The sequence below is a fragment of the Tachypleus tridentatus genome, chromosome 7 (assembly GCF_004210375.1).
Source record: "Tachypleus tridentatus isolate NWPU-2018 chromosome 7, ASM421037v1, whole genome shotgun sequence".
Classification (NCBI taxonomy): domain Eukaryota; kingdom Metazoa; phylum Arthropoda; class Merostomata; order Xiphosura; family Limulidae; genus Tachypleus; species Tachypleus tridentatus.
Window position 1 is genome coordinate 91,407,755 of NC_134831.1, and position 111,866 is coordinate 91,519,620.

The following is a 111,866-nucleotide window of genomic DNA, read 5'->3' on the forward strand; positions in this document are numbered from 1 at the left end:
GTTTCATGCAAACCAACTTACCTTGTGAAGACAGTTAGAGAAAAACATCGATTAATATTGTGCACGTAGTTAACACATTCTTAAATAAATCTTCTGTTTTTACTTCTTATGGTATACAGGCTATATAAAGTTAACGTGCTAAAAATTAACAGTTTTTATACACGCAGAAAATGTAGTGCCTGTAATTATTGCTACTTGTTTTTCATTAGAATGGAAGTCCGATTCGACTCTGACGATTTTTAATCACGACAGTAGCGCCAAGTTGTGTCAACTTTTAAAACCAAAGTTTTTTTTTAATTTTTTAATTTGTTTAATATGAAGAATAGATTTCTTTCGATATCATTACCTACAGAACCAAGTAACTTCTCCGTGCCGAATTCGTTGTACATCTAACCGTTCTTTTAAATCACGTTTATTGTAAACTTACACAATGGGCCACCTGCGCTCTGTTCACCGCGGGTATTCCAATACAGATTTTAAAATCGTAATTCCATAAACTATCCGCTTACTCACCTGTGAACATAGTCATTCTTACTTGATTTCTACTTCTTTTGATAACCAATTCTAACGTAACTGTTGACTAGTTTACATAGCTTTACACTTAGGCCTACATATTGTTAAGTAGGCTAACATTACAAAGCGATAACAGAGACGACACGCCTTAAAGTGTTGAAGTAAATTTAAATACATAATAACCGATGATATATCGTTATGGTTATTCACAAATTATAAACAACTATTTTACTAAAAAAAATGCAGTAAATACTGAACCCAATCAATGCCAAAAAGTATTGACCTCAGTGTTTTAAGACTGCTATCAATTTTATTTTCTTATAATTCCACTAGAAACGTGTATAAATTGTTCAGTTTTGTCCACTTTCTGAGTATATAGTTGTTTTTCATTTTTATTACATACTTACAAAAAATAGAAAAGGCACAAACATGTTTTTTCAAGACTGAATAAAGTAAAAATTCTTTATGAACTATATGTTTTAAAAATACATAAAGTCTTTAGTTATTACTAATCAAACAATTCCCCTCTGGTACATCGGTAAGTTTCAATATTTGCAACGCTAAAATCAGGGGTTCGATTCTCCTTGGTGGACTCAGCAGATAGCCTGATAGGGCTTTACTATAAAAAATATAAAGAAACAAACACAGTACTTTTCTCTATTGCAAACATTTCTCAAAGTATTTAACGGCGACATCTAGATGTTAGCGTGAAAATAACTTGTACGCCGCAAATATTATGTAGAATGGCGAACATAATAAAAATCTAGAATTTATTCTTACGTTCTTATATAAATTTCAATATGCGTATAACTTATTTGCTCACAAAAGGCAGACATTAGAGAAAAAAAATCATAGGACTGTTGTTGTTTTAAGTTTCAATATTTCTTTATTTATAATATTATATGAGATCAAGAAACTTGTTCATCTTGGAAGTTAGAACGTCACAAACGATGTATGAAAAAGAGGTTGATTTAAACGGTAAAAATTAACAATAAGGATTTCTTTAAGTACATGTTAGAATGAGGGATAAAGGCAGGCCAGCACTTAGTGACACGAAATAGTTCGGTTATTAAATTCTGCTTTTCTTTATTCTTTAATGATGAAGATTTAAAAGATATTATTCATTTTCAACAATTCATAGAAGAAAACAAAATTAAACAAGAGGATTACGCAAACTCTCAGCTGGTTAATAATAATTGGGAGGTTTAAAAAAGATAAGGTTCCTGGGTCTGAAAATATTTTCCCAAGAGTTTGGAAGGAGGCTAAAGATGGGTTTGAATTTCGCGCAAAGCTACACCAGGGTTATCTGTGCTAGCCGTCCTTAATGTATCAGTGCAATACACGAGGGAAGGCAACAAGACATCATCACACCGCCAACTCTAGGGCTACTCTTTTACCAACGAATAGTAGGATTGACCGTCACATTATATAATGGCCTCACGGCTGAAAGAGCAAGCGTGTTTGGTTTGACGGGGATTCGAACCCGAGACCCTCAGATTACGAGTCGAGTTTTTTATTCTCTATATTCGTCCCACCTCAAAGAGGGGGTATAAACAAAAATACATGAAATAAAACACTAGTTAAATAATTAGCACATGGAGAGAAAACATTGCAAGATACCACCTTGTTAAAAAATTACAACAAAAAGTATAAAATGAAATAAAAAATATAAAAGAAGTAATGGTTAGCGGTAAGTATCTAAATCAAATTACACGAAAAACATTAATAAAACAAAGAAAACTTGTGATAAAAAAGAAAACTTGTAGAAAAGAATACACTTCATGTTAACAAAGCACATAACAGTTATCTTTGTTACCAACCTACCATTATAGTGATACAGTAAATGAAACACTAGTTAAATAATTAGCATATGGAAAAAAAACAAAAAAAACGAAAAAACATTGCAAGATATCTTGCTAAAAAATTACAACAGGTGTAAAATGTGTTAAAAATATAAAAGAAGTGATAATTAGCTGTAATTTTTAAATCAAAATACACCAAAAACCTTAATAGAACAATGAAAAGAATGGAACACTGTGATAAAAAAAGAAAACTCAATTGTAGAAAAGAACACATTTTATCTTAACAAAGCACATAACAGGTGTCCGTGTACTCCCTTTGTAACCAACCTGCCGTTATAGTGATACAAAGAATAAAAGACACTTAATGAGTCATGTAACACACATCTATGATAATGTAAGTGTATATGTTTGCGTAAACGCACTTTATAGAACGAAATTAAATGAAGCTTGCGATTGCGTGCTAACTGAACAGACCTCGCAGACTGGATAACAAGCCGTGCAAAACTAGTTAATAAGAGAAAAATATTTAAACACCGACCAGCTAAGAGAGGATGAGATCCCACTAACTGGCATCTCCTCCAGAACCAGTTGGAGATAGGGCATCCATAATAAAATTCCAGTAAAGCATACACATAAGACCACAAGGACTGGACAGAAGGACACATGAAAATCAGATGGTAAATGGTTTCCCGCGTTAGTGAACAAAAAGTGCACAACCCCGTGGGATGCCTATCCATATGAACCAACTTAACATTAGTAGTCATCGCTCGCAACCATAACAAATAATCCACGGTACAGACATCAAAAACCCACAAATGATGAAAAGGTAGATTTGCGAATGAGTGTCCAATCGTCTGGAGGAACAATATTCCCCCAAAAGAATGGAGCAGAGCCGTGTCAGACCGTTAAAGATTGGACATGTCAACTACGTACTACTATTTTCTGTCATTCCTGAATGCTGGTCAGATAGCAGAAGATTGGAAGTTAGCTAACGTAACGCCTCTTTTCAAGGGAGGTGATACAATTTTTTCCAATAAATATGGATCCATTAGTCTCGCATTTGTTGTAGGAGACGTTTTAGACCATCTGATAAAAGATACTTGGTAAAGTTATTTAAAGTTTAGACTTTTATTGGATAGTCAACATGGTTTCAGTCACGTTTGGAATATTATGTTCAGTTTTGGGCTTCTTATATTAGAAAGAACATTGAAATGCTGGAAAGAGTTCGGCTGAGGACTACTAGTATCGAGCCTGGAATTGAGAGGTCATCACGTAAGGAGATATTAAGATCTTTGAAATTGTGTTCTCTTGAAAATAAAAGAAGAGTTGGGGGGATGTGATTGAAGTGTTGAAGGTCATCAAGAGAACTGATGTGTTGATGCATCGTCTTAATGATGAGCATAATAAAACTAGAAGACTCAAACATAAATATAATGGTATATGTTAAATTAACTCCGACTTTAATAACTAGAAGACTCAAACATAAATATAATGGTATATGTTAAATTAACTCCGACTTTAATAACTAGAAGACTCAAACATAAATATAATGGTATATGTTAAATTAACTCCGACTTTAATAACTAGAAGACTCAAACATAAATATAATGGTATATGTTAAATTAACTCCGACTTTAATAACTAGAAGACTCAAACATAAATATAATGGTATATGTTAAATTAACTCCGACTTTAATAACTAGAAGACTCAAACATAAATATAATGGTATATGTTAAATTAACTCCGACTTTAATAACTAGAAGACTCAAACATAAATATAATGGTATATGTTAAATTAACTCCGACTTTAATAACTAGAAGACTCAAACATAAATATAATGGTATATGTTAAATTAACTCCGACTTTAATAACTAGAAGACTCAAACATAAATATAATGGTATACGTTAAATTAACTCCGACTTTAATAACTAGAAGACTCAAACATAAATATAATGGTATATGTTAAATTAACTCCGACTTTAATAACTAGAAGACTCAAACATAAATATAATGGTATATGTTAAATTAACTCCGACTTTAATAACTAGAAGACTCAAACATAAATATAATGGTATATGTTAAATTAACTCCGACTTTAATAACTAGAAGACTCAAACATAAATATAATGGTATATGTTAAATTAACTCCGACTTTAATAACTAGAAGACTCAAACATAAATATAATGGTATATGTTAAATTAACTCCGACTTTAATAACTAGAAGACTCAAACATAAATATAATGGTATATGTTAAATTAACTCCGACTTTAATAACTAGAAGACTCAAACATAAATATAATGGTATATGTTAAATTAACTCCGACTTTAATAACTAGAAGACTCAAACATAAATATAATGGTATATGTTAAATTAACTCCGACTTTAATAACTAGAAGACTCAAACATAAATATAATGGTATACGTTAAATTAACTCCGACTTTAATAACTAGAAGACTCAAACATAAATATAATGGTATATGTTAAATTAACTCCGACTTTAATAACTAGAAGACTCAAACATAAATATAATGGTATATGTTAAATTAACTCCGACTTTAATAACTAGAAGACTCAAACATAAATATAATGGTATATGTTAAATTAACTCCGACTTTAATAACTAGAAGACTCAAACATAAATATAATGGTATATGTTAAATTAACTCCGACTTTAATAACTAGAAGACTCAAACATAAATATAATGGTATATGTTAAATTAACTCCGACTTTAATAACTAGAAGACTCAAACATAAATATAATGGTATATGTTAAATTAACTCCGACTTTAATAACTAGAAGACTCAAACATAAATATAATGGTATATGTTAAATTAACTCCGACTTTAATAACTAGAAGACTCAAACATAAATATAATGGTATATGTTAAATTAACTCCGACTTTAATAACTAGAAGACTCAAACATAAATATAATGGTATATGTTAAATTAACTCCGACTTTAATAACTAGAAGACTCAAACATAAATATAATGGTATATGTTAAATTAACTCCGACTTTAATAACTAGAAGACTCAAACATAAATATAATGGTATATGTTAAATTAACTCCGACTTTAATAACTAGAAGACTCAAACATAAATATAATGGTATATGTTAAATTAACTCCGACTTTAATAACTAGAAGACTCAAACATAAATATAATGGTATATGTTAAATTAACTCCGACTTTAATAACTAGAAGACTCAAACATAAATATAATGGTATATGTTAAATTAACTCCGACTTTAATAACTAGAAGACTCAAACATAAATATAATGGTATATGTTAAATTAACTCCGACTTTAATAACTAGAAGACTCAAACATAAATATAATGGTATATGTTAAATTAACTCCGACTTTAATAACTAGAAGACTCAAACATAAATATAATGGTATATGTTAAATTAACTCCGACTTTAATAACTAGAAGACTCAAACATAAATATAATGGTATATGTTAAATTAACTCCGACTTTAATAACTAGAAGACTCAAACATAAATATAATGGTATATGTTAAATTAACTCCGACTTTAATAACTAGAAGACTCAAACATAAATATAATGGTATATGTTAAATTAACTCCGACTTTAATAACTAGAAGACTCAAACATAAATATAATGGTATATGTTAAATTAACTCCGACTTTAATAACTAGAAGACTCAAACATAAATATAATGGTATATGTTAAATTAACTCCGACTTTAATAACTAGAAGACTCAAACATAAATATAATGGTATATGTTAAATTAACTCCGACTTTAATAACTAGAAGACTCAAACATAAATATAATGGTATATGTTAAATTAACTCCGACTTTAATAACTAGAAGACTCAAACATAAATATAATGGTATATGTTAAATTAACTCCGACTTTAATAACTAGAAGACTCAAACATAAATATAATGGTATACGTTAAATTAACTCCGACTTTAATAACTAGAAGACTCAAACATAAATATAATGGTATACGTTAAATTAACTCCGACTTTAATAACTAGAAGACTCAAACATAAATATAATGGTATATGTTAAATTAACTCCGACTTTAATAACTAGAAGACTCAAACATAAATATAATGGTATATGTTAAATTAACTCCGACTTTAATAACTAGAAGACTCAAACATAAATATAATGGTATATGTTAAATTAACTCCGACTTTAATAACTAGAAGACTCAAACATAAATATAATGGTATATGTTAAATTAACTCCGACTTTAATAACTAGAAGACTCAAACATAAATATAATGGTATATGTTAAATTAACTCCGACTTTAATAACTAGAAGACTCAAACATAAATATAATGGTATATGTTAAATTAAACCGACTTTAATAACTAGAAGACTCAAACATAAATATAATGGTATATGTTAAATTAACTCCGACTTTAATAACTAGAAGACTCAAACATAAATATAATGGTATATGTTAAATTAACTCCGACTTTAATAACTAGAAGACTCAAACATAAATATGATGGTATATGTTAAATTAAATCCGACTTTAATAACTAGAAGACTCAAACATAAATATAATGGTATATGTTAAATTAACTCCGACTTTAATAACTAGAAGACTCAAACATAAATATAATGGTATATGTTAAATTAACTCCGACTTTAATAACTAGAAGACTCAAACATAAATATAATGGTATATGTTAAATTAACTCCGACTTTAATAACTAGAAGACTCAAACATAAATATAATGGTATATGTTAAATTAAATCCGACTTTAATAACTAGAAGACTCAAACATAAATATAATGGTATATGTTAAATTAAATCCGACTTTAATAACTAGAAGACTCAAACATAAATATAATGGTATATGTTAAATTAAATCCGACTTTAATAACTAGAAGACTCAAACATAAATATAATGGTATATGTTAAATTAAATCCGACTTTAATAACTAGAAGACTCAAACATAAATATAATGGTATATGTTAAATTAACTCCGACTTTAATAACTAGAAGACTCAAACGTAAATATAATGGTATATGTTAAATTAACTCCGACTTTAATAACATCACTTTGATCTTTGTTTTAGTGGCTGGGCTTAACTACAAATATATACATTACACATACGTTTAATATTTTGTTTTCTGCGAAATTCTGTTTGCAGAGTTGATAAACAAAATGTTTACCTTTAGAATACCAGGTGATATTGTAGCGTCATCTGTGGGAAGAAACGCTTGGTTAAAATTATAATAACGTCAAAGAAAATATTAAACATTTTGAAAGAAAATTTTTCATCGTATTCTCTATCTCTGCAGTAATTTTATTTACAAACCAATAATAAACAAAATACATATGAACATCCTAGATGAAATGATCAGTTTATATCAGAAGGTCTGGTATCGTCAGATGGTTAAGGCATTCGACTTGTAATCTGAAGTTTGCGGGTTCATATCCCCATCACACCAAACTTGCGCGTCCTTTCAGCCGTGAAATCGTTATAACGTTACTACTAAGCTCACTATTTGTTGGTAATAGAGTGAATCACGAGTTGGCGGTGAGTGGTGATCACTAGTTCCTTTTTCTCTTGTCTTGCCTTGAAAACATATGGACGGCTACCGCAAATACCCCTCATGTAGCTTTACGCGAAATATAAAACAAACCAAATAGCATAAGAAAACATGCTAGAAGCTGACTGCTTTCAGTTTACTGCTAATACGTTACTTAGTTACATGGTTTCGCATTTTTTATATATTGTAACAAATTTGTCTAATTTATTCTTTAATAATGGTTTGGTTTTTGGAATTTCGCACAAAGCTACTCGAGGGCTATCTGTGCTAGCCGTCCCTAATTTAGCAGTGTAAGACTAGAAGGAAGGCAGCTAGTCATCACCACTCACCGCCAACTCTTGGGCTACTCTTGTACCAACGAATAGTGGGATTAAACGTCACATTATAACGCCCCCACGGCTGGGAGGGCGAGCATGTTTTGGCACGACGCGGGCGCGAACCCGCTACCCTCGGATTACGAGTCGCACGCCTTAACACGCTAGGCCATGCCAGGCCTTCTTTAATAATAGGCAAAAGAAAAAAAAATGAGATAGGTTAATTCAAATAATGTAAACAATGGTTTAATTGAGATAAGTTATTTCAAATAATGTGGACAATGGTTTAATTGAGATAAGTTATTTCAAATAATGTGAACAATGGTTTAATTGAGATAAGTTATTTCAAATAATGTGAACAATGGTTTAATTGATATCATTTAATTCAAATAATGTAAACAATGATTTAATTGAGTTAAGTTAATCCAATTAAAGTAAACAATGATTTAATTGAGATAAGTTAATTCAAATAATGTAAACAATGATTTAATTGAGATAAGTTAATTCAAATAATGTAAACAATGATTTAATTGAGATAAGATAATTCAAATAATGTAAACAATGGTTTAATTGAGATAATTTAATTCAAATAATGTAAACAATGATTTAATTGAGATAATTTTATTCAAATAATGTAAACAATGATTTCATTGAAATAAGTTAATTCAAATAAGGTAAACAACGATTTAACTGAGATAAGTTAACTCAAATAATGTAAACAATGATTTAATTGAGATAATTTAATTCAAATAATGTAAACAACGATTTAATTGAATTAATTTAATTTGAATAATGAAACAATGATTTAATTGAGATAATTTAATTCAAATAATGTAAACAATGATTTAATTGAGATAAGTTAATTCAAATAATGTAAATAATGGTTTAATTGAGATAAGTTAATTCAAATAATGTAAACAATGATTTAATTGAAATAATTTAATTCAAATAATGTAAACAATGGTTTAATTGAAATAAGTTAATTCAGATAATGTAAACAATGATTTAATTGAGATAAGTTAATTCAAATAATGTAAACAATGATTTACTTGAGATAAGATAATTCAAATAATGTAAACAATGGTTTAATTGAGATAATTTAATTCAAATAATGTAAACAATGATTTAATTGAGATAATTTTATTCAAATAATGTAAACAATGATTTAATTGAGTTACGTTAATCCGATTAATGTCAACAATGATTTAATTAAGATAAGTTAATTCAAATAATGTAAACAATGGTTTAATTGAGATAAGTTAATTCAAATAATGTAAACAATGGTTTAATTGAGATAAGTTATTTCAAATAATGTGAACAATGGTTTAATTGATATCATTTAATTCAAATAATGTAAACAACGATTTAATTGAAATAATTTAATTCGAATAATGAAACAATGATTTAATTGAGATAAGTTAATTCAAATAATGTAAATAATGGTTTAATTGAGATAAGTTAATTCAAATAATGTAAACAATGATTTAATTGAGATAAGTTAATTCAATTAGTGTAAACAATGATTTAATTGAGATAATTTAATTAAAATAATGTAAACAATGGTTTAATTGAGATAAGTTAATTCAGATAATGTAAACAATGATTTAATTGAGATAAGTTAATTCAATTAATAAAACAATGATTTAATTGAGATGATTTAATTCAAATAATGTAAACAATGGTTTAATTAAGATAATTTAATTCAAATAATGTAAACAAGGATTTAATTGAGATAATTTAATTCAAATAATGTAAACAATGGTTTAATTGAGATAAGTTAATTCAAATAATGTAAACAATGATTTAATTGAGATAATTTAATTCAAATAATGTAAAGAACGATTTAATTGAGACAATTTAATTGAAATAATGTAAACAATGGTTTAATTGAGATAAGTTATTTCAAATAATGTGAACAATGGTTTAATTGAGATAAGTTAATTCAAATAATGTAAACAATGGTTTAATTGAGATAAGTTATTTCAAATAATGTGAACAATGGTTTAATTGATATCATTTAATTCAAATAATGTAAACAATGATTTAATTGAGTTAAGTTAATCCGATTAATGTAAACAATGATTTAATTGAGATAAGTTAATTCAAATAATGTAAACAATGGTTTAATTGAGATAATGTAATTCAAATAATGTAAACAATGATTTAATTGAGATAAGCTAATTCAAGTATTGTAAATAATGGTTTAATTGAGATAATTTTATTCAAATAATGTAAACAATGATTTAATTGAGTTACGTTAATCCGATTAATGTAAACAATGATTTAATTAAGATAAGTTAATTCAAATAATGTAAACAATGGTTTAATTGAGATAAGTTAATTCAAATAATGTAAACAATGGTTTAATTGAGATAAGTTATTTCAAATAATGTGAACAATGGTTTAATTGATATCATTTAATTCAAATAATGTAAACAACGATTTAATTGAAATAATTTAATTCGAATAATGAAACAATGAGTTAATTGAGATAAGTTAATTCAAATAATGTAAATAATGGTTTAATTGAGATAAGTTAATTCAAATAATGTAAACAATGATTTAATTGAGATAAGTTAATTCAATTAGTGTAAACAATGATTTAATTGAGATAATTTAATTAAAATAATGTAAACAATGGTTTAATTGAGATAAGTTAATTCAGATAATGTAAACAATGATTTAATTGAGATAAGTTAATTCAATTAATAAAACAATGATTTAATTGAGATGATTTAATTCAAATAATGTAAACAATGGTTTAATTAAGATAATTTAATTCAAATAATGTAAACAAGGATTTAATTGAGATAATTTAATTCAAATAATGTAAACAATGGTTATTTGAGATAAGTTAATTCAAATAATGTAAACAATGATTTAATTGAGATAATTTAATTCAAATAATGTAAAGAACGATTTAATTGAGACAATTTAATTGAAATAATGTAAACAATGGTTTAATTGAGATAAGTTATTTCAAATAATGTGAACAATGGTTTAATTGAGATAAGTTAATTCAAATAATGTAAACAATGGTTTAATTGAGATAAGTTATTTCAAATAATGTGAACAATGGTTTAATTGATATCATTTAATTCAAATAATGTAAACAATGATTTAATTGAGTTAAGTTAATCCGATTAATGTAAACAATGATTTAATTGAGATAAGTTAATTCAAATAATGTAAACAATGGTTTAATTGAGATAATGTAATTCAAATAATGTAAACAATGATTTAATTGAGATAAGCTAATTCAAGTATTGTAAACAATTGTTTAATTGAGATAAGTTAATTCAAATAATGTAAACAATGGTTTAATTGAGATAATTTAATTCAAATAATGTAAAGAATGGTTTAATTGAGATAATGTAATTCAAATAATGTAAACAATGATTTAATTGAGATAATTTAATTCAAATAATGTAAACAATGATTTAATTGAGATAATTTAATTCAATTTATGTAAACAATGATTAAATTGAGATAATTTAATTCAAATAGTGTAAACAATGGTTTAATTGAGATACGTTAATTCAAATAATGTAAACAACGATTTAATTGAGATAATTTAATTCAAATAATGTAAACAATCATTTAATTGAGATAATTTAATTCAAATAATGTAAACAATGGTTTAATTGAGGTAAGTTAATTGAGATAATCTAAACAATGGTTTGAGAAGTCTTCTCAATGTTACATTTTTTCTAAAACGATTTAGGAAGGAAACCAAGTTGAAACCCATTTAGAGTTAGTTGTGACATAAGCCAGTGATATTTTTGGCTTACTAGCTATTTTAAAGTTTGAAATGCTTCCTCTGGAAGCGAAAGGGACTACAAAAGAACTTTTAGTTAGCGTCTTTGTTGATCAAATATTTCAGTACCGTTAACTTCTACCTTTTACAAAACTATAATTTTAAACTAATAGGACACCTCAAAATAAAAACATATTTGTATTTCACATGGGCATTTATAGTCTTAAAAACTTAAAACTTAGAATTATGAAAGGGCATAATTAACTTATTGTTGAGTCAGTTGATATTTCAATATAAGTAAATTCGTTAGAACGTATGTTGACGTTTGTTAAATATAACTTTTACACCAGTTTTCTCTTTTACGCGGTAGTCTTCAAAGTTTCTATCTTGAATTGTTTTTCTAAATGCCTCCAAATTTTTGCGTAGCATCTCTTTCATGTCTTCAAATTTTTATATAGGTGGTCTTTTTCATCTGATCTCCAAACACTTGTACTAGTGCTGTTTTATTTTATGTCTTCAAATTCTAGCACAAATGTCCTCTTCCATTTTGTCTCCATACTTTAGCCATTGACACATAGTTTACGGTAGTAAGCTTGGCCATTGGCAGATAACTTACGGTAATTTTGGCCATTGGCAGATAGCTTATGGTAAACTTGGCCATTGACAGATAACCTATGGTAAACTTGGCCTTTGACAGATAGCTTATGGTAAACGTGACCATTGACAGATTGCTTATTGTAAATATGTCCTTTGGCAGATATTTTATGGTAAGCTCAGTCATAACAAGTAGCTTATGATAAACTTTATTATTAATATATAGCTTATGGTAAGCTTAGGAAATAACAAGTAGCTTATGGTAAATTTGGACATTACCATATTACATTTTTTAATGAGAAGATGAATGTTGATGGATATTGTTCTAGCCTTTAGAGGACAGGGTAATAACACGTGATGACGAGAGACCTGCTTGAAGTAATAATGTATTCTCAAGCTGACTGGTATAGATATTAAAACTTTAATTAATATAAAGTTTGGTAACCTGAAGATGACTTAAGAAGATCTAAACGTTGTTCTGTATTTTAATTAGAGTTTCAATACACATACCAACTGTCTTTAGGATACAGAACAGAATAGAAATTACTTTTTATTAACTAATTAAGTTTACTGATAAGTTACTGAATATGTTTAATGTTGTTTCTAATATAGGGCGAAGTGGATTCATTAGAACATAACAAACTTGACTACTTTATGGAGTGGATTCAGTAGAAAGTCACTACCTTGACATCTCTTAAGGAGTGGATTTGATGAAAAGTCACAAACTTGACTACTTTATGGAGTGGATTTGTAGAAAGTCACGACCTTGACATCTCTTAAGGAGTGGATTTGATGAAAAGTCACAAACTTGACAACTTTTATGGAGTGGATTCAGTAGAAAGTCACTACCTTGACATCTCTTAAGGAGTGGATGTGATGAAAAGTCACAAACTTGACAACTTTTATGGAGTGGATTCAGTAGAAAGTCACTACCTTGACATCTCTTAAGGAGTGGATGTGATGAAAAGTCACAAACTTGACAACTTTTATGGAGTGGATTCAGTAGAAAGTCACTACCTTGACATCTTTCAAGGAGTGGATTCAGTAAAGTTAACACCTGAACGTGTATTTGAACATGTCATGACATTTATTTTAGTTTTACTAACTTTAAGATACATTTAGTTGTGGTACTAATGGTATTGTGAAACAAACTTTTGAAAGAAATAAGAGGTACCTGTCTTGATCTAACTCCAGGCCCTCTGTCGACACTTCACAATTAACCCACAATTTTCACTGCCACATACTTCTGCTAAGAATAACAAACTTAGTCTTTGTGTATTATATTATTCATGGTTTCAGGAAATACGACCAGCTTCCTTGCTGTTGGTTTGTTTTTTTCTCGCAGGGGGCGCAGCTTCTTTTCATAACCACTGAGATTTAGTTTCGTATATTACTTTCTGTTAATTAAATATTGTAATGTAAACCCTTAAATAGGTGAACACTGACATCTATCGTGTATATATAATACCAATAAATTACAAATACTAAACTAACTAAAAGAACTGGCTGTTTTCTACTAACAATAGAAGGTAAAGCCGGAAGTTCATGTCTTAACACAAAAGTAAAGCGAGTGATTTCGATATATGTTAAAACAGGTTGTAAGGTTTGACACCTAAGCCTGAAAAGTCTACATTTATATTACGTAGTAATGTGTTTAATGATCCGTATGGCTTCAGTTCTTAGAAACGTAATTTATATATCAGTGTAAAGTGTAAAATTTTAACTGTTTACATGTGTTAGTGCTTCTTGTTGGTACAGCTATCTAATCTCAAGTGCTTTTGTCTTTATCAGGGTAATGAAAGATAGAGATCCTGTCCAGAGTTGAAAGGTTCTGTCCAAGGATGGCAGATCCCGACAAAAACATAAAGAAAAGGCAGGAAGACGAGAGATATAATTATTTTCTAAGGTTTATTGTTTGTATTTGTATTTCTACTGAAACAATGGAGCACCTTTGTAGTGGGGACTGCCAGTTAAAACTGTTAAACAAATCGAACTGAAACTACTGTAAATGTTAAATGTAAACCAAACGAAATGTTTGGAGTGGAATATTTTACTGTTTATTTTGTCCAAGAGAGGAAGCCAGGGTCTGGCATATCTTTCCTCCTCTCGAACCGAAATACTGCATACGGCTATTATTACATTATTATCATAACGAGATAAACTGACACTGGGTGGTGCTGAAGTCGTTGTCACGTAACCATGGTCGTATATAAGCAATCTGGTTTGGTGCTTTGCCTATATACGAACAATAATCATTACCTGACAGCAATTGAAGGTTCACACACTAGGTTTTCGATCTAACAATGGTTAAAATTAATACAATATTATTATATACATTCTGTTATTTACAAAGTCACCTGACAGCAATTGAAGGTTCACACACTAGGTTTTCGATCTAACAATGGTTAAAATTAATACAATATTATTATATACATTCTGTTATTTACAAAGTCACCTTTTGCTTTTTAATTCTTTGTACTAAGTTCTGTCTCGGGCCTGACATGGCCAGTTGGATTAAGGCGTTCGACTCGTAATCCAAAGAATCCTGGTCGCACAACACATGCTTGCCCTTTCAGCCGTGGGGGCGTTATTATGCGACGGTCAATCCCACTATTCGTTGGTAAAAGAATAACCCATCTATATGATATGATATCAAAGAGAAATATACGTTCCTAAGGTAGTGTATAAACAACACACGAGCGTATTGTGTAAGAGTTTGGTTAAAAGGCTTCGTAAATTCAAACCAACCACCAGTATCTAATGTTTTTTTAAATTGTCAATAATATTACATAATTTTGTCTGATTAATAGTAAAATTATTAGTTTTAAACGAATGCTATCTATTTGTAGAAAATGCTAACTTTACAACTTCTCAATTGTTATACAAACTGTCATTCACGTATCTTATTCTGAAATATTTTAAAATTTCAAAGAGGAGATATAAATTAATTCAAAACTAACTGTTAAACTTTGTTCAATATTTGATTAGTGAGAAGGTAATAAACAGCATATTAAAGCAGTTTTAATAATAATTCTAAACTAACCGTTAAACTTTGTTCAATATTTGATTAGTGAGAAATTAATTAACAGCACATTAAAGCGGTTTTAATAATAATTCAAAACTAACTGTTAAACTTTGTTCAATATTTGATTAGTGAGAAGTTAATTATACCATATTAAAGCGGTTTTAATAATAATTCTAAACTAACTGTTAACCTTTGTTCAATATTTGATTAGCGAGAAGTTAATTAACAGCATATTAAAGCGGTTTTAATAATAATTCTAAACTAACTGTTAACCTTTGTTCAATATTTGATTAGCGAGAAGTTAATTAACAGCATATTAAAGCGGTTTTAATAATAATTCTAAACTAACTGTTAAACTTTGTTCAATATTTGATTAGCGAGAAGTTAATTAACAGCATATTAAAGCGGTTTTAATAATAATTCTAAACTAACCGTTAAACTTTGTTCAATATTTGATTAGTGAGAAATTAATTAACAGCACATTAAAGCGGTTTTAATAATAATTCAAAACTAACTGTTAAACTTTGTTCAATATTTGATTAGTGAGAAGTTAATTATACCATATTAAAGCGGTTTTAATAATAATTCTAAACTAACTGTTAACCTTTGTTCAATATTTGATTAGCGAGAAGTTAATTAACAGCATATTAAAGCGGTTTTAATAATAATTCTAAACTAACTGTTAACCTTTGTTCAATATTTGATTAGCGAGAAGTTAATTAACAGCATATTAAAGCGGTTTTAATAATAATTCTAAACTAACTGTTAAACTTTGTTCAATATTTGATTAGCGAGAAGTTAATTAACAGCATATTAAAGCGGTTTTAATAATAATTCTAAACTAACCGTTAAACTTTGTTCAATATTTGATTAGTGAGAAATTAATTAACAGCACATTAAAGCGGTTTTAATAATAATTCAAAACTAACTGTTAAACTTTGTTCAATATTTGATTAGTGAGAAGTTAATTATACCATATTAAAGCGGTTTTAATAATAATTCTAAACTAACTGTTAACCTTTGTTCAATATTTGATTAGCGAGAAGTTAATTAACAGCATATTAAAGCGGTTTTAATAATAATTCTAAACTAACTGTTAAACTTTGTTCAATATTTGATTAGCGAGAAGTTAATTAACAGCACATTAAAGCGGTTTTAATAATAATTCAAAACTAACTGTTAAACTTTGTTGAATATTTGATTAGTGAGAAGTTAATTAACAGCATATTAAAGCGGTTTTAATAATAATTCAAAACTAACTGTTAAACTTTGTTCAGTATTTGATTAGCGAGAAGTTAATTAACAGCATATTAAAGCGGTTTTAATAATAATTCTAAACTAACTGTTAAACTTTGTTCAATATTTGATTAGTGAGATGGTAATTAACAGCATATTAAAGCGGTTTTAATAATAATTCTAAACTAACCGTTAAAGTTTGTTCAATATTTGATTAGTGAGAAGTTAATTAACAGCATATTAAAGCGGTTTTAATAATAATTAATTATATTATTAAGAAATATATTAAATATTGTTTTCCAAGTGAAAAGTGTATACGGCACAAATGTTTCACTTTTTTATTATTGGCTTCGCTAGATTTGTTGGTATATCTTAAAGAAATGTTGTTTTTTTTTCAATCCAAAACAGAATTTTCTCGCTTCAATGTAATGTCTTTATTTTGCTTAACTGGTTCGTTGTCTGTGTATCAAATCGTGTTTTGTTGTCTGTATAACTTTACGTTGAATGTTATTCCTGATAACCACTGTTACGATAGACGAATCTGCCCTGATGTTATAATTGTTTTTTGTTACTTAACGTGTTAAAATAATATAATTATCATTCTACTGAAACCTGAGTTTGTTGTTATTTTATCAATTTATTCCAAAGGCTTAAATAAGGTGTTAAAATGATTTATCAATCTTTTAATGAAAACCTGGTTTGACCAATCACATGTTAGCTAAGGAGCAGAACATCAGCGTATACGTAGTGACGTTTAATTTAACGTAGAACTTTTTTTTTAACTTGTTAAATGTGTCTTACCAAGCAAACAGTTGAAAATTAATAACTGTTTAAATGTGCTTTTACATTGACGTAACAAATAATCACGACAGCTGTAACCAAATTATGTTTATTCAACTCTGCTGGTAATGGCAGGAAATGAACAATGTAAAAACACAACTAGTATACCACAATACCACGCGTGTGAAAACACAACTAGTATACCACAATACCACGTGTGTGAAAACACAACTGGTATATCACAATACCACGTGTGTGAAAACACAACTAGTATACCACAACACCACGTGTGTGAAAATTAATGTAGGTTTACTTTTTGTCTTTGTATTCTTCATACCACGCTTTTATTCGGTTAATATTCAAACAATTTATCTTGACTGTCTCTTTTTAAACAAGTATCAGTCATTTTCTTATAAATTTTCAGAAAACAAATATACATTTAGAATGAAAAAACATTACACAAGCGTATGCACGCTCGGGTAAGCTCCGACACTTTTCATTGATGTCACTCTATAGTGAAGTGGAGACGTGTCTGAGTCGCCATTGAAGGTCGCTGTTTGCCCACTCCTCGCGCTAGATTAGGGCAACATGTTAACACCTCTCGGAATTATTAATACTCAATCGATATTCGCCATGCTATCGGTATTGGAATTTAATTATCGCAGAATTAGGGCTAAGGTAAATAGTATACTAAACAATTGACAAATGTCACTCATGTCGCGAGGGACCAAACTTCGAATGTACTTTAACCAATTCACCAAATATCTTGTCGACCAACGTCTTCTTTCCCTTTTCAAAGTCAGCCATCTTTTTGTAGTGTTAAGAAAGGATTATTTAGTGGCGAGATTAGCACACCTACACACACAACAGGAAGGGAAGAGGAACCAGTCCATGAAGATACCTTTACAGTCGTCTTCCGGATCGTAAGCCAGCAGGCGGTGCCACTTGTACTTCTGTTCACACGAACACTCGTCCGTACACCTCCTTGTCTGCCCCGATCTGGACCTAACATTAAAACATGCTTTTTGTAAAATATGAGCTTCTATAGAACGTTTGTTTGTAACTAAGCAGAAAGCTATGTGCCCACTGTGGCTATGGAAACCCTGATTCCAGGTTTGTAAGCCCTCAGACATATCACTATGCCACCATGGGGCATAAAACGTATAACGTATACTATAAAACGTATAACGAGTACAGAATTCGAATTTGTTTATGCCACCGTGGGGCGACATTCTATAAAACTTATAACGAGAACAGAATTCGAAATTGTTTATGCCACCGTGGGGCGACATTCTATAAAACTTATAACGAAAACAGAATTCGAAATTGTTTATGCCACCTTGGGGCGACATTCTATAAAACTTATAACGAGAACAGAATTCGAATTTGTTTATGCCACCGTGGGGCGACATTCTATAAAACTTATAACGAGAACAGAATTCGAATTTGTTTATGCCACCGTGGGGCGACATTCTATAAAACTTATAACGAGAACAGAATTCGAAATTGTTTATGTCACTGTGGGGCGACATTCTATAAAACTTATAACGAGAACATAATTCGAATTTATTTAATATTGTATCCTATCTGTTAGATAATACAAACATGACACATATATAAGTATTGACCTTTACATAAACTTACACCTTTATATAAACTATGATCTTTACATACAGTCGTTACTTCAGTGTTTCACTGAAAGGTATCGAATTACTTCTGTGTTCATTACGTTGTGATTAGATTATTTACTGTGACAAGTTCTCAAAGTTTATAAGACACTCTACAGGCGAAAGTAACAACTTCAAATATCATTTTACTTCAACAGAAACAAACGTACATCAAGACAGTATTAGAACATATGAACAACAGTTGCTATCGGTCAACAGTTCGGTTCAGCCACTTGTAATTTACAGTGTTGGTTCCTGTTTCATATTGTTCAGTGACTGTAAGAAAAGAATCTTTCTGTAACTGAGACTATACTTGTAATTTACAGCGTTACTTCTTGTTTCTTATTGTTGAGTGACTCTATGAACATAATCTTTCTGTAACTGAGACTAAACTTCTAATTTACAGCGTTAATTCTTGTTTCTTATAGTTGGGTGAATGTATGAACAGAATATTTCTGTAACTGAGGCTGTACTTGTAATTTACAGCGTTACTTCTTGTTTCTTACTGTTGAGTGACTGTATGAACATAATCTTTCTATAACTGACACTGAACTTCTAATTTACAGCGTTAATTCTTGTTTCTTATAGTTGGGTGACTGTATGAACAGAATATTTCTGTAACTGAGGCTGTACTTGTAATTTACAGCGATACTTCTTTTTTCTCATTGTTGGGTGACTGTATGAACATAATCTTTCTGTAACTGAGACTGAACTTCTAATTTACAGCATTACTTCTTGTTTCTTATTGTTGGGTGACTGTATGAACAGAATATTTCTGTAACTGAGACTGTACTTGTAATTTACAGCGTTACTTCTTGTTTCTTATAGCTGAGTGACTGTATGAACAGAATCTTTCTGTAACTGAGACTATACTTGTAATTTACAGCGTTACTTCTTGTATCTTATTGTTGAGTGACTGTATGAACATAATCTTTCTATAACTGAGACTGAACTTCTAATTTACAGCGTTAATTCTTGTTTCTTATAGTTGGGTGACTGTATGAACAGAATATTTCTGTAACTGAGACTGTACTTGTAATTTACAGCGATACTTCTTGTTTCTTATAGCTGAGTGACTGTATGAACAGAATATTTCTGTAACTGAGACTGTAATTGTAATTTACAGCGTTAGTTCTTGTTTCTTATTGTTGTGTGTCTGTAGGAACAGAATCTTTGTGTAACTGAGACAACACTTGTAATATACAGCATTACTTCTTGTTTCTTATAGCTGAGTGACTGTATGAACAGAATATTTCTGTAACTGAGACTGTACTTGTAATTTACAGTGTTAGTTCTTGTTTCTTATTGTTAAGTGACTGTATAAACATAATCTGTCTGTAACTGAGACTGAACTTGTAATTTACAGCGTTACTTCTTATTTCTTATAGTTGCGTAACTGTATGAACAGAATCTTTCTGTAACTAAGACCATACTTGTAATTTACAGCGTTACTTCTTGTTTCTTATAGCTGAGTGACTGTATGAACAAAATATTTCTGTAACTGATACTGTACATGTAATTTACAGTGTTAGTTCTTGTTTCTTATTGTTGAGTGACTGTATGAACATAATCTTTCTGTAACTGAGACTGAACTTGTAATTTACAGCGTTACTTCTTGTTTCTTATAGTTGGGTGACTGTGTGAAGAGAATATTTGTGTAACTGAGACTGTACTTCTAATTTACAGCGTTACTTCTTGTTTCTTACAGTTGAGTGACTGTATGAACAGAATATGTCTGTAACTGAGACTGTACTTGTAATTTACAGCATTACTTCTTGTTTCTCATAGTTGGGTGGCTGTATGAAGAGAATATTTCTCTAACTGAGACCATACTTGTAATTTACAGCGTTACTTCTTGTTTCTTATAGTTGGGTGACTGTATGAACAGAATATTTCTGTAACTGAGGCTGGACTTGTAATTTACAGCGATACTTCTACTTTATTATTGTTGTGTGTCTGTATGAACTAAATATTTCTGTAACTGAGACTATACTTGTAATATACAGCGTTACTTCTTGTTTCTTATAGCTGAGTGACTGTATGAACAGAATATTTCTGTAACTGAGACTGTACTTGTAATTTACAGTGTTAGTTCTTGTTTCTTATTGTTGAGTGACTGTATGAACATAATCTTTCTGTAACTGAGACTAAACTTGTAATTTACAGCGTTACTTCTTGTTTCTTATAGTTGGGTGACTGTGTCAACAGAATATTTGTGTAACTGAGACTGTACTTCTAATTTACAGCGTTACTTCTTGTTTCTAATAGTTGAGTGACTGTATGAACAGAATATGTCTGTAACTGAGACTGTACTTGTAATTTACAGCATTACTTCTTGTTTCTCATTGTTGGGTGACTGTATGAACATAATCTTTCTGTAACTGAGACTGAACTTCTAATTTACAGCATTACTTCTTGTTTCTTATTGTTGGGTGACTGTATGAACAGAATATTTCTGTAACTGAGACTGTACTTGTAATTTACAGCGTTACTTCTTGTTTCTTATAGCTGAGTGACTGTATGAACAGAATCTTTCTGTAACTGAGACTATACTTGTAATTTACAGCGTTACTTCTTGTTTCTTATTGTTGAGTGACTGTATGAACATAATCGTTTTGTAACTGAGACTGAACTTCTAATTTACAGCGTTAATTCCTGTTTCTTATGGTTGGGTGAATGTATGAACAGAATATTTCTGTAACTGAGGCTGTACTTGTAATTTACAGCGATAGTTCTTTTTTCTCATTGTTGGGTGACTGTATGAACAGAATCTTTCCGTAACTGAGACTGTACTTGTAATTTACAGCGATACTTCTTGTTTCTTATAGCTGAGTCACTGTATGAACAGAATATTTCTGTAACTGAGACTGTACTTGTAATTTACAGCGTTAGTTCTTGTTTCTTATTGTTGTGTGTCTGTAGGAACAGAATCTTTGTGTAACTGAGACAACACTTGTAATTTACAGCGTTACTACTTCTTTCTTATTGTTGTGTGTCTGTATGAACAGAATCTTTCTGTAACTGAGACTATACTTGTAATTTACAGCGTTACTTCTTGTTTCTTATAGCTGAGTGACTGTATGAACAGAATATTTCTGTAACTGATACTGTACAGCGTTACTTCTTGTTTCTTATATTGAGTACTGTATGAACAGAATATTTCTGTAACTGAGTGTACATGTAATTTACAGTGTTAGTTCTTGTTTCTTATTGTTGAGTGACTGTATGAACAGAATCTTTCTGTAACTGAGACAGTACTTGTAATTTACAGCGATACTTCTTCTTTCTTATTGTTGTGTGTCTGTATGAACTAAATATTTCTGTAACTGAGACTATACTTGTAATATACAGCGTTACTTCTTGTTTCTTATAGCTGAGTGACTGTATGAACAGAATATTTCTGTAACTGAGACTGTACTTGTAATTTACAGCGTTAGTTCTTGTTTCTTATTGTTGAGTGACTGTATGAACATAATCTTTCTGTAACTGAGACTAAACTTGTAATTTACAGCGTTACTTCTTGTTTCTTATAGTTGGGTGACTGTGTCAACAGAATATTTGTGTAACTGAGACTGTACTTCTAATTTACAGCGTTACTTCTTGTTTCTTATAGTTGAGTGACTGTATGAACAGAATATGTCTGTAACTGAGACTGTACTTGTAATTTACAGCATTACTTCTTGTTTCTTATAGTTGGGTGACTGTGTGAAGAGAATATTTCTGTAACTGAGACTATACTTGTAATTTACAGCGATACATCTTGTTTCTTATAGTTGGGTGACTGTATGAACAGAATATTTGTGTAACTGAGAATGTACTTCTAATTTACAGCGTTACTTCTTGTTTCTTATAGTTGGGTGACTGTATGAACAGAATATGTCTGTAACTGAGACTATACTTGTAATTTACAGCGTTACTTCTTGTTTCTTGTTCTCGAGTGACTGTATGAACTTAATCATTCTGTAACTCAGACTACACTTGTAATTTACAGCGTTACTTCTTGTTTCTTATAGTTGGGTGACTGTATGAACAGAATATTTCTGTAACTGAGACTGGACTTGTAATTTACAGCGTTAGTTCTTGTTTCTTATTGTTGTGTGTCTGTAAGAACAGAATCTTTCTGTAACTGAGACTGAACTTGTAATTTACATCGTTACTTCTTATTTCTTATAGTTGGGTAACTGTACGAACAGAATATTTCTGTAACTAAGACCATACTTGTAATTTAAAGTTTTACTTCTTGTTTCTTATAGTTGAGTGATTGTATGAACAGAATCTTTCTGTAACTGAGACTATACTTGTAATTTACAGCGTTACTTCTTGTTTCTTATAGTTGGGTGACTGTATGAACAGAATATTTCTGTAACTGAGACTGTACTTGTAATTTACAGCGTTACTTCTTGTTTCTTATTGTTGGTGACTGTATGAACATGAATGAACAGAATCTTTCTGTAACTGAGACAACTTGTAATTTACAGCGTTACTTCTTTGTTATTGTTGTGTGTCTGTATGTACTGTAACTGAGACTATACTTGTAATTTACAGCGTTACTTCTTATTTCTTATAGCTGAGTGACTGTATGAACAGAATATTTCTGTAACTGATACTGTACATGTAATTTACAGTGTTAGTTCTTGTTTCTTATTGTTGAGTGACTGTATGAACAGAATCTTTCTGTAACTGAGACAGTACTTGTAATTTACAGCGATACTTCTTGTTTCTTATTTTTGTGTGACTGTATGAACAGAATATTTCTGTAACTGAGACTATACTTGTAATTTACAGCGTTACTTCTTGTTTCTTATAGTTGAGTGACTGTATGAACAGAATATTTCTGTAACTGAGACTGTACTTGTAATTTACAGCGTTACTTCTTGTTTCTTATAGTTGAGTGACTGTATGAACAGAATATTTCTGTAACTGAGACTGAACTTGTAATTTACAGCGTTACTTCTTGTTTCTTATAGTTGGGTGACTGTATGAACAGAATATTTCTGTAACTGAGAATGTACTTGTAATTTACAGTTTTACTTCTTGTTTCTTATAGTTTGGGTGACTGTATGAACAGAATATTTCTGTAACTGAGACTATACTTGTAATTTACAGCGTTACTTCTTGTTTCTTATTGTTGAGTGACTGTATGAACATAATCTTTCTGTAACTGAGACTGAACTTGTAATTTACAGCGTTACTTCTTGTTTCTTATAGTTGGGTGACTGTATGAACAGAATATTTCTGTAACTGAGACTGTACTTGTAATTTACAGCGTTAGTTCTTGTTTCTTATTGTTGTGTGACTGTATGAACAGAATCTTTCTGTAACTGAGACTGTACTTGTAATTTACAGCGTTACTTCTTGTTTCTTATAGTTGGGTGACTGTATGAAGAGAATATTTCTGTAAGTGAGACTATACTTGTAATTTACAGCGTTACTTCTTGTTTCTTATTGTTGAGTGACTGTATGAACATAATCTTTGTGTAACTGAGACAGTACTTGTAATTTACAGCGTTACTTCTTGTTTCTTATTGTTGTGTGACTGTATGAACAGAATATTTCTGTAACTGAGACTATACTTGTAATTTACAGCGTTACTTCTTGTTTCTTATAGCTGAGTGACTGTATGAACAGAATATTTCTGTAACTGAGACTGTACTTGTAATTTACAGTGTTACTTCTTGTTTCTTATTGTTGAGTGACTGTATGAACAGAATCTTTCTGTAACTGAGACTGAACTTGTAATTTACAGCGTTACTTCTTGTTTCTTATAGTTGAGTGACTGTATGAACAGAATATTTCTGTAACTGAGACTGTACTTGTAATTTACAGCGTTAGTTCTTGTTTCTTATTGTTGGGTGACTGTATGAACAGAATATTTCTGTAACTGAGACTATACTTGTAATTTACAGCGTTACTTCTTGTTTCTTATTGTTGAGTGACTGTATGAACATAATATTTCTGTAACTGAGACTATACTTGTAATTTACAGCGTTACTTCTTGTTTCTTATAGTTGGGTGACTGTATGAACAGAATATTTCTGTAACTGAGACTGTACTTGTAATTTACAGTGTTACTTCTTGTTTCTTATAGTTGAGTGACTGTATGAACAGAATATTTCTGTAACTGAGACTGAACTTGTAATTTACAGCGTTACTTCTTGTTTCTTATAGTTGGGTGACTGTGTGAACAGAATATTTCTGTAACTGAGACTGAACTTGTAATTTACAGTTTTACTTCTTGTTTCTTATAGTTGAGTGACTGTATGAACAGAATCTTTCTGTAACTGAGACTATACTTGTAATTTACAGCGTTACTTCTTGTAATTTACAGCGTTATACTTGTTTCTTATAGTTGGGTGACTGTATGAACAAAATATTTCTGTAACTGAGACTATACTTGTAATTTACAGCGTTACTACTTCTTGTTTCTTGTTGTTGAGTGACTGTATGAACATAAATCTTTGTGTAACTGAGACAACACTTGTAATTTACAGCGTTACTACTTCTTTGTTATTGTTGTGTGTCTGTATGTACAGAATTTTTCTGTAACTGAGACTATACTTTTAATTTCCAGCGTTACTTCTTGTTTCTTATAGCTGAGTGACTGTATGAACAGAATATTTCTGTAACTGAGACTGTACCTGTAATTTACAGTGTTAGTTCTTGTTTCTTATTGTTCAGTGACTGTATGAACAGAATCTTTCTGTAACTGAGACTGTACTTGTAATTTACAGCGATACTTCTTCTTTCTTATTTTTGTGTGTCTGTATGAACTAAATATTTCTGTAACTGAGACTATACTTGTAATATACAGCGTTACTTCTTGTTTCTTATAGCTGAGTGACTGTATGAACAGAATATTTCTGTAACTGAGACTGTACTTGTAATTTACAGTGTTAGTTCTTGTTTCTTATTGTTGAGTGACTGTATGAACATAATCTTTCTGTAACTGAGACTGAACTTGTAATTTACAGCGTTACTTCTTATTTCTTATAATTGGGTAACTGTATGAACAGAATATTTCTGTAACTAAGACCATACTTGTAATTTAAAGTTTTACTTCTTGTTTATTATAGCTGAGTGATTGTATGAACAGAATATTTCTGTAACTGAGACTATATTTGTAATTTACAGTGTTATTTCTTGTTTCTTATTGTTGAGTGACTGTATGAACATAATCTTTCTGTAACTGAGACTGAACTTGTAATTTACAGCGTTACTTCTTGTTTCTTATAGTTGGGTGACTGTGTCAACAGAATCTTTGTGTAACTCAGAGTGTACTTCTAATTTACAGCGTTACTTCTTGTTTCTAATAGTTGATTGACTGTATGAACAAAATATGTCTGTAACTGAGACTGTACTTGTAATTTACAGCATTACTTCTTGTTTCTTATAGTTGGGTGACTGTGTGAAGAGAATATTTCTGTAAGTGAGACTATACTTGTAATTTACAGCGATACATCTTGTTTCTTATAGTTGGGTGACTGTATGAACAGAATATTTGTGTAACTGAGAATGTACTTCTAATTTACAGCGTTACTTCTTGTATCTTATAGTTGGGTGACTGTATGAACAGAATATGTCTGTAACTGAGACTATACTTGTAATTTACAGAGTTACACCTTGTTTCTTGTTCTCGAGTGACTGTATGAACTTAATCATTCTGTAACTCAGACAACACTTGTAATTTACAGCGTTACTTCTTGTTTCTTATAGTTGGGTGACTGTATGAACAGAATATTTCTGTAACTGAGGCTGGACTTGTAATTTACAGCGTTAGTTCTTGTTTCTTATTGTTGTGTGTCTGTAAGAACAGAATCTTTCTGTAACTGAGACTATACTTGTAATTTCCAGCGTTATTTCTTGTTTCTTATAGTTGGGTGACTGTATGAAGAAAATATTTCTGTAAGTAAGACTATACTTGTAATTTACAGCGTTACTTCTTGTTTCTTGTTGTTGAGTGACTGTATGAACATAAATCTTTGTGTAACTGAAACAGCACTTGTAATTTACAGCGTTACTACTTCTTTCTTATTGTTGTGTGTCTGTATGTACAGAATTTTTCTGTAACTGAGACTATACTTTTAATTTCCAGTGTTACTTCTTGTTTCTTATAGCTGAGTGACTGTATGAACAGAATATTTCTGTAACTGAGACTGGACCTGTAATTTACAGTGTTAGTTCTTGTTTCTTATTGTTGAGTGTCTGTATGAACAGAATCTTTCTGTAACTGAGACTGAACTTGTAATTTACAGCGATACTTCTTTCTTATAGCTGAGTGACTGTATGAACAGAATATTTCTGTAACTGAGACTGTACTTGTAATTTACAGAGTTAGTTCTTGTTTCTTATTGTTCAGTGACTGTATGAACAGAATCTTTCTGTAACTGAGACTGTACTTGTAATTTACAGCGATACTTCTTCTTTCTTATTGTTGTGTGTCTGTATGAACTAAATATTTCTGTAACTGAGACTATACTTGTAATATACAGCGTTACTTCTTGTTTCTTATAGCTGAGTGACTGTATGAACAGAATATTTCTGTAACTGAGACTGTACTTGTAATTTACAGTGTTAGTTCTTGTTTCTTATTGTTGAGTGACTGTATGAACATAATATTTCTGTAACTGAGACTGAACTTGTAATTTACATCGTTACTTCTTATTTCTTATAGTTGGGTAACTGTATGAACAGAATATTTCTGTAACTAAGACCATACTTGTAATTTAAAGTTTTACTTCTTCTTTATTATAGCTGAGTGATTGTATGAACAGAATCTTTCTGTAACTGAGACTATTCTTGTAATTTACAGCGTTATTTCTTGTTTCTTATAGTTGGGTGACTGTATGAAGAAAATATTTCTGTAAGTAAGACTATACTTGTAATTTACAGCGTTACTTCTTGTTTCTTGTTGTTGAGTGACTGTATGAACATAAATCTTTGTGTAACTGAGACAACACTTGTAATTTACAGCGTTACTACTTCTTTCTTATTGTTGTGTGACTGTATGTACAGAATTTTTCTGTAACTGAGACTATACTTTTAATTTCCAGCGTTACTTCTTGTTTCTTATAGCTGAGTGACTGTATGAACAGAATATTTCTGTAACTGAGACTGTACCTGTAATTTACAGTGTTAGTTCTTGTTTCTTATTGTTCAGTGACTGTATGAACAGAATCTTTCTGTAACTGAGACTGTACTTGTAATTTACAGCGATACTTCTTCTTTCTTATTTTTGTGTGTCTGTATGAACTAAATATTTCTGTAACTGAGACTATACTTGTAATATACAGCGTTACTTCTTGTTTCTTATAGCTGAGTGACTGTATGAACAGAATATTTCTGTAACTGAGACTGTACTTGTAATTTACAGTGTTAGTTCTTGTTTCTTATTGTTGAGTGACTGTATGAACATAATCTTTCTGTAACTGAGACTGAACTTGTAATTTACAGCGTTACTTCTTATTTCTTATAATTGGGTAACTGTATGAACAGAATATTTCTGTAACTAAGACCATACTTGTAATTTAAAGTTTTACTTCTTGTTTATTATAGCTGAGTGATTGTATGAACAGAATATTTCTGTAACTGAGACTATATTTGTAATTTACAGTGTTATTTCTTGTTTCTTATTGTTGAGTGACTGTATGAACATAATCTTTCTGTAACTGAGACTGAACTTGTAATTTACAGCGTTACTTCTTGTTTCTTATAGTTGGGTGACTGTGTCAACAGAATCTTTGTGTAACTGAGACTGTACTTCTAATTTACAGCGTTACTTCTTGTTTCTAATAGTTGATTGACTGTATGAACAAAATATGTCTGTAACTGAGACTGTACTTGTAATTTACAGCATTACTTCTTGTTTCTTATAGTTGGGTGACTGTGTGAAGAGAATATTTCTGTAACTGAGACTATACTTGTAATTTACAGCGATACATCTTGTTTCTTATAGTTGGGTGACTGTATGAACAGAATATTTGTGTAACTGAGAATGTACTTCTAATTTACAGCGTTACTTCTTGTTTCTTATAGTTGGGTGACTGTATGAACAGAATATGTCTGTAACTGAGACTATACTTGTAATTTACAGCGTTACTTCTTGTTTCTTGTTCTCGAGTGACTGTATGAACTTAATCATTCTGTAACTGAGACTACACTTGTAATTTACAGCGTTACTTCTTGTTTCTTATAGTTGGGTGACTGTATGAACAGAATATTTCTGTAACTGAGGCTGGACTTGTAATTTACAGCGTTAGTTCTTGTTTCTTATTGTTGTGTGTCTGTAAGAACAGAATCTTTCTGTAACTGAGACTATACTTGTAATTTACAGCGTTATTTCTTGTTTCTTATAGTTGGGTGACTGTATGAAGAAAATATTTCTGTAAGTAAGACTATACTTGTAATTTACAGCGTTACTTCTTGTTTCTTGTTGTTGAGTGACTGTATGAACATAAATCTTTGTGTAACTGAAACAGCACTTGTAATTTACAGCGTTACTACTTCTTTCTTATTGTTGTGTGTCTGTATGTACAGAATTTTTCTGTAACTGAGACTATACTTTTAATTTCCAGTGTTACTTCTTGTTTCTTATAGCTGAGTGACTGTATGAACAGAATATTTCTGTAACTGAGACTGGACCTGTAATTTACAGTGTTAGTTCTTGTTTCTTATTGTTGAGTGTCTGTATGAACAGAATCTTTCTGTAACTGAGACTGAACTTGTAATTTACAGCGATACTTCTTTCTTATAGCTGAGTGACTGTATGAACAGAATATTTCTGTAACTGAGACTGTACTTGTAATTTACAGAGTTAGTTCTTGTTTCTTATTGTTCAGTGACTGTATGAACAGAATCTTTCTGTAACTGAGACTGTACTTGTAATTTACAGCGATACTTCTTCTTTCTTATTGTTGTGTGTCTGTATGAACTAAATATTTCTGTAACTGAGACTATACTTGTAATATACAGCGTTACTTCTTGTTTCTTATAGCTGAGTGACTGTATGAACAGAATATTTCTGTAACTGAGACTGTACTTGTAATTTACAGTGTTAGTTCTTGTTTCTTATTGTTGAGTGACTGTATGAACATAATATTTCTGTAACTGAGACTGAACTTGTAATTTACAGCGTTAATTCTTGTTTCTTATAGTTGGGTGACTGTATGAACAGAATATTTCTGTAACTAAGACCATACTTGTAATTTAAAGTTTTACTTCTTCTTTATTATAGTTGAGTGATTGTATGAACAGAATCTTTCTGTAACTGAGACTATTCTTGTAATTTACAGCGTTATTTCTTGTTTCTTATAGTTGGGTGACTGTATGAAGAAAATATTTCTGTAACTGAGACTATACTTGTAATTTACAGCGTTACTTCTTGTTTCTTGTTGTTGAGTGACTGTATGAACATAAATCTTTCTGTAACTGAGACAACACTTGTAATTTACAGCGTTACTACTTCTTTCTTATTGTTGTGTGACTGTATGAACAGAATTTTTCTGTAACTGAGACTATACTTTTAATTTACAGCGTTACTTCTTGTTTCTTATAGCTGAGTGACTGTATGAACAGAATATTTCTGTAACTGAGACTGTACCTGTAATTTACAGTGTTAGTTCTTGTTTCTTATTGTTCAGTGACTGTATGAACAGAATCTTTCTGTAACTGAGACTGTACTTGTAATTTACAGCGATACTTTTTCTTTCTTATTTTTGTGTGTCTGTATGAACTAAATATTTCTGTAACTGAGACTATACTTGTAATTTACAGCGTTACTTCTTGTTTCTTATAGCTGAGTGACTGTATGAACAGAATATTTCTGTAACTGAGACTGTACTTGTAATTTACAGTGTTAGTTCTTGTTTCTTATTGTTGAGTGACTGTATGAACATAATCTTTCTGTAACTGAGACTGAACTTGTAATTTACAGCGTTACTTCTTATTTCTTATAGTTGGGTAACTGTATGAACAGAATATTTCTGTAACTAAGACCATACTTGTAATTTAAAGTTTTACTTCTTGTTTATTATAGCTGAGTGATTGTATGAACAGAATATTTCTGTAACTGAGACTATATTTGTAATTTACAGTGTTATTTCTTGTTTCTTATTGTTGAGTGACTGTATGAACATAATCTTTCTGTAACTGAGACTGAACTTGTAATTTACAGCGTTACTTCTTGTTTCTTATAGTTGGGTGACTGTATGAACAGAATCTTTCTGTAACTGAGACTGTACTTGTAATTTACAGCGTTACTTCTTGTTTCTAATAGTTGATTGACTGTATGAACAAAATATGTCTGTAACTGAGACTGTACTTGTAATTTACAGCATTACTTCTTGTTTCTTATAGTTGGGTGACTGTGTGAAGAGAATATTTCTGTAACTGAGACTATACTTGTAATTTACAGCGATACATCTTGTTTCTTATAGTTGGGTGACTGTATGAACAGAATATTTGTGTAACTGAGAATGTACTTCTAATTTACAGCGTTACTTCTTGTTTCTTATAGTTGGGTGACTGTATGAACAGAATATGTCTGTAACTGAGACTATACTTGTAATTTACAGCGTTACTTCTTGTTTCTTGTTCTCCAGTGACTGTATGAACTTAATCATTCTGTAACTCAGACTACACTTGTAATTTACAGCGTTACTTCTTGTTTCTTATAGTTGGGTGACTGTATGAACAGAATATTTCTGTAACTGAGACTGACTTGTAATTTACAGCGTTAGTTCTTGTTTCTTATTGTTGTGTGTCTGTAAGAACAGAATCTTTCTGTAACTGAGACTATACTTGTAATTTACAGCGTTACTTCTTATTTCTTATAGCTGAGTGACTGTATGAACAGAATATTTCTGTAACTGATACTGTACATGTAATTTACAGCGTTACTTCTTGTTTCTTATTGTTGAGTGACTGTATGAACATAATCTTTCTGTAACTGAGACTGCACTTGTAATTTACAGCGTTACTTCTTGTTTCTTATTGTTGTGTGACTGTATGAACAGAATATTTCTGTAACTGAGACTATACTTGTAATTTACAGCGTTACTTCTTGTTTCTTATAGTTGAGTGACTGTATGAACAGAATATTTCTGTAACTGAGACTGTACTTGTAATTTACAGCGTTACTTCTTGTTTCTTATAGTTGAGTGACTGTATGAACAGAATATTTCTGTAACTGAGACTGTACTTGTAATTTACAGCGTTACTTCTTGTTTCTTATAGTTGAGTGACTGTATGAACAGAATATTTCTGTAACTGAGACTGTACTTGTAATTTACAGCGTTACTTCTTGTTTCTTATTGTTGGGTGACTGTATGAACAGAATATTTCTGTAACTGAGACTGTACTTGTAATTTACAGCGTTACTTCTTGTTTCTTATTGTTGAGTGACTGTATGAACAGAATATTTCTGTAACTGAGACTGTACTTGTAATTTACAGCGTTACTTCTTGTTTCTTATAGTTGAGTGACTGTATGAACAGAATATTTCTGTAACTGAGACTGTACTTGTAATTTACAGCGTTACTTCTTGTTTCTTATAGTTGAGTGACTGTATGAACAGAATATTTCTGTAACTGAGACTGTACTTGTAATTTACAGCGTTACTTCTTGTTTCTTATAGTTGGGTGACTGTATGAACAGAATATTTCTGTAACTGAGACTGTACTTGTAATTTACAGCGTTACTTCTTGTTTCTTATAGTTGAGTGACTGTATGAACAGAATCTTTCTGTAACTGAGACTATACTTGTAATTTACAGCGTTACTTCTTGTTTCTTATAGTTGGGTGACTGTATGAACAGAATATTTCTGTAACTGAGACTGTACTTGTAATTTACAGCGTTACTTCTTGTTTCTTATAGTTGAGTGACTGTATGAACAGAATATTTCTGTAACTGAGACTGTACTTGTAATTTACAGCGTTACTTCTTGTTTCTTATAGTTGTGTGACTGTATGAACAGAATATTTCTGTAACTGAGACTATACTTGTAATTTACAGCGTTACTTCTTGTTTCTTATAGTTGAGTGACTGTATGAACAGAATATTTCTGTAACTGAGACTGTACTTGTAATTTACAGCGTTACTTCTTGTTTCTTATAGTTGGGTGACTGTATGAACAGAATATTTCTGTAACTGAGACTGTACTTGTAATTTACAGCGTTACTTCTTGTTTCTTATTGTTGAGTGACTGTATGAACTAAATATTTCTGTAACTGAGACTATACTTGTAATTTACAGCGTTACTTCTTGTTTCTTATAGTTGGGTGACTGTATGAACAGAATATTTCTGTAACTGAGACTGTACTTGTAATTTACAGCGTTAGTTCTTGTTTCTTATTGTTGAGTGACTGTATGAACAGAATCTTTCTGTAACTGAGACTGAACTTGTAATTTACAGCGTTACTTCTTGTTTCTTATAGTTGGGTGACTGTATGAACAGAATATTTCTGTAACTGAGACTGTACTTGTAATTTACAGTTTTACTTCTTGTTTCTTATAGTTGAGTGACTGTATGAACAGAATATTTCTGTAACTGAGACTATACTTGTAATTTACAGCGTTACTTCTTGTTTCTTATTGTTGAGTGACTGTATGAACAGAATCTTTCTGTAACTGAGACTGAACTTGTAATTTACAGCGTTACTTCTTGTTTCTTATAGTTGGGTGACTGTATGAACAGAATATTTCTGTAACTGAGACTGTACTTGTAATTTACAGCGTTACTTCTTGTTTCTTATTGTTGAGTGACTGTATGAACAGAATCTTTCTGTAACTGAGACTATACTTGTAATTTACAGCGTTACTTCTTGTTTCTTATAGTTGATGACTGTATGAACAGAATATTTCTGTAACTGAGACTGTACTTGTAATTTACAGCGTTACTTCTTGTTTCTTATAGTTGGGTGACTGTATGAACAGAATATTTCTGTAACTGAGACTATACTTGTAATTTACAGCGTTACTTCTTGTTTCTTATAGTTGGGTGACTGTATGAACAGAATATTTCTGTAACTGAGACTGTACTTGTAATTTACAGCGTTACTTCTTGTTTCTTATAGTTGGGTGACTGTATGAACAGAATATTTCTGTAACTGAGACTATACTTGTAATTTACAGCGTTACTTCTTGTTTCTTGTTCTTGAGTGACTGTATGAACAGAATCTTTCTGTAACTGAGACTACACTTGTAATTTACAGCGTTACTTCTTGTTTCTTATAGTTGGGTGACTGTATGAACAGAATATTTCTGTAACTGAGACTGGACTTGTAATTTACAGCGTTACTTCTTGTTTCTTATTGTTGTGTGACTGTATGAACAGAATCTTTCTGTAACTGAGACTATACTTGTAATTTACAGCGTTACTTCTTGTTTCTTATAGTTGGGTGACTGTATGAACAAAATATTTCTGTAACTGAGACTATACTTGTAATTTACAGCGTTACTTCTTGTTTCTTGTTGTTGAGTGACTGTATGAACATAAATCTTTGTGTAACTGAGACAACACTTGTAATTTACAGCGTTACTACTTCTTTCTTATTGTTGTGTGTCTGTATGAACAGAATATTTCTGTAACTGAGACTATACTTGTAATTTACAGCGTTACTTCTTATTTCTTATAGCTGAGTGACTGTATGAACAGAATATTTCTGTAACTGATACTGTACATGTAATTTACAGTGTTAGTTCTTGTTTCTTATTGTTGAGTGACTGTATGAACAGAATCTTTCTGTAACTGAGACTGAACTTGTAATTTACAGCGATACTTCTTTCTTATAGCTGAGTGACTGTATGAACAGAATATTTCTGTAACTGAGACTGTACTTGTAATTTACAGCGTTAGTTCTTGTTTCTTATTGTTGAGTGACTGTATGAACAGAATCTTTCTGTAACTGAGACTATACTTGTAATTTACAGCGTTACTTCTTGTTTCTTATAGTTGTGTGACTGTATGAACAGAATATTTCTGTAACTGAGACTATACTTGTAATTTACAGCGTTACTTCTTGTTTCTTATAGTTGAGTGACTGTATGAACAGAATATGTCTGTAACTGAGACTGTACTTGTAATTTACAGCGTTACTTCTTGTTTTTTATAGTTGGGTGACTGTATGAACAGAATATTTCTGTAACTGAGACTGTACTTGTAATTTACAGCGTTACTTCTTGTTTCTTATAGTTGAGTGACTGTATGAACAGAATATTTCTGTAACTGAGACTGAACTTGTAATTTACAGCGTTACTTCTTGTTTCTTATAGTTGGGTGACTGTATGAACAGAATATTTCTGTAACTGAGACTGTACTTGTAATTTACAGCGTTACTTCTTGTTTCTTATAGTTGAGTGACTGTATGAACAGAATATTTCTGTAACTGAGGCTGTACTTGTAATTTACAGCGTTACTTCTTTTTTCTTATTGTTGAGTGACTGTATGAACAGAATCTTTCTGTAACTGAGACTGTACTTGTAATTTACAGCGATACTTCTTGTTTCTTATAGTTGAGTGACTGTATGAACAGAATATTTCTGTAACTGAGACTGTACTTGTAATTTACAGCGTTACTTCTTGTTTCTTATTGTTGTGTGACTGTATGAACAGAATATTTCTGTAACTGAGACTGTACTTGTAATTTACAGCGTTACTTCTTGTTTCTTATAGTTGGGTGACTGTATGAACAGAATATTTCTGTAACTGAGACTGTACTTGTAATTTACAGCGTTACTTCTTGTTTCTTATAGTTGGGTGACTGTATGAACAGAATATTTCTGTAACTGAGACTGTACTTGTAATTTACAGCGTTACTTCTTGTTTCTTATAGTTGGGTGACTGTATGAACAGAATATTTCTGTAACTGAGACTGTACTTGTAATTTACAGCGTTACTTCTTGTTTCTTATAGTTGAGTGACTGTATGAACAGAATATTTCTGTAACTGAGACTGTACTTGTAATTTACAGCGTTACTTCTTGTTTCTTATTGTTGTGTGACTGTATGAACAGAATATTTCTGTAACTGAGACTATACTTGTAATTTACAGCGTTACTTCTTGTTTCTTATAGTTGAGTGACTGTATGAACAGAATATTTCTGTAACTGAGACTGTACTTGTAATTTACAGCGTTACTTCTTGTTTCTTATAGTTGAGTGACTGTATGAACAGAATATTTCTGTAACTGAGACTGTACTTGTAATTTACAGCGTTACTTCTTGTTTCTTATAGTTGAGTGACTGTATGAACAGAATATTTCTGTAACTGAGACTGTACTTGTAATTTACAGCGTTACTTCTTGTTTCTTATAGTTGAGTGACTGTATGAACAGAATATTTCTGTAACTGAGACTGTACTTGTAATTTACAGCGTTACTTCTTGTTTCTTATAGTTGAGTGACTGTATGAACAGAATATTTCTGTAACTGAGACTGTACTTGTAATTTACAGCGTTACTTCTTGTTTCTTATTGTTGTGTGACTGTATGAACAGAATATTTCTGTAACTGAGACTATACTTGTAATTTACAGCGTTACTTCTTGTTTCTTATAGTTGAGTGACTGTATGAACAGAATATTTCTGTAACTGAGACTGTACTTGTAATTTACAGCGTTACTTCTTGTTTCTTATAGTTGGGTGACTGTATGAACAGAATATTTCTGTAACTGAGACTGTACTTGTAATTTACAGCGTTACTTCTTGTTTCTTATAGTTGAGTGACTGTATGAACAGAATATTTCTGTAACTGAGACTGTACTTGTAATTTACAGCGTTACTTCTTGTTTCTTATAGTTGGGTGACTGTATGAACAGAATATTTCTGTAACTGAGACTATACTTGTAATTTACAGCGTTACTTCTTGTTTCTTATAGTTGGGTGACTGTATGAACAGAATATTTCTGTAACTGAGACTGTACTTGTAATTTACAGCGTTACTTCTTGTTTCTTATAGTTGGGTGACTGTATGAACAGAATATTTCTGTAACTGAGACTATACTTGTAATTTACAGCGTTACTTCTTGTTTCTTGTTGTTGAGTGACTGTATGAACAGAATATTTCTGTAACTGAGACTATACTTGTAATTTACAGCGTTACTTCTTGTTTCTTATAGTTGGGTGACTGTATGAACAGAATATTTCTGTAACTGAGACTGTACTTGTAATTTACAGCGTTACTTCTTGTTTCTTATTGTTGTGTGACTGTATGAACAGAATCTTTCTGTAACTGAGACTATACTTGTAATTTACAGCGTTACTTCTTGTTTCTTATAGCTGAGTGACTGTATGAACAGAATATTTCTGTAACTGAGACTGTACTTGTAATTTACAGCGATACTTCTTTTTTCTCATTGTTGAGTGACTGTATGAACAGAATCTTTCTGTAACTGAGACTGTACTTGTAATTTACAGCGTTACTTCTTGTTTCTTATTGTTGTGTGACTGTATGAACAGAATATTTCTGTAACTGAGACTGTACTTGTAATTTACAGCGTTACTTCTTGTTTCTTATAGTTGAGTGACTGTATGAACAGAATATTTCTGTAACTGAGACTGTACTTGTAATTTACAGCGTTACTTCTTGTTTCTTATTGTTGAGTGACTGTATGAACAGAATATTTCTGTAACTGAGACTGTACTTGTAATTTACAGCGTTACTTCTTGTTTCTTATAGTTGGGTGACTGTATGAACAGAATATTTCTGTAACTGAGACTATACTTGTAATTTACAGCGTTACTTCTTGTTTCTTATAGTTGAGTGACTGTATGAACAGAATATTTCTGTAACTGAGACTGTACTTGTAATTTACAGCGTTACTTCTTGTTTCTTATAGTTGGGTGACTGTATGAACAGAATATTTCTGTAACTGAGACTATACTTGTAATTTACAGCGTTACTTCTTGTTTCTTATAGTTGGGTGACTGTATGAACAGAATATTTCTGTAACTGAGACTGTACTTGTAATTTACAGCGTTACTTCTTGTTTCTTATAGTTGGGTGACTGTATGAACAGAATATTTCTGTAACTGAGACTATACTTGTAATTTACAGCGTTACTTCTTGTTTCTTATAGTTGAGTGACTGTATGAACAGAATATTTCTGTAACTGAGACTGTACTTGTAATTTACAGCGTTACTTGTTTCTTATAGTTGGGTGACTGTATGAACAGAATATTTCTGTAACTGAGACTGTACTTGTAATTTACAGCGTTACTTCTTGTTTCTTATAGTTGGGTGACTGTATGAACAGAATATTTCTGTAACTGAGACTGTACTTGTAATTTACAGCGTTACTTCTTGTTTCTTATTGTTGAGTGACTGTATGAACAGAATATTTCTGTAACTGAGACTATACTTGTAATTTACAGCGTTACTTCTTGTTTCTTATAGTTGAGTGACTGTATGAACAGAATATTTCTGTAACTGAGACTGTACTTGTAATTTACAGCGTTACTTCTTGTTTCTTATTGTTGAGTGACTGTATGAACAGAATCTTTCTGTAACTGAGACTGAACTTGTAATTTACAGCGTTACTTCTTGTTTCTTATAGTTGGGTGACTGTATGAACAGAATATTTCTGTAACTGAGACTGTACTTGTAATTTACAGCGTTACTTCTTGTTTCTTATAGTTGAGTGACTGTATGAACAGAATATTTCTGTAACTGAGACTGTACTTGTAATTTACAGCGTTACTTCTTGTTTCTTATTGTTGAGTGACTGTATGAACAGAATATTTCTGTAACTGAGACTGAACTTGTAATTTACAGCGTTACAGCGTTACTTGTTTCTTATAGTTGGGTGACTGTATGAACAGAATATTTCTGTAACTGAGACTGTACTTGTAATTTACAGCGTTACTTCTTGTTTCTTATAGTTGAGTGACTGTATGAACAGAATATTTCTGTAACTGAGACTGTACTTGTAATTTACAGCGTTACTTCTTGTTTCTTATAGTTGGGTGACTGTATGAACAGAATATTTCTGTAACTGAGACTGTACTTGTAATTTACAGCGTTACTTCTTGTTTCTTATAGTTGGGTGACTGTATGAACAGAATATTTCTGTAACTGAGACTGTACTTGTAATTTACAGAGTTACTTCTTGTTTCTTATAGTTGGGTGACTGTATGAACAGAATATTTCTGTAACTGAGACTGTACTTGTAATTTACAGCGTTACTTCTTGTTTCTTATAGTTGGTGACTGTATGAACAGAATATTTCTGTAACTGAGACTATACTTGTAATTTACAGCGTTACTTCTTGTTTCTTATTTTTGAGTGACTGTATGAACAGAATCTTTCTGTAACTGAGACTACACTTGTAATTTACAGCGTTACTTCTTGTTTCTTATTGTTGTGTGTCTGTATGAACAGAATCTTTCTGTAACTGAGACTATACTTGTAATTTACAGCGTTATTTCTTGTTTCTTATAGTTGGGTGACTGTATGAAAAAAATATTTCTGTAACTAAGACTATACTTGTAATTTACAGCGTTACTTCTTGTTTCTTGTTGTTGAGTGACTGTATGAACATAAATCTTTGTGTAACTGAGAAAACACTTGTAATTTACAGCGTTACTACTTCTTTCTTATTGTTGTGTGTCTGTATGAACAGAATCTTTCTGTAACTGAGACTGAACTTGTAATTTACAGCGTTACTTCTTGTTTCTTATAGTTGGGTGACTGTATGAACAGAATATTTCTGTAACTGAGACTGTACCTGTAATTTACAGTGTTAGTTCTTGTTTCTTATTGTTGAGTGTCTGTATGAACAGAATCTTTCTGTAACTGAGACTGTACTTGTAATTTACAGTGATACTTCTTTCTTATAGCTGAGTGACTGTATGAACAGAATATTTCTGTAACTGAGACTGTATTTGTAATTTACAGTGTTAGTTCTTGTTTCTTATTGTTCAGTGACTGTATGAACAGAATCTTTCTGTAACTGAGACTATACTTGTAATTTACAGCGTTACTTCTTGTTTCTTATAGTTGGGTGACTGTATGAACAGAATATTTCTGTAACTGAGACTGTACTTGTAATTTACAGCGTTACTTCTTGTTTCTTATAGTTGGGTGACTGTATGAACAGAATATTTCTGTAACTGAGACTGTACTTGTAATTTACAGCGTTACTTCTTGTTTCTTATAGTTGGGTGACTGTATGAACAGAATATGTCTGTAACTGAGACTGTACTTGTAATTTACAGCATTACTTCTTGTTTCTCATAGTTGGGTGACTGTATGAAGAGAATATTTCTCTAACTGAGACCATACTTGTAATTTACAGCGTTACTTCTTGTTTCTTATTGTTGAGTGACTGTATGAACAGAATCTTTCTGTAACTGAGACTATACTTGTAATTTACAGCGTTACTTCTTGTTTCTTATAGTTGGGTGACTGTATGAACAGAATATTTCTGTAACTGAGACTGTACTTGTAATTTACAGCGTTACTTCTTGTTTCTTATTGTTGAGTGACTGTATGAACATAATCTTTCTATAACTGAGACTGAACTTCTAATTTACAGCGATACTTCTTTTTTCTTATAGTTGGGTGACTGTATGAACAGAATATTTCTGTAACTGAGACTGTACTTGTAATTTACAGCGTTACTTCTTGTTTCTTATAGTTGGGTGACTGTATGAACAGAATATTTCTGTAACTGAGACTGTACTTGTAATTTACAGCGTTACTTCTTGTTTCTTATAGTTGGGTGACTGTATGAACAGAATATTTCTGTAACTGAGACTGTACTTGTAATTTACAGCGTTACTTCTTGTTTCTTATAGTTGGGTGACTGTATGAACAGAATATTTCTGTAACTGAGACTATACTTGTAATTTACAGCGTTACTTCTTGTTTCTTATTGTTGAGTGACTGTATGAACAGAATCTTTCTGTAACTGAGACTACACTTGTAATTTACAGCGTTACTTCTTGTTTCTTATAGTTGGGTGACTGTATGAACAGAATATTTCTGTAACTGAGACTGTACTTGTAATTTACAGCGTTACTTCTTGTTTCTTATTGTTGAGTGACTGTATGAACAGAATCTTTCTGTAACTGAGACTGTACTTGTAATTTACAGCGTTACTTCTTGTTTCTTATTGTTGAGTGACTGTATGAACAGAATATTTCTGTAACTGAGACTGTACTTGTAATTTACAGCGTTACTTCTTGTTTCTTATAGTTGAGTGACTGTATGAACAGAATATTTCTGTAACTGAGACTGTACTTGTAATTTACAGCGTTACTTCTTGTTTCTTATTGTTGAGTGACTGTATGAACAGAATCTTTCTGTAACTGAGACTATACTTGTAATTTACAGCGTTACTTCTTGTTTCTTATAGTTGGGTGACTGTATGAACAGAATATTTCTGTAACTGAGACTGTACTTGTAATTTACAGCGTTACTTCTTGTTTCTTATAGTTGGGTGACTGTATGAACAGAATATTTCTGTAACTGAGACTGACTTGTAATTTACAGCGTTACTTCTTGTTTCTTATAGTTGGGTGACTGTATGAACAGAATATTTCTGTAACTGAGACTGTACTTGTAATTTACAGCGTTACTTCTTGTTTCTTATAGTTGGGTGACTGTATGAACAGAATATTTCTGTAACTGAGACTATACTTGTAATTTACAGCGTTACTTCTTGTTTCTTATTGTTGAGTGACTGTATGAACAGAATCTTTCTGTAACTGAGACTATACTTGTAATTTACAGCGTTACTTCTTGTTTCTTATAGTTGGGTGACTGTATGAACAGAATATTTCTGTAACTGAGACTGTACTTGTAATTTACAGCGTTACTTCTTGTTTCTTATTGTTGAGTGACTGTATGAACAGAATCTTTCTGTAACTGAGACTGAACTTGTAATTTACAGCGTTACTTCTTGTTTCTTATAGTTGGGTGACTGTATGAACAGAATATTTCTGTAACTGAGACTGTACTTGTAATTTACAGCGTTACTTCTTGTTTCTTATAGTTGGGTGACTGTATGAACAGAATATTTCTGTAACTGAGACTGTACTTGTAATTTACAGCGTTACTTCTTGTTTCTTATAGTTGGGTGACTGTATGAACAGAATATTTCTGTAACTGAGACTGTACTTGTAATTTACAGCGTTACTTCTTGTTTCTTATAGTTGGGTGACTGTATGAACAGAATATTTCTGTAACTGAGACTATACTTGTAATTTACAGCGTTACTTCTTGTTTCTTATTGTTGAGTGACTGTATGAACTAGTAATCTTTCTGTAACTGAGACTATACTTGTAATTTACAGCGTTACTTCTTGTTTCTTATAGTTGGGTGACTGTATGAACAGAATATTTCTGTAACTGAGACTGTACTTGTAATTTACAGCGTTACTTCTTGTTTCTTATAGTTGAGTGACTGTATGAACAGAATATTTCTGTAACTGAGACTGTACTTGTAATTTACAGCGTTACTTCTTGTTTCTTATAGTTGAGTGACTGTATGAACAGAATATTTCTGTAACTGAGACTGTACTTGTAATTTACAGCGTTACTTCTTGTTTCTTATAGTTGGGTGACTGTATGAACAGAATATTTCTGTAACTGAGACTGTACTTGTAATTTACAGCGTTACTTCTTGTTTCTTATTGTTGAGTGACTGTATGAACAGAATCTTTCTGTAACTGAGACTATACTTGTAATTTACAGCGTTACTTCTTGTTTCTTATAGTTGGGTGACTGTATGAACAGAATATTTCTGTAACTGAGACTGTACTTGTAATTTACAGCGTTACTTCTTGTTTCTTATAGTTGGGTGACTGTATGAACAGAATATTTCTGTAACTGAGACTGTACTTGTAATTTACAGCGTTACTTCTTGTTTCTTATAGTTGGGTGACTGTATGAACAGAATATTTCTGTAACTGAGACTGTACTTGTAATTTACAGCGTTACTTCTTGTTTCTTATAGTTGGGTGACTGTATGAACAGAATATTTCTGTAACTGAGACTGTACTTGTAATTTACAGCGTTACTTCTTGTTTCTTATTGTTGAGTGACTGTATGAACAGAATCTTTCTGTAACTGAGACTATACTTGTAATTTACAGCGTTACTTCTTGTTTCTTATAGTTGGGTGACTGTATGAACAGAATATTTCTGTAACTGAGACTGTACTTGTAATTTACAGCGTTACTTCTTGTTTCTTATAGTTGAGTGACTGTATGAACAGAATATTTCTGTAACTGAGACTGTACTTGTAATTTACAGCGTTACTTCTTGTTTCTTATAGTTGGGTGACTGTATGAACAGAATATTTCTGTAACTGAGACTGTACTTGTAATTTACAGCGTTACTTCTTGTTTCTTATAGTTGGGTGACTGTATGAACAGAATATTTCTGTAACTGAGACTGTACTTGTAATTTACAGCGTTACTTCTTGTTTCTTATAGTTGGGTGACTGTATGAACAGAATATTTCTGTAACTGAGACTGTACTTGTAATTTACAGCGTTACTTCTTGTTTCTTATAGTTGGGTGACTGTATGAACAGAATATTTCTGTAACTGAGACTATACTTGTAATTTACAGCGTTACTTCTTGTTTCTTATTGTTGAGTGACTGTATGAACAGAATATTTCTGTAACTGAGACTGTACTTGTAATTTACAGCGTTACTTCTTGTTTCTTATAGTTGGGTGACTGTATGAACAGAATATTTCTGTAACTGAGACTGTACTTGTAATTTACAGCGTTACTTCTTGTTTCTTATTGTTGAGTGACTGTATGAACAGAATCTTTCTGTAACTGAGACTGAACTTGTAATTTACAGCGTTACTTATGAACTTGTTTCTTATAGTTGGGTGACTGTATGAACAGAATATTTCTGTAACTGAGACTATACTTGTAATTTACAGCGTTACTTCTTGTTTCTTATTGTTGAGTGACTGTATGAACAGAATATTTCTGTAACTGAGACTGTACTTGTAATTTACAGCGTTACTTCTTGTTTCTTATAGTTGGGTGACTGTATGAACAGAATATTTCTGTAACTGAGACTATACTTGTAATTTACAGCTGTTACTTTTCTGTAACTTGTTTCTTATTCTTGTTTCTTATTGTTGTGTGACTGTATGAACAGAATATTTCTGTAACTGAGACTATACTTGTAATTTACAGCGTTACTTCTTGTTTCTTATAGTTGAGTGACTGTATGAACAGAATATTTCTGTAACTGAGACTGTACTTCTAATTTACAGCGTTACTTCTTGTTTCTTATAGTTGGGTGACTGTATGAACAGAATATTTCTGTAACTGAGACTGTACTTGTAATTTACAGCGTTACTTCTTGTTTCTTATAGTTGGGTGACTGTATGAACAGAATCTTTCTGTAACTGAGACTATACTTGTAATTTACAGCGTTACTTCTTGTTTCTTATAGTTGGGTGACTGTATGAACAGAATATTTCTGTAACTGAGACTGTACTTGTAATTTACAGCGTTACTTCTTGTTTCTTATAGTTGATTGACTGTATGAACAAAATATTTACAGCGTCTGTAACTGAGACTGTACTTGTAATTTACAGCATTACTTCTTGTTTCTTATAGTTGGGTGACTGTGTGAAGAGAATATTTCTGTAAGTGAGACTATACTTGTAATTTACAGCGATACATCTTGTTTCTTATAGTTGGGTGACTGTCTGAACAGAATATTTGTGTAACTGAGAATGTACTTCTAATATACAGCGTTACTTCTTGTTTCTTATAGTTCGGTGACTGTATGAACAGAATATGTCTGTAACTGAGACTATACTTGTAATTTACAGCGTTACTTCTTGTTTCTTGTTTTTGAGTGACTGTATGATCTTAATCTTTCTGTAACTGAGACTACACTTGTAATTTACAGCGTTAGTTCTTGTTTCTTATTGTTGTGTGTCTGTAAGAACAGAATCTTTCTGTAACTGAGACAATACTTGTAATTTACAGCGTTATTTCTTGTTTCTTATAGTTGGGTGACTGTATGAAAAAAATATTTCTGTAAGTAAGACTATACTTGTAATTTACAGCGTTACTTCTTGTTTCTTGTTGTTGAGTGACTGTATGAACATAAATCTTTGTTTAACTGAGAAAACACTTGTAATTTACAGCGTTACTACTTCTTTCTTATTGTTGTGTGTCTGTATGTACAGAATATTTCTGTAACTGAGACTATACTTTTAATTTCCAGCGTTACTTCTTGTTTCTTATAGCTGAGTGACTGTATGAACAGAATATTTCTGTAACTGAGACTGTACCTGTAATTTACAGTGTTAGTTCTTGTTTCTTATTGTTGAGTGTCTGTATGAACAGAATCTTTCTGTAACTGAGACTGTACTTGTAATTTACAGTGATACTTCTTTCTTATAGCTGAGTGACTGTATGAACAGAATATTTCTGTAACTGAGACTGTACTTGTAATTTACAGTGTTAGTTCTTGTTTCTTATTGTTCAGTGACTGTATGAACATAATCTTTCTGTAACTGAGACTATACTTGTAATTTACAGCGTTACTTCTTGTTTCTTATAGTTGGGTGACTGTATGAACAGAATATTTGTGTAACTGAGACTGTACTTCTAATTTACAGCGTTACTTCTTGTTTCTTATAGTTGGGTGACTGTATGAACAGAATATTTCTGTAACTGAGTCTGGACTTGTAACTTACAGCGTTACTTCTTGTTTCTTATAGTTGGGTGACTGTATGAACAGAATATGTCTGTAACTGAGAGTGTACTTGTAATTTACAGCATTACTTCTTGTTTCTTATAGTTGGGTGACTGTATGAAGAGAATATTTCTGTAACTGAGACCATACTTGTAATTTACAGCGTTACTTCTTGTTTCTTGTTGTTGAGTGACTGTATGAACTTAATCTTTCTGTAACTGAGACTATACTTGTAATTTACAGCGTTACTTCTTGTTTCTTATAGTTGGTTGACTGTATGAACAGAATATTTCTGTAACTGAGACTGTACTTCTAATTTACAGTTATACTTCTTGTTTCTTGTTGTTGAGTGACTGTATGAACATAATCTTTCTGTAACTGAGACTGTACTTGTAATTTACAGCGTTACTTCTTGTTTCTTATAGTTGGGTGACTGTATGAACAGAATATTTGTGTAACTGAGACTGTACTTCTAATTTACAGCGTTACTTCTTGTTTCTTATAGTTGGGTGACTGTATGAACAGAATATTTCTGTAACTGAGTCTGGACTTGTAATTTACAGCGTTACTTCTTGTTTCTTATAGTTGGGTGACTGTATGAACATAATATGTCTGTAACTGAGACTGTACTTGTAATTTACAGCATTACTTCTTGTTTCTTATAGTTGGGTGACTTATGAAGAGAATATTTCTGTAACTGAGACTATACTTGTAATTTACAGCGTTACTTCTTGTTTTCTTGAGTGACTGTATGAAAAGAATGACTTGTAACTGTTTCTTATTGTTGTGTGACTGTATGAACAGAATATTTCTGTAACTGAGACTGAACTTGTAATTTACAACGTTACTTCTTGTTTCTTATAGTTGGGTGACTGTATGAGGAGAATATTTCTGTAACTGAGACTGTACCTGAAATTTACAGTGTTAGTTCTTGTTTCTTATTGTTGAGTGTCTGTATGAACAGAATCTTTCTGTAACTGAGACTGTACTTGTAATTTACAGTGTTACTTCTTGTTTCTTATAGTTGAGTGACTGTATGAACAGAATATTTCTGTAACTGAGACTGAACTTGTAATTTACAGCGTTACTTCTTGTTTCTTATAGTTGGGTGACTGTATGAACAGAATATTTCTGTAACTGAGACTGTACTTGTAATTTACAGCGTTACTTCTTTCTTATTTTTGTGTGTCTGTATGAACAGAATCTTTCTGTAACTAAGACTATACTTGTAATTTACAGCACTACTTCTTGTTTCTTATAGCTGACTGTATGAACAGAATATTTCTGTAACTGAGACTGTACTTGTAATTTACAGTTACTTCTTGTTTCTTATAGTTGGGTGACTGTATGAACAGAATATTTTTGTAACTGAGACTGGACTTGTAATTTACAGCGTTAGTTCTTGTTTCTTATTGTTGTGTGACTGTATGAACAGAATCTTTCTGTAACTGAGACTATACTTGTAATTTACAGCGTTACTTCTTGTTTCTTATAGTTGGGTGACTGTATGAACAGAATATTTCTGTAACTGAGACTGTACTTGTAATTTACAGCGTTACTTCTTGTTTCTTATTGTTGGGTGACTGTATGAACAGAATATTTCTGTAACTGAGACTATACTTGTAATTTACAGCGTTACTTCTTGTTTCTTATAGTTGGGTGACTGTATGAACAGAATATTTCTGTAACTGAGACTGTACTTGTAATTTACAGCGTTACTTCTTGTTTCTTATAGTTGGGTGACTGTATGAACAGAATATTTCTGTAACTGAGACTGTACTTGTAATTTACAGCGTTACTTCTTGTTTCTTATAGTTGGGTGACTGTATGAACAGAATATTTCTGTAACTGAGACTATACTTGTAATTTACAGCGTTACTTCTTGTTTCTTATAGTTGGGTGACTGTATGAACAGAATATTTCTGTAACTGAGACTGTACTTGTAATTTACAGCGTTACTTCTTGTTTCTTATAGTTGAGTGACTGTATGAACAGAATATTTCTGTAACTGAGACTGTACTTGTAATTTACAGCGTTACTTCTTGTTTCTTATAGTTGGGTGACTGTATGAACAGAATATTTCTGTAACTGAGACTGTACTTGTAATTTACAGCGTTACTTCTTGTTTCTTATAGTTGGGTGACTGTATGAACAGAATATTTCTGTAACTGAGACTGTACTTGTAATTTTACTTCTTGTTTCTTATAGTTGGGTGACTGTATGAACAGAATATTTCTGTAACTGAGACTGTACTTGTAATTTACAGCGTTACTTCTTGTTTCTTATTGTTGGGTGACTGTATGAACAGAATATTTCTGTAACTGAGACTGTACTTGTAATTTACAGCGTTACTTCTTGTTTCTTATTGTTGAGTGACTGTATGAACAGAATATTTCTGTAACTGAGACTGAACTTGTAATTTACAGCGTTACTTCTTGTTTCTTATTGTTGGGTGACTGTATGAACAGAATATTTCTGTAACTGAGACTGTACTTGTAATTTACAGCGTTACTTCTTGTTTCTTATAGTTGGGTGACTGTATGAACAGAATATTTCTGTAACTGAGACTGTACTTGTAATTTACAGCGTTACTTCTTGTTTCTTATTGTTGAGTGACTGTATGAACAGAATATTTCTGTAACTGAGACTGTACTTGTAATTTACAGCGTTACTTCTTGTTTCTTATAGTTGGGTGACTGTATGAACAGAATATTTCTGTAACTGAGACTGTACTTGTAATTTACAGCGTTACTTCTTGTTTCTTATAGTTGAGTGACTGTATGAACAGAATATTTCTGTAACTGAGACTGTACTTGTAATTTACAGCGTTACTTCTTGTTTCTTATAGTTGAGTGACTGTATGAACAGAATCTTTCTGTAACTGAGACTGTACTTGTAATTTACAGCGTTACTTCTTGTTTCTTATTTACTGTATGAACAGAATTTTCTGTAACTGAGACTCTTGTAATTTACAGCGTTACTTCTTATAGTTGGGTGACTGTATGAACAGAATATTTCTGTAACTGAGACTGTACTTGTAATTTACAGCGTTACTTCTTGTTTCTTATAGTTGGGTGACTGTATGAACAGAATATTTCTGTAACTGAGACTGTACTTGTAATTTACAGCGTTACTTCTTGTTTCTTATTGTTGGGTGACTGTATGAACAGAATATTTCTGTAACTGAGACTATACTTGTAATTTACAGCGTTACTTCTTGTTTCTTATAGTTGAGTGACTGTATGAACAGAATATTTCTGTAACTGAGACTACACTTGTAATTTACAGCGTTACTTCTTGTTTCTTATTGTTGTGTGACTGTGACTGTATGAACAGAATATTTCTGTAACTGAGACTGTACTTGTAATTTACAGCGTTACTTCTTGTTTCTTATAGTTGGGTGACTGTATGAACAGAATATTTCTGTAACTGAGACTGTACTTGTAATTTACAGCGTTACTTCTTGTTTCTTATAGTTGGGTGACTGTATGAACAGAATATTTCTGTAACTGAGACTGTACTTGTAATTTACAGCGTTACTTCTTGTTTCTTATAGTTGGATGACTGTATGAACATAATCTTTCTGTAACTGAGACTATACTTGTAATTTACAGCGTTACTTCTTGTTTCTTATAGTTGGGTGACTGTGTGAACAGAATATTTCTGTAACTCAGACTGTACTTCTAATTTACAGCGTTACTTCTTGTTTCTAATAGTTGATTGACTGTATGAACAAAATATGTCTGTAACTGAGACTGTACTTGTAATTTACAGCATTACTTCTTGTTTCTTATAGTTGGGTGACTGTGTGAAGAGAATATTTCTGTAACTGAGACTATACTTGTAATTTACAGCGATACATCTTGTTTCTTATAGTTGGGTGACTGTCTGAACAGAATATTTGTGTAACTGAGAATGTACTTCTAATTTACAGCGTTACTTCTTGTTTCTTATAGTTCGGTGACTGTATGAACAGAATATGTCTGTAACTGAGACTATACTTGTAATTTACAGCGTTACTTCTTGTTTCTTGTTTTTGAGTGACTGTATGATCTTAATCTTTCTGTAACTGAGACTACACTTGTAATTTACAGCGTTAGTTCTTGTTTCTTATTGTTGTGTGTCTGTAAGAACAGAATCTTTCTGTAACTGAGACAATACTTGTAATTTACAGCGTTATTTCTTGTTTCTTATAGTTGGGTGACTGTATGAAAAAATATTTCTGTAAGTAAGACTATACTTGTAATTTACAGCGTTACTTCTTGTTTCTTGTTGTTGAGTGACTGTATGAACATAAATCTTTGTTTAACTGAGAAAACACTTGTAATTTACAGCGTTACTACTTCTTTCTTATTGTTGTGTGTCTGTATGTACAGAATATTTCTGTAACTGAGACTATACTTTTAATTTCCAGCGTTACTTCTTGTTTCTTATAGCTGAGTGACTGTATGAACAGAATATTTCTGTAACTGAGACTGTACCTGTAATTTACAGTGTTAGTTCTTGTTTCTTATTGTTGAGTGTCTGTATGAACAGAATCTTTCTGTAACTGAGACTGTACTTGTAATTTACAGTGATACTTCTTTCTTATAGCTGAGTGACTGTATGAACAGAATATTTCTGTAATTGAGACTGTACTTGTAATTTACAGTGTTAGTTCTTGTTTCTTATTGTTCAGTGACTGTATGAACATAATCTTTCTGTAACTGAGACTATACTTGTAATTTACAGCGTTACTTCTTGTTTCTTATAGTTGGGTGACTGTATGAACAGAATATTTGTGTAACTGAGACTGTACTTCTAATTTACAGCGTTACTTCTTGTTTCTTATAGTTGGGTGACTGTATGAACAGAATATTTCTGTAACTGAGTCTGGACTTGTAACTTACAGCGTTACTTCTTGTTTCTTATAGTTGGGTGACTGTATGAACAGAATATGTCTGTAACTGAGAGTGTACTTGTAATTTGCAGCATTACTTCTTGTTTCTTATAGTTGGGTGACTGTATGAAGAGAATATTTCTGTAACTGAGACCATACTTGTAATTTACGTTGTTACTTCTTGTTTCTTGTTGTTGAGTGACTGTATGAACTTAATCTTTCTGTAATTGAGACTATACTTGTAATTTACAGCGTTACTTCTTGTTTCTTATAGTTGGTTGACTGTATGAACAGAATATTTCTGTAACTGAGACTGTACTTCTAATTTACAGTTATACTTCTTGTTTCTTGTTGTTGAGTGACTGTATGAACATAATCTTTCTGTAACTGAGACTGAACTTGTAATTTACAGCGTTACTTCTTCTTTCTTATAGTTGGGTGACTGTATGAACAGAATATTTGTGTAACTGAGACTGTACTTCTAATTTACAGCGTTACTTCTTGTTTCTTATAGTTGGGTGACTGTATGAACAGAATATTTCTGTAACTGAGTCTGGACTTGTAACTTACAGCGTTACTTCTTGTTTCTTATAGTTGGGTGACTGTATGAACATAATATGTCTGTAACTGAGACTGTACTTGTAATTTACAGCATTACTTCTTGTTTCTTATAGTTGGGTGACTGTATGAACAGAATATTTCTGTAACTGAGACTATACTTGTAATTTACAGCGTTACTTCTTGTTTCTTGTTGTTGAGTGACTGTATGAACAGAATATTTCTGTAACTGAGACTAGACTTGTAATTTACAGCGTTAGTTCTTGTTTCTTATTGTTGTGTGACTGTATGAACAGAATATTTCTGTAACTGAGACTGAACTTGTAATTTACAGCGTTACTTCTTGTTTCTTATAGTTGGGTGACTGTATGAACAGAATATTTTTGTAACTGAGGCTGGACTTGTAATTTACAGCGTTAGTTCTTGTTTCTTATTGTTGTGTGTCTGTATGTACAGAATATTTCTGTAACTGAGACTATACTTTTAATTTCCAGCGTTACTTCTTGTTTCTTATAGCTGAGTGACTGTATGAACAGAATATTTCTGTAACTGAGACTGTACATGTAATTTACAGTGTTAGTTCTTGTTTCTTATTGTTGAGTGACTGTATGAACAGAATCTTTCTGTAACTGAGACTGTACTTGTAATTTACAGCGTTACTTCTTTCTTATAGTTGAGTGACTGTATGAACAGAATATTTCTGTAACTGAGACTGTACTTGTAATTTACAGTGTTAGTTCTTGTTTCTTATTGTTCTGTGACTGTATGAACATAATCTTTCTGTAACTGAGACTATACTTGTAATTTACAGCGTTACTTCTTGTTTCTTATAGTTGGGTGACTGTATGAACAGAATATTTGTGTAACTGAGACTGTACTTCTAATTTACAGCGTTACTTCTTGTTTCTTATAGTTGGGTGACTGTATGAACAGAATATTTCTGTAACTGAGACTGGACTTGTAATTTACAGCGTTACTTCTTGTTTCTTATAGTTGGGTGACTGTATGAACAGAATATTTCTGTAACTGAGACTGTACTTGTAATTTACAGCATTACTTCTTGTTTCTTATAGTTGGGTGACTGTATGAACAGAATATTTCTGTAACTGAGACTGTACTTGTAATTTACGTTGTTACTTCTTGTTTCTTGTTGTTGAGTGACTGTATGAACTTAATCTTTCTGTAATTGAGACTATACTTGTAATTTACAGCGTTACTTCTTGTTTCTTATAGTTGGGTGACTGTATGAACAGAATATTTGTGTAACTGAGACTGTACTTCTAATTTACAGCGTTACTTCTTGTTTCTTATAGTTGGGTGACTGTATGAACAGAATATTTCTGTAACTGAGTCTGGACTTGTAACTTACAGCGTTACTTCTTGTTTCTTATAGTTGGGTGACTGTATGAACATAATATGTCTGTAACTGAGACTGTACTTGTAATTTACAGCATTACTTCTTGTTTCTTATAGTTGGGTGACTTATGAAGAGAATATTTCTGTAACTGAGACTATACTTGTAATTTACAGCGTTACTTCTTGTTTCTTGTTGTTGAGTGACTGTATGAACTTAATCTTTCTGTAACTGAGACTACACTTGTAATTTACAGCGTTACTTCTTGTTTCTTACAGTTGGGTGACTGTATGAACAAAATATTTCTGTAACTGAGACTGTACTTCTAATTTACAGTTATACTTCTTGTTTCTTGTTGTTGAGTGACTGTATGAACATAATCTTTCTGTAACTGAGACTGAACTTGTAATTTACAGCGTTACTTCTTGTTTCTTATAGTTGGGTGACTGTATGAAAAGAATATTTCTGTAACTGAGGCTAGACTTGTAACTTACAGCGTTAGTTCTTGTTTCTTATTGTTGTGTGTCTGTATGAACAGAATATTTGTGTAACTGAGACTGAATTTTTAATTTACAGCGTTACTTCTTGTTTCTTATAGTTGGGTGACTGTATGAACAGAATATTTGTGTAACTGAGACTGTACTTCTAATTTCAGCATTACTTCTTTCTTATTTTTGTGTGTCTGTATGAACAGAATCTTTCTGTAACTAAGACTATACTTGTAATTTACAGCACTACTTCTTGTTTCCTATAGCTGAGTGACTGTATGAACAGAATATTTCTGTAACTGAGACTGTGCTTGTAATTTACAACGTTACTTCTTGTTTCTTATAGTTGGGTGACTGTATGAGGAGAATATTTTTGTAACTGAGGCTGGACTTGTAATTTACAGCGTTAGTTCTTGTTTCTTATTGTTGTGTGTCTGTAGGAACAGAATCTTTCTGTAACTGAGACTATACTTGTAATTTACAGCGTTATTTCTTGTTTCTTATAGTTGAGTGACTGTATGAAGAAAATATTTCTGTAAGTGAGATTATACTTGTAATTTACAGCGTTACTTCTTGTTTCTTGTTGTTGAGTGACTGTATGAACATAAATCTTTCTGTAACTGAGACTACACTTGTAATTTACAGCGTTACTTCTTGTTTCTTATAGTTGGGTGACTGTATGAACAGAATATTTGTGTAACTGAGACTGTACTTCTAATTTACAGCGTTAGTTCTTGTTTCTTATAGTTGGGTGACTGTATGAACAGAATATGTCTGTAACTGAGACTGTACTTGTAATTTACAGCATTACTTCTTGTTTCTTATAGTTGGGTGACTTATGAAGAGAATATTTCTGTAACTGAGACTGTACTTCTAATTTACAGCGTTACTTCTTGTTTCTTGTTGTTGAATGACTGTATGAACTTAATCTTTCTGTAATTGAGACTACACTTGTAATTTACAGCGTTACTTCTTGTTTCTTATAGTTGGGGACTGTATGAACAGAATATGTCTGTATTTGAGACTGTACTTGTAATTTACAGCATTACTTCTTGTTTCTTATAGTTGAGTGAGTGTATGAACAGAATATTTGTGTAACTGAGACTGTACTTCTAATTTACAGCGTTAGTTCTTGTTTCTTATAGTTGGGTGACTGTATGAACAGAATATGTCTGTAACTGAGACTGTACTTCTAATTTACAGCGTTACTTCTTGTTTCTTATAGTTGGGTGACTGTATGAACAGAATATGTCTGTAACTGAGACTGTACTTGTAATTTACAGCATTACTTCTTGTTTCTTTTAGTTGGGTGACTGTATGAAGAGTATATTTCTGTAATTGAGACTGTAGTTGTAATTTACAGTGTTAGTTCTTGTTTCTTATTGTTGGGTGACTGTATGAACAGAATATTTCTGTAACTGAGACTGTACTTTTAATTTACAGCGATACTTCTTGTTTCTTATTGTTGTGTGTCTGTATGAACAGAATCTTTCTGTAACTGAGACTATACTTGTAATTTACAGCGTTATTTCTTGTTTTTTATAGTTGGGTGACTGTATGAACAGAATATTTCTGTAATTGAAACTGAACTTGTAATTTACAGCGTTACTTCTTGTTTCTTATGGTTGGGTGACTGTATGAACAGAATATTTCTGTAACTGAGGCTGGACTTGTAATTTACAGCGTTAGTTCTTGTTTCTTATTGTTGTGTGTCTGTAGGAACAGAATCTTTCTGTAACTTAGACTATACTTGTAATTTACAGCGTTACTTCTTGTTTCTTGTTGTTGAGTCACTGTATGAACATAAATTTTTCTGTAACTGAGACAACACTTGTAATTTACAGCGTTACTTCTTCTTTCTTATAGTTGGGTGACTGTGTCAACAGAATATTTGTGTAACTCAGACTGTACTTCTAATTTACAGCGTTACTTCTTGTTTCTAATAGTTGATTGACTGTATGAACAAAATATTTCTGTAACTGAGGCTGTACTTGTAATTTACAGCGTTACTTCTTGTTTCTTACTGTTGAGTGACTGTATGAACATAATCTTTCTATAACTGACACTGAACTTCTAATTTACAGCGTTAATTCTTGTTTCTTATAGTTGGGTGACTGTATGAACAGAATCTTTCTGTAACCAAGACTATACTTGTAATTTACAGCATTACTTCTTCTTTCTTATTCTTGTGTGTCTGTGTGAACAGAATATTTCTGTAACTGAGACTGTACTTCTAATTTTCAGCGTTACTTTTTGTTTCTTATAGTTGGGTGACTGTATGAAGAGAATATTTCTGTAACTGAGACTATACTTGTAATTTAGTTTTACTTCTTGTTTCATCTTGTTGAGTGACTGTATGAACATAAATTTTTCTGTAACTCAGACTACACCTGTAATTTACAGCGTTACTTCTTGTTTCTTATTGTTGTGTGTCTGTATGAACAGAATATTTCTGTAACTGAGACTATACTTGTAATTTACAGTTTTACTTCTTGTTTCTTATACCTGACTGACTGTATGAACAGAATATTTCTGTAACTGAGACTGTACTTCTAATTTAGAGCGTTACTTCTTGTTTGTTATTGTTTAGTGTCTGTATGAACAGAATCTTTCTGTAACTGAAACTGTACTTCTAATTTACAGCGTTACTTCTTGTTTCTTATAGTTGGGTGACTGTATGAACAGAATATTTCTGTAACTGAGACTGTACTTGTAATTTCCAGCGTTACTTCTTGTTTCTTATAGTTGGATGACTGTATGAACATAATCTTTCCGTTGCTGAAACTATACTTGTAATTTACAGCGTTACTTCTTGTTTCTTATAGTTGGGTGACTGTGTCAACAGAATATTTGTGTAACTCAGACTGTACTTCTAATTTACAGCGTTACTTCTTGTTTCTAATAGTTGATTGACTGTATGAACAAAATATGTCTGTAACTGAGACTGTACTTGTAATTTACAGCATTACTTCTTGTTTCTTATAGTTGGGTGACTGTGTGAAGAGAATATTTCTGTAAGTGAGACTATACTTGTAATTTACAGCGATACATCTTGTTTCTTATAGTTGGGTGACTGTCTGAACAGAATATTTGTGTAACTGAGAATGTACTTCTAATATACAGCGTTACTTCTTGTTTCTTATAGTTCGGTGACTGTATGAACAGAATATGTCTGTAACTGAGACTATACTTGTAATTTACAGCGTTACTTCTTGTTTCTTGTTTTTGAGTGACTGTATGATCTTAATCTTTCTTTAACTGAGACTACACTTGTAATTTACAGCGTTAGTTCTTGTTTCTTATTGTTGTGTGTCTGTAAGAACAGAATCTTTCTGTAACTGAGACAATACTTGTAATTTACAGCGTTATTTCTTGTTTCTTATAGTTGGGTGACTGTATGAAAAAAATATTTCTGTAAGTAAGACTATACTTGTAATTTACAGCGTTACTTCTTGTTTCTTGTTGTTGAGTGACTGTATGAACATAAATCTTTGTTTAACTGAGAAAACACTTGTAATTTACAGCGTTACTACTTCTTTCTTATTGTTGTGTGTCTGTATGTACAGAATATTTCTGTAACTGAGACTATACTTTTAATTTCCAGCATTACTTCTTGTTTCTTATAGCTGAGTGACTGTATGAACAGAATATTTCTGTAACTGAGACTGTACCTGAAATTTACAGTGTTAGTTCTTGTTTCTTATTGTTGAGTGTCTGTATGAACAGAATCTTTCTGTAACTGAGACTGTACTTGTAATTTACAGTGATACTTCTTTCTTATAGCTGAGTGACTGTATGAACAGAATATTTCTGTAATTGAGACTGTACTTGTAATTTACAGTGTTAGTTCTTGTTTCTTATTGTTCAGTGACTGTATGAACATAATCTTTCTGTAACTGAGACTATACTTGTAATTTACAGCGTTACTTCTTGTTTCTTATAGTTGGGTGACTGTATGAACAGAATATTTGTGTAACTGAGACTGTACTTCTAATTTACAGCGTTACTTCTTGTTTCTTATAGTTGGGTGACTGTATGAACAGAATATTTCTGTAACTGAGTCTGGACTTGTAACTTACAGCGTTACTTATTGTTTCTTATAGTTGGGTGACTTTATGAACAGAATATGTCTGTAACTGAGAGTGTACTTGTAATTTGCAGCATTACTTCTTGTTTCTTATAGTTGGGTGACTGTATGAAGAGAATATTTCTGTAACTGAGACCATACTTGTAATTTACGTTGTTACTTCTTGTTTCTTGTTGTTGATTGTCTGTATGAACTTAATCTTTCTGTAATTGAGACTATACTTGTAATTTACAGCGTTACTTCTTGTTTCTTATAGTTGGTTGACTGTATGAACAGAATATTTCTGTAACTGAGACTGTACTTCTAATTTACAGTTATACTTCTTGTTTCTTGTTGTTGAGTGACTGTATGAACATAATCTTTCTGTAACTGAGACTGAACTTGTAATTTACAGCGTTACTTCTTCTTTCTTATAGTTGGGTGACTGTATGAACAGAATATTTGTGTAACTGAGACTGTACTTCTAATTTACAGCGTTACTTCTTGTTTCTTATAGTTGGGTGACTGTATGAACAGAATATTTCTGTAACTGAGTCTGGACTTGTAACTTACAGCGTTACTTCTTGTTTCTTATAGTTGGGTGACTGTATGAACATAATATGTCTGTAACTGAGACTGTACTTGTAATTTACAGCATTACTTCTTGTTTCTTATAGTTGGGTGACTTATGAAGAGAATATTTCTGTAACTGAGACTATACTTGTAATTTACAGCGTTACTTCTTGTTTCTTGTTGTTGAGTGACTGTATGAAAAGAATATTTCTGTAACTGAGGCTAGACTTGTAACTTACAGCGTTAGTTCTTGTTTCTTATTGTTGTGTGTCTGTATGAACAGAATATTTGTGTAACTGAGACTGAATTTTTAATTTACAGCGTTACTTCTTGTTTCTTATAGTTGGGTGACTGTATGAACAGAATATTTGTGTAACTGAGACTGTACTTCTAATTTACAGCATTACTTCTTTCTTATTCTTGTGTGTCTGTATGAACAGAATCTTTCTGTAACTAAGACTATACTTGTAATTTACAGCACTACTTCTTGTTTCCTATAGCTGAGTGACTGTATGAACAGAATATTTCTGTAACTGAGACTGTGCTTGTAATTTACAACGTTACTTCTTGTTTCTTATAGTTGGGTGACTGTATGAGGAGAATATTTTTGTAACTGAGGCTGGACTTGTAATTTACAGCGTTAGTTCTTGTTTCTTATTGTTGTGTGTCTGTAGGAACAGAATCTTTCTGTAACTGAGACTATACTTTTAATTTACAGCGTTATTTCTTGTTTCTTATAGTTGAGTGACTGTATGAAGAAAATATTTCTGTAAGTGAGATTATACTTGTAATTTACAGCGTTACTTCTTGTTTCTTGTTGTTGAGTGACTGTATGAACATAAATCTTTCTGTAACTGAGACTACACTTGTAATTTACAGCGTTACTTCTTGTTTCTTATAGTTGGGTGACTGTATGAACAGAATATTTGTGTAACTGAGACTGTACTTCTAATTTACAGCGTTAGTTCTTGTTTCTTATAGTTGGGTGACTGTATGAACAGAATATGTGTGTAACTGAGACTGTACTTGTAATTTACAGCATTACTTCTTGTTTCTTATAGTTGGGTGACTTATGAAGAGAATATTTCTGTAACTGAGACCATAGTTGTAATTTACAGCGTTACTTCTTGTTTCTTGTTGTTGAATGACTGTATGAACTTAATCTTTCTGTAATTGAGACTACACTTGTAATTTACAGCGTTACTTCTTGTTTCTTATAGTTGGGGGACTGTATGAACAGAATATGTCTGTATTTGAGACTGTACTTGTAATTTACAGCATTACTTCTTGTTTCTTATAGTTGAGTGAGTGTATGAACAGAATATTTGTGTAACTGAGACTGTACTTCTAATTTACAGCGTTAGTTCTTGTTTCTTATAGTTGGGTGACTGTATGAACAGAATATGTCTGTAACTGAGACTGTACTTCTAATTTACAGCGTTACTTCTTGTTTCTTATAGTTGGGTGACTGTATGAACAGAATATTTGTGTAACTGAGATTCTACTTGTAATTTACAGCATTACTTCTTGTTTTTTATAGTTGGGTGACTTATGAAGAGAATATTTCTGTAACTGAGACTATACTTGTAATTTACAGCGTTACTTTTTGTTTCTTGTTGTTAAGTGACTGTATGAACATAAATCTTTCTGTGACTCAGACTACACTTGTAATTTACAGCGTTACTTCTTGTTTCTTATAGTTGGGTGACTGTATGAACATAATATTTGTGTAACTGAGACTGTACTTCTAATTTACAGCGTTACTTCTTGTTTCTTATAGTTGGGTGACTGTATGAACAGAATATGTCTGTAACTGAGACTGTACTTGTAATTTACAGCATTACTTCTTGTTTCTTATAGTTGGGTGACTGTATGAAGAGTATATTTCTGTAATTGAGACTGTAGTTGTAATTTACAGTGTTAGTTCTTGTTTCTCATTGTTGGGTGACTGTATGAACAGAATATTTCTGTAACTGAGACTGTACTTTTAATTTACAGCGATACTTCTTGTTTCTTATTGTTGTGTGTCTGTATGAACAGAATCTTTCTGTAACTGAGACTATACTTGTAATTTACAGCGTTATTTCTTGTTTTTTTATAGTTGGGTGACTGTATGAACAGAATCTTTCTGTAACTGAGACTATACTTGTAATTTACAGTTTTACTTCTTGTTTCTTATACCTGAGTGACTGTATGAACAGAATATTTCTGTAACTGAGACTGTACTTCTAATTTGGAGCGTTACTTCTTGTTTGTTATTGTTTAGTGTCTGTATGAACAGAATCTTTCTGTAACTGAAACTGTACTTCTAATTTACAGCGTTACTTCTTGTTTCTTATAGTTGGGTGACTGTATGAACAGAATATTTCTGTAACTGAGACTGTACTTGTAATTTCCAGCGTTACTTCTTGTTTCTTATAGTTGGATGACTGTATGAACATAATCTTTCCGTTGCTGAAACTATACTTGTAATTTACAGCGTTACTTCTTGTTTCTTATAGTTGGGTGACTGTATGAACAGAATATCTCTGTAACTGAGACTGTACTTCTAATTTACAGTGTTAGTTCTAGTTTTTTTATTGTTGAGTGAGTATATGAACAGTATATGATTTGTGTCGTGCCGATTCGTATTTGAATTGCAGCTGACAAGTTTAAAAATGTTCATGCAAAAGTAATGTTACTTCGTCAAGCAAGTCTTAAACAAATATTTCTGTACTCGATGAGCTGAAGAAAGCAATTGTCATGCACTTAAATGAGCTCGCAATGTCTCTCAACCGATACTTCCTTACCAGAGAGTCACATCCAGAATGGGTAAGACAGCCGTTAACGTTTAGTGTTGCGAGAACTTCATTGAACTTCATCAGAGCCAAGTTTAACAGCATCTTTTCAGAACAACAACGCTCTCAACGTTTTGGTGTCACCAAATCGTAGCGTACCCTCTTATTGCTAAGAAAGACCTTGAGATACTCATAATGTTTGTTACAATGTGTCTTTGTGAGCAATCCTTTTCGAGGATGGTAGACATAAAAACGAATAAAAGGAACAGACTTTGTTGCGAAAATGATATGAGAGTGGCACTAGCCAAGGTGAAGCCGCGCATTTCTGAACTTGTCTCTGAAAGGCAACAGCAAAAGTCACATTGATTTGCAGTAAATATTCATTGAGTTATGTTTTGGTTTTTGTGTGAAATTCAAGATTTCTTGGTGTTGTTCTTTGAACACAGTGATATTGTGTGCAACTGAAGCATGGTTCATTTTGTGCACTGATAAAATATCTACTTCTGTTTTGTATTTGAAAAAATCATATTTTATTTTTCCAATTACGAAGGGTTCAGTGAATGCAAGTACGAAACTTCCGGGGTTTAGTACCTCCAACAAGGTTAAGAACCACTGTTGAAATGAAGGTGTTAGTGTTAATAATAGTGTTCAGTACCTCCAACAAGATTAAGAACCACTGGTCTAGTTCAGTATCTCCAACAAGGTTAAGAACCACTGTTGTACTGAAGGTATTAGTGTTAATAATAGTGTTCAGTACCTCCAACAAGGTTAAGAACCACTGGTCTGGTTCAGTACCTCCAACAAGGTTAAGAACCACTGTTGAACTGAAGGTGTTAGTGTTAGTAATAGTGTTCAGTACCTCCAACAAGATTAAGAACCACTGGTCTGGTTCAGTATCTCCAACAAGGTTAAGAACCACTGTTGTACTGAAAGAGTTAGTGTTAATAATAGTGTTCAGTACCTCCAACAAGGTTAAGAACCACTGTTCTACTGAAGGTGTTAGTGTTAATAACAGCTCAAACTACTGACACAGGACTTAAAACTCACCCGCATACTTCTTGTTGAATAGCTTGTTGAAGGTGTTGCGTGTTAACAATGGCTCGTATTTTTCCTGCACTGTTAGAAGCCCAGTACGGTGTCACAATTTCTACTGCTGACTCACAAACATCTACTCTGTTGGAGACATAAAAATGATATTAAAAACTTAAAGTCACAGACGTTCACTCTGCTTCATGTGGGGTAAAAATGTAGTATTATAGGATACTATAAACTTCATGTGTTATATTTGATATCAGTAAATTAACACTTTCATCAGGTATCACTCACTGAATACTAGTTTTTATTTTTATATAACTATTTCCCATAAGAATTATTAACTTAACAGTTTATATTTGTTAGATGTCACTACTTAGCAAGTGGACACTAATAAGATTGTAAACAGGTTCTCGATCAGTCTGGGAAGTAGCACTTACTGATTATTGTAATACATTCAAAGAACCACCACAACTAGATATTTGATATTTTAAAAAACACACGATTTCATTAACACTACCAATAGAAAGATCTCTTCTTGTTTAGCTAATAAAAAACGTACCAAGAAACAGTTCTACTGAACACAAAAACTTGAGAAACAAAACTAGTGGTATGATCAAACACAGAAATTGGTAAAATATAAGTGGTGGTATCAACAAACATAGAAAATGGTAAAATGTAAGTGGTGGTTTATCAAACACAGAAAGTGGGAAAATGTAAGTGGTGGTATTATCAAACACAGATACTGGTAAAATGTAAGTGGTGGTATTATCAAACACAGAAACTGGTAAAATGTAAGTGGTGGTATTATCAAACACAGATACTGGTAAAATGTAAGTGGTGGTATTATCAAACATAGAAACTGGTAAAATGTAAGTGGTGATATTATCATACATAGAAACTGGTAAAATGTAAGTGGTGGTATTATCAAACATAGAAACTGGTAAAATGTAAGTGGTGGTATTATCAAACACAGAAACTGGTAAAATGTAAGTGGTGGTATTATCAAACACAGAAACTGGTAAAATGTAAGTGATGATATTATCAAACACAGAAACTGGTAAAATGTAAGTGGTGGTATTATCAAACACAGAAACTGGTAAAATGTAAGTGGTGGTATTATCAAATACAGAAACTGGTAAAATGTAAGTGGTGGTATTATCAAATACAGAAACTGGTAAAATGTAAGTGGTGGTATGATCAAACACAGAAACTGGTAAAATGTAAGTGGTGGTATTATCAAACACAGAAACTGGTAAAATATAAGTGGTGGTATTATCATACATAGAAACTGGTAAAATGTAAGTGGTGGTATTATCAAACACAGAAACTGGTAAAATGTAAGTGGTGGTATTATCATAGATAGAAACTGGTAAAATGTAAGTGGTGGTATTATCAAACATAGAAACTGGTAAAATGTAAGTGGTGGTATTATCAAACACAGATACTGGTAAAATGTAAGTGGTGATATTATCAAACACAGATACTGGAAAATGTAAGTGGTGGTATTATCAAACCCAGAAACTGGTAAAATGTAAGTGGTGGTATTATCAAACCCAGATACTGGTAAAATGTAAGTGGTGGTATTATCAAACCCAGATACTGGTAAAATGTAAGTGGTGGTATTATCAAACACAGAAACTGGTAAAATGTAAGTGATGGTATTATCAAACACAGATACTGGTAAAATGTAAGTGGTGATATTATCAAACACAGATACTGGTAAAATGTAAGTGGTGGTATTATCAAACACAGATACTGGTAAAATGTAAGTGGTGATATTATCAAACACAGATACTGGTAAAATGTAAGTGGTGGTATTATCAAACATAGAAACTGGTAAAATGTAAGTGATGGTATTATCAAACACAGATACTGGTAAAATGTAAGTGGTGATATTATCAAACACAGATACTGGTAAAATGTAAGTGGTGGTATTATCAAACATAGAAACTGGTAAAATGTAAGTGATGGTATTATCAAACATAGAAACTGGTAAAATGTAAGTGGTGGTATTATCAAACACAGAAACTGGTAAAATGTAAGTGGTGGTATTATCAAACATAGAAACTGGTAAAATGTAAGTGATGGTATTATCAAACATAGAAACTGGTAAAATGTAAGTGGTGGTATTATCAAACACAGAAACTGGTAAAATGTAAGTGGTGGTATTATCAAACATAGAAACTGGTAAAATGTAAGTGATGGTATTATCAAACATAGAAACTGGTAAAATGTAAGTGATGGTATTATCAAACACAGATACTGGTAAAAGGTTTTCTTTTTGTTAGATTTACACAAGTAGTAATAAGTAGTAATTGTAGTAATTTGAAAACTAACAATATGGGCGTGGAATGGCCTAGCGCGTTAAGGCGTGCGCTTCGTAATCTGAGGGTCGCGGGTTTGCGCCCGAGTCGTGCCAAACATACTCGCCCTCCAAGCCGTGGGAGCGTTATAATGTGACGGTCAATCCCACTATTCGTTGGTAAAAGAGTAGCCCAAGAGTTAGCGGTGGGTGGTGATGACTAGCTGCCTTCCCTCTAGTCTCACACTGCTAAATTAGGGACGGCTAGCACAGATAGCCCGCGAGTAGCTTTGTGCGAAATTCCAAAACAAAACTAACAATATTTCTCCTTTTTAGAAAAATTTACATCACTTTTTGATGCAAAACTAGGTACACAATAATTAAAGATAATATCTCCACCTCAAATGATAATTAAAATGTAATATATACTTAACAAAAGGTGATAATTAAAAGTTAATATATACTCAACAAAAGGTGATAATTAAAAGGTAATTTCACCAACAAAACCTGTATCAAGAAATTTATCAAGTAGCTGCTGGTTGCAAGAACCGAATGCACTTTAACCACACCAGTTAAACCTCTTGTAGTAACTTTGTTTGGACTAGCCAAAATGGGTGAGAATTTCATTAAGATCAGAAACCCACTTGAAGTAAAAATGTATTCTCAATATAGCTGGTATGTGTATTAAAACTTTAATTAAAATAAAATATAGAAATACTTTTCGACATTTTTAGGCCATCTTAAAGCCATGTATATTGAATATTTAAGCAAGGGGGTTTTGCAGAAGTCGAATCTCGAATTCTAGCGTCATGAGCTTACTGACATTAGGCTAAAGCGACACATTGTGTGAAATAGTTACATTTTCTTTCTACTCCACTGTGATTCTAGTTTCTCTTTTCCTGACTTAACACTAAAACACGTGAAGTTTGTAACACATACATACATAACTCTCTCATATAGAACACATACTTATCTGACGATGTACTGTAAGCATTGCGATTGGCGGCTCTCTCCGATCTTGTATGAACTGTATGACCATCATAAGTTTCAAACTGGTTTGGCAAAGTTACTGTGTAGTTGTCTCCAGCAGAAAAGTTGTAATCCCCAAACATACGTCGAATCAAAGCCTTATTATCATCAATGAATTCTTCAATCCTATCTCTATGGGATGAAATTCAATTCAGTTTATCTAACGAATTTTATGAATCAAAATGAACAAGCGTCCTAGTCTTTTCACCGGTGTTCAGTTTGATTTATTAAACAACGTAAATCATCATTTTGACAATTGTTTAAAATCACTACCAAAAGTTGGGTAGCAATTATAAAACAAGTAATTAAAAACATGAACCAAACCTAACACACAAAACATGAACCAAACCTAACACACAAAACATGAACAAAACATAACACACTAAACATGAATCAAACATAACACACAAAGCATGAATCAAACATAACACACCAAACATGAACCAAACATAACACACTAAACATGAATCAAACATAACACACTAAACATGTAAAATAGTTTTACTTATTTCACATAATCTTCGTGGATTATTTTCACACTGAATCTCTAAAATCAATTTTCTATCATTTAAACGAAATATGTGTGATTTAACATGTTTTGTATAGGGTGACTTCTATTCACAAGCTACATGTTTTTGGCCTGTAGCCTGGTGTCGTTTGAGGTAAGCCTCTTTACTCGAAGACGCCATCAAGCGGCAAAGAGAGGAGTATCTATCTGAAAGTGAAAAATTTCACCGCAAACCGTAATGTGGTTGTTTGGTGTTAAGTGCATAACTACACAATGGGCTATTTGGTCTGTTCCTACAAGGGGTATCGAAACACAGTTTTTAGCTATGATATGTCTTCAGAAATACCGCAGAGTCGCTGAGGGGAATGTATGCCTCAATGTAATGGATATACAAACGCCCTACGGTGATCAGGCCCAGCATGACCAGATAGTTAAGGTACTCGACTCGTCATCTGATGGTGGCGGGTTCAAATCTCCGTCACACGAAACATGTTCGCCCTTTCAGCCATGGGGGCGTTATAAGGTGACGGTCAATCCTACTATTCGTTGGTAAAAGAGTAGCCCAAGAGTTGGCGGTGGGTTGTGGTGACTAGCTGCTTTCCCTCTAGTCTTACACTGCTAAATTAAGGACGGCTAGCACAGATAGTTCTCGTGTAGCTTTGCGCAAAATTCAAAACAAACCAAACTACGACGATCATTAATTTCCTTTGCATTCCGACTAAATAATTTACAAATCACACCAGACTTGAGTGTGAAATATGAAATGATAATTTACAAACCACACCAGACTTGAGTGTGAAATATAAAATAAAAAAAGAAGTAACAAACAATATTTATATCAGGTTCCACACCAAATAAATCATTTAGTTAACAAAGTAAGACAAAGTCATTGTGAAACATAATATGCATTTCGTGGCAATTTAAAATATTGCACGAAGTCATGAAATAAAACTTTGTTCATAACTTAAAACATTTATTAATTAACTTGAAACTGAAGATATCTAAAAGTTCGTGTTCTACATACTATAGTAGCTTTAATCATCAATAATCAGTCCATATCACTGGACGTATAAAAGTTTTATGAGTGAAATAATAACACAACGTAAAATTAATAAACATTTTCATGCTGGGCGTCGTTATATTATCATTGTCCGTCATTCTTGTATGACCCGCACTCTTTAAATAGGTGTCTGTGACTTGTTGACGACAAATACAACAGTAAAAACAACAACACCACACAGTTTACAAATACAACAGTAAAAACAACAACACCGCACAGTTTACAAATACAACAGTAAAAACAACAACACCGCACAGTTTACAAGTACAACAGTAAAAACAACAACACCACACAGTTTACAAATACAACAGTAAAAACAACAACACCGCACAGTTTACAAGTACAACAGTAAAAACAACAACACCGCACAGTTTACAAATACAACAGTAAAAACAACAACACCACACAGTTTACAAGTACAACGTGAATACAATTGTTCATTATACTATTGTTATTACCGTTGTATCCAGAGCTTTAACTAGTCATCGGTTTTTGTCTAAATCCATACAGGCCATTTCAGTTACAAAATTATCTGAAGGAAACATTCTTCTTCACTCTGCTGTTATAATACAATCTGTGATAATTTTACTTTAAACTCACCATAATAACTTTGGGTTTTAACAGTTCTATCCAGAGCTTTAAATGATTATCTTTATTTTGTCAAATTATACACTACTGGTTCTGTTACTTTAGAACATAATTAACAAAACAAATTATTCTTCTCTACTATGTTAACACAACACAATCTGTTATATTTCTTTAGAAATCGTCACTATATGCTCTTTATGGCTAAACTCACAATCAAATAGTCTAGATCTAACTAGCTCGCTAACTGACCCGAATTACATTTTAGACGCATATTTATAACCCGACAGAGGCCTAGAATGTTCTACACACTAAGAGATATAATGATTCACTATTTATCAACTAAAACAACCAGAAAATTTGGAAAGTTCTAGTATCATGACACAATAACACAACAATTAAACTACACAATGAATGATTCGTATATAGTTACTTAAACAAACCATCGATAAACTATCGCTTCTAAATTTAACTAAACTTAACATTCGAGTTATATTTAAACCATATAAGTCACAACACTCGCAATAAACTTGAACAGTCTTGTATATCTAACAATTACCTTAAGAGAAACCAATAACTTTTCCATATTAGGCAGTATTACATTGTTACCTTAACAGGAAACAATAACTTTTCCATATTACGCATTATTACATTGTTACCTTAACAGGAAATAATAACTTTTAGTGATAAAAGTAAACTGTTTTTCTTACTGAAAGCCTGATTAAGACAACACATAAAAATCATTTCTGAAAGAATTTTTAACTAAACACTCACTTCGGATATTTGTTTCCTGGAGTTGGACAGTACAATTGATTCAAACGACGTATGCATGGATATCCACGAATAATTTCTCCTCGTATTTCTAATCCCAGAGTCAGAGACAAAGTGGCTACAAATATCTGTGCAAAGAATTTTAAGACTGATATTATTAAATGGCATTCAATCTAAATACTGACTGAACGTTGGAATGAAACTAAGAATTTTTGAATAGCCATTATTTGCTCTAAAAAAAAAAATTAAAGTTAACTGGTGTTTCCTCTTACTTACTTTCCAATATATTGAGTGAAATGAAGTATCTTATTAATTGAATAATAATGGAGATTCATTTCCTCTCGGTGGACTTAGCAGATAGCCCGATATGGCTTTGATATAAGAAAACACACACTCAAACATAGACACAGAATAATAATGAAGTAGTGAATAACTTATTTTACAATTTTATCTTAATAATAAAAATATAGTGACACCCGGCCACACTTAATAATATAAACATAGTAACCGTATTTCATAATCCTTGAAACACAGTTCAACAGTTAACAGAACATTTATCCAAAGCAACTTAATAAAATAGCTTTTTAGATAGTAATTCCTCTACTGTTAAATTCCCGGAAGTTTTGGTTTGAGATACAGGTTTAAAAAATGTATACGACCTTTGTAATAAAATATTTCTAGGTCTTCTTTTGTTTATAGGAAACGTCTATAGAGTGAATTTCTCTTTAGAACATTTGATAATTTTTAAAACATTAACTACATATTTTTACTACCTTCAGTAACATATACAACTAAAATTTTTTATTTATGTATAATTGGCATTCATATTTAACATACAAGTTTAAGTTTTGTATGGAAATGTGGTAGGAAAAGCTTTGGTAAAACTTCCACAGATAAGCGTCCAGAAAGTCAGAACTGGTGTGTCTGGGTACTGCACCAGATTCTTGTGTTCTGTCTCTACAGTTCTTTAAATAAATACAGATGTTACAATTTTTTGACTATTTATCTATCAGACAATTCACGTAAGCATACCCTTGATCACACAACCACCTAGTGAGAACAAATAGAAGACAAGATGTTTTATTCGTCTAGTCTAATGGTTTTTCAATGTCTTTAGGTATTCAACTAAAGAGTTCACTCTTCTAATTACCAAGTTACTCCCAATATAAAGTAAAGGCTCACTTCTTAGAAATCTGAATAAACACACCAACACACTACTTAAGTGAAAAAAACACAACACAAATACAGAGGACTTTGGTTCCTCAGAACTTAAAGTCTGTAGTTGCTTTGTAAAAGAGGCTCTCATCAAACAGAAGTAGTCCAAGAGTTGGTGGGTGGTCCTATTGACTAGCTACCTACCCTCTACTCTACCAGTTCAAAATTAGGGATGGCTGTGAACATATAGCGCATATAAGGCTTGCCCAAAATTATGGAACAACCTAACTGCTCTAAGATATAGATGGGAGCATATGATAAATATAGAGAAATATGGTGAATTTTTTTATTTCATAGACAGAACCACAACTATAAAAACTGGCACACAAGTGTTCATGTTACATATAAAAGTGGGCACGTTACAAATAGAAGTACCTACATTTCAAGTATCCATGTCACATATAGAAATGTCTATATTAAACCTAGATCACTAGTGAAAACTGTAATTTCATTCTATTTTCGAAATAAAATTAATAAATGAATCCGTTAGTACCTGATTTAATAAAATTAGACAATTAATATTTTAGTTATTAATGAATTATTGTGTTTATGTCCAATAAATTCGACTTCTTGTTCTGGTAAATAATTCAAGCATATATTCATTATTTTAGGCTTAATAACTTATATAGGTGGTTGGAAGGATGTTAAGTTTCAATAACGAATTGTTCCCTTCTTCTAAGCTTGTTAAGCCTAAATAAGGATGTGGAATACTAAAGTTGCTTCATAAGGAAATCTGCTGGAATTAAAACAGTTTCGACTAAACAATAATAAACAGGGAGTTCCATAATACAAGCAAAGGTAGCCACCACATTAAGAGTCCCGACGACAAAAAAAATCTTTCTCAAATGTTTGAAAAGAAACAATATCAAACAATTTAATAATTCCAGAGCTTGAGAGAGGAGCACAGAATGTAGCACCTTTTAAAGTTTGTTGATTGCACGAAGTATCTCTAGGAAACTCTACTTGAACCCAGGTGTTTACTTAGCTGTGTCAGGATTCGATCATCCACAGCCACGAGAAGGACCCATTTATTTTTTGTTAGGCACATCTAGTACTAAACCTAATGCAAAAATGGAGTTGTGAAGCATACGCGGGAGATGCAGTTTACAGAAAAGACGATTTACTGAACGAGTTAACCCTAAAAAAAAAAAAAACAATTGTAAACTACAAAGATTCTTCACTTTTCTTTCTATCTACAAGTAAATATAGATATAGATATAAAGCATAATTATCAAATATAAAACAAAAATAGTTTGTTAAATAAATAGATATTGCGACAAAAACTGAGGGAAAACATTTTGTTCGAAGAAAATAATGAATTTTAATTGATTGAAATACACCAAACAATCAGACGTTTCTCAAACATATACACGTCAGAAAAGAAAGTAATAAGCTGATAACTTCAGTAAAAGTACAAAACTAGAAAGTAAGTTTTAAACTAAACCATCAAAACAGATTTACAAAGAAGAAAATTAATGGAAAAAAAGAAAACTAAAACAATCAGTTTATTCCTCTTTCATATTACTGAGAATATGAAGAAATGAACGTGGAAATAAATACAGAAGAAAGGTTGTCATTACATTACTAACAATATGAAGAAAAGAACGTGAAAATAAATACAGAAGAAAGGTTGTCATTACATTACTAACAATATGAAGAAAAGAACGTGGAAATAACTACAGAAGAATTCTTTTAACATTACATTACTGACAATATGAAGAAAAGAACGTGAAAATAACTACAGAAGAATTCTTTTAACATTACATTACTGACAATATGAAGAAAAGAACGTGAAAATAAATACAGAAGAAAGGTTGTCATTACATTACTAACAATATGAAGAAAAGAACGTGAAAATAACTACAGAAGAATTCTTTTAACATTACATTACTGACAATATGAAGAAAAGAACGTGAAAATAACTACAGAAGAATTCTTTTAACATTACATTACTGACAATATGAAGAAAAGAACGTGAAAATAAATACAGAAGAAAGGTTGTCATTACATTACTAACAATATGAAGAAAAGAACGTGGAAATAACTACAGAAGAATTCTTTTAACATTACATTACTGACAATATGAAGAAAAGAACGTGAAAATAACTACAGAAGTATTCTTTTAACATTACATTACTGACAATATGAAGAAAGGAACGTGGAAATAAATACAGAAGTATTATTTTAACATTACATTACTGACAATATGAAGAAAAGAACGTGAAAATAAATACAGAAATATACTATTAACATAACATTACTGACAATATGAAGAAAAGAACGTGAAAATAAATACAGAAGTATTCTTTTAACATAACATTACTGACAATATGAAGAAAAGAACGTGAAAATAAATACAGAAGTATTCTTTTAACATAACATTACTGACAATATGAAGAAAAGAACGTGGAAATACAGAAATATTCTTTTAACATAACATTACTGACAATATGAAGAAAAGAACGTGAAATAAATACAAAAATATTCTTTTGACATTACATTACTGACAATATGAAGAAAAGAACGTGGAAATAAATACAGAAATATTCTTTTAACGTTAAATTACTGATAATATGAAGAAAAGAACGTGGAATAAATACACAAGTATTCTTTTAACAGTACGTTACTGATAATATGAAGAAACGAACGTTTGATAAAAGCGTATACGTTTTTGATATACGTGGTATTGCACCTTGAATACGAAAAAAAGACAGATCAGCAAAAATCCAGATGTGCTCTTTTCACGTTGCATTCTTATTGGAAGGAAGGAAACATTATATTCTTTTTACGATTACTTCATTTATTAATATTAACGGAACTTGCTGTAAACAAACTGTTAGGTTTAAAACATTTTCATCTTTCTCTTACGTGAACTTTCTACATCTCGACTCAGTATGGCCCACTCAAATCAGTTTGTTAAAAACCACAAACTTATAACATACCATTCCTTTAAAAATAAGGCGTAGAGACGGTAGGAAGTGTGGCTTTTGGTTGCTATGGTCTTCAGAAATCATTATACTGCACGTGAGTTCTCACGTTTTGCTGCTTCTTTACTAGATGGACAGTTACGTTAGGACGTTGTCCATAAGTAAAACACGTTTACTTGTAACTCGTCATCATAAATGGTCGCATGTTGGCCAAAAGATTTGTTAAAAGAGGTGAAAGTCTGGAAGTGTAGTAAGCATCATTCTGACCAACCAGAGTACACACAGAATTTCAGATAAGTGGCTCCCCCTTTTATCATCTAGATACACCTTGCGACAAAAGATCGCTCGAAGGCAACAGCATCCGCCCTATTAGCTTAGGGCCACGAAATATAAACGCCCCCGCAAGGCTCGTCGTTGTGTCGTGTTTGGAACTCTTTAGAACCAGGGTCAGCAGTTCCCAAGGACATTCAGGTGGTTGTCAAGTCTTATAGCCAAACAAAGCTTCATTCAGAGACGATTTAAAAGACTCCCAGGTTAACACGTGAAATCTATCATAACTTGATGTGTTATGCATAACAAAGGATTCGTTTCTGTCTCTAGTCTCTGTTCCCTCTTTCTAAACCACGCCCTTCAAGTAAAAGGCTTAGCTACACGTACCAAGCAACATTTTAAATGGACAATTAAAACATAAAACCATCGTGTTTGTCTTTTTTATCTCATTAGTGTGGAAAATTCGCAAACACGTATTTCTAGTATTTTATTATAGAAACACGTTTAAAGCTACCCAGTTGTATGTTTTATTTTTACCCCTGCGATCTGGCATGGCTTAGGATGTTGTGAGCTCGAATCCCCATCACACCGAACAAGGTAACCCTTTCAGCTGTGGGAGCGTTATAAATAACCATCAATCCCACTATTGTGTCTACTGACTCACTATCACAGATAACATATAAATTATTTCTTCTGTCGTAAAACTCGTGATCGAACTGATCATCCAACTTACAGAATCTGAAAGTATATAGCGACATAAAAAAAAAATGGAATGAAGCAGTTTATACTGTTTTCAAATCTTCCTACGAAGAATTTCTCTACTCACTTAGTTGAAGCAGGCGTCAGGTCATCATCTATCAGAAGATGTGAGAGTGAAGATGTACAACTCTCTCCAGCATCAGGTATAGTAACTCATCTGAACCTGACGATGACCGTAAAAGGTCGAAATGTTGTTCGCTCCTCTGCATAACAAAAAATTTCTCAACCCAAACCAGCCGTTTTTACATATATATTTTTAGCAACTCATCTGTTACTGCCCGTGTCGTGGTGATGCCCAGTAGGTGCCGCCACTTCCTTCAACCCCAAGTATCGTCATGTGTCATCCAGTATCCCTCTAAACTTGTATGGACGTTCAGGATAAGGCACTTAGGTTGTGCCAAAACTTCATCAGCCACACAAGTACTGATTCGTACAAATATTTTAGATCACATATGAAAACTGTGTTAAAAAATCTAAGCTTCACACGTGCTTTAGTTTCATATTTTGATAAGTTTAACAAGTCTTCATTTGAAATGAAACATTAAAAGGCTTACTGTGTACCATATAGGCTTAACTCAGATCACCTTAACGAACATAAATTAGGCTTAACTCTGGATGTTGACAGTCATCAAATTTTGTCTCTTCATTGAAGTTGCTTTCTTTGTTGTTGTTTTTTCATCTTAATTTGCCTGGTTGGAGGTTAGAGAGCTCGTCTCACAATATGAGGGGTGTTGGTTCGAGTGTCCGTCACCGAACATTCTAGCCCTTTCAATCGTGGAAGAGATTAATATGACGGTCAATCTCACTATACGTTGATAAATGAATAGCCCAGGAGTTGGCGGTGGGTAGTGTTGACTAGCTGCCTTCCCTCTAGTCTCTCACTGCTAAGTTAGGGACGACTGGCGCAGATAACCTTCGTGTAGCTTTGTGCGAAATTCAAACCAAATTTTTTTATTCCTTTAAAATGTAACATTGATGGGTTTATATTAGTATTAAGCTTACGTAGATTTAGGCCTAGTTTTCACACGCTTGTATTTATTGCTTCTCTTGGCTCACTTCCTGAAAATTGTTTGTTCCAAGCTTTAACCGTTTGATACAATGAGTTCAAACACTGTGTCGTGCATTTTCCTGTTAAAATATATTATGTTACGTAATAAACCCAAGCTGTTATGCTCCAACACATATGAGACAAGCTATGTTACGAAGCCTAACTTTAGTCCTAGGGTAAAAAGTGTTTTAATCTTTTATTTCAGTCTTAAAATGAGGACTAATAATTAAGGATCTTCCAAAGTCATTAATAAAAATAAAGTTACACATATAGGACCAAATAATCTTTATTATCTACTTATACGAGCTCATGTACTTGGTTTCAATTTTGTAACAAGCGGAATTGCACCTTCATGACTTTGGTTAACCATTGTAACGTCACATCCTAACAATCAAACTACACAGTCTGACTCGTAAACTTTTAAACATAGTGTGTGTGTGTTACTTTACAGTTAGGCCTGGCATGGCCAAGCGTGTTAAGGCGTGCGACTCGTAATTCGAAAAACAAATATCAATGGTCGATGCCAGAACGTGTCGTGGTGATGAGCTGCCTTCCCTCTAGTCTTACATTAAATTAGGGATGGCTAGCAGATAGCCTCGTGTAGCTTTGTATGAAATTAAAACAAACAAACAACACTTTACAGTCTAATTCTGGCCATATTGCAAAGATTATATTTAACAACTAGGTGCTTAGCAAACACTCACAAATACTATATATATATATATATATATTTACAGTGTGTGTACATGTGTGTGGGTTCTTAGTATATAATTGTTAAATAGTATGGTATGTTGATACTGACAACACTTAATGCATCTCTTAACGACACGTTCTGGCATCGACCATGGATATTTGTTTTTTGAATTTCGCACAAAGCTACTCGAGGGCTATCTGCGCTAGCTGTCCCTAATTTAGCAGTGTAAAATTAGAGGGAAGGCAACTAGTCATCACCACCCACCGCCAACTCTTGGGCTACTCTTTTACCAACGAATAGTGGGATTGACCGTCACATTATAACGCCCCCACGGCTGAACGGGCGAGCATGTTTGGTGCGACCGGGATTCGAACCCGCGACCCTCGGATTACGAGTCGAACGCCTTAACACACTTGGCCATGCCGGGCCTGACCACGGATGTAACATTGTTTTAAAAAAATAAATTTAACAAACTAAATTATCAATAAACGAATCCAAGTTGGTAAATGTTTTCAAAGATAATATTATCCCTAAACCATATAATCTCATATTAACTAACAAACATTACTTTGTTTCCTTTTTTTAATCGCTAGGTATCATTGTTGAAAACTATCTTTTTCCTCCAAAAATTCATATTCACAAAAGATTTATTCCAATTTCTTCAATTTCTGCATCGGAGACCTTTTCACCGACATGTTTTAAATGTCCTCAAAATGAAACTAACGCAAACCTGTTTTGAACCCGTTCAACTACCTGACACCCACAACTACAAACATTTTACGTCGGGCAGAGGCGAAGAGTCAGAAGAAAAAAAATATTGTTTTAAAAAACTAAATATTCCAAGGTAGAAGTTTCCCTCTGTTATAAAACAAAGATTTCGCTATTTGATTACTGAGTTTAGCTAACGACTCGGTATTTAGTATTCATAATCCAGCAAAACGTAGTTCCTCCCGTTCTCTGTGGCCCTCACCCACAGCTAAAGTGTCTCTGTGTAGCGAATCCCCAGACAAGGTTATAACGCACCCTCTGCAAGGACATAGACTACTTAACATTCTGACGCCTGGAACTCCATCCTCTCTTGTACGTGACTAAAGAATTAAACTAAACTCCAACTAAGCACTTATCTAACCACTAGAAAAGTGTCCAGTCTACATCACTAATCTTTCATCGAGACAGTAAATTTAAACATGACTAAACACATCCAAAGCGTTATATATTTACCATATTAATCGGTTCAGCGTCAACATAATTTATTCTTCTGTACATAACAATGTTGTTTGTCTAATGTAATTAAAAATAATAGTACAACATCAGATCCACGCCAGTAGACTGCTAAGATAAAAACACACTGATAGAAAAAGAAACTGCTAACAACACAACAACCTACTGAAACAACAATAAACTTTTAACACAACAATAGACGGCTAACACAGAAAGATACTGGTAACGAAAACCAGAAAGGGACAACAGGGACAACAGGGACAAAATTAATTTACAGAAAGGGACAACAGGGACAAATTAGTTTACAGAAACAGACAACAGGGACAAAATAAATTTACACAAAGGGACAACAGGGATAAAATTAGTTTACAGAAAGGGACAACAGGGACAAAATTAGTTTACACAAAGGGACAACAGGGACAAAATTAGTTTACAGAAAGGAACAACAGGGACAAAATTAGTTTACACAAAGGGGCAACAGGGATAAAATTAGTTTATAGAAAAGGACAACAGGAACAAAATTAGTATACAGAAAGGGACAACAGGGACAAAATTAGTTTCATTTTTGTATATTCATCAGAGAATATTTCAAAACGGAAGACGAACATTAGTATTTATCGACGACATCCACACAAAATTATTTATATTTGAACTGTAAGTGTAATAGTTTCCTTCGTATAAATAACCTGACTGGTGATCCAATAAAACATGTACATTCTCCAAGTTATAGATTAATGTGTTCATAGCTTCTAGACCAGAAGAATAATTACTTATTGGTTTATTGTAACTTATTAACCCTTACTACTTTATCAACAATAAAGACCTTCACAAGTTTACAACTTGTTGATGTGATACACTTATCATTTAACTATCCAGTGTCAAGACGAAGGTCTGTCAACAATAAAAGACAACACTTCACAAGTTTACAACTTGTTGATGTGATACACTCATCATTTAACTATCCAGTGTCAAGACGAAAGTCTATCAACAATAAAAGACAACACTTCGCAAGTTTCATGTGATATATTTCATTAATTTTTATGGTTACTTTTTTTGCCGTATGAACACTTCTTGTTCCTTACTGTGTATTATGACTTTTTATAGAAGTTTCTATTTTCTAGATGCCTACCGTGTTATGTTTGGTTTTTGCCAAAAATCTAGTCTCCCTATACTGCAGCGTTAAGTCTTCCCATTTACAATGCTAACATTAATATTTCGATTTTCACCTGTCCACACAGAAGATAGCCCGACGTGTTTATGCTATAAGGTAATAGACACACATATACACAGAAAAAGTAACTTAACTTGGTACTTCGTGTGGTCATCCAGAGCCATGTGCTTGTTTTATAATACAACTAGATAAGAGTTGTAGTGAAAGGTTTTATATATTTTGTTTAACGTATTTTTCATTCTTACTACATACAACATTAGAGTATTGTTGTTTATTATTTCGTATTTTCAGAGACGACAGAGCTGGGACTACTTACTCGATACGTATGTAATATTTATTTATTGTTATTTTCATTGAAAGGTAACGGCGTATAATATAGTAACTAATCACTACTGTTAATTCTAAGCACAGATCCATGTGATTCAGTCTTAGTGATGGGATAATAATTACTGTGTATCTTCCAACCTAGCTGAGTTTAGTACTAAGGTTTTGTCACCCACCTGAATAAACAATGCATAGCAGTCATTGCAACTAGGAGTGTAAGAATCACAGACTAAATTATCTATACTTGTGATGAAAAGATTGGTGCTGTGTTTTGCTTGAAGTACATAGCCTGATATTACTGTTGTCATCACTTACTAGTTCTATTTGGCAAAAAGATATAAACAAATCAGAATGTCGGAGAACAAGATACGACGCAGCATTAATAAACCTTGATGAGATGTAAGAGTTATTGATTATACCACCATTAGAGTTATTGATTATACCACCATAAGAGTTATTGATTATACCACCATAAGTGTTATTGATTATTATACCACCATTAGAGTTATTGATTATACCACCATAAGAGTTATTGATCATACCACCATAAGAGTTATTGATTATACCACCATTAGAGTTATTGATTATACCACCATAAGAGTTATTGATTATACCACCATAAGAGTTATTGATTATACCACCATTAGAGTTATTGATTATACCATCATTAGAGTTATTGATTATACCACCTATAGAGTTATTGATTATACCACCATAAGAGTTAAAAGGTTTGACTTCAAACTACATTCATAACATTATATTTTTTGGGCATATGGAAGGCCACCAGTGTCATATGGAAGACCACTAGTGTCATATGAAAAACCACCAGTGTCATATGGAGAACCACCAGTGTCATATGGAAGACCACCAGTGTCATATGGAAGACCACTAGTGTCATATGGAAGACCACTAGTGTCATATGGAAAACCACTAGTGTCATATGGAAGACCACCAGTGTCATATGGAAGACCACCAGTGTCATATGGAGTTGTAGAGGACCTGATGGATTACTGTACTTAATTAGAATTGGAAAAATTTGGGATGAGATGAAGTGGATGACATATGTTGGTCATGTAATAAAAAATTACACATGAACATAAGAGTGTAGTACAAATAGTTCCAATTTCAGAGACCAAAAACAACATAAATAAATTGTAGTCCATTGAATATTCTGTGATAGTAGGTGCTTCATTAACAGATGTTACAATAAAAGGGGTATCTAAGTACATGCAAAGAGAAAAAAAAGTCCTAAAAAAGCTTTTGGATCAGTTCGAAGAAATTCTATATCCTACTTCAACTTCACTCTTTAAACTCACATTGTAGGACAAACTATTGTGCTTCAAGACGACCACTGCTGTTTTGAGTAAAACAAAATATCGTGAACAATATTTGGTGGTTTACTTAAGCCTATTGTTACTACTCCAATCGACATTAGCAACTATGGGTTGTTTATTTATGTGCTGTACTGATTATAATATACAGTTTGTTAAATTAACACTGGAAAGCGTTTAACCAAGGATTGTGGTTTGTGAACTAGAGTAAAAATTAGAAATAGGAGATAAAAAAAAAGAAAGACATAATGTGAGTAGTAGGCAAGCAACAGAAACTAGTCGTGGTGTCCCCACCTGGTGTATGATTCTTATTTTAAATAAAGGCTGAAATATTAAGTGTTGAAATAATGTTGTTTTATATCTATATAATACAGTGGATGTGTTTAAAATAAAATATTTTTGTTGTGCCTCGATTCTCATTACAAGGTCGCTTGGAAAATTTCGACCTAAATATTTTTTTGCGTTGTGTGGCCGTAAAATATAAATTACATTAACATCGCCTCGTTAACATAAAAATGTATATAACTATTGACCTTAATGTCGTTCTGGGTTTTAAGTTTTCACTTTTGACGGCTATTAGTTCTGTTTGACTACCACAAAGAGTTTCAGATGTGCCCTCGTGGAGTCGTTAGCTCCCAGTACACGCACAAAGCAGCGGTAACTCGATATATGAACATGTACAAGGCAACGAGGCTTAGGTTGAGATAGTAAAATGAGCATTACTCTTTAGGTATACATAATTAAAGTGTTACAAGTTTTAACACCTACTCGTAAACGACATAATGACTATAAACTAGATCTATATAAGTGTATGATCAACACAGTCCAATCAGTTGCAACGGAAGTGTCCTCGTGCATAGGTCAAGTGCATAATGGAATGTTCACGTGTAGTTTGATTGCATTTAAAAAAACGTCTCATTTAAAGCACTTGGTACGTGTTTGTGTGTTTTATAGCAAAATTACATTGGGCTATCTGCTGAGTCCACTGACAGGAATCGAACCCCTGATTCTGGCGTTGTAATTTCTTTATATTGCTCGAATATGAACGAACTGGCAGGATATTTCTTAGGCATCAAGTAGTTACTACTTCAGACATATCAATGATAAGTTTATTTCAGAAAAATCTTACTAAAACTTATTACAAACATTTCAACATTGCACAATCAAACATAGAGCTAAAGAATGGGTTATCTCTGATGCCCCTATCACCGGTTACGTTATCTGATTTTTATGGTTAAAAGTTTTAATAACCTTCACTACTGTGAGGGGGCTGGCATGGCCAGGTGTTTAGGGCGCTCAACTCTTAATATGAGGGTCTCGGGTTCGAATCTCCGTCACACCAAACATGCTCGCCCTTTCAGCCATGGGGGCGTTTAATGTACGGTCAATCCCACTATTCGTTGGTGAAAGAGTAACCAAAAGTTGGCGGCGGGTGGTGATGACTAGCTGCCTTCCCTCTAGTCTTACAGTGTTAAATTAGGAACGGCTAGCGCAGATAACCCTCGTGTAGCTTTGTGCGAAATTTAAAAAAAAACACACCTGTGAGGTTATGTGTTATTATTGGACCTGCTATTTAAGGTTAATGAGGTTATGCTGCTGAGCAAAAGTACGGTGTTCTCTAAGTTCTTTGAAGTAAGACGCCATACAATTACTTGTTTCTTATCCCAGCGAATAAGCAGTAAGTATGAAGGCTTGTAACGTTAAAATCCTGGTTTCGATACCCGTGGTGGGCGCAGGTAATGCTTTATGTAGGTTGATGCTTAACAACAAATCCGTGAAAAAGAGACATCAATAATAGAACTCGGTTGAAGCAAGTCCAGTAACACTTGTAACAAAAGGGCCAACATTAAGTTTATAGACTTAATTCGCTACAATCCGTGGTGGACAGAGAGAAGATAGAAAACAGTGAAGCTTGCGCTAAAAGAAACACACACAATTTAAATGGCTCCTCTCAATTATCAAGTTAAATGTTATTTATTGCACTAGTTCCCCTGGTGGTGACTTTAGGATGTCATTGTGGTGCGTAACAGCCTAGGAAACAGGTTGGTCGTGTTACATGCTTATCACCTGTGCACAACAATAAAAAGCTTGACCTGTTTTGTTTCTCATAATAAGATCCAACGCCATTTTGTACAGGTAAAGATAGATTTAAACCAAGCATAAAACATGACTGTATGTAACTTAGGATGGTGAAACACTGTGAAGATTATCCTTTCTGTTCACGGGCTGGGTGTGACCTAGTGTTTAACTTACCGAACTGTGAATTTAAAGACCCATTGTTTCTTTGTAAACATGCCGATTTGATTTCAATAAATTCCAACTTTTTGTCATACCATAATTATTCCTTACATCAGACTGATTTTTAATAAACCATTAAACTTTACGAAACTCAATAAATCTTCCATATTAAAGAATAATTATTTATTGGCACAGCTGTGGACTTGCAGCGCTGAAAACCGGTTTCGATGCTCGTGATGGGCATTGTGTAATTTTGTATTTAACTACAAACAAACAGTTATTTTATAAACTCGAACACAAGGTATAGATATATTGAAAATTAAAGCATATTTATAATAAATTCATGGTTATAATTCGATATATTTTTTTACAGTGCTATACATTCCTGATATGTGAAATCCAATTGTTCCGATATATAAGTTACATTTGTTTAATGTATAAACTCTGAATTGCATGTTACATTTAAAATATCGTATTATATTATTCTGAAAGAAATAGTAATTTGAACTTTATACAATGTTACGCTGTTAAAATTATATTAACTAACCCACGAAAACTACGAAATCTCAACTGAAAAGAAATAATAGTGTTTACCGGTCAACAGACGAATAACTCGTTTGAAGAATAATAACATATAACAAACTAGAAAAATAAAATATTATTTTCAATATAACTAATACTGACCACTAGGGAGCGCATTACCAATTCAGAAATAGACTACAGTTGCACTAAATTCTTAAAAGGTGAGAGTGTGATTTGTTGTTAAGTTCGAAGCTACACAATGGGCTATCTGTATTCTGCCCACAAAGGGTTTACTGTATTCTGCCCACAGTAGGCATGAAAAACAAATTTTAACTTCATAAGTCTACAAACTTGCTGTTGTGCTACTAGGCGTAGTGGCCCAATTAACTTCGTATATGACGTTATTTTGTGTCTACTGTTAAGTGCAACCGTTAAAATTTTATCTTTGACGGTATGAGCCAACATAAGAGAACGTTGAAAGGCCAGTGTCGTATACCTTTCTAACGTGTTTCACAACCAGCATAACGGAACGTTGGAAGGCCTGTATCATACATCAGTCTAACATGTTTCAAGGCCAACCTAACGGTACGCTTTAAGACCCTGTAATGTATATCAATCTAAGGTATTGAAATTTTTGTATAAACATTTTTTTTTTTCAAATACGTTGTTGTTGTCGTTTTGAATTAAGCACAAAGCTACACAATGGGCTATATTTGGGATCTGTCCACCATTGGTATCGAAACCTAGATTTTAGCGTTGTAAGTACGCAGACGTACCGCTGAGCCACTGGAGGGCTTTCAAATACGTATATTTATAAAATGTGAAAAAACTTGACCGAAATATCTTTGTTTACCACGAGGTGGTGCCACATTCGTGCTTTGATCTTGCTTTTGTAAGATGTGTCTAGATATTAATTTAATACAAAGTGGAGAAGAAGAAAGACTTAATTGTTATTATATAACGTTTGTTGGTGCAACAAGTTCAATACACCGGCAGGGAGTTTGTTTGTTTGTTTTTGAATTTCGCACAAAGCTACTCAAGGGCTATCTGTGCTATCCGTCCCTAATTTAGTAGTGTAAGACTAGAGGGAAGGCAGCTGGTCATCACCACCCACCGCCAACTCTTGGGCTACTCCTTTACCAACGAATAGTGGGATTGAGCGTCACATTATAACGCCCCACGGCTGAAAGGGCAAACATGTTTGGTTTTTTGAATTTCGAACAAAGCTACTCGAGGGCTATCTGCGCTAGCCTTCCCTAATTTAGCAGTGTAAGACTAGAGGGAAGGCAGCTAGTCATCACCACCCACCTCCAACTCTTGGGTTACTCTTTTACCAACGAATAGTGGGAATGACCGTCACTGTATAACGCCCCCACGGCTGAAAGGGCGAGCATGTTTGGCGCGACGGGGATTCGAACCCACGATCCTCAGATTACGAGTCGCACGCCTTAACACGCTTGGCCATGCCGGGCCCCGGCAGGGAGAGACGATACTTGTAATATTTTAGGTCATGAAGACACACTTACGATTTTCCCACTTTATACCTGACCGTTAAATCTAACCAGTAACTAACATGAGAATTTGTGTCAAACACCAAACGTAGTTACAAACTAATAATGACCAAGTGTGACATTTTTCTTTCGATGTTGGCCCGGCATGGCCAATCGTGTTAAGGCGTGCGACTCGTAATCTGAGGATCGTGGGTTCGAATCCCCGTCGCGCCAAACATGCTCGTCTTTTCAGCCGTGGGGGCGTTGTTATATGATGGCGAATCCCACTATTCGTTGGTAAAAGAGTAGCCCAAGAGTTGGCAGTAGGTGGTGATGACTAGCTGCCTTCCCTCTAGTCTTACACTGTTATACTAGGGAAGGCTAGCCCAGATAGCCCTCGAGTAGCTTTGCGCGAAATTCAAAAACAAACAACCAAATATTTCGATGTTTCCAGAATTATTTACTTGCATTGCTAACTGAAGAAATTAAAAGGATATTTTTATTTGCCATTCAATAAAAATCCTGCGATTAAAAACAATTAAAAATTGAATGAAGTCTGTTGAAGGGGGCTGATATCTTCCCGACACGCCCCTGGAAACGTAAATGTGTATCTCATACAACGCCACAAATTACGTTGCTCAAAGAGCTTGATGCATAAGTACATGTGTGTTGACACACATGTTCGTGTGATGTAGTTGTTGTTGAGAGAACATGTGTAAAGAAACAGCTTCCAGACCGTATATATCATTCAAAGATAATATTCCATTTACTCTAATCAGAAATTGCGAAATACGTGTATTACGTTCTAGTTCGCACTGTTGGCATGACTCCCACAGAAATACCAAAAGGTATGACACAAACCAAGTTAACAAATAAGAGAATATCGTGTTATCTACAAACAAGTATCTGGGGGGATGTCCCGATGAGTTGTTTGTAGACTGCGTGTAAGTCTCGAGCTCCGTCTTCAAGTTATAACTTGTCACATCCAAATGTTGAGCTGCTCTTCATAAAATTATTTTGACACGTATCTTTCTGAAACAAAATAAAATAAACAATTTTTAATAAAACGTGCATCTTCCACGTTTCACGTGGTTATCTTGCAGATTTCCGTTTCTCTGTCTCTACTTTGTCATGACTTCTCGTATTTATGAAAAGGTTTTATATAAGAGAACTGTTTACGTAACAGCCTCCTCCCAGTGGGTAGTACTTCAGACTGACATTTGATTGACTGTAAAATTTCAGCCAAAAGGAAAGGAAAATAAATTTCTTATTTGTTATTTCAAGCAAATATTCTTTTTAAATACCTCAAACATCCAAGGAAGCTGGGTTTCTGGGTTTGCTCTCACACAACAAGCGTAGAAAGCTATTTCTTTCAACGTATGCAAGTTCAGCTAAAACCGAAATAAGGATGATACATTTTTCAAGGCTCACTTAACAGCGAATCATTTAGTGAAATTTGTAACTTGCACTTAAAGATAATGGACATGAATCTTTGCTATGTTACGTAGCCCAACAGTGCAGATGACGTATTGAGGGTGAAAAGAAAACAACCAATGAATATTAGAATCCTTCTACACCTCATTTCTTCGTCGTTTGAAAAACGTCCAATTGGGTACGGATGAGGAAACTGTCGAATATGTGAGGGTTTCTTTATAAGAGTGGACATCAGGAGTCCAAGTTGAAGACGTCAGAGATTCCTTGTAAGGATGGCCACCTAGACCTCACTCTAAACATACTAGAGATTCTTTGTAATCATGGATATATATAACTCCATACACGACACTGTGGAGCTTCTCAAACTGTTTCTTTAACGTTTAAAATCTGTAAATGTCTTCAACAAAATGCCAGACAAGATCAATATTTGCCTTTTACACGTGTATAATACACGTTTATAATCTGGATATGTTTAATTAAAATACATTTTAACTTTGGGTTTATCTCTAGTTTGAAAAAGCTATTAAATGTTTGACAGCTCCCTATTTTCTCACTGAAACCACAAATGGGTTTGTGAACATAACATCAGGAATCATTGCCCTGAAAGCTGGAATACAGAGCGATGAAATCAGATTTACATATACAGGCCCCTCCCTAAAGCTTATCAGTTCCGTTTACATGTACAGACCTCTCCCTGAAGTTTATCAGTCCGGTTTACATATACAGGCCTCTCCCTGAAGTTTATCAGTCCGGTTTACATATATAGGCCTCTCCCTGAAGTTTATCAGTCCGGTTTACATATACAGGCCTCTCCCTAAAGTTTATCAGTCCGGTTTACATATACAGGCCTCTCCCTGAAGTTTATCAGTCCGGTTTACACATACAGGCCTCTCCCTGAAGTTTATCAGTCCGGTTTACACATACAGGCCTCTCCCTGAAGTTTGTCGGCCCGGTTTGCACATACAGGCCTCTCCCTGAAGTTTATCAGTCCGGTTTGCACATACAGGCCTCTCCCTGAAGTTTATCAGACCGGTTTACATATACAGACCTCTCCCTGAAGTTTATCAGTCCGGTTTACATATACAGGCATCTCCCTGAAGTTTATCAGTCCGGTTTACATATACAGACCTCTCCCTGAAGTTTATCAGTCCGGTTTACATATACAGGCCTCTCCCTGAAGTTTATCAGTCCGGTTTACATATACAGACCTCTCCCAAGTTTATCAGTTCGGTTTACATATACAGGCCTCTCCCTGAAGTTTATCAGTCCGGTTTACATATACAGGCATCTCCCTGAAGTTTATCAGTCCGGTTTACATATACAGACCTCTCCCTGAAGTTTATCAGTCCGGTTTACACATACAGGCCTCTCCCTGAAGTTTGTCGGCCCGGTTTGCACATACAGGCTTCTCCCTGAAGTTTGTCGGCCCGGTTTGCACATACAGGCCTCTCCCTGAAGTTTATCAGTCCGGTTTACATATACAGGCCTCTCCCTAAAGTGTATCAATCCAGTTTACACATACAGGTTTCACCCTAAAGTGTATCAAACCAGTTTACACATACAGGCCTCATCCTAAAGTGTATCAATCTAGTTTACACATACAGGCCTCACCCTAAAGTGTATCAATCCGGTTTACACAACGTTTGGTTAAAACAACGCGAACTTAATTCGGATTACTAAACATCTAATATAACCAAAAATACAAGAAAACTAAACAAGCCAGATAAAGTTAGCTACATAAAAAATTCCCAAATTACGAATGTAGAAGACTTCCTTATAATCAAGTTCCCAGGCTGTGTGCTCTACCAAGCAGTTCTGTTGCATCAACCTTTGAAACGAAATTACAGGAAGCCCTTCAGTACCAGTAATCTTTAGGTAACTAAGAACCTATAGTCTGCCAAATAACTTGACGTCATAATGTGACGTCATATTTAAATTATTTTGTTTTAGAGATATCGTAGACAGAGCAGGTAGTGTTGCTATAGAAGATTATAGACTGAATGTGCCTGGAGTGTAAAACGGTACAGTTCATGAACGTGAATCTATGTTCCAAATTCATTTTATTCCAAATTCATTTTATTATAAATTGGTTTTCAATTTTAGGCTTCTTTCTTTGCCTTATTATTACGATAGACAGTTTTTACCATCCCACCACCAGGTGAATCATATTAACAGTACTCTTTACAAAGACAATTTTACCATCCCACCACCAGGTGGGTCATACTGACAGTACTTTACAAAGCCAGTTTTACCATCCCACCACCAGGTGAATCTAACTGACAGTACTTTACAAACACAGTTTTACTATCCCACCACCAGGTGGGTCATACTGACGGTACTTTACTATAATTTTCAAATAAAATGAATTTAATAGAGATATAATGGTACGTGAACATTTGGATATTTTTTCACCAATAATCATAACACTTGAGTAACCCACCCAAACATGCATCATTGTATGATAATCGTCAATTTATAGAACATCAACAATATAATTTGTTTAAATTAGTTTTTGGTAATATAGTTTGAACACACCTGTTTAAAAGGTACACAGTTACAGGTTAATTCGCAAAACGATACGCAGTCATGACGCACGACCTGACTTTGTTTGTTTGTTTTCGAATTTCACGCAAAGCTACTCGAGGGCTATCTGTGCCAGCCATCCCTAATTTAGCAGTGTAAGACAAGAGGGAAGGCAGCTAGTCATCACCACCCACCGACAACTCTTGGGCTACTTTTTCACCAACGAATAGTGGGATTGACCGTCACATTAAATTTACTTTTTATTGCTCATCATACTATGTGCAAGTACTATATATAAACTATTAAGGAATTATTAAAGTCACGAATGTAACAGAGAGTCAATGGTTCTTAGATGATTTTATTCTGTTTAGATACAGAAATAGAAGTGAATAATTTACATGTTCCATCAACCGTTTTATCCGGGAAGTTTTAGTTATCACTACTAACAAATCTACTTCTGTGTAATTACTACCTGAAAAACTACAGAATGTGTCATAGCATGATGCTAAGGGGAATTACAAATAATGCCTGTTATTTGGAAACGTTCCTATACCTTGAAAACTTGACGAAAAGAAACGTCCGATCGACATTCAAAGAAACTCGTAATAAACAAGTCCTGTGTGCTGTTTCATTTCATGTACACTAATAGTTTGTCATGGTTTCACTTTTTAAAACTATTTGCGTCTCGACGGAGCAAACTCACGGAGAGAAAAATAAAGAAAAATAAATATTTCGACTGGGTTGAAACAGTGCGTTTCTGTCGGGTTGAAACACATGTAGTGCTGTGAAACAGTGCGTTTCCGTCGGGTTTAAACACGTTTAGTGCGGTGAAACAGTGTGTTTTTGTTCGGTCTAAACACTTGTAAAACTTTGTGTTTGTATGTGTAATGGTATTATTTCAAAATAACATAACTAAACTGAAACGTTTGTGTGTATGTATATATACACTGATATCAGAATTTTTATGCAACATGGCTACAACTGGAAGATTGATGTACGAGATCTGATCAACAACTTCTTATAGGTACCAGTACAGAGGACATGAGCTTCACTGAGGTGTCTACAAAGTATAAATAGTGATCTATCCCACAAAGCCATTTCTCCAGACCTTATATTTGTGTTATGAAAAACTTGTTCAAAGACAGACGTTTATCTTGTTCCTGTCGTAATATAACTGGACAGAAAAGAAGAACAACATGTTTGTATCAAGTTTTGTGTGGAAAAACCACACGAAAAAAAAACACGTTTGTATCGTGTTCTGTCTAAAGAATGGTAAAGGAGGAACAGAAATCCTCAAAATGTTAAGAACTGCCTTTGGTGATGACTGATTAAGTAAGGATGTTGTTTATCAGTGGATAAAACACTTCCAAGATGGCCGGGAATCAGTAAAAGATGACCCACGTTCTTGGCGACCGTCGACATCGTCCAGTAATAAGACGGTCGCTCAGATGAAAGAAAAAAAATCAAAGTGATCATGTCACTGGTTCCTTCATCATGACAACATGCTGATGTGTCTGTTTAAAAACTGTTGGCAGAAAAATAAAACATTCCTGTAATATCTCTCCTGTAATACCACTCCTGTACTCCTGTAATACCATTCCTGTAATACCAATCCTGTAACACCACTCCTGTAATACCAGTCCTGTAATACCTCTCCTGTAATACCTCTTCTGTAATACCACTCCTGTAATACCTCTCCTGTAATACCATTCCTGTAACACCACTTCTGTAATACCACTCCTGTAACACCAGTCCTGTAATGCCACTTCTGTAATACCTCTCCTGTAATACCACTACTGTAATACCTCTCCTGTAATGCCACTCCTGTAACACTACTTCTGTAATACCACTCCTGTAATACCACTCCTGTAACACCAGTCCTGCAATACAGAACTGTAATGCCATCACATAATACCTCTCCAGCATTGCTTGGGACTCATGTTGGACCACTTGTGTGTGCCACTCCCAGTAATACCACTCATAATGACACCAGGATCATGTAATATCATCTCCTGTACGTGCCATCTTCTGTGATACCATCCTGTGATAGAATCTCATGTGATGCCATCCTGTAACACCACTCCTGTGATGCCATCCTGTATTGATACCTCTTCTGTAATGCCACTCCTGACACCAGTCCTATAATGCCAAAGCTTCTGCTAATACCACTGCCACTCATAAACACCACATGTAATACCTCTTCTGTAATACCACTCCTGTAATACCTCTCCTGTAATACCACTCCTGTAACACCACTCCTGTAATACCACTCCTGTAATACCTCTTCTGTAATACCACTCCTGAAACACCAGTCCTGTAATACTACTTCTGTAATACCACTCCTGTAACACCACTCCTATAATACCTCTCCTGTAATACCACTCTTGTAACACCACTCCTGTAATACCTCTCCTGTAATACCAATCCTGTAATACCACGCACCACGATTCTCACGATCAGTCATTGTATGTTTTTTTTATGCAACCAAAAATCAAAAGTAAGTTGAAAGGAAAAATATTTGATGGCATTTCAACAATCAGTAACAATGTGAAAACAACTTAGTCACATGACAGTTAGAGTCTTCCAGCATTGCTTGGGAGGAATGTTGGAACAAGTGTGTATCAGCCGAAGGAGACTACATTGAATGGGATAACATATAATACTGATGTATTATGAGCTGGGGGATATTATTGAATGATATAACATATAATACAGATGTTTGTACGTTATTCTTTGCAATAAAAGTGAAGTGTTAGAACTTTTAGATCAGACTTCTTGGAAAACCTGTGTACACTAATAACATTATTTTTATATAATACTGGTATATTTCGACCAGTTGTTAAAATATACGGCAACAAAACATGTTGACCAATAGTTAAGATATACCACATTAATATATGTTGACCAGTAGTTAAAATATACCACATCTGTCTACTGAGGAGAAGAGGAAGGGTTTTACTATTATTTAGTTGGTTGGTTTGTAGTGTTATTGTACAAAAACTAGGCTGTCTGCGCCAAACATCCAGTAAAAAATTAAAATTAAAGTAAAATTATTAAAATTCATAAAAGAAATCTAGGTAAAACGAAATAAAGTTTAGTTTTTGAATTTGAAACAAAAATTACGTTAAATCCAATTTTTACATCTAGTTTACAGCAGTAAGAGAAAAATCCCAGTAATACAAGTTGCAAAGGACTTTCTTTAGCATAACTGTAATTATCATAACTCACCAGGATAACTAACAGATAAGTAGAAAAACCACCATCAGTCACCTGAAGTTGGCTTTTCCAGTCCTGGTTCTGAGTTATTTGACGTTATGACCGTTTTATTATTTCAAATGTACTTTGATTCTTAAAAGGGAATCACATTAAAAAAGGTCTAATTTATAAATTAAAAACTTAAATAGCATGAGAAACATTAATAGCCTTTAAAAACTAAAAACATTTGTAAGATAGACAGTGTCACCATCACCAATAACACTGTCTAATGTTATGGATAAACCTTGAGACAAAATAATTTAAAATGGTGTCGTCGTTGAGAGTCGTAACGACAGCAAGACAATAAAATGTGGCTTATTGTGGCCTGAGTATCACACTGACCACACATTGCTGCATCAGTCCCAGATAAAAAAAAACAATGAGTTAAAAAACTGTGACCAATGTGTAGTCCAGTTAGAACAACTTCCTCCTTCCAATCCTTTCGGTAACAAGACGGCCAAAGTCCAATATAGGGTTTTATTTGGAAAAGCTTGTTTTCACGTTGCTCACTCAAAGTCGAGTTCCAGCTGGTACGGAGCCGAGCCTTGAATACAGGACCATAGTCCAGGTTTAGAACAGGCACAGTGGTGATAGTGCCAGAGCAGATAGATTTAGCTGCGGTGTCGGCGAGCCCGTTCCCGTCAAAACCAACGTGGCCTGGTATCCAGAAAAACTGGATAGAAGTAGGTGTTAAAGAGAAATGGTAAAGAGAAATGGCCTAGTCGGTTTTGAATATCGGTGAGAACAGGATGAGAACAAACGTGAAGCGATTCCAGGACCAATAGAAAACTAAGCAAGTCAGTTTAAATAGTGCAGTTTGAGTACTGCTTAGCTGCTATGTGATCCAGGGAAGAGAAATGGCATACAGTTCAGCAGTCAACACAGAAGCTGTAGAGGGGATTTTGTGTGCAACCACTGAACCACAACAAACCATGGCAGAGCCCACACAGTCACCTGATTTTGAATCATCCGTATAAATAAGAATGGTTCAAAAGATGTTCAGCAAATAACAGACAATATTTCCAATAGGGAGTGTCTGATTTTCTCAGATGACTTAAATAAAGGTCACATTTGGTGATTGTAATAAGCGTAGGTGGGATGGTCTGACCAGTGAATATAGCAATGATATTTAAGGACAGAACAAATTCATCCAACTGTGCCTGGACACTAAGGCCAAAAGGAGCAATGGCAGACGGTCTGGTCTGAAAAAGTATGGCCCATCGAGGAAGGAAAACACAACCCCAGGTGGGATGCTTTGGTAAGGAAAGAAGTTTCGAAGCATACGGTAAAGACAACTGCAAACAGCAGAGGTGCAAAGAAGGTTCATGAGATTATGTATAAGCTCTGAACTGGGGAAGTGTGGAAAACTCCAGTACAGAGCTGAAGTCCTTAATGATAACTGGAGTCCAGTGTCTTTAGAGCCGATGGTCTGGCAGGCCATAGACCAGTGATCCATAGTCAAGTTTTGATCGAATAAGAGCACGATATATCTTTAGCATAGAATACTGATCCACTCCACAAAGTGGTGGAAGAGAGGACACGGAGGATGTTCACTGCTCTTGTATACTTGACCCGTAGCTGCTTGATGTGTGGTATAAAGGTCAACTTACGGTCAAAGATAAGCCCCGAGAACTTAGTTTCAGGTACCACAGGCAGCACAACTTCACTGATACGGAGTTCAGGATCAGGGTTAATACCCCTTTGGCGGCAGAAGTGCATGAAACGGTTTTAGAGAGAGTTTGCTGTGATTCACTTCAGTAAACAATTGAGGGCAGTCTGTAGCTTCCGTTCAATATATCTCATGTTCGACGACTGACATGAGATGTGAAAGTCGTCGAAATAGACCTCGTTTGCAACAGTAAGAGAGAGTTGTTCAGTGATAGCATTAATCTTTATACTGAAAAGTGTGACACTCAAAACACAGCCATGAGAGACTACAAGTTCCTGAAGAAAAGAACGGGAAAGTATTGAACAAACACGAACTTAGAATCTCCTGTCCTTTAAAACATTTTAATTTGAAATGGGCAAATTACCACGTAACCCATATAAATGGAAGTCCCGCAAAATGCCATACTTCCATGTCGCATTATGTAGTGTCAAAGAATATTGATACAAGATGTTGTCGTTTGAGAAAGTCTTCTTTGATTAACGTTTTAACTCGAATCAGGTGGTCCGTGGTGGAGCACTGTCGTTAGAGCCTACACTGGGTGGTCGAGAGGTGGTTGTTTGATTCGAGGAACTAAACAAGACGAGCATTAACCATCCTCTCTAAGGTCTTACAGAGACAGCTCGTCAAAGCAATTGGACGGTAGTTTGAAGGAATCTTGGAATCCTTCCCAGGCTTATAGAAAGGTAGAACAATAGCCTGGACACTAGGCATCAGGAAAACATTCTAGTGCCACATCCGGTTAAAACAATCAGAAGAATAACAAGAGAAGCAGGAGATAGATGGCGCAGCATGTCATACTGTACATCATCAGGTCCATCCGATGTACTTACTGCCAGACCGACGAAGGGCCAATTTGAGTTCAACCAGTGTAAAGGGACGATTATAATCATAGAGATGATCAGCTCAAAAGGAAAGAGGTGATTGATCTGCCCGAGTCTTGATGGCTAAGAAAGTGGAGGAAGAAGCAAAAGTTCTAGATACCCGGGAAAAGCTTTTACCTCGAGTATCGAAGATTCTCTGGGTAATCAGCTACTTTCTGGCCATCAGAGAGCAAGATCGAGATGGGGACAGAATTATATTGCCCACCGACGTTTCGAATCTTGTCCCATATGACTTTGGAACTAGTGGTAGAAGATATGCCAATTGTGAAGTTAATCCAAGATTTCTTCTGGTTTTGACGTCTTACCCACCGAGCATGTGCACGGGCCCGCTGGAAAGCGAAGCAGTTTGAGAGTGTGGGATACCTATGGAAAGTATCCCAGGCCCGTTTTTGAGTCTTCCGTGCCATGTGGCAGGCAGGATTTCACCACGGACGAGAATATAGTGGAAAACGTGTCAAGGTTTTAGTAATACATTAAGCAGCTGCTTGTATAATACAGTCAGTTACTGCTGCCACACAGTCGTCTGTTGATGGGAGGATCGAGTTCTGTGAGAACAGTGAAAGTGGGCTAGACTGCCTGATCCAGCTTCCACCAGGGCAGGTGGGTCGCGCGGCATCGACCACGACCAATCTCTCTCAAAAGTATAGGAAAATTATCACTGCCTCATGAATTATTGTTAATCCTACATGAAAAATGGGAAAATAATGAAGTGGAACAAATTGAGAAATCAACAGCAGTAAAGGACTGACTAGGTGCATGAAAATAAGTAGAAGAACCAGTATTGAGAAAATAAAGGTTGTTATCAGAGAACATACTGCTCTATAGAGCGACCCCTCTTATCAATATCAGCACTTTCCCAGAGAGGATTAAGACCATGAAAATCTCCTAGGATTAAAAAGGAAGACAGTAACTGCTCAATGAGAGCATCCAGTTCTGATTGATCATAGGTCTCTCCAGGAGACAGGTAGAGAGAACAAACAGTGATGGCACAATCCAAAGAAACACCGATAGCTACGGCCTTCAAGGGTGTGTCAAGTGTCAAAGACAGGGTGAGCACATGCTACTAGACTAGCAGCGCCACCCATCCGTGCTCTCGTCAATCACACAATATGTGATTTATGTACAAAGAAAACTGCCGAAAGGTGACTGTATCGACAGGTTTCAGAAATGTTTCCTGTAAGGAAAGACATACAGGATGGTAGGAAGCAATCAGTGTTTTGATGTCATTCAGATTAGAGTGTAAACCTCGACAGTTCCATTATATCAAAGTGCCTATTTTTATTTATGTGTAGGCGAATTGGGTAAAGAGTTCTTCTCTTTACGACCGTGTCTATTTTCTTTATTCGAGAAAGGTCTGTTGACATCCATGGATCCTGCCTTGGGTCGATTCGGCAAGTCTTTGTTGTGGAAAGAGGATCTCAGTGACTGAGGACGTGAACAAATAATCATTTTGCATCTTGGGACGGTAGACGAAAATATACCCGAGGAAATACCTGTACCCAGAACCAAAGGATGTGGATCTTGGGGTTTGTCGGAATGTATGTAAGGGACAGAGATGGGTGTTAAAGTCGATTCATCAACTTTCTTAATCATGAGGTCAAACGTCTTTTAATATGGTTTTAGAACGATTCTTTCGGATACATGGAGAGATCTGTCTGCATCGAAGTGCAGCAGATGGAGTGATGATCGGACACATGGAGATCTGTCTGCAATGAAGTGCAGCAGTAAACGTCTGAGATGGAGTGATGTCGGACAATGGAGAGATCTGTCTGCAATGAAGTGTAGCAGTAAACGTCTGAGATGGAGTGATGATCGGACACATGGAGAGATTTGTCTGCAACGAAGTGCAGCAGTAAACGACTTAGATGGAGTGATGATCGGACACATGGAGAGATCTGTCTGCAACGAAGTACAGCAGCAAACGTTTGAGATAGAGTGATGATCGGACGCATGGAGAGATCTGTCTGCAACGAAGTGCAGCAGTAAACGTCTGAGATGGAGTGATGATCGGACACATGGAGAGATCTGTCTGCACTCCTACTGTAGCAGTGGAACTAAGTGCAGCAGCAAACGACTGAGATGAACTTTCGAGCCTCGGGGTAAGAAATGTTGTGAACCATTTTCAAACGCTGTACCTTTTTTTCTTTCATTTACCTAGGTAACTAAAGTAAAATGGGTGAGATCCACCACAGTTAACACAATGAGGGTCTATTTCACACTCATAAGCATCATTGTCCTTGCCACCGTAACGAGCACAGGCCAAGGAGTCGCGACATGATGTATTTGAGTGACCAAACTGCTGACATTGGAAACATCTGAGATTACTTTGCAATTTAAAAAAACTACCTTAATGGTAGCAGGTGGACGTGGTGATGTAAATGTTAAAATGAGGATACTGGTCAGCATCATAATTCCATCTTTGCGTGTGGAGATACACCTCACTGTAGAAATACCATGTGTGGGAATCTCTGACTCAGGATGTTCTTCAAGCCCCACTCAACAATAACTCCTCGTAATTAATTCAAAGTAGCATGAGGTGTAACCTCAATAGGTATATTCCTAATCGCCTTTGAATGCAATAGGAGTTCGCTGTGTTTGGATGTGGATGTTTCCACCAATATGTCACCAGATCGAAGCTTTTAGACTGATTTTGGAGAGCTAGCAAGTCTTCTCAGTTCCTTCTGAATAAAAAAGTGAGACATTTGCTCTAAAGATTTCTTTGATAAAGAATGTAGTTTTAAAAAATCAGGTACAACAGGTGTTACAGATGTTGAAGATTGCTGCTCAGAATCATCAAGATGTGGTCGTTTACCAGTGGACTCTTATTATCATTACTTTATTTTTATTTGGTTGATCCATAATAAAGGAAGAATATTTCAGTGCCCGCTGACCCAACCCACCATGGAGCCCTACGAGGGTACGCACTACAATGCCAAACAAGGACATTGCAGCAACATCAGGATTTCGTGAGCACTATACCCAAACACCAGCATGAGATACAATGTCCACAACGTCCGTTAGAACGTCCAACAGTGGTACTTGGTTAACTCTAGTTCAAGTGAATCAGCCGATTATCCCTGGGGAGGTGGCACCCCAAGGCCGCCCGTCTACAGGAATTGAAGAATAAAGTGGTGTGTTAGGGTTGGACCCCTCAACACCAGGATCCTCTTCTCCTCTTCACGGGGTCACCACGCACGGCAAACACGTGGGTGGATCTCAGAAGAGGCAAACTGAAAGAACAGAACCTTATTTGGGAGGTCCCCTCACCAGGAAAGGAATCCACACCGCGGAGGGGGGTTAGAAATTAGAACAATGAAGAAGTATTATAGCAGTAAATTAGCGTAGCGTAGTTATGAAGTGATAAAACGATGTGTAGTAGCACAACTGTGTAAATAGAAGCGAAGTGGGAAAACAGTGTCCCGATGCACCAAGTAAATTATATGTGCACATAAATCCTGTAATGTTTACCCTACTTACAGCACGACTCTACAGATCCTATTATGTTAACCCCACTTACAACACGACTCTACAGATCCTATCATGTTAACCCCATCACACCACGACTCTACAGATCCTATTATGTTAGCCCTACTTGCACTAAGAGTGGGCCCGGCATGGCCAAGCGTGTTAAGGCGTTCGACTCGTAATCCGAGGATCGTGGGTTCGAATCCCGTTTTCAGCCGTAAGGGCGTGATAATGTGACGGTCAATCCCACTATTCGTTGGTGAAAGAGTAGCCCAAAATTTGGCGATGGGTGGTGATGACTAGCTTCCTTCCCTCTGGTCTTACACTGCTAAATTAGGGACGGCCAGCGGAGATAGCCCTAGAGTAGCTTTGCATGAAATTCAAAAAAAAAACAAAACAAACAAGCACTAAGAGTGTGCTTCATTAGGTCATCTGAAGATGACCTATAAATACGGTTCCTTTTATCACAGGTATTGTCACATTACAGTAACGAGTATTCTGCTATTAGAGATAACTTGAGTCATGTTCGTAGAACCACACGGGTTAAGGCGCTTAAACTGTAACCTATTTACGAGATGATGAATTGGAGTTCTAAAGAGCTTCACGCACGTGATTCCTGTCGTACGTTTCTGTGCACGTTGTTCCTATAAATAAGATTACCTTTCCAGCTGCAGAGATTTCAATCATTCGGTTTAAACGTTTCAAACAGCTGTAACAAACACCGTTTCATCGTATTGAATTATTATACAGAAAACCGACGTCAAAACCTAATCAAAGTATACACAAACACAAGGGGACATACACACCACATATACATGTGATTTTTCTCAGATAAATAGTATCCTTACCTTTAAAGTGTTCATCTTGAAGTTACGTAAAGATAAAGTTTGTCACAAACCGACTATCACCCACTACGCTCGCGTGACTGTTAACGTTCTATCCTGAAGCACGTGTTGCGACGTGTTTGATAGTTTAAGGAGGAGTCCGTTTATTTATTAAATGGCATCGGTCATTTTGCAACGCCAAAGTCGTGCCACACCGTCAGAGTGGGCGGATGTGATCGGGTGTTGGTTAGAGGAGGAAGTATAGGATATCGAAACCTGTGTCAGATATACTCAGTATCGTGATGCAATATTAGATTATTTTGGTTAAATAAATATTATCTCTAGGCGGTTCTCACGACTGCTTGTGTATAACTGGGAGTGAAGGCGCCTTGGATCAACCTGGGTTGGGCACAGGACCGAAGGTCGTCTTTACCGAGCACCTTATGGACTGTGGGAAGGCCCTTAATCTAGCTGAATTAAGTCGTTTTCTTAGAGGTCGGGCCCTTGTTAGAATTCTATCCCATGCTTAATGACTATTTAGTGTACTGACTGTGGCTACTTTCACATCTCGCGAGGTAACCTAACCAGTGCTACCTGTGAAATTGATCTGAAATCCCGTCTGCACGTGTCAGGGACGTCACGATTAGGATCCGATCTGCAGCGAGGGTGGGGAATAATTTAATGTTCTGCGTGATATTCAGGTATTTATATTAAAATCATTAATTAAAATCATGACTATAGGTGGCCTTGCACAGTCCAGAAGTTACTGATGAACACGTGGTCTGTTTCCTCTGAGCACGTGTTTTCAAAAAAACGACTTACTGCACAACCTGAAACACCTTCTTGTAAGAATGTGTATGTTTCAGTTTTCTTTCTTTCTATCGCCCTACCCTATCCCTCTCAGCAGTAAGTTTGAAAATTTATAACGCTAAAACCAACTTACAATATGCGTAGTGGGCACAACTCAACCAGTTTAGAGCTTTATATATCAGTACAAACAAAGAAAGAAAACTTTTGTACTCGAATACACTCTAGTCTTTACTGATAATGACAAGAAAAGCAGTTGTTACAGCGATGAAAGTACCTGAAGTATGTGTCTGTATCAGAGATAGGAATGACGGTTTACACAAAGTATGTGTCTATATGAGAGATAGGAATGACGGTTTACACAAAGTATGTGTCTGTATCAGAGATAGGAATGACGGTTTACACAAAGTATGTGTCTGTATCGGAGATAGGAATGACGGTTTACACAAAGTATGTGTCTGTATCGGAGATAGGAATGACGGTTTACACAAAGTATGTGTCTGTATCGGAGATAGGAATGACGGTTTACACAAAGTATGTGTCTGTATCAGAGATAGGAATGACGGTTTAGACAAAGTATGTGTCTATATCAGAGATAGGAATGACGGTTTACACAAAGTATGTGTCTGTATCAGAGATAGGAATGACGGTTTAGACAAAGTATGTGTCTGTATCAGAGATAGAAATGACGGTTTACACAAAGTATGTGTGTGTATCAGAGATGTAGGAATGACGGTTTAGTCAAAGTATGTGTCGGTATCAGAGATGGGATGACGGTTTACACAAAGTATGTGTCTGTATCAGAGATAGGAATGACGGTTTACACAAAGTATGTGTCTGTATCAGAGATAGGAATGACGGTTTACACAAAGTATGTGTCTGTATCAGAGATAGGAATGACGGTTTAGTCAAAGTATGTGTCTGTATCAGAGATAGGAATGACGGTTTACACAAAGTATGTGACTGTATCAGAGATAGGAATGACGGTTTACACAAAGTATGTGTCTGTATCGGAGATAGGAATGATGGTTTACACAAAGTATGTGTCTGTATCAGAGATAGGAATGACGGTTTACACAAAGTATGTGTCTGTATCAGAGATAGGAATGACGGTTTACACAAAGTATGTGACTGTATCAGAGATAGGAATGACGGTTTACACAAAGTATGTGTCTGTATCGGAGATAGGAATGACGGTTTACACAAAGTATGTATCTGTATCGGAGATAGGAATGACGGTTTACACAAAGTATGTGTCTGTATCAGAGATAGGAATGACGGTTTACACAAAGTATGTGTCTGTATCAGAGATAGGAATGATGGTTTAGACAAAGTATGTGTCTGTATCAGAGATAGGAATCACGGTTTACACAAAGTATGTGTCTGTATCAGAGATAGGAATCACGGTTTAGACAAAGTATGTGTCTGTATCAGAGATAGGAATGACGGTTTACACAAAGTATGTGTCTGTATCAGAGATAGGAATGACGGTTTAGTCAAAGTATGTGTCTGTATCAGAGATGGGAATGACGGTTTACACAAAGTATGTGTCTGTATCAGAGATAGGAATGACGGTTTACACAAAGTATGTGTCTGTATCGGAGATAGGAATGATGGTTTACACAAAGTATGTGTCTGTATCGGAGATAGGAATGATGGTTTACACAAAGTATGTGTCTGTATGAGAGATAGGAATGACGGTTTAGACAAAGTATGTGTCTGTATCAGAGATAGGAATGACGGTTTACACAAAGTATGTGTCTGTATCAGAGATAGGAATGACGGTTTACACAAAGTATGTGTCTGTATCAGAGATAGGAATGACGGTTTACACAAAGTATGTGTCTGTATCAGAGATAGGAATGACGGTTTACACAAAGTATCTGTCTGTATCGGAGATAGGAATGACGGTTTACACAAAGTATGTGTCTCTATCGGAGATAGGAATGACGGTTTACACAAAGTATGTGTCTGTATCGGAGATAGGAATGACGGTTTACACAAAGTATGTGTCTGTATCGGAGATAGGAATGATGGTTTACACAAAGTATGTGTCTGTATCGGAGATAGGAATGATGGTTTACACAAAGTATGTGTCTGTATCAGAGATAGGAATGACGGTTTACACAAAGTATGTGTCTGTATCAGAGATAGGAATGACGGTTTACACAAAGTATGTGTCTGTATCGGAGATAGGAATGACGGTTTACACAAAGTATGTGTCTGTATCGGAGATAGGAATGACGGTTTACACAAAGTATGTGTCTGTATCGGAGATAGGAATGACGGTTTACACAAAGTATGTGTCTGTATCGGAGATAGGAATGATGGTTTACACAAAGTATGTGTCTGTATCGGAGATAGGAATGATGGTTTACACAAAGTATGTGTCTGTATGAGAGATAGGAATGACGGTTTAGACAAAGTATGTGTCTGTATCAGAGATAGGAATGACGGTTCACACAAAGTATGTGTCTGTATCAGAGATAGGAATGACGGTTTAGACAAAGTATGTGTCTGTATCAGAGATGGGAATGACGGTTTACACAAAGTATGTGTCTGTTTGAGAGATAGGAATGACGGTTTACACAAAGTATGTGTCTGTTTGAGAGATAGGAATGACGGTTTAGACAAAGTATGTGTCTGTATGAGAGATAGGAATGACGGTTTACACAAAGTATGTGTCTGTATCAGAGATGGGAATGACGGTTTACACAAAGTATGTGTCTGTTTGAGAGATAGGAATGACGGTTTAGACAAAGTATGTGTCTGTATGAGAGATAGGAATGACGGTTTACACAAAGTACGTGTCTGTATCAGAGATAAGAATGACGGTTTACACAAAGTACGTGTCTGTATCAGAGATAGGAATGACGGTTTACACAAAGTATGTGTCTGTATCAGAGATAGGAATGACGGTTTACACAAAGTATGTGTCTGTATCAGAGATGGGAATGACGGTTTACACAAAGTATGTGTCTGTATGAGAGATAGGAATGACGGTTTACACAAAGTATGTGTCTGTATGAGAGATAGGAATGACGGTTTACACAAAGTATGTGTCTATATGAGAGATAGGAATGACGGTTTACACAAAGTATGTGTCTGTATCGGAGATAGGAATGACGGTTTACACAAAGTATGTGTCTGTATCAGAGATAGGAATGACGGTTTACACAAAGTATGTGTCTGTATCAGAGATAGGAATGACGGTTTAGACAAAGTATGTGTCTGTATCAGAGATAGGAATGACGGTTTCACAAAGTATGTGTCTGTATCAGAGATAGGAATGACGGTTTAGTCAAAGTATGTGTCTGTATCAGAGATGGGAATGACGGTTTACACAAAGTATGTGTCTGTATCAGAGATAGGAATGACGGTTTACACAAAGTATGTGTCTGTATCGGAGATAGGAATGATGGTTTACACAAAGTATGTGTCTGTATCAGAGATAGGAATGACGGTTTACACAAAGTATGTGTCTGTATCAGAGATAGGAATGACGGTTTACACAAAGTATGTGTCTGTATCAGAGATAGGAATGACGGTTTACACAAAGAATGTGTCTGTATCGGAGATAGGAATGACGGTTTACACAAAGTATGTGTCTGTATCAGAGATAGGAATGACGGTTTACACAAAGTATGTGTCTGTATCAGAGATAGGAATGACGGTTTAGACAAAGTATATGTCTGTATCAGAGATAGGAGTGACGGTTTACACAAAGTATGTGTCTGTATCAGAGATAGGAATGACGGTTTAGACAAAGTATGTGTCTGTATCAGAGATAGGAATGACGGTTTACACAAAGTATGTGTCTGTATCGGAGATAGGAATGACGGTTTACACAAAGTATGTGTCTGTATCGGAGATAGGAATGACGGTTTACACAAAGTATGTGTCTGTATCGGAGATAGGAATGACGGTTTACACAAAGTATGTGTCTGTATCGGAGATAGGAATGATGGTTTACACAAAGTATGTGTCTGTATGAGAGATAGGAATGACGGTTTAGACAAAGTATGTGTCTGTATCAGAGATAGGAATGACGGTTTAGACAAAGTATGTGTCTGTATCAGAGATAGGAATGACGGTTTACACAAAGTATGTGTCTGTATCAGAGATAGGAATGACGGTTTAGTCAAAGTATGTGTCTGTATCAGAGATGGGAATGACGGTTTACACAAAGTATGTGTCTGTATCAGAGATAGGAATGACGGTTTACACAAAGTATGTGTCTGTATCGGAGATAGGAATGATGGTTTACACAAAGTATATGTCTGTATGAGAGATAGGAATGACGGTTTACACAAAGTATGTGTCTGTATCAGAGATAGGAATGACGGTTTAGACAAAGTATGTGTCTGTATCAGAGATAGGAATGACGGTTTACACAAAGTATGTGTCTGTATCAGAGATAGGAATGACGGTTTACACAAAGTATGTGTCTGTATCAGAGATGGGAATGACGGTTTACACAAAGTATGTGCCTGTATCGGAGATAGGAATGATGGTTTAGACAAAGTATGTGTCTGTATCAGAGATAGGAATGACGGTTTACACAAAGTATGTGTCTGTATCAGAGATAGGAATGACGGTTTAGACAAAGTATGTGTCTGTATCAGAGATAGGAATGACGGTTTACACAAAGTATGTGTCTGTATCAGAGATAGGAATGACGGTTTACACAAAGTATGTGTCTGTATCAGAGATAGGAATGACGGTTTACACAAAGTATGTGTCTGTATCGGAGATAGGAATGACGGTTTACACAAAGTATGTGTCTGTATCAGAGATAGGAATGACGGTTTACACAAAGTATGTGTCTGTATCAGAGATAGGAATGACGGTTTACACAAAGTATGTGTCTGTATCAGAGATAGGAATGACGGTTTACACAAAGTATGTGTCTGTATCAGAGATAGGAATGACGGTTTACACAAAGTATGTGTCTGTATCGGAGATAGGAATGACGGTTTACACAAAGTATGTGTCTGTATCGGAGATAGGAATGACGGTTTACACAAAGTATGTGTCTGTATCGGAGATAGGAATGATGGTTTACACAAAGTATGTGTCTGTATCAGAGATAGGAATGACGGTTTAGACAAAGTATGTGTCTGTATCAGAGATAGGAATGACGGTTTACACAAAGTATGTGTCTGTATCAGAGATAGGAATGACGGTTTAGTCAAAGTATGTGTCTGTATCAGAGATGGGAATGACGGTTTACACAAAGTATGTGTCTGTATCAGAGATGGGAATGACGGTTTACACAAAGTATGTGTCTGTTTGAGAGATAGGAATGACGGTTTAGACAAAGTATGTGTCTGTATGAGAGATAGGAATGACGGTTTACACAAAGTACGTGTCTGTATCAGAGATAAGAATGACGGTTTACACAAAGTATGTGTCTGTATCAGAGATAGGAATGACGGTTTACACAAAGTATGTGTCTGTATCAGAGATAGGAATGACGGTTTACACAAAGTATGTGTCTGTATCAGAGATGGGAATGACGGTTTACACAAAGTATGTGTCTGTATGAGAGATAGGAATGACGGTTTACACAAAGTATGTGTCTGTATGAGAGATAGGAATGACGGTTTACACAAAGTATGTGTCTGTATGAGAGATAGGAATGACGGTTTACACAAAGTATGTGTCTATATGAGAGATAGGAATGACGGTTTACACAAAGTATGTGTCTGTATCGGAGATAGGAATGACGGTTTACACAAAGTATGTGTCTGTATCAGAGATAGGAATGACGGTTTACACAAAGTATGTGTCTGTATCAGAGATAGGAATGACGGTTTAGACAAAGTATGTGTCTGTATCAGAGATAGGAATGACGGTTTTCACAAAGTATGTGTCTGTATCAGAGATGGGAATGACGGTTTAGTCAAAGTATGTGTCTGTATCAGAGATGGGAATGACGGTTTACACAAAGTATGTGTCTGTATCAGAGATAGGAATGACGGTTTACACAAAGTATGTGTCTGTATCGGAGATAGGAATGATGGTTTACACAAAGTATGTGTCTGTATCAGAGATAGGAATGACGGTTTACACAAAGTATGTGTCTGTATCAGAGATAGGAATGACGGTTTACACAAAGTATGTGTCTGTATCAGAGATAGGAATGACGGTTTACACAAAGAATGTGTCTGTATCGGAGATAGGAATGACGGTTTACACAAAGTATGTGTCTGTATCAGAGATAGGAATGACGGTTTACACAAAGTATGTGTCTGTATCAGAGATAGGAATGACGGTTTAGACAAAGTATATGTCTGTATCAGAGATAGGAGTGACGGTTTACACAAAGTATGTGTCTGTATCAGAGATAGGAATGACGGTTTAGACAAAGTATGTGTCTGTATCAGAGATAGGAATGACGGTTTACACAAAGTATGTGTCTGTATCGGAGATAGGAATGACGGTTTACACAAAGTATGTGTCTGTATCGGAGATAGGAATGACGGTTTACACAAAGTATGTGTCTGTATCGGAGATAGGAATGACGGTTTACACAAAGTATGTGTCTGTATCGGAGATAGGGATGATGGTTTACACAAAGTATGTGTCTGTATGAGAGATAGGAATGACGGTTTAGACAAAGTATGTGTCTGTATCAGAGATAGGAATGACGGTTTAGACAAAGTATGTGTCTGTATCAGAGATAGGAATGACGGTTTACACAAAGTATGTGTCTGTATCAGAGATAGGAATGACGGTTTTAGACAAAGTATGTGTCTGTATCAGAGATAGGAATGACGGTTTACACAAAGTATGTGTCTGTATCAGAGATAGGAATGACGGTTTACACTGTATCAGAGTAGGTTTACACAAAGTGTGTCTGTATCAGAGATAGGAATGACGGTTTAGACAAAGTATGTGTCTGTATCAGAGATAGGAATGACGGTTTACACAAAGTATGTGTCTGTATCAGAGATAGGAATGACGGTTTAGACAAAGTATGTGTCTGTATCAGAGATAGGAATGACGGTTTACACAAAAGTATGTGTCTGTATCAGAGATAGGAATGACGGTTTACACAAAGTATGTGTCTGTATCAGAGATAGGAATGACGGTTTACACAAAGTATGTGTCTGTATCAGAGATAGGAATGACGGTTTACACAAAGTATGTGTCTGTATCAGAGATAGGAATGACGGTTTACACAAAGTATGTGTCTGTATCAGAGATAGGAATGACGGTTTACACAAAGTATGTGTCTGTATCAGAGATAGGAATGACGGTTTACACAAAGTATGTGTCTGTATCAGAGATAGGAATGACGGTTTAGACAAAGTATGTGTCTGTATCAGAGATAGGAATGACGGTTTACACAAAGTATGTGTCTGTATCAGAGATAGGAATGACGGTTTACACAAAGTATGTGTCTGTATCGGAGATAGGAATGACGGTTTACACAAAGTATGTGTCTGTATCGGAGATAGGAATGACGGTTTACACAAAGTATGTGTCTGTATCGGAGATAGGAATGATGGTTTACACAAAGTATGTGTCTGTATGAGAGATAGGAATGACGGTTTAGACAAAGTATGTGTCTGTATCAGAGATAGGAATGACGGTTTACACAAAGTATGTGTCTGTATCAGAGATAGGAATGACGGTTTAGTCCAAGTATGTGTCTGTATCAGAGATGGGAATGACGGTTTACACAAAGTATGTGTCTGTATCAGAGATAGGAATGACGGTTTACACAAAGTATGTGTCTGTATCGGAGATAGGAATGACGGTTTAGACAAAGTATGTGTCTGTATCAGAGATAGGAGTGACGGTTTACACAAAGTATGTGTCTGTATCAGAGATAGGAATGACGGTTTACACAAAGTATGTGTCTGTATCGGAGATAGGAATGACGGTTTACACAAAGTATGTGTCTGTATCGGAGATAGGAATGACGGTTTACACAAAGTATGTGTCTGTATCAGAGATAGGAATGACGGTTTTACACAAAGTATGTGTCTGTATCAGAGATAGGAATGACGGTTTAGACAAAGTATGTGTCTGTATCAGAGATGGGAATGACGGTTTACACAAAGTATGTGTCTGTATCAGAGATGGAATGACGGTTTACAAAAAGTATGTGTCTGTTTGAGAGATAGGAATGACGGTTTAGACAAAGTACGTGTCTGTATCAGAGATAAGAATGACGGTTTACACAAAGTATGTGTCTGTATCAGAGATAGGAATGACGGTTTAGACAAAGTATGTGTCTGTATGAGAGATAGGAATGACGGTTTACACAAAGTATGTGTCTGTATGAGAGATAGGAATGACGGTTTACACAAAGTATGTGTCTATATGAGAGATAGGAATGACGGTTTAGACAAAGTATGTGTCTGTATGAGAGATAGGAATGACGGTTTACACAAAGTATGTGTCTGTATCAGGGATAGGAATGACGGTTTACACAAAGTATGTGTCTGTATCGGAGATAGGAATGACGGTTTACACAAAGTATGTGTCTGTATCAGAGATAGGAATGACGGTTTAGACAAACCTAGAGTATTAATACAAGAACATACACCTTGGTTACAGGTTTATCTTTCAAGGTCTGTGTTTCCAACCGCCTGACAGAATCTTAACACCTGATTCAATTTAATACAGAATAATCTTGACATTTGCATATCTGATACCACAACAGAATATTATTAAAAAGGCATATGTGATCCATATACAGTGGAGCGCCGTTAAGCCGCGGTATTTGAGGGTCAACCTGCTTAACCGCGGCTTAAATCTTTGTGACTGAAAAGCCGAAGTCGCCAACAGCTCCGCCGAGGAGCCTTATCCGGGTCATTGCGTGATCATTATATCGGATTATCGAATTAAAAATAATACTTTAATTATTTATCACTTTTTCACGGATTTACCGCGGATTAACTTCAATGTATGGAGAGGTGTGATTCGGTAACAATGGCAGCCTCTATAAAGTTGACATAAAGAGCGGATAAGGTAGATTAGCGGTCGATTTCTGTTGTAATATATTTTATTTATTTCCCAAATTAAAACAAATCATTTTTAAATAACCCCTTGAAGTTATAAAGCCAGGATTAAATTCGTAAGCCGCGTCTTTTACACGTTCTTAAATTAGCGGTGAGCCGCGATAATCCTCGCTCACATTGCTCACATGACTTGCTACAGTGGCTTAAGCGATTTCGCGGTTTACTGGTCCGCGGTTTAATGGCGATCCACTGTATATGTAAAAACATCTGGTTTGTGTTGAGAAAATGTTTATGTAGAGGGGCAAACAGCGTTTTGACCTTTGTCGGTCATCGTCAGGTTCACAAAGAAAGAAAGAGGTAACTGACCGATAACTGACCACATGTTTAAAGGCGGTTGTGTAACTGAGTGTAGGAATGCAGAGGGCGTGCTTATATGTATGATTATATTTATTAATATAGGTATAAAGGTGTTCCTTTTCATTGGTTAATTTTGGGCTTTAGTTGTTGTATAAGTAAGGCTTCTTTAATTTTGCGTTTGTTTATGTTTGTTTCTTTATTTAGTATTTGGGTGTTTTCTCTGGTTATGTTGCGTTTATTTGATTTTCAGTGTTCGAAAACTTGTGAATGTGACTTTTTGTGTTCTTTGAATCTGGATTCCATTTTTATACTTGTTTCTTCAATATAGAAGTCGTGGCAGTTATCACATTGTATTTTATTAATAATGTTGGTGTGGTGTTTGTCAGTGTAGTTTTTAAAGTATAGACCTTAGTTTTGTGCCTGGTTTTTGAATAAATTTGGTATTAACTGGAATGTCATATTGTGTTACTAGTTTTTGCCAAATGTTGGTTATTTTCTGCTGATGTTGGGAATATATGGTATGCAGCAGTATATGGTTTCGTGATTTTTTAATTCATGGGATATATTTACATTTGTTAGTTGATTTTGCTTTCTGTCTAGGTATATGCGTATGTTTTCTACAGTTTGTGGAGGAAACTTATTGATGTTGATGAAGTATTGTTTTATTTTGTCCAATTCATCATTAATTTTATCTGGTGAACATAGTTTTATGGTTGTGTTTATTTGGTTTCTTAGTATGTTGAGTTTTTGTTTTGTTTCATGTGCTGGGTCCCAAGGAATGTATAGTCCATTATGGGTGATTTTTCGGTGGATTCCTGTTTTAAATTTTGTATCGGTTCTTGTAATTTTGAGGTTAAGAAATGATATTTGATTTCTTTCTTCCTGTTCACATGTGAAGTTAATGTTGGGATGTATAGCGTTAATGTGATTGAAAAAAACAACAACACCATATCAACATTATTTATAAAATACAATATAGTAACTGGCACGTCTTCTACATTGGGGAAACATTATGACAAAATCTTAATAAAAACCATTTAACCTAAATTATTGTGACAGAATCTTAATAAAGAATCATACCACATACTTTATTGTGATAGAATTTTAATAAAAACCATATGAAACACTTTGTTGTGACAGAATCTTAACAGAAAATTATCTGACACATTTTATTGTGACAGAATCTTAATAAATAATTATACGATACACTTTATTGTGACAGAATCTTAATAAATAATTATACGATACACTTTATTGTGACAGAATCTTTATAAAGAATCACACGATACACTTTATTATGACAGAATCTTTATAAAGAATCATCTGACCTAATTTATTATGAGAAAATCTTAATAAAGAGATGCATAAGATTAATAAAAATAATTATCACGTGATTGTTTAAACTCTGGAGATGTTTACCAACTTCTTACTTGAACTATAATTTAGTTAATACATTGGCGGATCTTTAAATAATTCAAATAAACAAAAAGTTAGTTTTCCAATTGTGATTATTTATGTGATGAAAACCAGTTTTCTCATTCTAATGCTAAACACCAGTTTACTCATTCTGATGTTGAAAACCAATTTACTCATTCTATTCAGTGATGTCGAGAAACCCACTTGTTGAGAAATTTATATGCAAATACGGCTCGTTTGGGTTGAGAAAATATTTTACATAGAAGAGCGAACAATCTTTCGACCTTCTTTGGTCATCGTCAGGTTCACAAAGAAGGAGGTAACTGACCGGAAGCTGACCACATGTTTGAAAGGGGTTGTGTAACTGTGTGTCGAAATGTAGAGGGCGGTATTAGATGTTTAAATATATAATTCTATTTATTTTATTTTATTAATAGAGGTATAAAGGCGTTCCTTTATATTGGTTTATTTTGGGTTTAAGTTGTTGTATAAGTAAGGCTTCTTTAATTTTGCGTTTGTTTATGTTTGTTTCTTTATTTAGTATTTGAGTGTTTTCTATGGTTATGTTGTGTTTATTTGACTTGCAGTGTTCGAAAACGTGTGAAGGTGACTTTTTATGCTCTTTGAATCTGGTTTCTATTTTTCTACTTGTTTCTCCAATATAGAAGTCGTGGCAGTTATCACATTGTATTTTATAAATAATGTTGGTGTGGTGTTTGTCAGTGTAGTTTTTACATAGTATAGACCTCAGTTTTGTGCCTCGTTTTTGAATAAATTTGGTATTAACTAAAATGTCATATTTTGTTACTAATTTTTGCCAAATGTTGGTTATTTGTTTGATGATGTCAGGAATATATGGTATACAGCAGTATATGGTTTTGTGGTTTTTTGATTCGTGAGATATATTTACTTTTGTTAGTTGATTTTGCTTTCTGTCTAGGTGTGTGCGTATAATGTTTTCTATGGTTTGTGGAGGAAATTTATTGATGTTGATGAAGTATTGTTTTATTTTGTCTAATTCGTCGTTAATTTTATCTGGTTAGCACAGTTTTATGGCTGTGTTTATTTGGTTTCTTAGTATGTTGGGTTTTTGTTTTGTTTCATGTGCTGAGTCCCAAGGAATGTATCGTCCAGTATGGGTGATTTTTTTGGTGAATTCCTGTTTTAAATTGTGTACCGGTTCTTGTAATTTTGAGGTTAAGAAATGATATTTGATTGCTTTCTTCCTGTTCATATGTGAAGTTAATGTTGGGATGTATAAAGTTAATGTGATTGAAAAAATTATGTATGTGTTCTGTAGATTTGAATCCCGCAACCGTGTAATCTATATATCTGTACCAGTATAGTGGTGGATGTAATGCTGTGTTAATTGCTTGTGTTTCAACTTGTGTCATAAAAATATTGGCTAGAACTGGTGATACTGGGTTGCCCATGCTTAGGCCATTTGTTTGTATATAGTTGTGGTTGTTGAACATGAAGTTTGTCTTCATCGTGGTGAATTATATGAGGGTTGCTAACTGGTTACTGGGAATTTCTATAGTTAGGTTAGGGTCTCGGATATAGAGTTCCAAGGCTATCTTGCAGGCTCCAGCGGTTGGAACTTCTGTAAAGAGGGATATAGCATCGAAACTGGCCATTAAGGCTTTATGATTAAGTTGATTAAAGTTAGATTTGAAATTAAAAGAGTCTTTGATGAATGAGCTGGCTGATGTTACATATTTGGAGAATGCCCATGCTATGTATTTACCAAGATTGTAATTAAACGATTCATATGTGGACATTATTGGTCGTAATGAACAATCTGGATTATGAGGTTTGGGGATGCCGTATATTTGCGGTGTGCGTGAGTCGGTCTTGCGTAGGTTGTAATAAAGTGTTTGTGAAATTGTGTTGGCTTTTCTTCATTTGTAGTAGTAATTTGTTCAGTTGCGTCTCGTGTGTCTTTGTTAGATTTGTGTGTATTGGTTTAAATTTTTTCGTGTCTGATAGGATGTTATTCATTTTTTGGATGTATTCATTCGTGTTCATTATGACTATAGCGTTACCTTTATCCACTTTTCTTTAGAATTTTATGTTTTGTCTTGTTTTAGGTTTTAATGGAATTAATGTCTCTTTTTGTAAGGTTGTTTTTTAGTTTTCTGTTTTGTGAAATTATGTTGATAGTTTTGTGAGAAAAGTCTTTGAAAAAATCGTTTAAGATGTTTTTAGGTGTTTCTGGAAAATATAAATTTGTAATTTTACCTGGGAAGTTTTATTGTTGGATGTCAATAAAATTATCTAAGTTGTCTTCTTTCTGTTGGTTGTTTTTGGTTGTTTCCTTGTTTTTCTTCTCTGTAGAAAGTATCACAAGTCTCCTGGCTAGGTCTTCTAAACATGTTTTGATTTCTATGGTTGGAATGTACCTTGGTGCTATTGTGAAGTTGAGTCCCTATATAAGTAGTTGTTTTTCGTCTGTGTTTAATTGACGGTCGGATCTGTCAATTATGAGGTTAGTCAACAGTTTGTCGTGATGTCTTTTCTGTTGTTTGCATCTTAGTTTTCTAGTTTTTATTGTTGTGGCAGATCTTTTGTCTCTGTCATTCCTAGTATTGATTTGGTTTATGTTTCGTTGTATAAGTCCGTAAATCTCTGGTTTAATGCAGCATGCCAGTTGATGGTCTAGGTTCATGTTTTGTTTTTGTAAGTCATGTAGTTCTTTGTATTTTGTGTTCAACATGGCTTTAAGTAGTTTTTTCTGTAAATTTTGGATAATGTTTGTGTATGTATTAATTTTTTTTTTATAGTTTTACCTTTACAAAGTTAGGGGTTAGTTGTTCCTTTCTACATTGTTGAATAAAATAGATGCCATTTCTTCTGTTGATAATTCTTTGGTTTAAATTTCTTAGTTTCTTAACGATCGTGTGAGCGTGTATTGTTAATAGTGGTGTACGGTATGCTAGTTCAGACATAATGTTAACAGGTAAGTACAAATACACTAAGAAAACACAAGGACTTACACTTCTCGTACAGTCGCCGTGATGAAATAATAATCAGTGATGTCGAGAAAACCCACTTGTTAAGAAATTTATATGCAAAAACGGCTCGTTTGGGTTGAGAAAATATTTTACATAGAAGAGCGAACAACCTTTCGACCTTCT

At 33.9% G+C, this 111,866-nt stretch overlaps 1 protein-coding gene across 1 annotated transcript; it reads right to left on the reverse strand.

Moving 5' to 3' along the window:
• Positions 1 to 17,679: 17,679 nt before the first annotated feature.
• LOC143256187 (protein spaetzle 3-like) lies at positions 17,680 to 97,431 on the reverse strand. Its single transcript, XM_076513057.1, has 5 exons — positions 97,196 to 97,431; positions 67,914 to 68,038; positions 64,927 to 65,118; positions 61,668 to 61,793; positions 17,680 to 18,589 (listed from the first exon to the last, which is right to left on the reverse strand). Exons 1-5 carry the CDS (start codon positions 97,208 to 97,210, stop codon positions 18,415 to 18,417), a joined length of 633 nt encoding a protein of 210 aa, XP_076369172.1. The 5' UTR covers positions 97,211 to 97,431; the 3' UTR covers positions 17,680 to 18,414.
• Between the last annotated feature and the right edge of the window lie 14,435 nt (positions 97,432 to 111,866).

Bases quoted from the DNA above. Each gene is read 5' to 3' on its own strand.
- LOC143256187 (XM_076513057.1), bottom strand. The intron at 65,119-67,913 runs GTGAGTGTTTAG...TTCATCCCATAG, and splicing joins CCAGGAAACAAATATCCGAA to AGATAGGATTGAAGAATTCA. The intron at 18,590-61,667 runs GTGAGTTTTAAG...TTTTAATGTTAG, and splicing joins ATTCAACAAGAAGTATGCGG to GTCCAGATCGGGGCAGACAA.